Here is a 144179-nt window from a genome sequence, read left to right as displayed (position 1 = left end):
TACTATTCGACATCCCGGATACGGCAGTGTCACGCCGTTTTGGGTTTGACTTGCTTGAAAGCAAAGAGTCACACCGGACAAGCACTCCTGTCCGCCCTGAACGCACAGGTGGAAAAGTGGCTGACTCCGCAGCAACTGGAGAACGGCAAAGTGGTTTGTGACAACGGAACAAATTTGTGGGCGGCATTGAAGTTGGGCAAGTTGACACATGTGCCGTGCATGGCACATGTGTGTAATCTGATCGTACAATGCTTTGTGCATAAGTACACAGGCCCACAGGACGTCCTGAAGCAGGCCAGGAAGGTGTGTGGCCATTTCAGGCGTTCCTACACGGTCATGGCGCACTTTGCAGATATCCAGTGGCGAAACAGCATGCCCGTGAGGCGCTTGATTTGCGACAGCCCGACACGTTGGAATTTAACACTCCTAATGTTCAACTGCCTGCTCCAACAAGAAAAAGCCGTTAATGAATATTTGTATGACCGGGGTGCTAGGACAGTCTCTGGCGAGCTGGGAAGTTTTTTGCCACGTTACTGGACGCTCATGCGCAATGCCTATAGGCTCATGCGTCCTTTTGAGGAGGTGACAAACCTAGTCAGTCGCACCAAAGGCACCATCAGCGACATCATACCATTTGTTTTCTTCCTGGAGCGTGCCCTGCGAAGAGTGCTGGATCATTCCGTAGATGAGTGTGAAGAGGAAGAGTTGTGGTCACCATCACCACCAGAAACAGCCTTATCAGCATCGCTTGCTTGACCTGTGGCAACGCTGGAAGAGGATTGTGAGGAAGAGGAGTCAGAGGAGGAATGTGGCTTTGAGGAGGAGGAGGAAGACCAACCACAACAGGCATCCCAGGGTGCTCGTTGTCACCTATCTGGTACCCGTGGTGTTGTACGTGGCTTGGGGGAAGAACATACCTTCATTGAGATCACTGAGGAGGAGGAACGGGAAATGAGTAGCTCGGCATCCAACCTTGTGCAAATTGGGTCTTTCATGTTGTCGTGCCTGTTGAGGGACCCTCGTATAAAAAGGCTACTAGACCCCCGGTATATGAAGAAAGTGGCTGAAATGTTACCAAATTAGAACAAGTCGGAAAGGATGCAGCATTTGCAAAATAAATTAAAAAGTATGCTTTACACAGCGTATAAGCGTGATGTCACAGTACAACGGGAATCTAACAGGGGAAGAGGTGAAAGTCATCCTCCCACGCCGGCAAGGACAGGACGCTTTAAAGACGTGTTGTTGATGGAGGACATGCAGAGCTTTTTAAGTCCTACGCATCGCCACAACCCTTCGGGATCCACCCTCAGAGAACGACTCGACCGACAGGTAGCAGTCTACCTCGCCATAACTGCAGATATCGACACTCTGAGGAGCGATGAACCCCTTGACTACTGGGTGTGCAGGCTTGACCTGTGGCCTGAGCTATCCCAATTTGCAATAGAACTTCTGGCCTGCCCCGCTTCAAGTGTCCTGTCAGAAATGACCTTCAGTGCAGCAGGAGGTATTGTCACTGAGAAGAGAAGTCGCCTAGGTCAAAAAAGTCTAGATTACCTCACCTTTATTAAGATGAATGAGGGATGGATCCCGAAGGTAAACAAAGATTAGACGGAATATCTTACATATAAATAACAGTAGAAATTCAGGTGGTGTGAGTATCGTTCCTATAACAGGATAAAAAACAAAGGGAACAAATAATAGTGCAGTATCGTTGGTACTGACAGGGGCAATTGTATTATTCCCAATAGGATCCCAATAAATTTGCACTCACAAACAAGGAGCCAATCAATATCCGGCTCAGATCATCAGCTTTGTGGGGTATCAGAGGTCCCACTCCCTCCTTTGTGTGTGCAGAGTCTTCCTTTGGTTGCAATCACAGGCATGCAGTAGTGGTAATTAAAGTGCTTTATTCCATAAAGTGCACAAATATAATAAAAATAAATAAAAACCTTACAGTCTGTACTGGTTAGTCTTGGATAAAGTAGTAATACGCGTTTCGCCTCTCTGGGAGGCTTCCTCAGTTGCTGGTTTAGTGTCCTAGGGGTTGTCGTCCTTTTAAATCCGTTTCTTAACTCGTGAGGTGTATTACTTCCGGGTCGCGTCTATTCCTTACGCATTTCCGGTTTGCGTTCCACCGTTGGAATGCATAGAGGAGATGATCGCAGACTTCCTATGTGTCTGTCTGCTGGAACGCATCCTTGCGTTCCACTCCGCCATCGATTTCCATTCTGGATAGTACTTACAATGTTCGTTTAAGTTCTTTATATAGTCCCAATATTATTAAACTCCAAATATTTCTCGAATGAAAAATAGAAGAAGAGGGGAGACAAAGAATAGGTAGGGGTAGTCAGGGATCGAAATGCATTACTTTTTTGCAGTTATATTCACCATTACCTGATGCCATAATTTTATATTTATGTATCCAGTGAATATATAAAGTATCTTAAAGTGCTTACAAATGTGTACCATTTCATACCTATATATTTTTTCCCTTTATGTACCAATGTAAAAAGGGCTTACCGGTATTTCTTAGATATTGCCAAGAATACTCCAATTGGTAAAAATAAATGGTAGTATAAACATGATTATAAATACGAAGTGGGTAAGCTAGTAACCGGATATTTGTATATCTCAGTTTTAATAGGCAATTGAAATAAAAAAAGGTATAAAATGGCAATGTTAAAAATGCATACAATGCGTGCTGTGTGGGAGTGTCAATCATCATAAAATCTCTAGGACATCCCATATGTACAATATTAAGTGCATAAACTTGCAGTAGGATACTTTCTCCGGACAAGGATGAATATGGTGATATGTAGATACTCATAGTTAGCAAACAGTATTTCACCAATAATTTACAGTAAAAAGAAGGTGTTTCAATGTCGTGCTATGCACAGAATGTAACCATATAAAAGAGGTGTATATAAAAACGGTGTATATGTAAAAAAAAAAAAAAAAAAAATGGGCTTTAAAAGTTTTCATCTAAAACGGCAAACTTCAAAATCTAGGTTGAGGCCGTGGGGGACTAATGTTTTAAAATTATAAATAAATTTAATTTCTTCTTTTCCTAATTGTTTTATATAGTCCCCTCCTCTCCAATCTTTCTTTACTTCTTTAATAGCACAGAAAAACAGGCGCTCTGGGTTTTGGTTGTGTGCTTGTTTAAAATGTAGCGGAACACTATGGGTCTCCATTCCATTTCTAATATTCCTTATGTGTTCCGCTATCCTAATTTTGAGGGGTCGAATTGTTCTCCCTACATATAATAATGAATAATAATAATAATGGAATAATGAATAATAATGGATCCCGAAGGGACTGACAGTGGGGGATACATTCGACTAAAAAGGCCTGATGAGATGAGCTGCCTTGGGCTAAAAATGGTCCACAGGCTGCTGTATTTTAGCTCTGAATGCCGGTTGACTTGCGTGACTTATCTGCCACCAACTAGGGTTCAAGCCGCAATTTTTTAGGGCACTTTCTGCCTGGGAAACAAACATCAATTTTTATGGCCACTGCTACAGCAGCGGCTGCAACAATACATAATTTTTCAGGCATGTGTACATGCCTAATTGTTCGGGCCTCTGGTGCTGCACTGTGGCTTCTAAAACCAAACCAAAAAAAAGGCACATAACAGGGATTAAACTGATAGGAATAGTACTACTTAACACACCACTACTATCTGGTGGCACATTAGATTGCATGCGCAGTGCCCCAAATTTGAAGTAGGAGGACCGACCAAGCATCTTTTTCCAACTCACGGTTCCTAAAATCGATGCCATATACACGTCCCCTGATAGGGCGCCAGCTCGTTATTCTCTTGGGCGCCAGCTCGTTATTCTCTTTTTCACTTCACTAGGGACACTTTACTGCACTATGGGCACTTAGACCCACTCTTTGTCTTGCACAGTGTTATTCCTTGACAGCATCTGTGATGGGAAATCAGACAGTCATTTAAACGTTTAGATTGAGCTTTAGCTTAGAACACCCTTGAAGGTGTTTAAGGAGATTAGGGCTAGTTTAGAGGATTCTTCTTAGACCTCTCTGAGTCTTTATAGCCCTTCTACCTATCCAGCTTTTCTGGAAACTAGCTAAGAGAAAGGGTGGCTGTGTGTCTGTGATACATTTAACTTTATATCACCTTATTGACACTTTTTATGACAGCATCACTCCGGTCTCCATACTCTCTGCCTATACCCATCTATTTAGAGGGAATTTCCTTGCCCCTGGCAATATTATATAATAGGTAATAGTATTACCATTATTACACAATTAGCCACTATAGGGGAATGAGTATAGTATCCCTTTGTTATTTATAAATGATACAATAAAGACTTTTGTCCATTACTCAATTTAATTTAACAAAGGGTACTAACCACGGTATTAGGAAGCATTACTCTGCTTTCCCTTTCTCCCTCTATTATACACCTATGCTCACTAGGATTTGTAGGTATCACTTTATTATAGTTGTCTAACCTTTTCCTATGCCAGTTTTAGATCTCCTTCTTGGGAGATTTTTTTCAGATTATTAGCATACCTGGGTACAAGCCCTCGGGGCTGGCACCACCACCTGACCACATTTCCTAGTTTCTTCCACTCATACCGCTTTTTCCATCTTTGAAGGTTTTTGGCGAAACAAGGAAATAGTCCTCTACTCGTAACAGGGATTAAACTGATAAGAATAGTACTACTTAACACACCTTATAATAACGCAGAGAGAGGCAACGCAAAGAGAGGAGTCTGAAGAAGAGAAGTCAGAGGAGAAAGGTGTCTTTGAGGAGGTGGAAGACCAAACACAGCAGGTGTCCCAGGGGGCTTCTTGTCACCTTTCGGGGACCCTTGGTGTTGTACGTGGCTGGGTGGAGGAAGAGACCTTCAATGACATCAGTGAGGACAATGACATGGCTAGCTTGGTATCCAACCTTGTGCAAATGGGGAGTTTGCGGTTGTGCAAATGGATTGTTTGCGGTTGTTTGCGGAGCGTTAAACGGGGAGTTTGGTCTGTCACTGTGAAGCGGGCGTAACCCTTACACTACCTGATCGATACAACATCATACAGTAGGTCCCCCCCCCTCATTATTTTTATGGCCCCCACCCACCGCTCACGGCTGGGGCGGGCGGGAGGACAGTACGTCCCCCCATTGTGATTTATGGCCCCCACCCACCGTGCAGGGGTGGGGGCCGGGGGAGAGGACAGTAGGTCCCCCCCCTTATCCTTATTTACTGAATATTCCCCTGTATACCAATGTTTGGCATTTAGTGAATATTCCCTATTCTGCTCTGTGTCAGTGTTTATCAGGGTCTCTGAGGACAGGTGTCAATCCATATCTGCCAAGTGACCCAATGTAGGAGGAACAGTCGCTATTCTGCTCTGTGTCAGTGTGTATCAGGGTCCCTGAGGACAGGTGCCAATCCATATCTGCCAAGTGACCCTATGTAGGGGGAACAGTCCATATTATGCTCTGTGTCAGTGTGTATCAGGGTCTCTGAGGACAGGTGTCAATACATATCTGCCAAGTGACCCTATGTAGGGGGAACAGTCCCTATTCTGCTCTGTGTCAGTGTTTATCAGGGTCTCTGAGGACAGGTGTCAATCCATATCTGCCAAGTGACCCAATGTAGGAGGAACAGTCGCTATTCTGCTCTGTGTCAGTGTGTATCAGGGTCTCTGAGAACAGGTGTCAATACATATCTGCCAAGTGACCCTATGTAGGGGGAACAGTCCCTATTCTGCTCTGTGTCAGTGTGTATCAGGGTCCCTGAGGACAGGTGTCAATCCATATCTGCCAAGTGACCCTATGTAGGGGGAACAGTCCCTATTCTGCTCTGTGTCAGTGTGTATCAGGGTCCCTGAGGACAGGTGTCAATCCATATCTGCCAAGTGACCCTATGTAGAGGGAACAGTCCCTATTCTGCTCTGTGTCAGTGTGTATCAGGGTCCCTGAGGACAGGTGTCAATCCATATCTGCCAAGTGACCCTATGTAGGGGGAACAGTCCCTATTCTGCTCTGTGTCAGTGTGTATCAGGGTCCCTGAGGACAGGTGTCAATCCATATCTGCCAAGTGACCCTATGTAGAGGGAACAGTCCCTATTCTGCTCTGTGTCAGTGTGTATCAGGGTCCCTGAGGACAGGTGTCAATCCATATCTGCCAAGTGACCCTATGTAGAGGGAACAGTCCCTATTCTGCTCTGTGTCAGTGTGTATCAGGGTCCCTGAGGACAGGTGTCAATCCATATCTGCCATGTGACCCTATGTAGGGGGAACAGTCCCTATTCTGCTCTGTGTCAGTGTGTCAGGATCGGGACAGGGATCCAACACGCAGAGTACAAACAGGTGGTAGGTACGTATACCGGACCTTAGAATGGCCGGACTTAACGTAAGGAGTAAGTAGAGAATGGTCTAGGAACAAGCCGAGGTCGAGGGAACGAGAGGACACGTAAGCGAGAGACAAGCCGAGTCAAAGGGTAACAGAGATAAACAGGGTAGTACAAACAAGCCGGGTCAGAACCAAAGAGACAACTAGAATACAAGAGCACTGAGTGACTAGACAGGCTAGAACCACGACAGGGCAATGAGCAGATGCCGAAAGCCTTACTTTATACCTTGATTCTAGAGGGTAATCATGCCCCCGACGAGTCCTGATTAGTGCTCGGGACTTGACTGACAGGTCGACCCGGGTTGGCGTCATGACGTCGACTACTGAGCGTCACGTCATATAAGGAAGTGGATCCCTCGCGGTCGGCTTGTAAATGGCCGAGAGAACCGGGAGGAACGGAAGAAACAACCCCTCTGGGAGGATAAACGTCTAAGTCTCTCACCTCCTCTGAGGTAGAGACTACAGGTACCCTGACAGTACCCCCCCTCTCAGAAACGCCCACCGGGCGGAAGGAACCGGGACGAGATGGAAAACGGGAGTGAAAAGCCCTGCGGAGGCGAGGAGCATGTACATCCTCCTGAGGTACCCAAGTCCTCTCCTCAGGACCATATCCCTTCCAGTCAATAAGATATTGTAACTTCCCCCGGGAGATTCGAGAATCGATGATGGAGTTGATTTCATACTCCTCCTGACCCTCAACCTGAACAGAGCGAGGAGAGGATATAGTGGAGGAAAATCTGTTACAGACTAGCGGTTTCAGTAAAGAAACATGAAAGGAGTTAGGAATGCGTAAGGCAGCTGGAAGAGCTAGGCGATACGCAACTGGGTTAATTCGAGTCAGAACCCTTTAAGAGCCAATGTAACGAGGAGCGAATTTCATAGAAGGAACCTTCAAACGAATGTTTCTAGTACTCAACCATACCCTATCACCTGGAACAAAAACCGGAGCCGCCCTTCTGTGCTTATCAGCGTGTTTCTTGAACAACATGGAATTATGTAGGAGAATTTGTCGAGTCTGATCCCACAACTTCCTCAAATTGGCAACATGAACATCAACCGACGGTACCCCTTGGGAAGGAGAAACCGAGGGAAGAATGGAAGGATGAAAGCCATAATTCATGAAGAAGGGACTGGAACGAGTAGAATCACAAACGAGATTATTGTGTGCAAACTCCGCCCAAGGAATCAAACCGACCCAATCGTCCTGGTGTTCAGAAACAAAACAACGCAAATATTGTTCAATCTTTTGATTGGTACGTTCAGCAGCTCCGTTAGACTGAGGGTGATAGGCAGAAGAAAAATTCAATTTGATGCCTAGTTTTTTATGGTTTTTACACCATAATTTTATGGGAACCTTTTTATTTATATTTTATGTAAGTGTTTAAAATAAAAAGTTTCTTTTATACATTTGAGCCTACGACCTGCATCTACTTTCCTGCTACAAAGAAGAGCAGTGCCCTCTTAAAGGCACACTACCTATCACACTGAGAGCCCAGTTTGAATTGGCTCTCAAAAAGGTGAGCAAGCATTTATACTTGTTTTGATACCACTCTGGGTTGAGGATAACACACTAGGACTTTGGTCCATTGTCCCCTTATCTCTCCCTTTCTTTGAGGATTGCTACTAAACCATTGAAGAGGCTTGGTGTTTGCTTTAAAACACCCCTGCGCTTGTGATTTGAGCCTATCGTTTTCAGGCTCTGTACCATGTGAGTGTGTTACATATAGATTCCTCTCTTTATGTACCTCAAGTCCATACATACTACACTATTGTCTCCATTATATTCTCTCTCCAGATTCCCTTGAATTTCATATCCCTTTTTAAAAGGGTGAGTTTATACATTACATTAGCGCTCCACTGGGTCTTGTTTGTTGTGACCTTTTCTACTTTCATTACCCCACTATTCTGCATGTTATTGTGTTAAGGTTGGAGGTACCTTCACGTGTGTCGAGCTGCTTAGCGGAACCAGGTTCTTCACCAAATTACAAATTTGAGCGCCTAGGAAAGCACGGTTTATTTGTTATCACTTTTTTGTTGTTAAATTACCTCTGTACCTGTGCAGGCTGCCATTTACATAATGTCGTTATTTGAAAATAGAAACAGATGCAGTAAAAACATTGATGCTCTGTTTAATGATGAAGAACTAGATGCCATGAGTACGAATCAATCACATAAAATACAACTACAAGACTGTAGATTTATGTTAGAGAAAACATTAGGGAAAGAGATTAAAAATAAGTGGGAAATAGCAACCCTTGAGAAATATAATAGAGAGAAGATCACACCAAGAGGTCTAAGGTTTTCAAAGGATCCTTCCTTTGACCAAGAGGAAGAAGACTTTATGACCGAATGGAATAACAAATTAGAGAGTTTTTCTTTTGGATTAATGGACTTAATTATTGAGAGACGCCGGCATAATCTGACAAAACTAGATAAAAAAATTGATGAACTACAGAATTATCTAATAAATAATACCTCCTCAGAAGAATATACCTCTATTACAGAGGACATAAAAGACAATTTAGAAAAAATGGAAAAAACTGTAATTGAAACAAAAAAGAGAAAATACTTGAGGGATAAAAACGATTATGCCAATAATAGAGTCAGGACATACTCCAAATATAACTATAATAATGTAAATAATTCTCAAAGAACAAAGTACCCTAAAAGAAACATTCCTGATAGAAGTATATCTTACCATTCAAACACCCACAAAGGTCTCTCTGGTAGGAGGCACTCTAATAGTGATACTTCTTTTCACAAAGAACCCCAAACTAAGATAACGAATAGATCAAGTTATAAAGCGGAGGCCAACTATAGCTATGGTAGAAGAAACGCTGTTTCCCCCAATAATAAAAAAAGAAATGACCACTCTGATGGAAGGGACACATATAGATGGAAAAAACAGAGTGTGTATTTCGATAAACGCCAACCATATTTGAATAGACCTGAGAGAAAAAAGGAGGATAATGTTCCTCTATATAACAGATTTGCACACCTAGACCGTTCACCAAGACAAGAGGATTTTTGGGAACTCCAGGAAAGGGAGAGATACAAATGCTCCCCACTAGGAAAGAGGCGGAGATCCATAGAGGAAGGGGAATTAGAGGAGGAGTATCTTTACAAAAGAGGAAAAAGAGACAAAAAATAATCAAGAATGGTATCTTTAACCTCACAAATAGAGTGCTCTCTAAATCCCAACAATCATTACTTGAAAAGGGCCTTAAATTTGCCCCGACTAGAACACTAGATAAATTTAGCACCTATTTGGACCTTAATAGGTTTAAAAGAAAAATGTGTTTGAAAAAATTCTTCCATAAGAAACCATCAACAAGACCTATGCCAAGTGAAATAAATGATGAATTTGTGCATACGGAACTTAAAGAGAAATCCAGTTTTTTTCCCAAGTTTTGCATCTCTGATGAGATGTCAACATTTGAAAAAATGGTTATGAGGGATATCAAACGTATCAAACCCATCGGGAAGAATGAATATAATCTTACCTTCCAAGAAAGAGACAGTCTAAAGAAGTTCAAAAATGACAACACACTGGTCATTAAACCGGCCGATAAGGGGGGGGGGATTGTCCTTATCGAGAAAGATGACTATATTGCAGAGTCGAATAGGTTACTTGGCGACACTGCAACATACATCGTTTTAAATAAAGACCCCACTAGTGAAATTAAAGTCAGCTATACTAAATTGCTTGACAAAGGCAAGTTAGAAGGTATCCTGAATAAAAAAGAATCAGAATTTCTAAACATCCATCATCCCAGGATCCCTGTTTTCTATTACTTGCCAAAGATCCATAAACACATCACCAAACCCCCTGGGTGCCCCATCATCTCAGGAATAGGATCTATATCGAGTAGGCTTTCCCAATACATCGACCAATGCCAACAGCCTATAGTGAAGAACTGTAAAGGCCATTTAAAAGACACCATTAATGTCCTGCAGGTCCTTAAAGATGTTATATGGGATGGTGAATGCTGGCTAGTTACAGCCGACGTTCACTCCTTGTATACCATCATACAACATAATAGAGGATGTGAAGCGACAAAGTTTTTCCTCGAGAGATCTGGACTTTTCCCACAATCTCAGATTGATTTCATTCTGGAGGGAATTAATTGGATACTCCACAATAACTATTTTTGGTTCAGTGAGGCATTTTATTTGCAGATCTGTGGAACGGCGATGGGCACCAGGTTTGCACCCAGCTACGCCAATTTGTTTATGTCATACTGGGAACATCACTTTGTTTTTGGTGACCGTAGGTGGGATGCAAACCTGGTGTCCTATCATCGTTACATAGACGATATTTTCTTTGTCTGGAAGGGCAGTAGTGAGTCCCTTGATCTCTTTTTTTCATGTGTTGAGAACAATGATTGGGGTATCAAGCTTACCAGAAATAGCAGTAAGAACTCTGTCGAATTCCTCGACCTCAACATTTTTATCGAAAGTAACACCATTAAGACCAGTACCTTCTTTAAGAAGGTTGATGTAAACAGTTACATCGAGGGCAAGAGTTGCCATTACTCACCTTGGCTCCTTAATGCGCCTAAGGCACAACTTCTCAGAGTAAGACGTAACTGCACCGATATTGCTACATTTCATAAACAAGCACAAAAGATCATGACGGACTTCATAGATAAGGGATATGATAGACAGTTACTTGACAGTGCTTATGATGAGATAAGTCTTAGAGAAAGAGAATCCCTTTTGAAATATAAAGTGAAACCTACCACCTCTGCAAACAGCGAATTGGCCTTCATTTGCGATTTTAACATACAGAGCAAACAAGTTAAAAAAGTAATCCATAAACATTGGCCTATCCTTAAAAATGATGAGCTATTAAACACTCTCCTACCGGAGAAACCCAAAGTAATTTATAGGGGAGTATCTAATTTAAGAAATAGTCTTTCCAATAATAATTCGACCAGAGCTAAAGAAGTGTTAAACCCTTTTAATGAATCTAAAGGGTTCTATGGTTGTGGTGTCTGTGGGGCCTGTAGGCACACCAATAACCCTAAAAGAACAATTAAGGAATTTGCAAATCCGAATGATCCTAATAAGAACTATAAAATAAAGGACATTATCACCTGCCACACCAAAAGGGTAATTTACATGCTGACGTGCCCATGTGGCCTCCTATACATTGGGCGGACAATACGCCCTCTGCAGGTGAGAATACAGGAACACGTCAGAAATGTGAAAAATGGATTTATGAAACACAGCGTATCACTTCATTTTAAAAATATGCATAATAGCGATCCAAAAGGGATACAATTTAAGGGCATCCAAAAGGTAGTCACAGATTGGAGAGGTGATGACTTGGTGAGGAAAATGGGGAAGGCTGAGATGAAGTGGATATTCGAATTGGACACTCTACACCCTAGAGGTCTTAATCTTGATTTTGAACTTTGTCATTTTTTATAAAATGTTTTTTCCTTTTTTTTTCCCCTTCATCTCAGTCTTCATATGGTCCTCACTATGACGAAATATATAAGTTGTAATTTTATTTATCAATACAATTTTTTCCTTTTTTTTTTTTTTTCTTTTTTTATAATAATTGAATTGACACTGTATCTCTTTAAGACAATAAACATCACTTAGGATTCATATATACATTTGAGTAATGTATGTATATATTTATCAGAATAGGATACTTTATATGGGTGACACACGTCTGCAATTGACGTTTCTATTTTACTAAACATCAATTGGGTGTATATCCCTTTAAGACAGCATTGTTATCGAAAATTCACCTATGTAACCAACAGTCTAAAGATTGAAAAGACAATTTATTTACACAGCCTAATAGAGATTGCCGTATCCCTTTAAAGCAGTATCATTGTAAATTTTCTTATATATTTAAGAACCCAGATATAAGATCAAAATGACTATCTATTTACACAGCCGAATATAGGCAGTTGCTGAATATGAAATCTATTTCCTTCCAAACATACTCTTATTGGGCTTATTGTCTTATTAATACACCCATGTAATCAAGATGTTAAACTGATCCCTTTTTCCCTTTCTTTTTACGTTGTATTCCACAACACTAATGCTATGCGAATGAGCCTGAAGCTTGCCACTAACCAAAATGGCGGCTACGGTTGAAACGGAAGTGACGTCGCGGCAAGGGCGATACGTCACTTCCGGAATTACGAGACCTCACGAACAGCTGATCGGAACACCCCTTACCATATTTGGTCATCCGGAAGTCGGTAAGAACCAATAGGAAGGACTCTCTGGATATTTAAACAGCAGGAAGACACTAGCAGGATACCGATTGAAAAAGCCTTTGCATAAGGCGAAACGCGTCTCGGAAGAGGACTCATTTTTACACCATAATTTTATGGGAACCTTTTTATTTATATTTTATGTAAGTGTTTAAAATAAAAAGTTTCTTTTATACATTTGAGCCTACGACCTGCATCTACTTTCCTGCTACAAAGAAGAGCAGTGCCCTCTTAAAGGCACACTACCTATCACACTGAGAGCCCAGTTTGAATTGGCTCTCAAAAAGGTGAGCAAGCATTTATACTTGTTTTGATACCACTCTGGGTTGAGGATAACACACTAGGACTTTGGTCCATTGTCCCCTTATCTCTCCCTTTCTTTGAGGATTGCTACTAAACCATTGAAGAGGCTTGGTGTTTGCTTTAAAACACCCCTGCGCTTGTGATTTGAGCCTATCGTTTTCAGGCTCTGTACCATGTGAGTGTGTTACATATAGATTCCTCTCTTTATGTACCTCAAGTCCATACATACTACACTATTGTCTCCATTATATTCTCTCTCCAGATTCCCTTGAATTTCATATCCCTTTTTAAAAGGGTGAGTTTATACATTACATTAGCGCTCCACTGGGTCTTGTTTGTTGTGACCTTTTCTACTTTCATTACCCCACTATTCTGCATGTTATTGTGTTAAGGTTGGAGGTACCTTCACGTGTGTCGAGCTGCTTAGCGGAACCAGGTTCTTCACCAAATTACAAATTTGAGCGCCTAGGAAAGCACGGTTTATTTGTTATCACATTTAAACGTTTAGATTGAGCTTTAGCTTAGAACACCCTTGAAGGTGTTTAAGGAGATTAGGGCTAGTTTAGAGGATTCTTCTTAGACCTCTCTGAGTCTTTATAGCCCTTCTACCTATCCAGCTTTTCTGGAAACTAGCTAAGAGAAAGGGTGGCTGTGTGTCTGTGATACATTTAACTTTATATCACCTTATTGACACTTTTTATGACAGCATCACTCCGGTCTCCATACTCTCTGCCTATACCCATCTATTTAGAGGGAATTTCCTTGCCCCTGGCAATATTATATAATAGGTAATAGTATTACCATTATTACACAATTAGCCACTATAGGGGAATGAGTATAGTATCCCTTTGTTATTTATAAATGATACAATAAAGACTTTTGTCCATTACTCAATTTAATTTAACAAAGGGTACTAACCACGGTATTAGGAAGCATTACTCTGCTTTCCCTTTCTCCCTCTATTATACACCTATGCTCACTAGGATTTGTAGGTATCACTTTATTATAGTTGTCTAACCTTTTCCTATGCCAGTTTTAGATCTCCTTCTTGGGAGATTTTTTTCAGATTATTAGCATACCTGGGTACAAGCCCTCGGGGCTGGCACCACCACCTGACCACATTTCCTAGTTTCTTCCACTCATACCGCTTTTTCCATCTTTGAAGGTTTTTGGCGAAACAAGGAAATAGTCCTCTACTCGTAACAGGGATTAAACTGATAAGAATAGTACTACTTAACACACCTTATAATAACGCAGAGAGAGGCAACGCAAAGAGAGGAGTCTGAAGAAGAGAAGTCAGAGGAGAAAGGTGTCTTTGAGGAGGTGGAAGACCAAACACAGCAGGTGTCCCAGGGGGCTTCTTGTCACCTTTCGGGGACCCTTGGTGTTGTACGTGGCTGGGTGGAGGAAGAGACCTTCAATGACATCAGTGAGGACAATGACATGGCTAGCTTGGTATCCAACCTTGTGCAAATGGGGAGTTTGCGGTTGTGCAAATGGATTGTTTGCGGTTGTTTGCGGAGCGTTAAACGGGGAGTTTGGTCTGTCACTGTGAAGCGGGCGTAACCCTTACACTACCTGATCGATACAACATCATACAGTAGGTCCCCCCCCTCATTATTTTTATGGCCCCCACCCACCGCTCACGGCTGGGGCGGGCGGGAGGACAGTACGTCCCCCCATTGTGATTTATGGCCCCCACCCACCGTGCAGGGGTGGGGGCCGGGGGAGAGGACAGTAGGTCCCCCCCCTTATCCTTATTTACTGAATATTCCCCTGTATACCAATGTTTGGCATTTAGTGAATATTCCCTATTCTGCTCTGTGTCAGTGTTTATCAGGGTCTCTGAGGACAGGTGTCAATCCATATCTGCCAAGTGACCCAATGTAGGAGGAACAGTCGCTATTCTGCTCTGTGTCAGTGTGTATCAGGGTCCCTGAGGACAGGTGCCAATCCATATCTGCCAAGTGACCCTATGTAGGGGGAACAGTCCATATTATGCTCTGTGTCAGTGTGTATCAGGGTCTCTGAGGACAGGTGTCAATACATATCTGCCAAGTGACCCTATGTAGGGGGAACAGTCCCTATTCTGCTCTGTGTCAGTGTTTATCAGGGTCTCTGAGGACAGGTGTCAATCCATATCTGCCAAGTGACCCTATGTAGAGGGAACAGTCCCTATTCTGCTCTGTGTCAGTGTGTATCAGGGTCCCTGAGGACAGGTGTCAATCCATATCTGCCATGTGACCCTATGTAGGGGGAACAGTCCCTATTCTGCTCTGTGTCAGTGTTTATCAGGGTCTCTGAGGACAGGTGTCAATCCATATCTGCCAAGTGACCCAATGTAGGAGGAACAGTCGCTATTCTGCTCTGTGTCAGTGTGTATCAGGGTCTCTGAGAACAGGTGTCAATACATATCTGCCAAGTGACCCTATGTAGGGGGAACAGTCCCTATTCTGCTCTGTGTCAGTGTGTATCAGGGTCCCTGAGGACAGGTGTCAATCCATATCTGCCAAGTGACCCTATGTAGGGGGAACAGTCCCTATTCTGCTCTGTGTCAGTGTGTATCAGGGTCCGCCAATTCAGGAGAAGTCGGGAGTTTAGTTAAGGGCACGAAATGAGCCATCTTAGTAAACCTATCAACCACCGTGAGGATCACAGTCTGTTTTTTAGAAACAGGCAAATCTACAATGAAGTCCATAGCCAAACAGGACCATGGTCTCTCTGGAATGTTCAAGGGATGTAACAACCCACATGGAAGCGTATGAGGTTGCTTAGTCTTCATACAGACCTCACATGCTCCGATGAAATCCCTAATATCCTTCCGTAAAGAAGGCCACCAGAAATCTTTAGAGATCAAGGAACATGTCTTGCGAATACCCGGATGCCCAGCCGCCTTACTGCCAAGTGACCCTATGTAGAGGGAACAGTCCCTATTCTGCTCTGTGTCAGTGTGTATCAGGGTCCCTGAGGACAGGTGTCAATCCATATCTGCCAAGTGACCCTATGTAGGGGGAACAGTCCCTATTCTGCTCTGTGTCAGTGTGTATCAGGGTCCCTGAGGACAACCCACATGGAAGCGTATGAGGTTGCTTAGTCTTCATACAGACCTCACATGCTCCGATGAAATCCCTAATATCCTTCCGTAAAGAAGGCCACCAGAAATCTTTAGAGATCAAGGAACATGTCTTGCGAATACCCGGATGCCCAGCCGCCTTACTGCCAAGTGACCCTATGTAGAGGGAACAGTCCCTATTCTGCTCTGTGTCAGTGTGTATCAGGGTCCCTGAGGACAGGTGTCAATCCATATCTGCCAAGTGACCCTATGTAGGGGGAACAGTCCCTATTCTGCTCTGTGTCAGTGTGTATCAGGGTCCCTGAGGACAGGTGTCAATCCATATCTGCCAAGTGACCCTATGTAGAGGGAACAGTCCCTATTCTGCTCTGTGTCAGTGTGTATCAGGGTCCCTGAGGACAGGTGTCAATCCATATCTGCCAAGTGACCCTATGTAGAGGGAACAGTCCCTATTCTGCTCTGTGTCAGTGTGTATCAGGGTCCCTGAGGACAGGTGTCAATCCATATCTGCCATGTGACCCTATGTAGGGGGAACAGTCCCTATTCTGCTCTGTGTCAGTGTGTCAGGATCGGGACAGGGATCCAACACGCAGAGTACAAACAGGTGGTAGGTACGTATACCGGACCTTAGAATGGCCGGACTTAACGTAAGGAGTAAGTAGAGAATGGTCTAGGAACAAGCCGAGGTCGAGGGAACGAGAGGACAGGTAAGCGAGAGACAAGCCGAGTCAAAGGGTAACAGAGATAAACAGGGTAGTACAAACAAGCCGGGTCAGAACCAAAGAGACAACTAGAATACAAGAGCACTGAGTGACTAGACAGGCTAGAACCACGACAGGGCAATGAGCAGATGCCGAAAGCCTTACTTTATACCTTGATTCTAGAGGGTAATCATGCCCCCGACAAGTCCTGATTAGTGCTCGGGACTTGACTGACAGGTCGACCCGGGTTGGCGTCATGACGTCGACTACTGAGCGTCACGTCATATAAGGAAGTGGATCCCTCGCGGTCGGCTTGTAAATGGCCGAGAGAACCGCGAGGAACGGAAGAAACAACCCCTCTGGGAGGATAAACGTCTAAGTCTCTCACCTCCTCTGAGGTAGAGACTACAGGTACCCTGACAGTACCCCCCCTCTCAGAAACGCCCACCGGGCGGAAGGAACCGGACGAGATGGAAAACGGGAGTGAAAAGCCCTGCGGAGGCGAGGAGCATGTACATCCTCCTGAGGTACCCAAGTCCTCTCCTCAGGACCATATCCCTTCCAGTCAATAAGATATTGTAACTTCCCCCGGGAGATTCGAGAATCGATGATGGAGTTGATTTCATACTCCTCCTGACCCTCAACCTGAACAGAGCGAGGAGAGGATATAGTGGAGGAAAATCTGTTACAGACTAGCGGTTTCAGTAAAGAAACATGAAAGGAGTTAGGAATGCGTAAGGCAGCTGGAAGAGCTAGGCGATACGCAACTGGGTTAATTCGAGTCAGAACCCTTTAAGAGCCAATGTAACGAGGAGCGAATTTCATAGAAGGAACCTTCAAACGAATGTTTCTAGTACTCAACCATACCCTATCACCTGGAACAAAAACCGGAGCCGCCCTTCTGTGCTTATCAGCGTGTTTCTTGAACAACATGGAATTATGTAGGAGAATTTGTCGAGTCTGATCCCACAACTTCCTCAAATTGGCAACATGAACATCAACCGACGGTACCCCTTGGGAAGGAGAAACCGAGGGAAGAATGGAAGGATGAAAGCCATAATTCATGAAGAAGGGACTGGAACGAGTAGAATCACAAACGAGATTATTGTGTGCAAACTCCGCCCAAGGAATCAAACCGACCCAATCGTCCTGGTGTTCAGAAACAAAACAACGCAAATATTGTTCAATCTTTTGATTGGTACGTTCAGCAGCTCCGTTAGACTGAGGGTGATAGGCAGAAGAAAAATTCAATTTGATGCCTAGTTGAGAACAGAAGGATCTCCAAAAACGTGAAACAAATTGGGAACCTCTATCGGAAACAATTTCGGAAGGTATCCCATGTAAGCGAAAAATCTCTCTCGCGAATATCTCCGCCAATTCAGGAGAAGTCGGGAGTTTAGTTAAGGGCACGAAATGAGCCATCTTAGTAAACCTATCAACCACCGTGAGGATCACAGTCTGTTTTTTAGAAACAGGCAAATCTACAATGAAGTCCATAGCCAAACAGGACCATGGTCTCTCTGGAATGTTCAAGGGATGTAACAACCCACATGGAAGCGTATGAGGTTGCTTAGTCTTCATACAGACCTCACATGCTCCGATGAAATCCCTAATATCCTTCCGTAAAGAAGGCCACCAGAAATCTTTAGAGATCAAGGAACATGTCTTGCGAATACCCGGATGCCCAGCCGCCTTACTGTTGTGAAAACACTGTAAGAGTTCCAGTTGGAGTTCAGGAGGAACGAAATGCCTTGCCCCAGGAGTCTGTCTAGGCGCCAGATGCTGCAACTTCATGATCTGACCAAGCAACGGAGAGTGACTCTTAAGACTCGTGTTGGCGATAATATTGCACCTGGGTACTATAGAAGACAAAACCGGCTCAGATATCGCAGAAGGTTCATATTGTCGAGACAAAGCATCGGCTTTAGAATTCTTAGAACCAGGTCTATAAGTGAGCGCGTAATTGAAATGCGTGAGGAATAAAGACCAACGAGCTTGCCTGGAGGACAAGCGCTTGGCCTCCCCAATATAGGACAGGTTCTTGTGGTCTGTCAAAATAGTAACAGGATGTAAGGTGCCCTCCAATAAATGTCTCCACTCCTTTAAAGCCATGATAACTGCTAGTAGTTCCCTGTCACCAATGTCATATCTGTTCTCAGGGCCTGATAGTTTCTTGGAAAAAAAACCACATGGATGTAAGGGCTTATCCACACCTAACCTTTGGGACAGGATAGCACCTATACCTGTCTCTGAGGCATCTACCTCGAGTAGGAAAGGCAGAGTCGTATCAGGGTGAACTAAAATTGGTGCAGAAGCAAACAGTTCCTTGAGTGTTTTGAAGGCAAGGAGGGTTTCAGTAGACCAGTTCTTAGTGTCAGCCCCCTGTCTGGTCATATTGGTAATAGGAGCTATAATTGAAGAGTAACCCTTAATGAAGCGCCTATAATAGTTGGAGAATCCAATAAACCTCTGAATGGCCTTGAGGCCCCTGGGTAAAGGCCAATCCAAAATGGACTGGAGCTTATCCAGGTCCATCTTAAACCCTTCCCCAGAAATCACATAACCAAGAAAGTTTATCTGGGATTGGTCAAAGCTGCATTTCTCCAATTTGCAGTACAGGCCATGTTGAAGAAGCTTGCACAATACCCTTCTGACTTGTCTGTGGTGAGTCTCAATCTCTCTAGAGTGTATAAGTATATCATCCAGATATACAATAACGCAGTCATGTTGAAATTCCCTAAGAACTTCATTGATCAGGTCCTGAAATACTGCCGGTGCATTACAGATGCCAAAAGGCATTACTGTGTATTCATAGTGCCCATAACGGGTATTGAACGCCGTCATCCACTCGTGTCCCTGCTGAATTCTCACCAAGTTATACGCCCCTCTGAGATCTAACTTGGTGAAAATCTTGGAGCCTTTTAGACGATCAAAGAGCTCGGTAATCAAAGGAATTGGGTAGGCATTTCTAATGGTTATTTTGTTCAAACCTCGATAATCAATGCAAGGTCTTAGTGTACCATCCTTCTTTTTAACAAAAAAAAACCCAGCCCCGGCAGGAGAGGAGGATCTCCTAATGAATCCTTTTTCAAGGTTCTCACGAATATACTCCTCTAAGACTAAGTTCTCTTTAGTGGACAAAGGATATACATTACTCCTGGGGGGCATAGTACCAGGTAGTAGATTAATCTTACAATCAAAAGACCTGTGTGGAGGTAAAGTATCAGCATTCTTTTTGTCAAATACTGCCTTTAAATCCAGGTACAGGGGCGGTATTTGTACCTCTGTAGAGTAGGTAGAATTAATCGGTGTGTTAACTGCGCAAAGCGGTGACACTGTCCGTAAGCACCTGTCCTGACAACCCTGACCCCATGAGATTATCTCCCCTAATTCCCAATCAATAATAGGGTTATGTTTTTTTAACCAAGGGTACCCCAGGACTATGGGAACAGAAGGAGAAGAAATAAGCAATAAAGATATGTCTTCCTCGTGTAAGATACCAACAGTTAATTTAACGGGTATGGTTTCACGGAAAATAACAGGCTCAACTAAAGGTCTACCATCTATGGCCTCAACGGCCAAGGGTGTCTCCCTTAACTGGGATGGGATATCAGGGTCCATGAGGACAGGTGTCAATCCATATCTGCCAAGTGACCCTATGTAGGGGGAACAGTCCCTATTCTGCTCTGTGTCAGTGTGTATCAGGGTCCCTGAGGACAGGTGTCAATCCATATCTGCCAAGTGACCCTATGTAGAGGGAACAGTCCCTATTCTGCTCTGTGTCAGTGTGTATCAGGGTCCCTGAGGACAGGTGTCAATCCATATCTGCCGAGTGACCCTATGTAGAGGGAACAGTCCCTATTCTGCTCTGTGTCAGTGTGTATAAGGGTCCCTGAGGACAGGTGTCAATCCATATCTGCCATGTGACCCTATGTAGGGGGAACAGTCCCTATTCTGCTCTGTGTCAGTGTGTCAGGATCGGGACAGGGATCCAACACGCAGAGTACAAACAGGTGGTAGGTACGTATACCGGACCTTAGAATGGCCGGACTTAACGTAAGGAGTAAGTAGAGAATGGTCTAGGAACAAGCCGAGGTCGAGGGAACGAGAGGACAGGTAAGCGAGAGACAAGCCGAGTCAAAGGGTAACAGAGATAAACAGGGTAGTACAAACAAGCCGGGTCAGAACCAAAGAGACAACTAGAATACAAGAGCACTGAGTGACTAGACAGGCTAGAACCACGACAGGGCAATGAGCAGATGCCGAAAGCCTTACTTTATACCTTGATTCTAGAGGGTAATCACGCCCCCGACGAGTCCTGATTAGTGCTCGGGACTTGACTGACAGGTCGACCCGGGTTGGCGTCATGACGTCGACTACTGAGCGTCACGTCATATAAGGAAGTGGATCCCTCGCGGTCGGCTTGTAAATGGCCGAGAGAACCGCGAGGAACGGAAGAAACAACCCCTCTGGGAGGATAAACGTCTAAGTCTCTCACCTCCTCTGAGGTAGAGACTACAGGTACCCTGACAGTACCCCCCCTCTCAGAAACGCCCACCGGGCGGAAGGAACCGGGACGAGATGGAAAACGGGAGTTAAAAGCCCTGCGGAGGCGAGGAGCATGTACATCCTCCTGAGGTACCCAAGTCCTCTCCTCAGGACCATATCCCTTCCAGTCAAAAAGATATTGTAACTTCCCCCGGGAGATTCGAGAATCGATGATGGAGTTGATTTCATACTCCTCCTGACCCTCAACCTGAACAGAGCGAGGAGAGGATATAGTGGAGGAAAATCTGTTACAGACTAGCGGTTTCAGTAAAGAAACATGAAAGGAGTTAGGAATGCGTAAGGCAGCTGGAAGAGCTAGGCGATACGCAACTGGGTTAATTCGAGTCAGAACCCTGTAAGAGCCAATGTAACGAGGAGCGAATTTCATAGAAGGAACCTTCAAACGAATGTTTCTAGTACTCAACCATACCCTATCACCTGGAACAAAAACCGGAGCCGCCCTTCTGTGCTTATCAGCGTGTTTCTTGAACAACATGGAATTATGTAGGAGAATTTGTCGAGTCTGATCCCACAACTTCCTCAAATTGGCAACATGAACATCAACCGACGGTACCCCTTGGGAAGGAGAAACCGAGGGAAGAATGGAAGGATGAAAGCCATAATTCATGAAGAAGGGACTGGAACGAGTAGAATCACAAACGAGATTATTGTGTGCAAACTCCGCCCAAGGAATCAAACCGACCCAATCGTCCTGGTGTTCAGAAACAAAACAACGCAAATATTGTTCAATCTTTTGATTGGTACGTTCAGCAGCTCCGTTAGACTGAGGGTGATAGGCAGAAGAAAAATTCAATTTGATGCCTAGTTGAGAACAGAAGGATCTCCAAAAACGTGAAACAAATTGGGAACCTCTATCGGAAACAATTTCGGAAGGTATCCCATGTAAGCGAAAAATCTCTCTTGCGAATATCTCCGCCAATTCAGGAGAAGTCGGGAGTTTAGTTAAGGGCACGAAATGAGCCATCTTAGTAAACCTATCAACCACCGTGAGGATCACAGTCTGTTTTTTAGAAACAGGCAAATCTACAATGAAGTCCATAGCCAAACAGGACCATGGTCTCTCTGGAATGTTCAAGGGATGTAACAACCCACATGGAAGCGTATGAGGTTGCTTAGTCTTCATACAGACCTCACATGCTCCGATTAAATCCCTAATATCCTTCCGTAAAGAAGGCCACCAGAAATCTTTAGAGATCAAGGAACATGTCTTGCGAATACCCGGATGCCCAGCCGCCTTACTGTTGTGAAAACACTGTAAGAGTTCCAGTTGGAGTTCAGGAGGAACGAAATGCCTTGCCCCAGGAGTCTGTCTAGGCGCCAGATGCTGCAACTTCATGATCTGACCAAGCAACGGAGAGTGACTCTTAAGACTCGTGTTGGCGATAATATTGCACCTGGGTACTATAGAAGACAAAACCGGCTCAGATATCGCAGAAGGTTCATATTGTCGAGACAAAGCATCGGCTTTAGAATTCTTAGAACCAGGTCTATAAGTGAGCGCGTAATTGAAATGCGTGAGGAATAAAGACCAACGAGCTTGCCTGGAGGACAAGCGCTTGGCCTCCCCAATATAGGACAGGTTCTTGTGGTCTGTCAAAATAGTAACAGGATGTAAGGTGCCCTCCAATAAATGTCTCCACTCCTTTAAAGCCATGATAACTGCTAGTAGTTCCCTGTCACCAATGTCATATCTGCTCTCAGGGCCTGATAGTTTCTTGGAAAAAAAACCACATGGATGTAAGGGCTTATCCACACCTAACCTTTGGGACAGGATAGCACCTATACCTGTCTCTGAGGCGTCTACCTCGAGTAGGAAAGGCAGAGTCGTATCAGGGTGAACTAAAATTGGTGCAGAAGCAAACAGTTCCTTGAGTGTTTTGAAGGCAAGGAGGGCTTCAGTAGACCAGTTCTTAGTGTCAGCCCCCTGTCTGGTCATATTGGTAATAGGAGCTATAATTGAAGAGTAACCCTTAATGAACGCCTATAATAGTTGGAGAATCCAATAAACCTCTGAATGGCCTTGAGGCCCCTGGGTAAAGGCCAATCCAAAATGGACTGGAGCTTATCCAGGTCCATCTTAAACCCTTCCCCAGAAATCACATAACCAAGAAAGTTTATCTGGGATTGGTCAAAGCTGCATTTCTCCAATTTGCAGTACAGGCCATGTTGAAGAAGCTTGCGCAATACCCTTCTGACTTGTCTGTGGTGAGTCTCAATCTCTCTAGAGTGTATAAGTATATCATCCAGATATACAATAACGCAGTCATGTTGAAATTCCCTAAGAACTTCATTGATCAGGTCCTGAAATACTGCCGGTGCATTACAGAGGCCAAAAGGCATTACTGTGTATTCATAGTGCCCATAACGGGTATTGAACGCCGTCATCCACTCGTGTCCCTGCTGAATTCTCACCAAGTTATACGCCCCTCTGAGATCTAACTTGGTGAAAATCTTGGAGCCTTTTAGACGATCAAAGAGCTCGGTAATCAAAGGAATTGGGTAGGCATTTCTAATGGTTATTTTGTTCAAACCTCGATAATCAATGCAAGGTCTTAGTGTACCATCCTTCTTTTTAACAAAAAAAACCCAGCCCCGGCAGGAGAGGAGGATCTCCTAATGAATCCTTTTTCAAGGTTCTCACGAATATACTCCTCTAAGACTAAGTTCTCTTTAGTGGACAAAGGATATACATTACCCCTGGGGGGCATAGTACCAGGTAGTAGATTAATCTTACAATCAAAAGACCTGTGTGGAGGTAAAGTATCAGCATTCTTTTTGTCAAATACTGCCTTTAAATCCAGGTACAGGGGCGGTATTTGTACCTCTGTAGAGTAGGTAGAATTAATCGGTGTGTTAACTGCGCAAAGCGGTGACACTGTCCGTAAGCACCTGTCCTGACAACCCTGACCCCATGAGATTATCTCCCCTAATTCCCAATCAATAATAGGGTTATGTTTTTTTAACCAAGGGTACCCCAGGACTATGGGAACAGAAGGAGAAGAAATAAGCAATAAAGATATGTCTTCCTCGTGTAAGATACCAACAGTTAATTTAACGGGTATGGTTTCACGGAAAATAACAGGCTCAACTAAAGGTCTACCATCTATGGCCTCAACGGCCAAGGGTGTCTCCCTTAACTGGGATGGGATATCAGGGTCCATGAGGACAGGTGTCAATCCATATCTGCCAAGTGACCCTATGTAGGGGGAACAGTCCCTATTCTGCTCTGTGTCAGTGTGTATCAGGGTCCCTGAGGACAGGTGTCAATCCATATCTTCCAAGTGACCCTATGTAGAGGGAACAGTCCCTATTCTGCTCTGTGTCAGTGTGTATCAGGGTCCCTGAGGACAGGTGTCAATCCATATCTGCCAAGTGACCCTATGTAGAGGGAACAGTCCCTATTCTGCTCTGTGTCAGTGTGTATCAGGGTCCCTGAGGACAGGTGTCAATCCATATCTGCCATGTGACCCTATGTAGGGGGAACAGTCCCTATTCTGCTCTGTGTCAGTGTGTCAGGATCGGGACAGGGATCCAACACGCAGAGTACAAACAGGTGGTAGGTACGTATACCGGACCTTAGAATGGCCGGACTTAACGTAAGGAGTAAGTAGAGAATGGTCTAGGAACAAGCCGAGGTCGAGGGAACGAGAGGACAGGTAAGCGAGAGACAAGCTGAGTCAAAGGGTAACAGAGATAAACAGGGTAGTACAAACAAGCCGGGTCAGAACCAAAGAGACAACTAGAATACAAGAGCACTGAGTGACTAGACAGGCTAGAACCACGACAGGGCAATGAGCAGATGCCGAAAGCCTTACTTTATACCTTGATTCTAGAGGGTAATCACGCCCCCGACGAGTCCTGAATAGTGCTCGGGACTTGACTGACAGGTCGACCCGGGTTGGCGTCATTACGTCGACTACTGAGCGTCACGTCATATAAGGAAGTGGATCCCTCGCGGTCGGCTTGTAAATGGCCAAGAGAACCGCGAGGAACGGAAGAAACAACCCCTCTGGGAGGATAAACGTCTAAGTCTCTCACCTCCTCTGAGGTAGAGACTACAGGTACCCTGACAGTACCCCCCCTCTCAGAAACGCCCACCGGGCGGAAGGAACCGGGACGAGATGGAAAACGGGAGTGAAAAGCCCTGCGGAGGCGAGGAGCATGTACATCCTCCTGAGGTACCCAAGTCCTCTCCTCAGGACCATATCCCTTCCAGTCAATAAGATATTGTAACTTCCCCCGGGAGATTCGAGAATCGATGATGGAGTTGATTTCATACTCCTCCTGACCCTCAACCTGAACAGAGCGAGGAGAGGATATAGTGGAGGAAAATCTGTTACAGACTAGCGGTTTCAGTAAAGAAACATGAAAGGAGTTAGGAATGCGTAAGGCAGCTGGAAGAGCTAGGCGATACGCAACTGGGTTAATTCGAGTCAGAACCCTGTAAGAGCCAATGTAACGAGGAGCGAATTTCATAGAAGGAACCTTCAAACGAATGTTTCTAGTACTCAACCATACCCTATCACCTGGAACAAAAACCGGAGCCGCCCTTCTGTGCTTATCAGCGTGTTTCTTGAACAACATGGAATTATGTAGGAGAATTTGTCGAGTCTGATCCCACAACTTCCTCAAATTGGCAACATGAACATCAACCGACGGTACACCTTGGGAAGGAGAAACCGAGGGAAGAATGGAAGGATGAAAGCCATAATTCATGAAGAAGGGACTGGAACGAGTAGAATCACAAACGAGATTATTGTGTGCAAACTCCGCCCAAGGAATCAAACCGACCCAATCGTCCTGGTGTTCAGAAACAAAACAACGCAAATATTGTTCAATCTTTTGATTGGTACGTTCAGCAGCTCCGTTAGACTGAGGGTGATAGGCAGAAGAAAAATTCAATTTGATGCCTAGTTGAGAACAGAAGGATCTCCAAAAGCGTGAAACAAATTGGGAACCTCTATCGGAAACAATTTCGGAAGGTATCCCATGTAAGCGAAAAATCTCTCTCGCGAATATCTCCGCCAATTCAGGAGAAGTCGGGAGTTTAGTTAAGGGCACGAAATGAGCATCTTAGTAAACCTATCAACCACCGTGAGGATCACAGTCTGTTTTTTAGAAACAGGCAAATCTACAATGAAGTCCATAGCCAAACAGGACCATGGTCTCTCTGGAATGTTCAAGGGATGTAACAACCCACATGGAAGCGTATGAGGTTGCTTAGTCTTCATACAGACCTCACATGCTCCGATGAAATCCCTAATATCCTTCCGTAAAGAAGGCCACCAGAAATCTTTAGAGATCAAGGAACATGTCTTGCGAATACCCGGATGCCCAGCCGCCTTACTGTTGTGAAAACACTGTAAGAGTTCCAGTTGGAGTTCAGGAGGAACGAAATGCCTTGCCCCAGGAGTCTGTCTAGGCGCCAGATGCTGCAACTTCATGATCTGACCAAGCAACGGAGAGTGAATCTTAAGACTCGTGTTGGCGATAATATTGCACCTGGGTACTATAGAAGACAAAACCGGCTCAGATATCGCAGAAGGTTCATATTGTCGAGACAAAGCATCGGCTTTAGAATTCTTAGAACCAGGTCTATAAGTGAGCACGTAATTGAAATGCGTGAGGAATAAAGACCAACGAGCTTGCCTGGAGGACAAGCGCTTGGCCTCCCCAATATAGGACAGGTTCTTGTGGTCTGTCAAAATAGTAACAGGATGTAAGGTGCCCTCCAATAAATGTCTCCACTCCTTTAAAGCCATGATAACTGCTAGTAGTTCCCTGTCACCAATGTCATATCTGCTCTCAGGGCCTGATAGTTTCTTGGAAAAAAAAACACATGGATGTAAGGGCTTATCCACACCTAACCTTTGGGACAGGATAGCACCTATACCTGTCTCTCAAGGCGTCTACCTCGAGTAGGAAAGGCAGAGTCGTATCAGGGTGAACTAAAATTGGTGCAGAAGCAAACAGTTCCTTGAGTGTTTTGAAGGCAAGGAGGGCTTCAGTAGACCAGTTCTTAGTGTCAGCCCCCTGTCTGGTCATATTGGTAATAGGAGCTATAATTGAAGAGTAACCCTTAATGAAGCGCCTATAATAGTTGGAAAATCCAATAAACCTCTGAATGGCCTTGAGGCCCCTGGGTAAAGGCCAATCCAAAATGGACTGGAGCTTATCCAGGTCCATCTTAAACCCTTCCCCAGAAATCACATAACCAAGAAAGTTTATCTGGGATTGGTCAAAGCTGCATTTCTCCAATTTGCAGTACAGGCCATGTTGAAGAAGCTTGCGCAATACCCTTCTGACTTGTCTGTGGTGAGTCTCAATCTCTCTAGAGTGTATAAGTATATCATCCAGATATACAATAACGCAGTCATGTTGAAATTCCCTAAGAACTTCATTGATCAGGTCCTGAAATACTGCCGGTGCATTACAGAGGCCAAAAGGCATTACTGTGTATTCATAGTGCCCATAACGGGTATTGAACGCCGTCATCCACTCGTGTCCCTGCTGAATTCTCACCAAGTTATACGCCCCTCTGAGATCTAACTTGGTGAAAATCTTGGAGCCTTTTAGACGATCAAAGAGCTCGGTAATCAAAGGAATTGGGTAGGCATTTCTAATGGTTATTTTGTTCAAACCTCGATAATCAATGCAAGGTCTTAGTGTACCATCCTTCTTTTTAAAAAAAAAAAACCCAGCCCCGGCAGGAGAGGAGGATCTCCTAATGAATCCTTTTTCAAGGTTCTCACGAATATACTCCTCTAAGACTAAGTTCTCTTTAGTGGACAAAGGATATACATTACCCCTGGGGGGCATAGTACCAGGTAGTAGATTAATCTTACAATCAAAAGACCTGTGTGGAGGTAAAGTATCAGCATTCTTTTTGTCAAATACTGCCTTTAAATCCAGGTACAGGGGCGGTATTTGTACCTCTGTAGAGTAGGTAGAATTAATCGGTGTGTTAACTGCGCAAAGCCGTGACACTGTCCGTAAGCACCTGTCCTGACAACCCTGACCCCATGAGATTATCTCCCCTAATTCCCAATCAATAATAGGGTTATGTTTTTTTTAACCAAGGGTACCCCAGGACTATGGGAACAGAAGGAGAAGAAATAAGCAATAAAGATATGTCTTCCTCGTGTAAGATACCAACAGTTAATTTAACGGGTATGGTTTCACGGAAAATAACAGGCTCAACTAAAGGTCTACCATCTATGGCCTCAACGGCCAAGGGTGTCTCCCTTAACTGGGATGGGATAGCGTGTTTGGTAACAAAAACTTGGTCGATAAAGCTCTCAGCAGCTCCGGAATCTATCAATGCCATAGTTTCTAGTACTCCCCTCTCCCAAGTTAAAGCAACGGGTAGCAGAAGCCTGTGATCTTTATAATTAAGATTAGAGGACAAAATAGAAACACCCAAGGCCTGTCCTCTAGAGAAACTTAGGTGCGAGCGTTTCCCGAGCGATTAGGACAATTTAGGCGTAAATGACCTCTGACTCCACAGTACATACACAACCCCTCCCTTCTCCTGTACTGTCTCTCCTCTTCTGAGCGGCGAGTATTGCCTATCTGCATAGGTTCTGGAAAAAGTGAGGTTGTGGATTCAGAACTTTGAAATGAAGGAGCTAGTTTAAAGGAAGGTCTACGGTTTCTCTCTCGAGTGTTCTGCCTCTCTCTTAAACGTTCGTCAATGCGAGAAATAAAAGAAATTAAATCCTCCAAATTTTCAGGAAGCTCTCTAGTAGCAACCTCGTCAAGGATTATGTCTGATAACCCGTTTAAAAATACATCTATATAAGCCTGTTCATTCCACTTAACCTCTGCCGCCAAGGACCTGAACTCTAGTGCATAATCCACAAGTGTTCGGTTTTCTTGTCTAAGGCGCAACAGTAATCTAGCTGCATTGACCTTTCTACCTGGAGGGTCAAAAGTTCTTCTGAAAGCAGCTACAAAGGCATTATAATTATATACTAACGGATTATCATTTTCCCACAATGGATTGGCCCATCTCAAAGCTTTCTCAACAAGTAATGTGATAATAAATCCAACCTTCGCCCTATCTGTAGGATAGGAGCGGGGTTGTAATTCGAAATGGATACCTATTTGGTTTAAGAAACCACGACACTTCTCTGGAGAACCACCATAACGTACAGGTGGAGTGATACGGGAAGAAGCACCTACAGTGGCTACCTCTAGACCTGAACTCACAGGAGAGATAGAAGTATTACGCATCTCCTCTGGTTGATTACCAGAACGAGATAGTAACGCCTGTAGTGCTAGAGCCATCTGGTCCATTCTGTGATCCATGGCGTCGAAGTGATCCTAGAGTCAGAAGGACCAACCTGAGTGTTTGTACCTGCAGGATCCATTGGCCCTGTCGTAATGTCAGGATCGGGACAGGGATCCAACACGCAGAGTACAAACAGGTGGTAGGTACGTATACCGGACCTTAGAATGGCCGGACTTAACGTAAGGAGTAAGTAGAGAATGGTCTAGGAACAAGCCGAGGTCGAGGGAAAGAGAGGACAGGTAAGCGAGAGACAAGCCGAGTCAAAGGGTAACAGAGATAAACAGGGTAGTACAAACAAGCCGGGTCAGAACCAAAGAGACAACTAGAATACAAGAGCACTGAGTGACTAGACAGGCTAGAACCACGACAGGGCAATGAGCAGATGCCGAAAGCCTTACTTTATACCTTGATTCTAGAGGGTAATCACGCCCACGCCGAGTCCTGATTAGTGCTCGGGACTTGACTGACAGGTCGACCCGGGTTGGCGTCATGACGTCGACTACTGAGCGTCACGTCATATAAGGAAGTGGATCCCTCGCGGTCGGCTTGTAAATGGCCGAGAGAACCGCGAGGAACGGAAGAAACAACCCCTCTGGGAGGACAACTCCTCTGAGGTAGAGACTACAGGTACCCTGACACAGTGTGTATCAGGGTCTCTGAGGACAGGTGTCAATACATATCTGCCAAGTGACCTTATGTAGAGGGAACAGTCCCTATTCTGCTCTGTGTCAGTGTGTATCAGGGTCCCTGAGGACAGGTGTCAATCCATATCTGCCAAGTGACCCTATGTAGAGGGAACAGTCCCTATTCTGCTCTGTGTCAGTGTGTATCAGGGTCCCTGAGGACAGGTGTCAATCCATATCTGCCATGTGACCCTATGTAGGGGGAACAGTCCCTATTCTGCTCTGTGTCAGTGTGTATCAGGGTCTCTGAGGACAGGTTTCAATCCATATTTCAAGGTGTCAATATGTCATATGTCAGGTGTCAATCCATATCAATTGTGATTTAGGAATGTTAGGTGATGTATGCCCTTTATGGATTAAAACCAGACTCTGCATGAACTGTGTAAATTCCGTGGGAGTTTTGCCATGGATCCCCCTCCGGCATGCCACAGTCCAGGTGTTAGTCCCCTTGAAACAACTTTTCCATCTATTGTGGCCAGAAAGAGTCCCTGTGGGTTTTAAAATTCGCCTGCCCATTGAAGTCTATGGCGGTTCGCCCGGTTCGCCGGTTCGCGAACATTTGCGGAAGTTCGCGTTCGCCGTTCGCGAACCGAAATTTTTTTGTTCGCGACATCACTATCCCCGACCTGGCTCAGCACCGTTCCTAATCCAAATATAGAAGCATCTGTGTGAATGAGAAAACGTTTGGGGGGATGAGTGGCAGCCAGCACAGGGGCATTTACCAGGGCATTCTTAAGGGCTTGGAGTGTCTGCTCACACTCCGGGGCCCAGTTTACCTGCCTGGGTAAGTTCTTATGGGTCAGATCAGTGGGGGACTTGGCTATGGCACTGTAATTGGGGACACAATAGTACCCAGCAGTTTGTAGGAAGGCTAGCACCCGTAGTGCAGGTACTGTGCCATTTGGCTACTGCCTCAACCTTGCCTGGCTCGGGCTTCTGCTTCCCACACCCTGCCTGGTGGCCCAGGTACTGTACCTCGGCTATCCCTATGTTGCATTTTCTGGGCTTTAGGGTTAACCCTGCCTCCCTAATCTAGTACCAATCCTACATGTGTCAGATGCTCCTCCCAAGTGTCGCTGCATATGGCGATGTCGTCTAGGTATGCACAGGTGTAATCCGGAAGGCCATCCAACAGCCAGTCCACTATTCTTTGGAAAGTGGCCGTGGCATTCTTCATCCTGAATGGCATTACCTTAACTTGGTACACGCCAAAGGGGGTGACGAAGGCTGACTTGGGGACAGCATCTATCACTAGGGGAATCTGCCAGTACCCCTTACACATCATGGTGAGGTACTGGCACTGTGCCATTCTGTCTAGGATCATGTTGATGTGGGGTATAGGGTAGGCATCAGAGACCGTCTTGTCGTTGAGCCCCATGTAGTCCACACAGAACCGGGTGGTCCGTCTTGTATATATAAGGGCTTTGGGACTTTTCGGTCACCCACAGTCGGAGCATTTCCTGGATCTCCTGCTTCATGTTTTCCCGGACTGCCTCTGGTATCCGATACGGGGTCCACCTCAGAGGTAGCTGGTCGGGGGTCTGGCTAGTGGGGTACATTCTGGCAGGTTTTAGAAGGTCTCCCGCTTGGCAGCCAACAGCTGCCTCGCTTGTCTGTGTTCAGGCTCAGTCAAGTTCCCCAAGTGGAGCTCGTCTATGGATCCAGCCTGAGCTCTATGCTCCAGGAGGTCGGGCAGTGAAAGATTATCAAAATCTTCCGAGGCGGGCGCACATATAGCGATGACCTCCTCTGTCCGCTCGTGGTAGGGCTGTAGCATGTTAAAATTAAACATGCGTCTGGCTCCTGTACCCGAGCAAGGGCCGATCATGTAAGTAATTACACACTTCTTGTCCACCACCTGGTGTGGGCCCTGCCAGGCGGCCTGTAGCCTATCATGCCGGACCAGTTTCCGAACTAAAACCTTCTGACCGGCTTAAAAGCTATGGTCCCTGGCTCCCTTGGGGACATCATCTACCGCTAGGGCAACCTGCCAATACCCCTTGCACAAGTCTATCATGGTGAGGTACTGGCCCTGTGCCATCCTGTCTAGGAGCTCATCCATGCAGGGCAGGCATCGGAGACCATCTTGTCATTGAGTCTCCTGTAGTCCACACAAAACCAGGTGGTTCCGTCCTGTTTCGGGACGAGGACTACAGTGGAGGCCCAAGGGCTTTGGGACGGTTCGATCACCCCCATTTCCTGGATCTCTGTCTTCATATTTTCCTGGACCGCCTCTGATATCCGGTACGGGGTCCGCCTCAGAGGTAGCTGGTCAGGGGAGGGTGGCTAGGGAGGTACACCCTGGCAGGTTTGAGAAGGTCTCCCGCTTGGCAGCCAACAGCTGCCTCGCTTGCCTGCGCTCCAGTTCAGTCAGCCGGTCCCCAAGTGGACCTTGTCTATAGACCCTGCCTGAGCTCTATGCTCCAAGGACATATAGTGGCAACCTCCTCTGTCTGCTCGTGGTAGGTCTGTAGCATGTTAATATGAAACATGCGTCTGTCTCCTGTACCTGAGCAAGGGACGATCACGTAGGTAGTGGCACACTCCTTGTTCACCACCCAGTATGGGCCCTGCCAGGCAGCCTGTAGCCTGTCAGGCCATACCGGTTTCAGAACCAAAACCTTTTGGCCGTCTTGAAAGCTTTGGACCCTGGCTCCCTTATCGTACCCGGTGTACTGGCGCCTCAGCGCTGCCTGGAGGTTCCCACGCACCAGAAGAGTGAGCTCCTCCAGCCAGTTCCTAAACTGCAGCACATATGGATGATGGGGGTCCCTTCCTGCTCCCCCTTTCTATCCCAGTGCTCCCTGACAAGGTTTAGGGTGTCCGATCACCCTCCGTCTGATCATCAGTTTGAACGGGGAGAACCCTGTCGATTCCTGAGGCACCTCTCAATAAGCGAGCAGGAGATGCGGCAAGAATCTCTCCCAATCCTTGCGAGTCACCGCAAAGGTGCCGAGCATCTGCTTTAGCGTGCTATTGAAGCGCTTGCACAGACCATTGGTCTGGAAGTGGTATAGGGAACTTAAGATCGGTTTAATGCCGCATAACTTCCACAGCTGGTGGGTTATTTCGGCAGTGAACTTGGTGCCCTGATCCAAGACAATCTCCCATGAAAAAACAATCCGGTAGAACACTCGCATCAGGGCTTCGGCTACAGTTTCCACCTGAATATTACTCAGGGCAACTGCCTCAGGGTACCGAGTCGTGTAGTCCACAATGGTCAGAATATATTTCTTCCCAGAGGGACTAGGCTTAGCCAGGGGACCTATGATATTGAAAGTTACTCTGCCAAAGTTGTCTTCAATGATGGGTAGGGGATGGAGCGTGGCCTTGTGCCGGTATCCCCGCTTCCCCACCTTCTAGCAGACATCGCAGGACCGACAGTACCATGTCAAATCCTGGGAGATGCCTGGCCAGAAGAGGCTTTGGGTGAGTTGGGCGTGTGGCCAGGGGGATATTGTGAGCTATCTTCAGTAGCTCCTTTCGATACTTCCTGGGTACCACCAACTGTTTGGTGGTGGTAGGAGCTGTCCCTGATTTTTCTTTCTCTCCCAGGCGATACAGTAAATATTTTTCCCGAGTGAAACATTCATTATCCAACCCAGCTCGACTAGTGGCAACCTGATTTCTGCAGGACTTCAGGGAAGGATTGAACACTATCTCCCTACAAAACCAGGGTAAGGGTGTCAGGGTAGGAGAAGGGCCACGGGGAAAAGGATGAGGGGGAATGGCACGGGGTTGTGTACTCCTGGGATGGCTATGGGAAATTGGGGCATGGGGATGGTTGCATGTGCCTACCTGAGCTTTGAAGTGTGAGCTGCCCTGGGTGGTGCGGGATTGCTTCTGGGTTGTCACTGGATAGGTCTCCTCAAGTTCGGTGGAGGGGATGTAGGTGGAGGTGAGCTGGGCAGGTCATTGTCCAGCAACACATCGGAGGGTAGGTTGTTCATGAGCACGACCTCCACTATCCAGTTCCCGGCGCCCCAATCAAGATGGACCCGAGTGTGGACAGGCGGTAAACTCTCCCCCCCACTACTCAAACAGCAACGGTTCCTCCAGTCTGATCCTTCTCTGTGACGAGCTGGTGCTGCAGCTGGACCGGCTGTCTGTGATGATCCCGATTATCTGTGGCAGCCAGTATGGGGTCTGCCTCATGCAGGGCGCTCCAGGCTTCCTCGTTCCTCATTGGGGTTGGGGCCATAGGTAATATAGGGCAGCATCTAGGGATGCCGGAGGGTCCCATTGGATGGATCCACATATACCGGTCCCTCATCTGGGGGCAATACCTTTTGTAATGGCCCAACTGGTGGCACAGGTGACACAGACTGGCTGCCCGGCTTAGGGCCCTCAGGGTTGGTGCAGGATCCAGAGAGCCTCGGGGTGGGGTGGCTGCAGTGAAGCTTAACCCCAGGCGTACAGGGTGTCGGTGAATTAGGGTGGTTGCTGGATGCTGGGGTCACCTGGTATCTGCTTACTTATCTGCTTTTTGGGCTGCTTCCGTCAGGGTCTTAGGCTGTTTGTCTCTTACCCAATCTTGAATCTCTGTGAGAAACCCGTTGTAGGAAAGGTTCCAACATGAACTTCCTCAGAGTTTTTCACTTGCTTGGACTGCACCCAGCTTTGGGCTGCCTGTATGGGAGTCTTGGGACCGCTTTTTCACTTCTCAGAACTTTTGGCAGTATGCCTCTGGGGTGACGGCATACCTCATCAACAGGACCTGTTTCACAGTGGCATAGTTCCGCAGGTAAGCATCCGTAGTTTTTACCGTGAGGCTACCATTCAGGATTCCCCTCTAGCCTCCAGCAAACAGAGTAGTCCATCAGTCAGTTCTGTTCATGAACACTGGTTCTGCACTGTGAAGAAATCCCTCTTTATGTTCAGTATTTCTCCCCTGTTCATTCGGTATATGTAACTACCGAACAGAGACCACCCCCCTGGCTCGTTAATCTTCAAAGAATGCCTCAATTAAACCCTCTACCTGTGTGGCCATCGTTCGTACTACCAAACGCTACGTGGCTGAGAAAACGGCGGCCATTTTTTTTTATGCAAACAAAGGCAGTGGGACTTGGTCGTCGAGTGTCTGGAACTAAAATCGGACACTCGACTTCCTGAACACCGGTCTCAACATACGAACGCTGGATCTTTATTTCCCGAACAGCTAGAAGAGCGCTGTTCGGTACTTTTGTTCATTCGAATGAGGAGAACAATCGCTGCTAAGAGCCAGGGGAAACCGTTTGTGGGATTATTCATTTTTTGCTACTTAACAAAATAGACCGGCAAAACTACCCAAACTCATGGAACTGTTTTGGGCAGCCACCTCGCTGTTAGCCGGTCACAAAAGACTTACATATGGTTTTAGAACCCCTGAACCAATCTGGGTGAAATTTAAATATGTTGGTCACCCAGATCGGGGCTATCAGGGGACATATTGTTTGTGGGGATACCATTTGCCTAAAGGGGTGTTCTAAATATTGGGGAAAACTGTAATTTTTCTCCCTGGAGATAATCAAGTTATTACTTTATCAGACTTGATTATCTCCAGGACTAGGGGTGGGAATTGTATGTTTGTGCTGGGAGTGTTTTACGGTTTTCTTGTAAATGATTGGATGTACTTTGTCCCTCCCTGTGGGATGTCCCCTTGCATGGGGACTTGCATAAAAGCCAGTGTGTGATCATTAAAAGCCAGTTCTGTTGCACCCTTCTTCTAGACTTCGGCTGATGTTTGGGGATTCGTATGCTTTATTAAGGGAATCTTCTTGTAAAGCTATTGTATTCATATGGATTTCGTTTATTTCATCTACCGAATGGAGAGCCATAATCACTGATGCTCTGGCTGTTCGGGAGGAAACTACCAAATGAGGATTGGACATCCTAGGTTTCCTTACAACTGATGGCAAGCGGAGGGATCCGAATCCCGAATGGACGTTCTGAACCAAGCAAGGGAATGAATGGCTCAGCAATACCAGCTATTTAAAAGATCCACGCTAAAAGATTTACTGGAAGCTCGAGGCAGAGTGGCAAGTAACAAGTCAAAAGCCACGTTAATTGCGGATTTAATACAGAGCGACGGAAACAGTAATACAGAGATGGAGCACGAGGAAGAAACCGAGATGCAGAAGGATATCAGATGGATGCTTAGTGTATTAGGACCCAATCCATCAACAGAGGCAGTTCTGCAGGTTATGGCACAAGCCAGACAATCGCAAAAAGAGCGAGATGATCGAGACAGACCTTTACAGGGGGATTTTCTACACTCCCCGGGAAGTACAAATGACCCACCAAAGAAGGTAAACTAGGCAGCGTCTATAACTTTTAATGATAATGACATGGAAATTGACAGTTATCTACAAGACTTTGAACGTCAATGTGCGCTGGAGGGATAAGACTCCACAAAATGGGCTGCAGTACTTAGAAGCAAACTATCAGAGAAGCAGAGGCATTGCGAGCAGTACCTGATGGGGTCATACACAATTATGGCAAGGTAAAAGACATTTTGTTGGCCAGATACGCTGTAACCCCAGAGGCGTACAGGAAGAAGTTTAGGGAACTTCGGAAAACCGGGAAAGATTCTAACACTGAATGGGCTTTCCGGCTACACAGGGCAGCCCGGAATAGGATGCAGGGCTGCCAAGCAACTACCCTGGGGGATGCCTAACAGCTCATTGGAGCAGTTTTTTAATCACACAGTGGACAATATAAAAGACTGGGTAAAGGACAGAAAACCCAAAACTTTGGAGGAAGCCGCCAGACTAGCGGATGAGCTCCAGGACAACCGGAGGTGAAAACAGGGAGTGAGCAGACCAACCTTTAAACACACCTACCCAGTACCAGCAACTCCTGCACCACCTAGAGCCTCCGTAAGTAACCCTCCACAAGGCCCAGCAGCAACACCCCGACCCCCTGCAGTGTGTCATTACCGCAAGCAACCAGGACATTACAAGAACCAGTGTCCTCGTTTGAACCGAGGAAGCTGGGAAAGGCAACCACTGCAACAACCTAGGGCAGCCGCCCATTGTGTCCAACAAGAAAGTCCTTCCAGCTCCCTTAACCAAGAGGAGCAGTGGAGTGTTTTGCATGAGGTCAATCCAGTGCAAGCTGGGGGCGACAACCGGGACCACCACCGTCAATGGATTACGGTAGATGGCGTGGGGGCCTGAGCTATGAGAGACTCTGGGGCCACAATAACCATAGTACAACCACACACGGTCAAGGCCCAAGCTCGCACCGGCCACACAGTAGCCATAAGGGTGGCTGGGAGTGCCATTCACAAGCTACCCACAGCCAGCGTCCATGTCGACTGGGGTTCTGGATCTAAACAATTGGAGGTTGGCATTATGCAGGAACTGCCGGCCGAGGTCTTATTGGGGAACGACGTAGGCTGTTTAACCTCCCAACTCTCACGGGACACCATTTCAGAAGCCTACCCAGTTACCACCCGAGCCCAAGCCATACTGGAAGCACCGCTGCACTCTGAGGAAAACCAGGTAGGAGTTGAAATACCACCTTTGCCCAACCCCCCTTGCACTTTCTGGGATACCCCACAGGGTTTTGAACAGGAACAGAGAACAGACCCCACATTAGAAGGGTATAGAAAGGCAGTAGAGGTTCCCTGGGGTGACCGCACCCACGAAAGGTTTGAGTGGTATAAGGGATTATTGTATCGAGTGACAGGAGGGGTGGGACATGGGGCCACCCAAGTCACTAAAAGACAGTTCGTAGTACCCCGTAAGTTTCGTGCTGAGTTATTAAAACTCAGTCATGACTTTCCCCTAGCAGGACATCTAGGGATTAAGAAGACGAGGGACTGGTTGACCCAAACGTTCTTCTGGCCTAGGATCACGCAAGATCTTAAATATTATTGTAGAACGTGTGACATATGTCAAAAGATAGGGAAAAGAGGTGACCACCAAAAAGCCAAACTCCACCCTTTACCCATTATAGAAGAGCCGTTTCACAGAGTAGCGGTAGACTTAATAGGACCCCTCAGCCGACCCAGTCAGTCCGGCAAAAAGTTAATCTTAACTGTGGTGAACTATGCCACTAGATACCCCGAAGCAGTAGCCCTTTCGAACATAGAGGCCGAGACCGTAGCTGAGGCCCTAGTTAAAATTTTCTCCCGGGTAGGTTTTCCCCAGGAGATCCTGTCCGATAGGGGGACTCAGTTCACTGCACTCCTGACACAGCAATTGTAGCAGAGTTGTGGAGTGAAGCCCCTATTCAGCGCCCCCTATTACCCCCAGACCAATGGTCTCTGTGAACGTTTTAATGGCATGCTCAAGCAGATGCTAAAGACCTTCGCAGAGTCCTGCAGGAATTGGGAGAAGTATCTACCCCACCTTCTGTTTGCCTATCGCAAAGTGCCCCAGGCATCCACCGGGTTTTCCCCCTTCGAACTCCTGTTCGGGAGAAAAGTTCGGGGCCCACTGGATCTCGTACGGGAGCACTGGGAGGGCAACACAGATTATGGGGGAGTCCCTATCGTCCAGTATGTTCTGGAGTTGCGGGAACGACTACAGGCTCTTACCTCTCTGTTCGGGAGAACCTGCGGGTGGCCCAGGAATGCCAGAAGAAGTGGTACGATAGAGGCACCAGAGATAGGGTACTAGAAATAGGACAGAAGGTGTTGGCATTAAGGCCCATTAAGAAGGACAAGCTGCAGGCGGCCTGGCAGGGACCCTTTAAGGTAGTGGAGCGCATAAGTGATACCAGCTATATTGTGAGCAAGTGTTCAGATGAAAGGCTGACCAAAGCTTTTCATGTGAACATGCTCAAGCCCTATTTTAAAAGGACTGAAGATGTGGGCGCAGTATGTGCCCCCTCTTCCGAGGATAGTGAGGGACTTTCCCTCCCTGATTTATTAGACACCTCCCCGTGTACTATTGACCAAGTAAGCTTGGGTCAAAACTTAACCTCCTTAGAGAAGAGTGAGGCATCTCAGCTGCTTCAGGGATACCAAGGAATGTTTTCTGCCATACCAGGATATACCTCCGCTGCGGTACATCGTGTAGAAACCCAGGGAGAAATGCCTTTATGGCAGCAACCATATTGTATCCCTGAGGCAGTACGTGAAAATATGTTCGCTGAAATAATGGATATGCTCAGATTAGGGGTTATAGAACCCTCTCAGAGTCCTTGGGCTTCGCCGGTAGAACTAGTACCGAAGCGCGACGGCACCACGCGCTTCTGTGTAGACTATCAGAGACTCAACGATCGCACCATAACTGACGCCTACCCCATGCCCAGAATAGATGAGCTATTAGACCGTATGGCTAGGGGCAATTACCTGACTATCTTGGACTTGTGCAATGGGTATTGGCAGATCCCCTTGGAGCGGCCATCCCCAAGTCGGCGTTTGACACTCCATTTGGGCTATACCAGTTCAAGGTTATGCCCTTTGGGATGAAGAATGCCCCGGCTACTTTTCAGAGGATGGCCGATAGGCTTCTGGAGGGGTTCCAGGACTTTGCATGTGCGTATCTAGACGATATTGCCATCTACAGCCGCACTTGGGAAGACCACCTGGGGCACTTGTCCAGGGTACTCAAGCGAATCCGTCTAGCGGGTCTCACATTGAAACCTGACAAATGCCACGTAGGCATGGCCGAGGTACAGTATCTCAGCCACAGGGCAGGTTCCGGTAGGCAGCGTCCAGAGCCTGCTAAAGTAGAGGCCATAGCTAATTGGCCCCAACCACGTACTAAAACCCAGGTATTAGCCTTTTTAGGGATGGCTGGCTACTACCGAAAATTTGTCCCAGAGTATAGCGCCCTGGCCAAGCCTCTCACCGACCTTACCAAAAAGGCCCTACCTAAACAAGTGACCTGGACCCCGGAGTGAGCGGACGCTTTTCAGAGACTTAAAGCTGCATTAAGTGAGGCCCCTGTGTTGGCAGCCCCCAACCATACTAAACAATTTCTTGTACACACAGATGCCTCCATGTTTGGGCTGGGAGCCGTGTTGAGCCAAGTGGGGGACGACGGCATGGAACACCCAGTGGCATACCTCAGCCGTAAACTTTTGCCCAGAGAGGTCAGCTATGCCACCGTAGAAAAAGAGTGCCTAGCCCTAGTTTGGGCCCTTAAGAAACTTCAACCTTATCTGTACGGACGACCATTTACCCTTATGACCGACCACAACCTCCTTGTGTGGCTAAACCAGGTAGCTGGTGACTACCCCAGGCTATTACGGTGGAGCCTAGACCTTCAGCCATATAACTTTACTATGCAATACCGTCTGGGCAAACAAAATGGTAATGCGGACAGTCTGTCCCAACAGACCGAACTGGACAACTAAAATACTTTTATCAGACATCCCCAAGCCAACCTGACAGGGTCTAGGCAGGTATGCCGACCTATGGAACTATAGGGGAGCAGTGTGAAGGAATCCCTCTTTATGTCCAGTATTTCTCCCCTTTTCATTTGGTAGATGTAACTACCGAACAGAGACTACCCCCCGGCTCGTTAAACTTCAAAGAATGCCTCAATTGAACCCTCTACCTGTGCGGCCATCGTTCGTAATGCCGAACACCACATGGCTGAGAAAACGGTGGCTTTCTTTTTTTATGCGAACAAAGGCAGTGGGACTTGGTCGTCGAGTGTCTGGAACTAAAATCGGACACTCGACTTCCCAAACACCGGTCTCAACATACGAACACTCGATCTTTATTTCCCGAACAGCTAGAAGAGCGCTGTTCGGTACTTTTGTTCATTCGAATGAGGGGAACAATCGCTGCTAAGAGCCAGGGGAAACCGTTCGTGGGATTATTCGTTTTTTCTACTTAACGAAATAGACCGGCAAAACTACCCAAACTCATGGAACCTTTTTGGGCAGCCACCTCATGGTAGCCAGTCACAAAAGAAAAATTTTAATATGTTGGTCACCCAGATTAGGGCTATCAGGGGACATATTGTTTGTGGGAATACCATATGCCTAAAGCGGTGTTCTAAATATTGGGGAAAACTAAATTTTTTGAGATAATCAAGTTATTACTTTATCAGACTTGATTATCTCAAGGACTAGGGAAGGGAATTGTATGTTTGTGCTGGGAGTGTTTTACGTTTTTCTTGTAAATGATTGGATGTACTTTGTCCCTCCCTGTTGGATGTCCCCTTGCATGGGGACTTGCATTAAAGCCAGTGTGTGATCATTAAAAGCCAGTTATGTTGCACCCTTCTTCTAGACTTCGGCTGATATTTGGGGATTCTAATACAATACACTGGGGGTTTCAATCCCAAGAAGATGATGGGGTGATAAAAGAGGGACAAAGCAGCCACCCTGTGACCATGTCCTGCTGTGACAGGAAAAGGGAAATGGAGAAGGGGGTTGAGGTCCTGGCAGACACTACATTCCCAAAAGGAGGGGGGAGGGGGCCCACAGCTGCATATACAGGCACAATACATGAAACATAATACAAGGGGAAAACCACGAACAGCCGGGACTCCGTCACAGTGACGACGTCACTTCCGTCCAAAAGGTAAAGAGAGAAAAAAATATACAGTAAGCTGGACAGCCCAAACAGGAAGTGACGTATCGTGGCTATCCGCATCATCATGGGATGCCAGCAAGAAGATGCAGGATAACGTGATTATGCCTAATCAAGGCTATGATTGGACATCGCGAACCCACATGACTGGGACTTCCTCCTGGCGCGATGGTTTAAAGACGGAACAGAAGCTCACCACACACACAGCCGACTGAGGAAGCTTTGTATAAGCAAAACACCTCTTGGCAACTAACTGCAACCATCTGGGTCGAAGTGCAAATACTGGATTTTATAATATTTTTTATATTAATTGTACTTATTCAATAAATTGTTTTTATTTGTTCCACTTACGTGACTTCCACCTAATTCGGGCTAGCCAGATCCAATCCAGGCACTTATTGGACAGATAGGGCGCTCTAGCAAGACCTTTTTGGGGATGTATAGCATGTGGGGCTGCGTTACTGCATTGTATGTATTTTCGTTTTTTTTTTGTATGTTCGGCTTTCTGTGTCCGGGATATAATTAGTTAACACAATTATCTCCCAGACACAGCGACGCCTGGGCTTTGAATACAGACCCCCTGCTGTATTTTTATAAGCGCTTCACTATATATATATATAAAGGCATAAAAACCTTTGTAACACTTTTTACTTTAGGCTAAGTTTAAGGTTCTATATATGAGCTATTGTATTATTGCTTTTTTTTTATTTACATTTTTCTAAGTGTCCATTTATTATGCTTTGGCAGGCTAGAATGTCTCAGACAATAATAAGCTCTCAGCCTCACTCAACTTCAGGATATGCAACCAGCAGCCAATGGACTTCTGATGAATTTGACTGCTGCGAGGACATGGGCATCTGTAAGTTCTACACAAAATGCTTTTGACATGAAAGCAATATTTCCAGCATTGCATGGGATTGGATAAAAAGATAATGTAAGCTACATAACCACTGGAGTCCTCTGGTCCTATCTCATACACTTCTAGTCACTCTAGTATCTTAAAGGAACTTCTAAAGACCATAACCTTTACAGCATGTTGTAGTGGTCATGGTGCCATTATTCTTTTTCCCATGCTAAATGGTCAAAAATGTACAAATGCTTGACACTCACCTGGTTCTGTTGGGCTCCAGAACAACATTGGGCTCCTGACAGAGCCAGGTCAGTGTCAAACGTTTCATAAAGCTAACTATAGGACAGAGCCAGGGGACTCCTGGAACCATAACCCCTACTATGCAGTATCCCTAGAGAGATCTGAAGTTGCTTACTTGCACTTACATCTCACACATATTACTCTTGCTCACCATATTTTTATATCGACCAAATGCTATAGCTCGTTCAGTAGGCTCACCATGAATACTTTTGTCTTTATTTACTAAGTCTGCTCTTATCTTCTCTCTCTCTCAGGTCTTTGTGGAACATTTGTCCCCTGTTTCTTGGCTTGTAAAGTAGCCTCAGATTATGGCGAGTGCTGCTGTCTACCTTGCATTGGAGGTACCGTGATGGCCATGCGTACCGGCATAAGAGAACGTTATCACATTCCGGTATTTATTTTATCTATAAGTTACCTTCTATGGGATGTCAAAAATAAAGTGTTTCTGTTACTGTCTTTGTATTATCCTCAAGATATTGCCTTTATTATGATGATTATAGCATACCATACAAGAGTGTGCATCTATATTCCTCCCAGATTAAAAAAAAAAAATACAGCAACCTGCAGACATGAGTACTGTAAACTCTTAATCACTCTCCAGCAATCACTCCCATTCAGAGCCTCAATTACAGCCTATCAGAAAAACCCAATCGAAAATTCTCAATGTTTTTATTGAAATTCAGTTGGATTTAATGCTAGCCAAAATTATAAAAGCTGCACCTAATAAACAGGTTGGCTGCTTGAGAAAAATGGTACGATAAATGTGCTTCAGAAGCACATTTATTGTCAATTTTAATGAATTCCCTGTTAGTAATTAAGAACAAATGAAAGAAACACTATAGGGTCAGGAACACAAACATGTATTCCTGAACCTTTAGTGTTAAAACCCCCATCAATCCCTCCTGTCCCCCCCCCCCCTATTGCCTCCGTAAATATAGTAACATCTTACTTGTATTCAAGTCTGCTGCTGCTGTCTCTGCCACTGATCTGCCTCCTTGGCTAACATCATCAAAAGTGATTATCTGAGTCAATCAACAGGGCCGGATTAAGAGCCCAGTGGGACAAGCGTAATGTATCTGATGGAGATGGTGCTGGAGGGAAACTCATAGGATGCAGCTGCTCACAGAAGGGACATTTAATGATGAGCTCATGCTCTGCTTGCTGGAGTACGCTTTCAAGGAATTCAGGGCCACAAGGAACCAAAATCGGGAAACGTTGGGAGGCCTCGTAAACTGTACTACTAGTTACAACATCACCATGTGTACATACCTATAAACTTGTTTTTGGACCGTTTTTATTTATCTATTTATGTAACATGTGAGAAAATTTTAACTTTTGCTTGCATAATATCATTTCACACACTGTATGAAATATTCCAAAATTAGACTAGTGGCTCTGTGTATTGACTTTTTAATCCCCCAAATATTTATTCAAAGTATACAGGAAAGAAAAAAAAAATGTACACTCCAGATTATAGCAAATATAAATCTCAATGAAAAGATTTAGCAAAAAATGCTGATTTGGAAATTCTCCCACTCAATTATAGTTGCAGTTTGGCTGTAGCATGCAAATTTTAGTAGAAAAATATCTATAGACTACGAAGCCGTGTGAATGTACTGTTTTTATTATTCAATGGTGTTATGTTCCTGATTGTACCCTATTTTTGCATTACAGGGTAGTATCTGCAATGACTGCGTATGTCTCACATTCTGTGGCCCATGCGCTCTCTGCCAGATGGCACGTGAGCTGAAAACCAGGAACTAAAGGAATCAAAACATTTGCTTAAAGTGCAGACACAGTATATAACTGAGTGCCGTATGGAAAATACTGAAAAAAGCAAAGAATGAAACAAACATAACATAAATATCCTATTGATCAAAGAAAAATGCACTATGCACTATGACATTTTACCCTTTTATTATATAGTTATAAAATTATATATGATTTTGTATGTAAAAAAAAAAAAATGCTGTAATAAAACTTGTTTTTATCATACTTTTTTTAAAGGGTTACTCCAACCACCATGAGTGGTGGGAGCCTGTATGTGTAGTGTTTCAGCTTGTACCACTGCACATCCAGAGGAATCTGAATGTTTGTGCCGAGACTAGTTGCACCATGGCACACATGACTTTGGTTTCCTAATGTGAATTCTGAACAAAAATTATGTGTCATCGGCAACAAATGTAATGAGCTTCTCCCATGCAGACAGCTTCATTTTCACCTACATCCAGTGACAGTTATTCCCCTTTTGCCCTCCCCTTCCCAGTTCAGTGTGCGCGCATGGGTTCTGAGCCGGTAACACAATCCATTGAAATGCTTCTTACCTGGATTCCAGGTACGTTTACAGCTTCTTTTGCAGGTTTGTAACCGTGGCTGGTTCCCTTATTTACCACTCTAACTGTCAGGGTACCTGTTGTCTCTACCTCGGAGGAGGTGAGACACTTAGACGTCCGTCCTCTCAGAGGGGCTGACTCATCCGTTCCTCGCAGTCCTCTCGGCCGTTTACACGCCGGCCGCGATTGATCCGCCTCCTTTTATGACGCGGCGCTCAGTAGCCGACGTCATGACGACAATCCGTTCCGACCTGTCAATCAAGTCCCGAGCAACCAATCAGGACTCGTCGGGGGCGGGATCATCAATTTAGAACCAGGGTATAAAATAGGGTTATGTGTAATGGTTCATTGCCCTGTCGTGGTTCTAGCTAGTCTAGTCACTCAGTGCTCTTATTACTATTTGTCTCTTTGGTTCTGACTCGGCTTGTATTTGTCTACCCTGCTTACCTCTCTTATCCTTTTGACTCGGCTTGTCTCTCGCTTACCTGCTCTCTCGTTCCCTCGACCTCGGCTTGTCTCTGACCATTCTTTGCTTACTCCTTACGTTAGTCCGGCCATTCTAAGGTCCGGTATACGTACCTAGCTCCTGTTTGTATTCTGCGTGTTGGATCCCTGTCCCGATCCTGACAATAACGTCTTAAAGCATAGAACTTAGCAGGGCTAACCATACAGATATCTTAGCCAAATGTTATATAGTTAGTAAGAGAACCTCTATTTAAAATATATACTGTATTTATTGGCGTATAACACGCACTTTTTCTCCCTGAAAATAGGGGGCAAATGATGTGTGCGTGTTATACGCCGATATACATATTTTTCGCTCCATAAGACGCACTTTTTTTCCCCTCAAAAGTGAGGGGAAATGTCTGTGCGTCTTATGGAGCGAATGTGAAGGTTTACTTACCTGTCTTGAAACGTGGGCCGGTGTTCAGCGCGCACCGCGGTACTGGAATTTCAATTTCAGATTCCGGTTTCCGGCGGGACTGAAAGGAAGTGCGCTTCAAGACAGGTAAGTAATTATGGGACAAGGGGAGGGAAAGTGCACTATGGGAAAAGGGGAGCAGGGGGACACTATGGGAGGGGGAGAGAACACTATGGGAGGGGGGGAGAAGACTATGGGAGGGGGTGGAAAATACTATGGGAGGGGGGGAGAATACTATGGAAGGGGGGGGAACACTATGGGTTGAGGGTGGGGAAACACTATGGGAGGGGGGGAGAATACTATGGGAGGGGGGGAAATTTCCTTCTTAAAATGAGGTGCGTGTTATACGCCGATAAATACGGTAAATAATCGAGAATACAATATAAAATAAGGATTGTCTTGGAAGCAATAAAGCTTTGTCTTTTAGATATTTGTTATATAAAAATATAAATATAGACAAATAAAATCCATTACAATAATTTATAGCAGAGTTTATAAGATTAAACTAAATGCTTGCAAATATCATTAATAGGTTAACATACCCTCCTGAACATGTCATCATGTCAGCCTCTCTGTCATTTTAAGATGGAGAAGTGTCTGTCTCCAAGTCTCTCCTCTGTCTTAACATTTAAAAGTGCACCGATTTATACCTTTAGGTGTCTTCATTTTAGGGTCACCATAGTTCATATATGAAAAAGTAACTTGTTTACTTTTATTCATTTTAGGACGTCCCTTAACTTGGCAAAAATACAAGGCCATAACTAAAGGGTGTATACGTCATGGAAATTTTCCTGACTTAGGTCAAGATGGCCTCTTAAAGTCTGAGCATCCTTATCTACTTAGGATTACCACAGTATATTATGCACTGAAAGGGTCGTAGCATAGCCTTGAAGCTTGTTTATGCATTATTGTTTTTGTATGTCGTCTGGGACAAAATGGCGTAAACATATTATGCACTGAAGGTAGGTAAGAGGTTATTGCTTAAAGAAACAGTTATGAAAAACAATATGTTCCATTTCTAACACCTTGTCAGTTTGCAATGTCTCTTAAAGACAAAGTACACAGTTTAAGAAATACAATATTTGCATTTGCCCATAACAGGTTTAAATGTGGAGGAGATGGGGTAATTAATAGGACCCAGTAGGGCATTCTAAAGTAAAAAAAAAAAAAAAGAACTTTAATATTAGCTTTAACTATTGTGGTCTACTACTATGACGGTCTTGTAGAGGAGTTACTATTGGTGGGTTTTGGCGTCTGGAACTCTGGAGGTGGGGTTTTGAAGCTCACAATCTCTAAAGTTGGTGTGGAGGGCAGGATACTAGTGTTTTGTTTATTGTTGATTCCCAAAGCAGCCACTTGATAAAAAAAAAAAAAAGATTACTATTATAGTGATATGGTGACCATCCAACATTTACATTTACATTTTTTCATCCCAAAGAGAAATTCAAATTATGATTTGTTATGTTACACTGACTTGCTTATGTTTAAATTCTATTTTTTTTTATGCCAAAAAAAAACAAAAAAAAAGTTATATAGCTGTATTTGGGAAACAAGTGGGATTACAAAATGTATAGCATGCAATGATCAAACACATGCAGGCACTTTGTGATATGTTCCATGAAAAATAAAGTGTCACGGTCATGTCTTTAATGGTTTTCGTGATCTTTCACACCTTACACATAACTATTCTTTGCCTAAACATGAATTATGAACTGTACAGGTTATGTTCCCTTCTTTGCTCCAAACAGGCTAGAACTGTCAGTTTGCGTTATCTTTTCACCTCCTTGTCCCACTATCAGCTTATGCTATCCGATACAATCATATGAGAGTGGCATTGAGTGTACATATAATGCCACACACATGTGCACATAATGCCAGTGATGTCACATGAGGACACCATAATCCTTACACTATGACTGCATATGCATGCTGCAGATTTCATTGCTGTCCTGTGAAAAACATTAATTCATTAAAAGTGGCACTGGGAGACTGTATGGACGTCAGTGCAAGATTACTGCATATTGTAAAACCTGGGACATAGAAGCTGAAAGTTAAGCTAAATTCTGCAGGTTTTCCCGCAGTGGTTAGTACCTACCTAATTTGAAAGTATCTAAAATAGTCACCCATGGTTAACCTGGCTTATTTTTGCAACTCAGGGAAGGACATGAAATTACAATTCTGAAATTGCTGAAAGAATCTTGGCAGGCATTGTGAGGTTTCTGAATTCCCTATAGAGAGTGTTTAGTTAAAGAATTTCCCCAAATATGGAGAAAATTAAGAATTGCCAGACAAGAGGTATGTTTTATAGCCCTCTGACCTCTCAGAACCCAAATGTAAAATCAGCACCCATGTAAAGAGATGCTAAATCTACCCATCTTTTTTGTTCTGGAGGAGAATGCCATGTGACTATTTGGGCAAGCTGTGATGGAAGGTATTAGATGTAGAGGCGAAGTGGTCCAAGACTCCTTTGTAATTAAGTTCTATACAAGTCAGTACGAGCAATTCTATGAGGCTTATTTTGCCAAAATAGGTTATCAGTGGCAACATGGAGATTAGCTAAAAAGAAACATAGAAACATAGAATACCTCCTGGTAACTGAGACAGTTAGAGCTTGAAACAAAAAACAAAATTCTTAGAAGGATATTCATTTTAACCACATTTGTATGACTAATCTAAGGGATAGCTTTGTCTGTCCAATTATCTAAATTATGAATCAAGGAATGGATAAAAGGGGTATAATTTTTATTGTAGAACTTGTTGGAAGTGGGGGGCAGGGCCTGAACTGCATGACAGTTGAATGTGTTTTTTGAGAGCTCTGAACTTGTTCATGATATATTGCCAATAAACCATCTCTCCGCATGCCAATCCACCACCAAATTAGACTTATCTGACCCTGGAGCCAGTAGAGGCACCATGGATAGTGCTACGAGGTGCTCTCTGTTGTTTCATCTAGGAATAACAGTTTGGCCTAGTGAAGCCGTATAGTGGGTGAGGTAACCTGTCTCCCATTCCATGCAGTGCTGATCCCTCACAAAGTTGTTCTGTCTTCCTGCCCCCCTTCCCCCACCAGTGGAGGTTATCCCACTCCCCAATGGCCCAGTGGAGGTTATCCCGCTCCCCACTGGCTCACACTTCACACACAAGTTGACTTCTGCAGTGGTATCTATCATCTGAGCAGACCCTAACTGCTGCTTTTACTCCATGGCGGACCGCACCTTGGCCCACAAGATGGCGGACAGCCACCTACAACAGAGTCACATACTACAATACCAAAGTGACTATGTAGAGAGATTCTTCCAGTAAGTGGATGCAATCATCAGAACATTTGGGGCTATTTTGGAAGCAAAGGTAGCAACATCTCAGCTGAAACCTCTAGGTGGTGGTGTAAGAAGCAAGTGGCGGAATGGAGGAGTGCCTCCCTTAGGTACTGCTCGAACACAAATGGGACATTACCTCTTTACTGACCTAAGGCTGCATTCTGTACAATAAAATCAGTTGTTCTTCCCAGCATCATGTGTTGTCTGATGTCTGGGAAATGAAGTTATAATCACTGAAGAGTTCCTGTTCCAGCTGAGAGGAGAATCTAGTGGAGGTATCCAGTTTGGATGCTGGTGTTCCAAAGCCTTTTAACTTCTCTCAATTGAAGGTGCTGTTTATAAGGGGAGTTAAGACCTGTAATGTTTAATGCTAAAAATTGATAAAGAGTGTGACACAATCATATAGTTTTGGTATAGGGAAAAAGGTGGGCTGGAAATAATTCAGGATAAGCCGAATAAAATATTAAGGAAGGAAAGGGCACACTGCTCTCTCTCCAAGGTCAGCAGAAACAAGAGAGGTTAGAAAGAAGAAAACAATTAAAAACAGAAAGAGAAAGAAAGGAAAAATGACAAGTGCAAATATGTAAGGCAATCACTAAAATAAACATAAAACAAAGTCTGAACTTACACAAGTCCAGACTCCAGACACACATGGGGGAGGGATCCATACCCAACTCAATGCCTAGAAAGAGGACGGGAAGTTGACCCATCAGTCAAAAGCACATATATTAAACCAACTCCCATACGCGTAAAGTGTGTAACCTGAGCACAAAGGAGGGAAAAACATTCAATTGTATGTCATTATCTATTGTGCTCTTTAATAGTGGTTCAGGTGGAAATGTTATAGGCATTTGGCAATTTGGCAATTCAAAGAGTTTGAATCCCTTTACCACCCTATGCCCTCTCCCCACAATACGATTTTCCAAAGAATGAAGCCTCAACAAGTACATTTTGTAAAGATGATAGCACACAGAGGGGCTTCCTGGTCATTTCTGCAGATGCGTAGCATGCGGTTGTCTTTGTTGATGTGCAACAGATGGGCCGGGATGTCAGTCAATAGAGGCCTTAAAAAAGCCAGCACAGTTTAATTACTGCCCTCTGCAGACTACTCTGGCAGCTCCTTTGCCCATAGGTTATTTCACCTAGATCTGTAGGAAAGGTCCTCAAGGGCCTCTTCAACCACCTCCAGGCAAGTAGACAATGGATGGCCCAGAGACAAGAGTAGGTGGGATCTCTCTCTGGACAATGTCTGCCACTGCTTCTGCTGCAACTCTCCCTTCAGGACTCTTCACTTTAATGCTGAAACTGTCCTAGAGAGACACAAGAGGGAATGTGGGGAGGGAGAAAGAGACTCACAAGGGTGCTAGAGCACACAAACAAAGTTTGCAATATTTGTTTTGGAGGTCTTGAGTAGGGCGCAAAATAGTCTAGCACTGGCCCTTGTCACAGTAGCCGAGCTAGAAAAATTCTCCCAGACAACTAGCTATACTTCAACTTTGTCTACTTTGGCCTAAAAGTTGAAATTCACTTAGAATTTTCACTTTAGTGTATACCCATGTCAATGTTAACACTAACTTAATCCTATGTAATATATAAAGGCCTTGGGGGTTCGTTATTTCAAAATACATGTCTTTGCATTGATCATTAATAATTAGCATGACATATCCTTATTTTGTTATTACCTTTTCACTACTCAGAGAAATGTTTTCTTTTTCAAAGTTTTTTTTTAGGAGCTGAGATTACCAATAGTTGAGCTGTGCAATTCTATTGGTCGCCTAGTAGTTTTTTTCCCCATTTTTATATCTAGCTACGATTTGTTTTTTTTTTTTGTTGTTTTTTTTTTCTAAAAAGTTTATTTGAGGATCTGGACAGAAGTACAGAAATTGTAAAACAGTACAATACATTGGATCTTTTCCATCAAGTGTGTATATGTCTGTAGTCTTGCATACATTTTGTGTTTTTGTTCTAACATTCAAATGTCTCCTAATAGTTGTGTAATTTTTGCTTCTTTTTTGCACTTGTGGGTTCATGTGCATAATAATTGTACGAAATTGTATTTATAATTGTGTCTCTGATTGTGCTCTTGTGTGCTTCCCATAGGTGTGAAGTATCTGGGTATTTGTTAATGCAAAGTATTGTTGCAGGGCTCTGTTTATTTGTGATACTATCTCAGGATCGTTCAATAGGGTGTCATTGAGTTTTCATTGAGCCCTGGAGGGGTGAAGGGACGGGATGGTAACGGCAAGAGACAGGGGTGTATGATCTGACCACATTATCGGGCTGTAGGAACAATACGTGATTAGATTAAGGAATCTGTGAGGTATGAGGAACATGTCTATTCTTGTAGACCTTGTGGGGTGTGAGTAGAATGAATAATCCCATGTCGAGGGGTGCAGTGTGCGCCAACAGTCATAGAGTTGAGCTGAGTCTAGTAGTTTTTGCATCTGTTTGCATGTGGTATGTTGGTAAGTGGGAGTGGTAGATGTGGAGTCTAGTGTGCTGTCAAGAGACGTATTAAAGTCTCCTCCCAGTATCGGTAGACCTTCTGTGAAAGTCTTCAGCACTGAGGATTTTTAGGTAGTGCAGAGCATTTCTTAGTGTTGGGGAGGTAGCTGTTTGCAAATCTAACCATAGTGCTCTCCACTAACGGCTTGACAAATATTTACCTCCCATTGTCATCTTAAGAAGATGGCTGTTGTAGGTGAAAGGGATGTTGGCCCCGAAAAGGATTGCCACACCCCTGAAATTGTAAGTCACATAATTGCTAAAGTATCCCTCAGGGTAATGTCTGTTCCTTAGATCAAGTGCAATTATCCTTGTGGAAGTGGGTCTCTTGTATAAATACTACCCCTGCTCTGTGGCAGTGGAATTTGGATAGGGCCATGTGCATCTTTTCTGGGGTATTTAAACCTATCGCATTGAGCGAAATCAGCTGGGTGTTGGTCATGTGTAGCGAAGTTGGTGGATGGCTATGTGACGGACAGTTTTGGCCTTGGTCATCAAGCTACCAAAGGTGGAAATTAATGGAGGCAACAGTTCAAAATGCAAACATATAGTAACAGAAACTAACCATTTGTTTTTATAATCAGTTTATTCATTGATTTGCATTGCTCTTTTTGGGGGATGGGGAAGTGACCTATGACTCTTTAACCAAATGGACTGTATTATTAAATAAAATTATAAATATATATTAAAAACCTTGTACACGATAAATTAAAACTTTATAACTTCATCATAAAAATTATTGATGTACATATAGTCACTATGATCCACCACTGAAGTGTTGTGTGTAACAGCCTTTTGTGGATCCTTTACCTCATTTAGAAAATCGTTTAATATTTGTTTTAATATGTAACTATGTAACAATGTAACTATTTACACACAGCTTGAGTTAGGATTATATTGCTGTCTATGTCAAATCACAATGATCTTCTAATCGGTTTATCTCAGGTTTATCTGGTCTCATTAGCCGGGCCTCTTGAACTGAATCATAGAGATTAATATTGATGGCCGTGCCTACTAGATTGAAGAGTAACATTATTTTTTTATTTTGTTACCTCACTGAACTAACAATTAGGGCCTTGATTCCACTATTTTCAAATAATTTTAATTAAAGTTATAATGTTTTTACAGCAAATAATAACGAATAGTCAAACATACTATCCGGCGTAGGAAAGGAAAAGGAAACTTGGAAATAGGAAAGGGTATCCATCCATATTAGTAAACACATGAAATAATCTACAAAACAAATATACATTGTTGAGCTTAAAAAATGTATATTATATAAGCAGTAAGTTTTTTAATATCTTCTTCCCATTTATTCCAAATATGTTGAAGGTTTGCAAATAAATGTGTGTTTTTTCTATGACATTTAATTTGCCTTATTGTATAAAACCATGTTCAAAACTTCTTTACGTGTAGGTAGATTTTTACACTACAAGTATCGAGGTAAACATTAAGTAGCTGCGATTCGGATGTTGCCTATTATTATTATTATATCGATTTTTATAACAGAGTCTGGGAATTTCTTAAATATTGTTAGCTCTAATGTCAAGATACTTATAGCCTTGTCCACTTTAATGATCAGATCATGGATCATTTTCCAGTATCTAGCAAATTTTGGACAACCCACCATATGTGTGCCATATTTCCTGTACCTCCACAATCCCGAATACGCATTGTACATGTTGTGTAGTCTAGACAGAGCCAGGTACCAACGATATAAAATCTTATAGTGGTTTTCAAAACAGTACAGTACGGTACAGTACGAAATTCCCTTAAGTGCAGTAAAAAAACAAAACCATTCTTCCAAACTATTTTGTGTATCTAACTCCGTCTCCCTCGATAGCATGTGTCTCAACTTGTCTAAAAGGTTTAACATTATCAACGGAGTAACACAGAGAAATTATGCCTTTCGTTCCTGGATCATGCAGGGAAACCTTTTCCAGAATTGAAAGTTCGAGTGTCTTATAATTTTTATCGGTTTCTGGAACGTTGAATAGTTCTTTCAGCTTGTCAATAATCGCTAAACAGTTAAATTTAGATTCATCCGGTAAACCGTGTTTGAGTTTTAATTTGTCAAAAGACATTATGGCATTGCCATGAAAAAAGTTATCTAGATTTGTTATGGAATAAGCATGCCAGAAATGTATGTCTAAAGATGGTACATATTCTTTCAGCAATGTGATTGGCATTGCTCTGTATAAACCTCTGGCATGATTATTATTTCTAAAAATAAGGTCCCAAGCTTTAATCGTTTTAGTTGAAAAGAATAAATTGGTAGTTCTAGGTCTCCTTTCCAGGCCTACGCAAAGAGCCTCTCTTAGTATACATGTGAAAACTTTATCCTCCTTCATTTCTAGCCATCTCGGCTTATTAATATTATTAAAACTAACAGCAACGGCAGCATTGGTAACAAAATAATATTTACGAATATTAGGTATACCAATACCACCATTGGATTTATTATGTTGCAAAGTAGTTAGTTTGATTCTGCATAACTCCCTGTTGGAAATAAACTTTAAAATTGCTGAATTGATTTTTGAAAAAACGATAAAGTGTTAGACAAAGGTATGGTTTGAAAAAATTTACTTTGATTCCAAGGTTCGAGCTTATAGGTGTCATATTAGATATCCTATATTAAAATTGGCTAACTTGAACTCAGGAAATGCTTAAGGCTTAAAAACAACACTAAAGACCATATATGTCTAGTTCCGGGAGCAGACCCCCACCTGAGCTGTCTCTCCTAAATCAGTCTGTTCTTTCTCTTTCTCTGAACTTATCTGTTATATGTACATGACGTTCATCCCTATGTCTTATCTGTATTCCTTTCACCCTTTCACTCCCTTCCTACTACTGTCCCATGAGTATTTGCACGTAGGAACTTACTTTTTAATGTATAAAAACACAACTGACAAAATAAAGATCCGAGGCTTATTTTGAATATCAACAGGTGTCTGGTGTCTAATTCATGCTCCTCCAAGTGCACTTGAAATAATAATTTGGGCTCTCTTGAATATACCAAAGATCACATTGGATCTATATCAATGGTCCTAAAATAATACCAAATTTGGGGGAGGACTGTCATCTTAATAGATGCATACCTACCCAACCCTGAGAGCTCCATCCCACACCATCTCTCTGTCTCCTTCTGTAATAGTGACTATATGACACAATTTCATTGACTTAGAGCATGTTGTGATAATATGTGGAATCTGCTATTGAAACTTGGAAGTGCTGCATGGAGCTTTGTGTTGAAAGTCCAGCAACTTAAGGGAGGACTGATAACACGTGGAACTTGCCTTTGATTTGCTGTCAGCTAGGGCTATTTTAACAGCATGATAGGCCATGGGCAAAGCAGTGCTCTGGGCCTCTGCCTATACAACCACTAACAGGATTAGAAATGTAAATTATTGATAAACATAAGCTTATATTTATTGGTACCTCCAACAAATACATTACATCCATACAATACATACATACAATACATGCAAACAGACTGCTGAATACACACACATAGTCAAACTGTTGAATAGACACAGACTGCTGAATACACAGACAGATGGCTGAATACACACACAGACAGACTACTGAATACACACAGACAGAGTGCTGAATACATACACAAAGACTTCTGAATACACACAGACTGCTGAATACACACGAACAGACACAGACTGCTGAATACACACTCAGACTGCTGAATACACACAGGTTACAAAATACACACATCACACATACATAGTGCTGAATACACACAGACAGACTGCAGTGAGGAGTGCAGTGTGTGAAGGGTGCAGTGTGTGAGAAGGGTGCAATGTGTGTGTGAGAGTTGCAGTGTGTGTGAGAGGAGTGTGGTGTGCAGTGTGTGAGGGGAGAAAAGGGAGGAAATGTATAGTTTGTTATAGTTTTTTTTAAATACATAAATAAAAGCTATATGCCACTCCCTTTATTTTACCTTTTACCAGGGAGGGTGGTTATCGTTTTTCTGAACTATGCAGTACTATTTGTGAAATTTTTTTTCACTTAAATGAACACTATAGGGTCAGGAATAAAAACATGTATGTAACCCTATAGTGTTAAAACCACCACCTAACCCCCTCCCCCAATCCCCACCCCTCTGGCCTCCTTTTCCTCACTAAATATAGTAAAATCCTACTTGTGTTAAAGTCTGCAGCTGCTGCCTCTGCCCCTGACCTGCATGCTGTCTGCTGACATCATCCGAAGTCGTGGTCTGAGCAAATCACAATGCTTCCCCATAGGATTGGATGAGACTGTCAAGGAGGCAGATCAGGGGCAGAGCCAGCATAAGTCAAACATATCCCTGGCCAATCAGCATCTCTTCATATAGATTAATTGAATCAATGCATCTCTTTAAGGAAAGTTCAGTGTCTGCATGCACTGCCACAGGAAGCACCCCATGTAGCCATCTAAGGAGTGGCCAGTGAAGTCATCACTAGGCTGTAATGTAAACACTGCATTTTCTCTGATAAGACAGAGTCTACTACAAAAAGCCTGAAGGGAATGATTCAACGCACAAGAAAAAATACAATAAGCTGTAGTTGTTATGATGACTATAGTGTCCTTTTAATGTAGGGTTAGCCAGTGAGAGAGAGAGGGGAAATGTTAGGAGACCCAGAGGAGGGTGCGGGATGTGTGGTTTTTTTTTTTTTATTTATAATATTTTATTAAGTTTTTAACATAAGTATATATAATCATTCATACAAAGACATTATCATTTTTACAAAGAGTTGTGGCACAAAAATTACATATTAAAGTTCTTTCGATTGCAGTACAAATTATATTATTCAGAACCAGTCTTTTTGTATTTTCCCCTTCTTTTCTAACAATAATTCCATATCATGCAACAAACAAATACAAAAATTCAATACATATATTCTCCAATGTTGACATTACATATGGATTTCTGGGTATCCGGTTCCGTTTTCTACCATCATTCCCCCTCCCCAAATGTCAAATTTACAAGAATACCCCAATTCTTTTCTATTAAATTGCACTACCTATCTTAATGAGGTGCTCATACTTTATCTGCCTATACTAAAAAGCACCAAGCTCTCTATGTCAAGTTTTCCCCTTATAAAACAACAATACACACACACACACCTTTCGCTATACCAAGATTCGAGGGGGAGAGGGTTAGGGGAAACAATCCTTTTCAAACGCTATGAAGTACAATAACCAGGGTTCAAAAGGTGCTTGTCTCCATGGAGAAAAGGACTGGGGAAGACTCTATGAAACATGTTGCGTTTTAGTCATAATTTGGCAATTTTCGTTCTAAAGAAGATGGAGTTAAGTATCTATAATAAATTGTTAGGGCCCTTTTCTTTTCTAATTCCCCTTTCCTCCTTCCTCTTAGTTATAAGTCCCTTTCTTAAATGTTTCTACATTGCCCTAAATTTCCCAATTGCCCTGACCCTCTATTAACAAAACGTAAGAGGAAAAAAAAAAAAAAAAAAAACCCGCCGAGGGTCAGTCCCGAGTCAGTCTTAAGGACCCGAAAGGCAACCTCATCCTTATAACTACTGATCAGGTTACTCATAAACACAGATATCTTGAAAGTGGATGCACAGGGTTCACCCCCAACCACAGATCCATAGCATATACATCTTATTATGAATTAAGAATCGTTTCTTCTACCTAATTTTATAGTCCATTTCTGCCATTGTTCAATTCGCGGGTTAAAGTAGTGTTCTTGTCTTAATATCCCTATTTCCATTTTACAGTTATTCAAGACCTGCTGTTTTATCAGCTCCCAAGTCGGGGAGTCTGGGTTTTTCCAGAATCTTGCAAGAGTAGCTTTAGTTTCAATGAGAATGTGAATTATTAACTCTTTTTTATCCTTTGGAATTATAGGCCAGCCCAGATGTAATATCATAGAACTACAGGTGTAATCAAGATCTACCTCTATTGCTTCCCTGCAGAATTTCGCTACCTTTTGCCACAATGGAGATATGATCGGGCATGACCACCATATATGGACATAGTCTGCTCTCAATGAAGCGCAGCGCCAGCAGAGATATTGAGATCCTGGATATATTTTTGTTAATTTAGTTGGAACATAATGCCATCTATTGATGACTTTATAATGACTTTCCGTTAGGTTTAGACAGTTTGAAGCTTTCAGTACCGCTTTATTGGCCTTAAGCCATTCCTTTCTCGTGATTGTAATTTGTAAGTCTCTTTCCCATGCTTTTAGGGCTGGGAATTCAGGGATTACCTTATATTTACTAAAAAGTTTTGAGCTTTTAGAAACTAGATTTTTATTATGTCTGATGTTTATCAAATCCAAAAAAGGTTGTAATTCCTCAGAAATCTCAGTTATTCTATGTCTCATCAGGAAATGTTTTATCCTTAGATACGCAAAACTTTCTCTATAAGAAAGCAGAAAAATTTGTTTAATCTCCTCAAAGGGTCTGATTTGTTGCTGTTGGAATAGCTGGTCTATTCTATTAATACCTTTGCTTAACCATGGCTCTAGATTTAGATCCTCAATATTATTGGCCAATACATGCAGTGGTAAGTCAATGATAATTTTATCTTCAATCTTAAGTCTTTTTTTCCAGATTCTCCATTGGGCCAATAAGTTAGCTAGGATTAGACCCATATCATCTTTCTCAAACTTATCTATACTCCAGAATAAAGTCGTTAAGTCCGGAGCTGCCGCTTTCCTAGCCTCAATTTTTTCCCATGGTTCACCACTAGAACTCTCTTTCATAGAGGAAATAACATGCGCCAATGAACAAGCTTCATATATATCCGTAATATCAGGGATTCCCATCCCTCCCAAATTAGGCTTTAAATTCAAAATTTTTTTATTAACTCTGGGTTTTTTCCCCAGCCATATATATTTGTCTAAAGCAGCTTGAATCATCATGAGCCATGGTTTAGGCATTTTCAATGGTAACATACGGAATATATAACTCCATCTAGGGACCAAATAAGACTTTACGATGTTGATTCTACCTGTCCATGATATCTCTGCTGTTCTCAAATCCTTTAGTTGTTTATTAATTTGCATCATTAGAGGTAGAACATTATATTCCATAATCCTAAAAGGATTACTGGAAATCTTAATGCCTAGATAGGTAATACATTTTTTTGCCCATTCGAAACTATATTTCGCTTTAATATATATTTTCTCTTCCTTCTTTATATTTTTGGCAAGAATAGTTGTCTTATCTACATTTAACTTGAAATTGGAATAATGCCCAAATTCATAAATCACCTTTAACAGTTCGTCTATTGATATTATAGGATCTGATATAGTGATTAGGACGTCATCTGCATAAAGTAAAGTTTTAAGTTTCTCTTGTCCTATTATTATTCCCTTTATTTTCTCATTAGACCTGATGTCACAGATCAGGGGTTCTATATATATCAAATATAGCAACGGGGACAGGGGACACCCCTGTCTTGTCCCATTTCTTATGTTAAACCACTCGGAGGTTATACCCCTACCAATTGTTCTCGCCATTGGGGAGCTATACAAGGCCATGATAGCGCTCAGAATCCAACCTTCGAAACCAAAGGCCTTTAATGCCTCCCAAAGGAAGTCCCATCTGACCCTGTCAAAGGCCTTCTCCGCGTCCAATGACAGGGCCAGCAATGGAGTGCCTGATTCATGAACGTATTCCAAAATGTCAATCACTGTCCTTATACTATTGTTTGATTGTCTATCCTTCATAAATCCAACCTGATCTCCATGGATTATGGACGGGAGGACTCTTTGTAATCTCTTTGCCAAAATACTTGCGTATATTTTTATATCGGAATTTAGTAAGGATATAGGACGATAATTCCCCACTAATTCCGTTGATTTATCTGGCTTTTGTATGGGAATTATATTAGCATATAGTAATTCGTTGGGCAAATCTTTTTCTCTAGCTATGCTATTGAAAAGATCTTCAAGGTGTGTTACCAACACGTCCTGGAACTGTTGGTAAAATATGTTTGGAAAGCCGTCCGGCCCCGGGGTTTTTTTTTTTTTTAAAGACTCTATTGCATTTATTATTTCTATTTTTGTAAAAGGTTCATTAATAGAATTCAATTGTTCCCTTGATAATTTTTTTAGGGTTTTATTTTGAAAATATGTTTCTGGTTTATAGGGGGAATCAGGTAGATTATACAATTTTTGATAAAATGAATTAAATGCTTTACCTATATTTTCAGGCGTTAATTGAATGCCATCGTCTGTAATAATTTTTTGTATGGATTTGTTTAATTTCGCACCTTTAACTCGATTTGTGAGCATTTTATTTGCTCGGTTTCCTTTATAGTACCATTTTATTTTTAGATATTCGAGTTTTTTTGAGGTTTGTAAAAGTAGGATTTTATTGATTTTATTTTTTATTAATCCTATTTTCTCACTTATCTCTATATTTGGATTATTTTTATTAAGTTTTGTTAATTTATAGAGGGACACATATAGTTCTGTCAGGGAAGCTTCTTTTTGTTTTTTCTTGATTGTACCTAATTTAATAAACTGTCCCCTCAACACGGCCTTATATGTACACCAAACTATGGCGTCTGGAGTTCCTTTATTTTTATTCTCCTCAAAAAAATTATTTGTTAATTCTTTTATGGTGTTTATATCTTGGGCCTCCCTAAGAAGAAATTCATTTAGTCTCCAGCTATTTCTAATTTTAATATCTGGTGAGATAGTGAGATCCAGTATTACTGGGTTATGATCTGACCAGGTTACGTCTTGAATCAAAACCTTTTTAATCTTATATGAAACCTCTAAAGAACCCAAAAACAAATCTAGTCTAGAATAGGTACAGTGTGCTTTCGAAAAACAGGTATAGTCTTTTTCTGATGGATGGTTTATCCTCCAAAGATCTAATAATTCATACTTATTTATCAACATTGAGAATTGCATTGAGGATTTCTTTCCCCTTTTATCTTGCATTACCCCGACCAATGAGTTCCTATCCAACGTGCCATCCAAAATACAGTTAAAATCTCCTCCTATAATAATTTTACCCTTTTTAATTTTTTCTAATTTACTCAGAACCATTTGTATAAACTGAACTGGATTAGTATTAGGAGCATAGATGTTTACAATAGTGAATTCTTCATCTTGTACTTTACATATAGCTAAGATGAACCTACCATTTTTATCTATATCCTGGTATGTAACTTGAATATCTAGATCATCTGTCGCTAGTAAAGCTACTCCACATTTCTTTTTATCCTCTAATGAGGAGCAGAGTTGGATTTTAAAATTTTTGGGGATAAAACGTTTTATATCTTTCCTTAGCCAATGAGTTTCTTGAAGTAATACAACTTTTGCACCTTCCTTTTTAATATATTGATACACCATGGCTCTTTTAGTTGGGTTATTCAGGCCCTGTACATTCACCGTCATAAACTTAACCATAGTCTAAGCATTTGAGACTCGAGACCAAACCCCCCGGCGGGAGGGAAAAAAAAAGAAAAGGAAAAGAAGAGGGGGAGAAAAGCACATAACAATTACATTCATATGACCTCATGTAAGTCAAACATGAGACCACGCATACCCACATTCTTGATAAGAAATTCCGTCTCCACTCCCACTTAGTGGAAGACAGACAATGCATCCCAGAGCTCTGGGAATACATCCACAACTCCACAACGAAATATGGAGTTACTTGGGGGAGCATGAGAAAAACCCTCCCCGAGAGTGCCGCTGATGTCCATATGTACCCAGCAGGAAGAAGAAGGGAAGAAAAAAAAAAAAAAAAAAAAACACCACTTTTTATATACATATCATAAACCACACTGTGAAAACTACTTTCAGTATAATTTCAATTTCTTATGATACATCATGCTTTCCTTATGATCTAAAAATTACTCTAAACCAATAACATCTCGTGTACACCGTTATGATTCATTTTACTATTCAATTTGCTCCAATAGGTGTCCTTATATATATATTGTCCCGTTCCCCTTTAACCAAAAGTGCCTTTAAATGTGATTATTTCAATTTCTTTATATCAGTTTTATGTTACTAAAATCTGTCTTTACAATCTAAAGTGTTATCCATGCAATATCTTGTGGACCAAATGGCCAATTTAACCCTTAAATTTACCCCCGAAGATACATTAAAAACAAAACAAAAAGATGAGAGAAAAAAAAAAAAAAAAAAAAAAAAAAAAAACCAAAAAAAAAAAAAAAAACCAAAAACACATTTATGTGTACGTTCTACTAATCTTCACTAGTGAGGACAATTTGTGATGTGATTACTTCCGTTACTACGTAGTAACTTTATATTAGTGATTTCAATACTTGTGCTTTATAGATTCTTTTAAACCAGTGTTCTATCATACAATGGATTCCTATCAATTTAGCTATTCAAATTACACCCGAAAGTGTCCATATCTGTCATTATCAGTGGGTGGTCTCATTCTCCTCAAAGAGGATATACTTTCAAGTGAGTGTCATTTATGTATACGTTAACCTATTCCCCTGTAATGTAAAAATTATATAAAATATATAAAAAATTTTGCAATATAAATATTGCAATTTCCCATATACCAACTGCTATAATGAACACCTTTATAAGCTGTAGATAAACCAATCAGATCAATGCCTTATCAGCCATTTACAGTATAGTATATCTAGTTATTATGATTACATCAGAGGAGAAAGAGAAAAAAAAAAAAAAAAAAGTGTCCGTCCCTTAGTCGATCTGCTGGTATGTCCAGACTTATTAATTAATTTTTCATGTGGACCTCCTGTAGCCAATTCCTGGCTAAATCTGAGTTGGCAAATACCAGAGTTTTTGCTTCATAAGTGATGATTAGTTTTGCTGGGAAAGCCCAAAAGTGTCTAACATCATTTTTCCTTAGTGTCTCCAGGACCGAAGCGAATGATCGCCTTTTCTTCCTCGTTTCATATGATAAGTCTGGGAGAACTTTTATACTCGCATATTCTTCTTTTTTACTGCCTTGCTTTGAGGCTTTTCTTATTTCTTCTCTAAATAGGTATGAGTTGCAGCAAACCATAATATCTCTGGGAGCTTCCATTGTGAGATTTTTAGGTTTTGGAATTCTATGATATCTCTCTAGGAATTTATAATTATCATCCTTCTGAATGCCCAGTTCCAAAAAATATGAATCCAAGAATGCTTTTGTTTTTTCTTGTGTGATACTCTCCGGGATGTTCCTTAATCTTAAGTTGTTTTGTCTTGATCTGTCTTCAAGATCATTTATCTTTGATTGTAGCTGTTGGATTTTCTGGGTTATTTCTCCCTGTTGCTGCTGTTGATCTTTAATTAGTGAGTCAATAAGATCCATTTTTCTTTCGACTTGGTTAATTCTGAGGCCTATCTCTTTAATTTCCTTTTTTAAATCCTCATTATTACTGAGAATTTCTTGTTTTATTGCTAAAAGTTGCTGATCTAGGCAGTTTTTTAAGAATTCTGGCGTGACCATCGAGTTTTCCATTTGTGATGTTTCTAATTGAGATATTTTTTTCTCTCCCGCTGTCAAGTTAATTTCTTTCACAGAACTTTCTGGCAATGCTCTATCTGTTTGAGGGGAAAAGAAGTTAGAGAGTCTTTTCTCCGTCTTATTCTCCTTTCTTTCAACCTTCTCTTTATGTTCTTTATCCTTATCTTTGCCAAGGGACACTTTGTTTTCTTGATTTCTTCTGGTTGACATAATCCTAGTGTTATCATGCGGCACAAAAAAAAAAAAAAAGAGAAAATCACCAGGAATATATCAGCTTGTTTCCTTGTGTGAGACAGTTAGTCTAAAGTATAAACGTGTTTCTGCAGCTTTAATGACGTTTTGGTTTATGTAACACGTTACACCCTTAGATAATTGATTGATTGATTAGAATTAGTTTTTCTTCTCTCTGCTTCATCTTCATAGCTCTTTTATTCTTAATTTCTTCTGGTTGACGTAATTTTAGTGATATCATACAGCCCAAAAAAAAAAAAAAGTCGCCAAAAATATATCAACGTGAATCAGTTAGTCAATATAAACGTGTTTCTGCAGCTTTAGTGACGTTTTGATTTATGTATCACGTTACACCCTTAGATAATTGATTAATTAGAATTAGTTTTTCTTCTCTCTACTTCATCTTCATAACTCCTTTTATTATTTTTTCTTTTTAAAAGTATGCATTCATAGGTGGAGGTTCTTTACATACAATCTTTGCTTTTTCCAAGCTATGATATTTAACTGTTCAGGTTTAGGACAGGTTATGGGAAATCATGGGTTTTCCCCCTCCTTCACTTCAAATGCACCGTTTTCCAATTCCTTCTATATTTATGAAGGTATATAATGTAAAAAGAAAATTAAACTAAGATATCACCTTCTCTCTCTTACTTTTCCTCCCCTTTCACTGTCCGTTGAATTGTTTTACCACCCCACGTTTGGCTAAACCTGGGGGGAATTAATGCAGCGGGGAAAAAAAAAAAACTCTCAAGATACTGTATTCATTTGTCAAGTGCTGAGTGCTGAATACCAATAGTGTATAGTTGGTATAGTTGGTATAATTCTCACCCGTCTTCCTTGAACTGCATCCATCAATCAACCTTAAATTACAGCCAGTAGCTTAGGCCTGTAATTATAAGTAAGAAGTCTAGTGCTCTCAGATCTCTGCCTCGACCGCAGCAATAATGGAGCGCCTCTAGTACTCCCGCGGTACGTGCATCGACTCGGGTCAGAAGGCACAGCCGGGCTAATCCTCTACGACAGCTTTCTTTTCTTTCCCCAAAAAATATATCATAGATCTCGCATGCCAGTTAAATCTCCTCCGTCCGCCATCCGACTCCCACGGCACTCTCGGCGGGCTTCACTCCCTCCACCCCCCTTACGTAGCGCGCTCACGCACACGCGTCCTACGTCATCCCTCCCCGAGCTCCCCCAACCCGGGATGTGTGGTTTTGATGTGCATAGAGTCTACATTAGTGGTTTCAGGAGAAGAGGGGGTACGCAAGAATAAGCAGACTACATTAACCTGGGCATTGCTTAGTTTGAAGGTCCAGAATAGATCAGAACAGGTTAGATTTCTAAACTTACTTCTTCAGTTGTAGCTATCTGTGCAAAGGCACATGTCCAAGAGAAAATGTGTATCTTTTAACAAGGTTACGTAAACTTGAACTTAAATTGTAAGAACAATGCCAATATTAGGAGATGGCTAATTTTCCAGTGTATAAAACTCCTTGTTTTTATTACCATATTAGACATTGCTTGCTAAGGTCTCACTGTGATCACTGTTGCTTTGCACGATCAAAAACTTCTTCGCTAAACCTGGTGTTTATTCGAATATTATGATAACAGTGGTAATATTCTAAATACAGAATAAGGGAACAAAACACACAAACAATTACAGTTTCAAATCTTACAAGGATAATTAAAATGCCCTATCTAAGCAAACATTTTGTTACACATTTGGTTTCACCATATGGCCGCGGACAAGCTAACTGCAGTACCTACTGCTTAAACTGTTTCCATTGGCACTACTCAAATTTATGTTTTCCTGTGGTCACCTGGAGGGGAGGGGTGGAATGCTCAACACAAAAGTGTGATTGGGGGGCACACAAGAACATGCATTTATCAACAGTTGTGCTGCGACAAAAAACAAGTATATACAAAATACAGATTAAGGGAACAGTGAACAAAATAAAATACAAATAGAGTTTTAAATCTTGCAAGAAACTTAAAATCACCTATCTTAGTAAACAAATATGGAGATTTAGTAACATCATATGGCCATATTGTGTCAAGCCCAAAACTTTGTTACAGTACCCCAATATCAGTGGGTCCTATACTAATTTTAACATGGGAGATGAACAAGGAGACTACATTACTTATTGATTAAACTGTTTTTATGGACTCTCCTCAAATGTATGCTTTCCTGTGGTCAACTCCAAAGGGGCACCTGGAATGGAGGAGTGGGGAGCTCAACCCAATCTGGTCTGGATTCCAAACAAACAGAATAAAGAGAGGATTTGGAGGCACACCCAAAACATGCATTTAAAGCCTTGTAAAATGTTACATTTGTGTGTGTGTGATCTTCCCGTAATCTGCATATTATGCATATTTTGTTTGGTCTTTACATCAGCACCACTGCTAAGAAATGCATGTTCTGGTCGTGTCCCAATTTTATTTTGTTATAATCACAACATGACCCTCAGAAAACAGACTCTCCTATTTTGTGATATGAAATTTAATATTTGGTTAATTATATATATATATATATATACAGTGGGACCTCGGTTTACAAATGCCTTGGTTTGCAAAATTTTCGGTTTACAAATGAAAATCCATTGAAAATAATGCCTCGGTTTACAATTTTTTTTTTGCAATACAAAGCAAGTTTCCCCAGGATACATTGCACCTGGAGCCTGTGGGTAGTACGTTGCGTCGAGTGTGGAGGTGTTGGAGCGGCTTTTGCATCGAGTTTTGGAGCCATTCTGGAAATTGTTTGCAGTTGTTTTTGGACTTTTTGGTGCCTTTCTCAAGCTGTGGAAAGGTGGGGAGCTGAGCTTTGTCGTTTGCATGCCTTTTATTGTGTGTTCTGCATTGTGGGTTGGTTTCCATGCCAGCTTATTTTGACTTCTTCCTGACCTCCAGAACAGATTAATTGGTTTTCAATGCATTCCTATGGGAAACCGCGTTTCGGTTTATAAATGTTTCGCAATAAGAAACGTCCCGGAGAACACATTAAATTCGTAAACCGAGGTCCCACTGTATATATATATATATACACAGGGAGTGCAGAATTATTAGGCAAGTTGTATTTTTGAGGATTAATTTTATTATTGAACAACAACCATGTTCTCAATGAACCCAAAAAACTCATTAATATCAAAGCTGAATATTTTTGGAAGTAGTTTTTAGTTTGTTTTTTGTTATAGCTATTTTAGGGGGATATCTGTGTGTGCAGGTGACTATTACTGTGCATAATTATTAGGCAACTTAACAAAAAACAAATATATACCCATTTCAATTATTTATTTTTACCAGTGAAACCAATATAACATCTCAACATTCACAAATATACATTTCTGACATTCAAAAACATAACAAAAACAAATCAGTGACCAATATAGCCACCTTTCTTTGCAAGGAGACTCAAAAGCCTGCCATCCATGGATTCTGTCAGTGTTTTGATCTGTTCACCATCAACATTGCGTGCAGCAGCAACCGCAGCCTCCCAGACACTGTTCAGAGAGGTGTACTGTTTTCCCTCCTTGTAAATCTCACATTTGATGATGGACCACAGGTTCTCAATGGGGTTCAGATCAGGTGAACAAGGAGGCCATGTCATTAGATTTTCTTCTTTTATACCCTTTCTTGCCAGCCACGCTGTGGAGTACTTGGACGCGTGTGATGGAGCATTGTCCTGCATGAAAATCATGTTTTTCTTGAAGGATGCAGACTTCTTCCTGTACCACTGCTTGAAGAAGGTGTCTTCCAGAAACTGGGAGTTGAGCTTGACTCCATCCTCAACCCGAAAAGGCCCCACAAGCTCATCTTTGATGATACCAGCCCAAACCAGTACTCCACCTCCACCTTGCTGGCGTCTGAGTCGGACTGGAGCTCTCTGCCCTTTACCAATCCATCCATCTGGCCCATCAAGACTCACTCTCATTTCATCAATCCATAAAACCTTAGAAAAATCAGTCTTGAGATATTTCCTTGAGATATTAGCTCTGAAATATGGCCAAACTGGTGGCAAGTGGCATCTTGGCAGCTGCACGCTTGACTTTTCTCAGTTCATGGGCAGTTATTTTGCGCCTTGGTTTCTCCACACGCTTCTTGCGACCCTGTTGACTATTTTGAATGAAACGCTTGATTGTTCGATGATCACGCTTCAGAAGCTTTGCAATTTTAGGAGTGCTGCATCCCTCTGCAAGATATCTCACTATTTTCGACTTTTCTGAGCCTGTCAAGTCCTTCTTTTGACCCATTTTGCCAAAGGAAAGGAAGTTGCCTAATAATTATGCACACCTGATATAGGGTGTTGATGTAATTAGACCACACCCCTTCTCATTACAGAGATGCACATCACCTAATATGCTTAATTAGTAGTAGGCTTTCGAACCTATACAGCTTGGAGTAAGACAACATGCATAAAGAGGATGATGTGGTCAAAATACTCATTTGCCTAATAATTCTGCACACAGTGTATATATATATATATATATATATATATATATTAATATCAAAATACATGTACAATGATATTGATTAAATATATATATATATATATATATAATTTTCATTATATAATCTTCAAAAGTCCCGCACCCAATTTGCCGGTCTTGTACTTGCCTCGGTGCTGCCTCAGCCGTCAATGTATACCAAACGAAAAGAGTGCACTCGGGAGGGCTTCTTGAGAAAAAAACTTGGTTTATTCACAAACGTGCAAACGATCAAGTCGACGTTTCAGTCCCCGTAGTACTTGGTATAATTTTCATTATATATATATATATATATTTATATAAAATAAAAAATAAATAAATATATAAATACGTTAAAAAATAAAATTAAAAAAATAATAAAAAATAAATAGATAAAATACATGCGTAATTTCGTTCTAACTGTATTTTAAAATTAATATATATATATATATTGATATCAAAATACATGTAGAACGAAATAATAAATATATCTATATACATAAGTATATACGTATATATCACTATATACCTATATACAAATAAAAATAATTTTAAAAATGATATACATATATATATTCACATATATATATACACACAAATATATATATATATATATATAATAATTCTACGTATATATGTATGTAATAATTTTGCATAAATAGGTCATTTTATTAATTACAATTTGCAGGACCTTCCCTACAACCCAGGCCGAAAGTTCGGGGAATTTTATTTTCTAGCACTATATTTAACCCTGTAACTTTAAACCTGTACATGGGGGGTACTGTTTTGCTTGGAAGACTTCGCTGAACACAAATATTAGTGTTTCAAAACAATAAAATGTATTACAACGACGATATTGTCAGTGACAGTGAAATGTTTTGCATTTTTCACACACAAATGGCACTTACACTGACAATATAATTGTTGTGATATGTTTTACTGTTTTGAAACAATAATATTTGTGTTCAGTGAAGTCTCCTGAGTATAACATTACCCCTCATGTACAGGTTTTATGGTGTTTTCAAAAGTTACAGAGTCAAATATAAGGCTTGCATTTCAGTTTTTTCACATTAAAATTCGCCAGCTTGCCTTTTAGACCGTATGGTAGCACAGGAATTAAAATTACCCCCATGATGGCATACCATTTGCAATAGTTGACAACCCAGGGTATTGCAAATAGGGTATGTTCAGTTTTTTTAGTAGCCACTTAGTCACAAACACTGGCCAAAATTTGCGTTCAAATTAGTTTTTTGCATTTTCAAATATTAACACTAACGTTGGCCAGTGTTTGTGACCAAGTGGCTACTAAAAAAGACTGGACATACTCCATTTGTAATACCTTGGGTTGTCTACTTTTTCAAATGGTATGCCATCATGTGGGTAATTCTTATTCCTGGGCTACCATATGGTCTCAAAGGCAATGTAACCAATCTGGCGAATTTCAATGTAAAAAAAAAAATGAAATATGTAACACGCTATATTTGACCCTGTAACTTCCCAAAACACCATAAAACTTGTACATAGGGGGTACTGTTTTACACGTGAGACATCGCTGAATACAAATATGTGTATGTTACTGCAGTAAAAGCAAACAGTATTTTGACATTCACAGTTACAATGTCACGTAGAACTAAAAAATGTTTTACAAAATTCTTTTCTCCCATTTTTTAAATATTTTTTTATATTAAATTATGTTCCATACCTAAATATTTGATGTTAAACAAAAGCCCTGTTTCCCCTGAATAAAATGATATTTAATAAGTGTGGGTGCATTTATTATGAAAGAGGTGAATTACGGTTGGACAGACATATAGCGCAAATGCCAGGTTTTGTTTACGTTTTGTTTTGATCACAACTTGTACATTTGGCTGCGGTCTTAAGGGGGTAAAATACAATAAACAACAGCAATAACGACAACAATGAAAATTCAGACTGTAAACAATCGGAATCCTGAATGGAGGGATTTTGTAAAGTGTGAAGACGATTCCATGAATTGTTCCATGAAGGTGAATCAAACTGAAAAGAAACAAAAATACATGAAAGGGATATGGAAATGAACTGTTTGTCATATATACATACATAGATGTTCAAATTTTATTTTAAAACTAATCATAACAAGTAAAATAATCGCAAATCTCAATAAGTGTGATAGTAATTAAAATCACATAATAACCAAATAAACACACCCACAATGTATTCTAATGAATCATAAAAACAGGAAGGGGAGAAAAAAGGGTGCGGAATATTTGCCTCCTGTCCTTAATAAAATTAAAATTATAGGTACACTGTGTTAGCATAATCTACAATTTGATAACATGACAGGAGGCTTCATATTTTGCATTTTTAAAGCTGTGGGAGAAAAGCAAAAGAAGCATGAGAAAGCTGATTAAAATAAAAAAAACACTGAATGTACTTTCTCTAGTCCAGTCCACAATATGTCGGTAAGTGAAACATCCGCTGAAAAAGCCCTTGATGCGGCTGTGCCCCAGACCGAGTGTGCGCCAAATCAAGAGTCTACACCAGCTAAAGAAAACAACCAGCGAACCCATCTTGCTAGAGTGGTGGATTTGATTGGATAATGAGGTTTAGCAAATAAAACAAGGAGTTTCCCCAACGGGGATGTCCGTAGAGGAACGGTACGGTCTACATATAGCAGTAATGTGTCTACCACGCAAAGGCGCGGGACAGCCCAAAAAAAGTGATATGAGATGGAGGAAGAGTCTGTCTTAGACCGATGCTTGATAGAAAACAACATTCCTTCTGGAGTGAAAGAAAAACCATCCACATCGAACTGTTTTAAATGTCCACAACCCGTCGAAAAGAAATAGGACACAACAAAAGTGTACGTTTCTCTGAGAGTTGGCGCAGAGACAATTCCGTATTGTCTGACCAATCTGGAAGAAAACGTAAAACTAGATCCACGTCCCACATACGTGAGTATTTGGGAGCAGTCGGCCTAGACGGTCAAATTCCCCTCAGAAGGTGACAGACCAAAGGGTTCTGGCAAATAGAAGGTGACAAGAAAGTCCTGTAGGGGATCCTAAGCTGCCAAGAAAGCCGATTGCATAACATTGATAGAGCGATACGACTTGCCAGACGAAATAAGATGGTATAAGACATTTAGGACGGCGGACACAGATTCTATAAAGGGATCGAGATCCCTCTCTAGACATCAATTACTCCAACTGCTCCATGCAGCGCTGTAACTGCTTCTAGTGCCAGGGGCCCATGAGTCCCATAACATTTCCTTAGCCGATTGCTCCCCTTAAACTATCAAGTCCACTAGGTCAAAGTTTCTTTGGAAGATCAGTGGATATAATACCCCTTGGGTGTTCGTCAACAGATGCAGTAAGGATGGCAGTAGTAGGGGGTGATCCTGGGAGAGTTCCAGTAGATCTGGAAACCATACTTGACTCGGCCATCAGGGAGTGATGAGTAACAGAGTGATCTTGTGGATTCGTATGTGATGGAGGACTCTCGCCAACATCGAGAAAGGAGGAAATGCATAAGCCTCCGAAAGTCAGCTGAAATGTCTCTGTAACTGTCTGTTTGTCCGGGATGCAAATAGGTCCAACTGGAGGGGTCCCCGACCAGTCTTCAGAGTGCGGAATATCGAGCGATTCAGTCTCTAGTTGCTGACGTCCCTCCAGTGTCAAGAGAACCAGTCTGCCTTAGGTTGTTGGTTCTAGGTAAGTACTCCACCCCTAGAGTGATGTTGTGGGGTAGGCAAAATCAATATTTGTCCTTTGTCATCTCCGCGAGGTCCCGGGATACGGGCTCCGCCCAAGCGGTTTATGTATTGAACCACCGATATGTTGTCCATGCGAAGGAGTATGCAGCAATTCGAGACATCTTTGGCCAGACTGCGAATCGCGAACGACCCTCAAATCACTTCCTGACAATTTATGTAAAGATCTGTCTCCTCTTTGGCCCACGGCCCATCTGTGGAAGCGGGTGTGCAGTTGGCACCCCATCCCCAGGGACTCGTGTCTGATTCCATGATAAAATCCGGCATGGGTTTGAAAATCGCTCTGCCATTTCACTCCTGCTTGTGGAGTAACCAACAATGGAGTTTGGTCCTTACTTCAGGTATTACTGATATCCAATGGTCGTAAGAGTGACCTGTCCGTAAATAATGGGCTTTCAGCCCTTGCATTGCTCTGTAGTGCAGCGGATCTGGAAAAATTGCCTGGATGAATGAGGATAGGAGTTCCACCACTCGAGCCAGGATTCGTACATTACAATAATGTTATGTGCATAATGTTTGTCTTTCTCTTAATTGACTTATTCTAGTAACGATACCTTGGTTTTGGTTTGCTTTTTGTATGTGGATAACCCTAAGACAATTTTTTTGTTAATTACTGAATTAATCTCGGGAAAAGGATCCACTCACTGAGTGAAGACAAAGCTCTGGGGGTGGAGAGAAATGCGTCCAAGGTGAGACAAGACTGTGAGAGGGGAAGACACTCTAAGTGTCTTAAAAGTTACTGAAAGTCTTCCAAGGATTTTAATATTTGATTTGTTCTAAATGTTTTTAACTCAACTTGAGAAATAATAAAGACTTCACGAATACCAACAGTCTCTGTTTGAGGTCCAGTTCATGCCTGGTAGATCCACTGAACTCAAGGAGCTTGATCCCCCCCAGGGCTCTTAAAGTGAGAGCGGCACACAATCCACTCAAATGCAGTGAGTTTGATACCATAAGATTTTATCTGATTATTGTCTTAAATTGTGTAGATTGTCTGCACTAGATGTTCTTATATTTTTGTCTTATTCATAATATTGTAAAGCGCTACGGAATCTGTTGGCGCTATATAAATGGCAATAATAATAGTAAATTAAAGGTTCAACACAAGCAACTATAAAAGAAAGCTTTATATAAGTATCATCATCAAGTTTTTATATGTTTACATTGCGCACCAACTTTTTGGGTTGATTTATTAAATGAAACATGCCCCATGCCCAATTACACCATACCTACCATCTATCTATCTATCTATCTATCTATCTATCATAAAACCATTAATTACCCCTCCCCTATACAATGTGCTTTTAAGAAATGTAAGAAAGAAAAAAATATTAAATAATTAAGGAAGGATAAAACTGTAAAGAGTCAGTTCGAAGGAATGTATCAAATAAGAGGGAAGAGGAAAGGCAAATAGTGAAGCCAAGATAGAAAGGGAAGAAGAAAGAGAGAGACAAGGAGAGAGAAAAAGGGATAAGTTAATTTGGAGAAATAGATCATCGGAGAGAGATCGGAAAAGGAAATGACAAAAGAATAAAAATATAGAGGCTAGAGGGAGAGTAGAGTGAATAGGAAACAGTAACAATGAGATATAGATGAGAGGTAGGAGATGCACTATTTTATTGAATGTAGCGGAGAGCTGATTTCCCACAGCGTAACTCCACTGGCATATTAGAATAATGCAGAAACAAGTAGTAAATCCAAGAGGATAACCAGCACAATCAGCAAGGCAAACCAATAATATCCCATCACCTTTCACAATCACTGGACGACACACAGTATCAGGAGTAGAACTGAAGTTTAATGACACAATTCCTGCTTTTATGGGATTCTCCCATGCAAGGGAGGTACTCACCATAATTACTACAGTAACCAATCACATAGACGTCACCTCCCACACATCTCCTGCCCTTAGCTTAACAGTTAACATAATTATAATGTACATACTTTTCCCCAATTCCTGGATGTACCCCAAATATGATAGGTACACCTTTAAATGTCGTACCCCCTGGTAGCCCTGATCTGGGTGATAAACATATTCAAAAATCACACAGATCAGACCAGGGGTTCGGGAGTTATGAGGAAGCAAAGATTAGACCGACCGCATGGGTAAAGTAGCCGAAAATAGTTCCATGAGATCTGGCCCTGCGGTCGGTCTCTGTTCGTGCATTAAAAGTCCCGAAAGTCTACGCCATCCATGGTTAGGTTTGCATTCAGATGAATCCCCTAGTTCGTGGGATTCATCCTACCGAACGATGGGCCGTTCGTGTGTTTCAATCGGCACTTTCTGAAGTCCTGGAGGTCTTAGCGGTGTTCGGTTAGTTCCAGACACTCAACAACAAACACCGCTGTTCGCGAGTTTAAGATGGCCGCTGCCACATGTTCGGCTGCCGAAATGGCGGGCACGCAGGGAATACAGCAGAGCGTTCGTGCGTTTAAACCAAGGGAATGGAACAAGCATAGAGGGAGGTAAATTGCAGCCACACTTCACGCCAGGGTGGTCCGGTTGTTCGGAACTTTAGTTTGGATGGTGAATATAGCCATTCACATGCAGACTTGTGCATCTTTTTACCGAACAAAGTATGGCCACATATGTTTGTATGCAATTCTGTATCGTCCAGGCATAGGAAAAACTCTTAAGTTCCAACAATAACAGGAAATATATGGGACAGCCAAAGGGGTTCTGCTACATTGAATAAACAGGAAAAACATAATCAACATACAGGGAAGAGGGAAAGATGTGACTTGGGTTAGGGGGGTCTAGAAAGGAGGAGGCAGCCAACAGATGTCACAATCACAAATCTTAAAATATGTTCCCTCCCAGACATTCCTCCGAGATTTGCACACTGACTAGCTGACTACACACACAAAGCATTTTCACACTGAAAAGCCTCTCAATTACAAGTAAGTGTCAGTTCTTCTGGTCACTCTGAATACTAATTCTGCTCTGATTGTACATCTCATTTCTGTATCTCTACTGGCAGTCACTGGGAATCCTAACATGACTCATAAATACATAATTTCTTACAATCTCTCTGTGATATCAATGCACCCCATTTATTTTGGGGGTGCATATATTATGTGAGTATGGCATTGGCAGCTCCCTCTGGATTCACAGCTTCTAACATATTGGATTGTACATGTCACCCATTGAATCACAGAGCTCTCCTTATACTCTCCCCAATGATTTGCATGTTTCTAACCTGGCATTTTGAGACTTACACAGCTTGACAGATATCAGCATGTGACGTGCAGGTTTACTTATGACTTTTTGGTGCTAGGATCTCATCTTATTTTATCATCTTATCTATGCCTTTTTCAGTGCCAAGTGCCCTGGTGATTCCCTCTGTCACCCCACTTCCTGTGCTGTGAAGAATGTGTTAAAAAGCTGACACTTACAGTAGGATAAATTTGATACAGTATAATTTGTCTTTATATGTCATTATGTTATATGTCATACTATCAAGACAGTTAACCATACAGCAGGCCTAATGATTCTGTCCCACCACTTATTCCATGTATTCCATACCTCCCAACTGTCCCTATATAGGAGGGACAGTCCTTATTTTAAGTCCTAAATCCCTATGTCCCTATTTTCTATCTTAGAGTCCCTCTGAAGGCACTACATATTGTTGTTGTGTATAAGTGTCTGACAGAGCTCCACAGCTTAGCAGGAATGTGTCTTTAAACTACAATAAATGTGTTAAGAAATCAGTCTGTGTAAATAAGATACATTGTTCTTGATCTAATTTAATTTTAGTTGCAATTCTTATTAGTAAGTCACCTAACATTTCTCAGAACAGCCCTGCCCCTGGCCACACCCCCACTCACACCCCTAAAATGAAAGAGTCACAATTTTCTATATGAAACATTGGGTGTTATGTTATTTTGTAAAGACAAGAAGATGTCATTAGAAAAGTAGAAATAAATAGTGAAAATAGTGATGTGAGTGTGAATGCTGTTTCACTTTACTAAAATAATGTTTTGATGTTTTCATTTGAAAAGATATCACAAGTCACTGAAGTGGTCATGGTGCCTGCAGTAACCCTTTAATAAATGTTGGATGAAATATTGATTGCCAGAGGTGATGTGCAACACATGAAAAGTGCTACCTTGTAGTAGGCAGAAGTCATAGATTGCAAGTTGGACCCTGATTCATGATTAAGAAATCCAGGAAGATATAAATTATGTATACTACAGGCAAACACTTTTCATGCACTGCCCTTTATCATGAAGTTATAGGTGCATAGAAAAACATGGTGGATATTGATTGGCAACCCTATAAAGAGTACTTAGATGAGGAAACGAAACATTGATGTCTTGGGTAAAGAGTTTTACTTTAAACTCCTCAAATATTAACTGGGTAAAAATTCAAGACAGACAGGATAAACGTCCCCTTACACATGCCTGCACTTGTATGCATAGCATGCGTGGGCATAGGAAGCTAAAAAGCTTCTCCCACATTTACATACACTTACAAAAATTCAAAAAATACCAACTTGTATTCACCTTGCTCATTTACAACACTCAATTATACTATACCTTCACCCTGGCACTACATCTGCAATTACGTACATGCATTCACACCGATTTTACATACACTCAAAGGCATATGAGCATTTAAACGTATCGCTTTTGCTGTACCCATACACCGGGCCACCATCAGGGAGTGACAACCATGATCGTTGTCATGGGCCCCATAGTCCTGGGATGGCCGGGCACCGGGATCCCCTCATTCCCAATGTGCACACATATATGTAGAGGTTATCGCTATAAATATGTGCCCTGGCAGCAGCGGAACTGCCGTCTGTGCAGCAGGTGTGGCTGCACCAGGGCCCACATGCTGAGGGGGCCCCTCGGGTGGCCCATGCACTTAGGGCCACCCAATGGGCATATGTCTCAAGGGACCCGGTCAGCTCTGTGTGTCTCCAATAGCGCAACCCTTTACCGTTCTTGGCAGTGCTGGGAGGAAGTGAGCTCATTTCCTCCCAGCTAACACCCATAAAGGAGGAAGAACTAGGGAGGAAGAGTGAGGATGAGAGAGCCAGATCCACATCAGCCCCAGCCAGCAGTGTCCACCCCCCTGCAACCAAAAGGTAAGAAACAGGTGGGTGGCAAAAATCTGAGTATGCCTGTGTATGTATCTACATGTACCGGAGTGTATGTGTGTGCCTGTCTGTATCTGTGTGTCAGTGTGTACCTGTGTCAGTGTGTGTAGCGGAGCTGCAATGTTAAATCCCCAAAATCTCCGCTGGTACAGAAAGTAATCCAAGTAAAGCGCTGGAAAGGAAGACAATATCCCAAATCCCCCAGTAACCGGACGAAACACAGTTCTGGGAGTCAACTGACGATTTTATTCACAAGCTCCTGTATTTATGTGATTGCCCATGCAAGGGGGTTCCTTAGACACATTACAGGGGTTAAACAGTAGAGGACTACATGGGGAACTGAATATACAGAGCATTTCTCCCATCATGCACTGCTGTACGAGAGGGATACTCCCACTAGAATATCCTGTTAAGTGGATTATCCCTCCGTACAGCAGAACCGGATTTTAACACAAAAATGTATAACTTTAACATTATTCGTGGGATTATACTAACCGACCGTTCGGTAGATAGCTGGGGTCTGAGCGCACACTTTGTGAAAGTACCGCTCAGATCCCAGCATAAATAACCGAATGCCGCACGAAACATACTTTAATATACATTCTCCTTAAAAATACCGAATACATATTAGGGAGCAAACTACCGAAGGACCGGTGCTCCCGATCGGCCTGGAAGTCCAACGGTTTTCGCGCCTTCGAGTAGCCGATTTTAGTTCTAGGCCCTTGATGACCAAACACCGCTGGGCTAACAAAGGATCCAAGATGGCCGACCGCCGCGTGGTCGGTACCCGAACGACGGCCACCCAGGAAAACAATTAACCGCCGATTGCTACAATGTTGCAATCGGTTAATGGGAGCCACATGACCCTCTGTGTGTGGGCTCCCATTCGGTACTTTATTCGTTTCACAAACAGTGTGTAAAGTCACTGTTCGTGAAACTAACATATGAATGCTAGCAGCCGTTAGCATACAAATGCTCTATATTACAAAATTACACGAATACATCTATACACAGAATTAAAGCAGCTTTTTGCAGACAACCTTCAGATGTTAAACAGTGTGACCTAAAGTAGCTAGGTTTGCCACAGTGTGCACCTGAGTGTATCTGTGTGTGTGTCAGTGTACCTGTCAGTGTGCATCTGAGTGTATATGTGTGTATATATGTCAGTGTGTGTAACTGTATCATTGTGTGTCTGTGTATTTAAATGTATGTCAGTGTATGTGTCTGTGTATCTGTATCAGTGTGTGTATCGGTGTGTATGTGGCAGTATATCTGTGTGTCTGTTTGTATCTGTGTGTGTGTATCTGTCCGTGTGTTTATATCTGTGTGTCTTTTTGTATATGTATGTCAGTGTGCACCTGAGTGTATGTGTGTATCTGTATCAGTGTGTGTGGCATACACAAATGCACGCCTGCATTCAAACATGAACATTCACATACACACATACCGGTACTTACATTCAAACACACATACACTGCTGAGTGATAAATACAATCTTGCAAGGATGGGCAAATTGTAGATCCCCAGATGTAAAAGCGTGCTCGGACTTTTACGACAGATTAGGATATACATTTTTGGCCACTTTACACACACTGCATCTATTATACAAATACACACACTGCATTCACTATAAACACACATACATACTCTGCATCCACTCTACACACACACTGCATCCTTGTGGGTGTACTCTGGGTGTACTCTGGGGTATGCCCCGTGGGCATACTCTGGGGGAGGCCCCGTGGGTGCACCCTGGGGAGGTCCTGCGGGCGGACTCGGAAGTCCCAATGAGCGAACTCTGGGGGAGGTCACGTGGGCAGACTCTCGGGGAAGATCCCAGAGACGGACTCTGGGGGAGACCCTGGTGCTGACCTCGGGGACTACAACCATAAACTTTTCCAGAGGCCCCAGAATTTCTAGGTGCTAGGAGGCAGGCATATGGAGTGGTGGGTGCTTATTGGCTAAGTGGTTGTGGGGGCAGGGCTTAACTTGAAATCAGTAATCAATAACAGACATTTTAGATTAGGGGCAATTTTAACTAGCCATACTTACCTGTTGTTGTCCCACCCTTAATTTTCGTGTTATGGTATTTCCTCCTCTATCCTTTTTGGTCACGGCAGCAGGGGCTGGATAAGACATTATAGCCCCTATAGCCCCTACCTACCCCCTCATCCAAAAAATAATGAGGGGGGGGACCCTTATCTAAACACTTTCTTCTAAACTCTTCTTTTTTTCAGCCCCAAAAAAGGCCAAATAAAAAAAATTGCACTGAGCTCTGCAGGGCAGGGGAAGGTTTATAAAGCTTAGCCCCGCCCTGCAATTAGGCTTAGAGCACTCTGATTGGTGGGTTTAAGCCATCCAATCAGAGTGCTCTGACAGGTAAATGAAGAGACTGACAGGTAAGTCTCTACATTTACCTGTCATAGCACTCTGATTGGTTGGCTTGAAATCCACCAATCAGAGTGCTCTGTGTCATTTTGCACAGCGTGGGAAAGTTATTTGGAATTTTCCCACGCTGTGTAATTTGACTCATAACTCTCTGATTGGTTACTTTTAGTGATGTCCCGCACGGTTCGCTGGCGAATAGCTCCTGGCGAACATAGCTTGTTTGCGTTCGCCACGGACGGCGACATATGCGATGTTCGGTCTGCCCCCTATTCGTCATCATTGAGTAAACTTTGACCCTGTACCTCACAGTCAGCAGACACATTCCAGACAATCAGCAGCAGACCCTCCCTCCCAGACCCTCCCACCTCATAGACAGCATACAATTTAGATTAATTCTGAAGCTGCATTTTTTTTGTGTGTTTGTGATTATTATACATTATCCTCCATAGCCAGTAACCTGTGTTTATTATACATTATCCCCCATAGCCAGTAACCTGTGTTTATTATACATTACCCCCCATAGCCAGTAACCTGTGTTTATTATACATTATCCCCCCATAGCCAGTAACCTGTGTTTATTATGAATTATCCCCCATAGCCAGTAACCTGTGTTCATTATACATTATCCCCCATAGCCAGTAACCTGTGTTTATTATGAATTATCCCCCATAGCCAGTAACCTGTGTTTATTATACATTATCCTCCCATAGCCAGTAACCTGTGTTTATTATACATTATCCTCCCCATAGCCAGTAACCTGTGTTTATTATACATTATCCTTAAATGGGGTGCTGCTGGGGGCCAATAAGAACAGTAAAAATCCAGCGCACTCACTTATCAACTAAACAGCTACTTTGATGCTGACAGATTTGACTAGTTTTATTAAAAACACCTAATCTAGGCAAAAGATAATGGGGGTTTAGTTACACTATATGATCATACATTGCATAAGCCTGCCACAAACGTCAATGTACCCCATCTTTGGCAGGTCCTACTCTCACTGCTAACTGTCTACTAAATGAGCTACTCACTTGGGGAAATCCTTCCATCTCGAGTTCTCTGCAGTACAAGGCTTAAATAGGGTCCTGAGATGAGACACCTGTGACAGGGGGCGGTGCAAAACCAAGGAGCTGGCTAGACTCCTAAATATATATGGGAAAACAAGGGACTGGCTGCACTCACCTAAACATGCTTAAATGGGGTGCTGCTGGGGGCCAATAAGTACAGTAAAAATAGAAATCCATTATACATCCTCCCATGGCCAGTAACCTGTGTTTATTATACATTATCCCCCCACAACCAGTAACTAGTGATGTCCCGAATGGTTCGCAGGCAAATAGTTCCTGGCGAACATGGCATGTTCGCGTTCGCCACCGCGGGCGAACACATGCAATGTTCGGTCCGCCCCCATTCTTTATCATTTAATAAACTTTGACCCTGTGCCTCACAGTCAGCAGACCCATTCCAGCCAATCAGCAGCACACCCTCCCTAGCAGACCCTCCCACCTACTGGACAGCAACCATTTTTATTTTTTGTCAATTTTTTATTTTTTTTATTTTTTAGTGTATATAAATGTTACAAGCAGATACTCCCCCCAGACACTCTGTATTACTGCAGATACTCCCCCCAGACACTCTGTGTTACTGCAGATACTCCCCACAGACACTCTGTGTTACTGCACATACTCCCTCCAGACACCCTGTGTTACTGCAGATACTCCCTCCAGACACTCTGTGTTACTGCAGATACTCCCTCCAGACACTCTGTGTTACTGCAGATACTCCCCCCAGACACTCTGTGTTACTGCAGATACTCCCTCCAGACACCCTGTGTTACTGCAGATACTCCCTCCAGACACTCTGTGTTACTGCAGATACTCCCTACAGACACCCTGTGTTACTGCATATACTCCCTACAGACACTCTGTGTTACTGCAGATACTCCTTTCAGACACTCTGTTCTGCAGATTCTCCCTCCAGACACTCTGTATTACTGCAGATACTCCCTCCAGACACTCTGTGTTACTGCAGATACTCCCTCCAGACACTCTTTATTACTGCAGAAACTCCCTACAGACACTCTGTATTACTGCAGATACTCCCTCCAGACACTCTGTATTACTGCAGATACTCCCTCCAGACAATCTGTGTTGCTGCAGATACTCCCTCCAGACACCCTGTGTTACTGCAGATACTCCCTCCAGACACCCTGTGTTACTGCAGATACTCCCTCTAGACACCCTGTGTTACTGCAGATACTCCCTCTAGGCACCCTGTGTTACTGCAGATACTCCCTCCAGACACTCTGTATTACTGCAGATACTCCCCCCAGACACTGACACAGAGCAGAATAGGGACTGTTCCCCCTACATAGGGTCACTTGGCAGATATGGATTGACACCTATCCTAAGGATCCCTGATACACACTGACACAGAGCAGAATAGGGACTGTTCCCCATACATAGGGTCACTTGGCAGATATGGATTGACACCTGTCCTCAGGGACCCTGATACACACTGGGGGGGGCACCTACTGTCCTCCCCCCCACCCCCACCCCTGCGCAGTGGTTGGGGGCCATAAATCACAATGGGGGGACCTACTGTCCTCCCCCCGCCCCCACCCCTGCGTGGTGGGTGGGGGCCATAAAAATAATGAGGGGGGGGACCTATTGGCCTCCCCCCCGGCCCGTACCCCTGCGCGGTGGGTGGGGGCCATAAATCACAATGGGGAGGACCTACTGTCCTCCCCTCCTGGCCCCCACCCATGAGCGGTGTGTGGGGGCCCTAAAAAAAAAATAAGGGGGGATCTACTGTCCCCCCCAGCCCCCACCCCTGAGTGGTAGGTGGGGGCCCTAAATAAAAATCCCTTCCCCCAATCAAAGGTGACTAGGGGTCCCCAAGCCCCTAGTCACCCACCCCAAAAGAAGTTACCCCTTACCTACCCCCCTCACCCTAAAAAATAGTGAGGGGGGAATAAAATAACTAACCTGTAAAGAAAAATTCAACTTACCATTTGACGTCTTCTTTTTTCTAAAATCTTCTTTTTTCAGCCCCAAAAAAGGCCAAATAAAAAGCCATAAGAACCGACGCAATTTAAAAAAAAAAAAAAACGAGCGCAAAAAAAAATAATCCATCTTCACCCATGGAGGCTCCGCGCAGACTGAGCTCTGCAGGGCGGGGAAGGATTATAAAGCCTTGCCACGACCTGCAATTAGGCTAAGAACACTGTGATTGGCTGGTTTAAGCCAATCAGAGTGCTCTTTGTCATTTTACACAGCGTGGAAAAATTCTAAAGAACTTTCCCACGCTGTGTAAAATGACACAGAACACTCTGATTGGTTAGATTCCAAGCCCACCAATCAGAGTTCTCTTTGTCATTTTACACAGCGTGGGAAAATTCCAAAGAACTTCCCCACGCTGTGTAAAATGACACAGAACACTCTGGTTAGATTCCAAGCCCACCAATCAGAGTGCTCTTTGTCATTTTACACAGCGTGGGAAAATTCCCAAAAACTTTCCCACGCTGTGTAAAATGACACAGAACACTCTGATTGGTTAGATTCCAAGCCCATCAATCAGAGTGCTCTTTGTCATTTTACACAGCGTGGGAAAATTCCAAAGAACTTTCCCACGCTGTGTAAAATGACACAGAAAACTCTGATTGGTTAGATTCCAAGCCCACCAATCAGAGTGCTCTTTGTCATTTTACACAGCGTGGGAAAATTCCAAAGAACTTTCCCACGCTGTATAAAATGACACAGAACGCTCTGATTGGTTAGATTCCAAGCCCACCAATCAGAGTTCTCTTTGTCATTTTACACAGCGTGGGGAAATTCCAAAGAACTTTCCCACGCTGTGCAAAATGACACAGAGCACTGTGATTGGTGGGCCTGGAATCTAGCCAATCAGAGTGCTCTGTGTCATTTTACACAGCGTGGGAAAGTTCTTTGGAATTTTCCCATGCTGTGTAAAATGACTATTGTGGCCAGAAAGAGTCCCTGTGGGTTTTAAAATTCGTCTGCCCATTGAAGTCTATGGCGGTTCGCCCGGTTCGCCGGTTCGCAAACATTTGCGGAATGGGACTTAGTCTCTGCTGCTGCAAAATCATTGTTGGAGAAGGTAATGCTCAGCGGTGTTCGTGGAACTGTATAGCCGATTTCAGTTCCATGGATTTGGCTACACACACCGCTGACCGCATTGAATGAACAAAGATGGTCGCCGCCAAGTGTTCGTTTGCACGAACGGCGGCCCCCCAGCTTTCGGCAATTTACCTACAGCAGGCTCCCAGCCTGGGAGGTAAATTGATGGCACACTTCCACTTCTGGGTGGTCCGCCTGTGTGGTACCTGGTTCAGTAAGCCCCATTTACTGAACCAAGTGGAAAATAGCAATGTACAAAGGATTTTAACAGTCTGGGGACAAAGTCTTAAAGGGGCATTGTTCCCAAAAGTCACAATATGTCCCCAGATGGTTCTTAAAGGGGCATACACAGTCCAATAAAAGTCCATTCACTGTGCTTAAAGGGCCAGTAGCCGCACAATAAAAATATATTATGCCCAAATATGTTCTTAAAGGGCAATACATCACAGGGGCCGTAGTCAGCAAGCAGGCCCCTCCAAAAGCTCATGGCAAACTCCCTTAAAGGGGTGAGTTTGCTACAATGGTGTTTTCAAAAGTTGCTGAGTGAAATATAAGGCTTGCATTTCAGTTTTTTTCACATTGAAATTAGCCAGATTGGTTACGTTGCCTTTGAGACCGTATGGTAGCCCAGGAATGAGAATTACCCCCATGATGGCATACCATTTGCAATAGTAGACAACCCAAGGGATTTCAAAAGGGGCATGTCCAGTCTTTCTTAGTAGCCACTTAGTCGCAAACACTGGCCAAAATTGGCATTCAGATTCGTTTTTTGCATTTTTCACACACAATCAAATATTAACAATAACTTTGGCCAGTGTTTGTGACCAAGTGGCTACTAAAAAAGAACGGACATACCCCATTTGCAATACCTTAGTTTTTCTACTATTGCAAATGTTATGCCATAATTTTCATTCCTGGGCTACCATACGGTCACAAAGGCAACATAACCAATCTTGCGACTTTCAGTGTGAAAAATGTAACATGCTATATTTGACTCTGTAACTTCCCAAAACACCATAAAACCTGTACATAGGGGGTACTGTTATACACGTGAGACATCGCTGAATACATATATGTGTTTTATTGCAGTAAAAGCAAACCGTATTATGACATTCACAGTTAAAATGTCATGCAGAAATAAAAAAAAAAAAATCTTATTTCCTACCATTCTTTAATATATTATTCATATTAAATTATGTTTTATACCTGTGAATTATAGCTCCCACATGGACCTTTTTTCACAATGTTAATCACTCCCACAGAAACAGTAAAATCCCTCCCCTCTATCATGGAGATAATTGGGTTAAGTAGCCATTGAAAACGTAAAGGATCACTATAGTGTCAGGAAAACAAAGCGGTTTTCCTGACACTATAGTGCCCTGATGGGGGCCCACATAGACATAGAATACATAGATGCCGCATTGACCGCTACTGCCTGCTGGCGCTGAGGAGCCGTGGGGCCGCCATCTTGGAACGGGCACCGCTCTTCTCAAGGTATTGAAGAACACTTGGAAAGTCCATCTGTCATTCTCATTATCCCTGCACTGACTGAGTACTACCATTCCAATTATCCCTGCTCTACACTAACCGAGTACTACCATTCCTATTATCCCTGCTCTACACTGAGTCCTATCATTCCTCTTTCCTCTGCTGTCAACATCGCCTTCCCAAGATGGTGCCCGCATTTCTTGCCGCTCAGAAGTCAATTCGGCGTCTATGTATACTATGTCTATGGGCGCCCACACCCTCAGGGTTCACCTCCCGTGGCGCTGAAGGGGTTTAAACCCCTCTCCTCCCCGTCCGACGTCAGCTCCTGAGTGGAGCAGAATGCACATTTGAGGAGCCCATAGGAAAGCATTTCTCAATGCTTTCCTATGGATGTTCTGCGCGATGGATGCGAAATTCGCATCCAGCGTCGCAGATGCGCCTCTAGCGGATGCCCGGAAGACAGCCATTAGAGCAGGGATAGGCAACCTTTGGCACTCCCGATGTTTTGGACTACATGCCCCATAATGCTCTTACACCCGTAATGCTGGCAAAGCATCATGGGAGGTGTAGTCCAAAACATCTGCAGTGCCGAAGGTTGCCTATGCCTGCACTAGAGGCTGGATTAACCCCTAATGTAAACATAGAAGTTTCTCTGAAACTGCTATGTTTACATCTGAAGAGTTCAAACCTGAGGGACCTAGCACCCAGACCACTTCATTGAGCTGGAGTGGTCTGGGTGACTATAGTGTCACTTTAATCCTCTCCAGGTACAGAAAATATTTCAAATTTTTTACTGTAAAAAAACACATTAAAATACATAACTCAAATTTCACACAACTGGACCCCCACATTCAACATATCCCCAGAAAGCTTGGATCTGAGCGCTCAATATATCCAAACAGCACTCTGATCCCATGAACACAGTCGAATCGCCATGGAGTGAAAGGACCACAAAAGTGCCAGGAAAACAAACTGGCACTATAGGATCTTTAGGTCCCCCCCAACCTCAGGGCTCCCCACTCCCCCCCCCCCCCCCCCCCGCCGGGCTAAAGGGGTTAATCACTTACCCTTTTCCAGCGCCGGGTTCCCTCTGCGCTGTGGAAATCTCTCTCTTCCGACGTCAGTGCTGAATGTGCATGCGCGGCAAGAGCCGCGCGTGCATTAAATCAGTCCATAGGAAAGCATTACTGTAATGGATCGCCTGGCACCCCGACTGGGTACCTCCGTTGAAGGATGCTCCTAGCGCTTCCTGAGGGCTCCAAGCACTTCAGCAGACACCACAACCAACGCAGACCAAACCTCTCTTCCTACAGAGCGAAGCAGGAACAAGCTCTTAAATGAGCTTAGTAGTATAGCAAGAGAGTATGACGAGCATAGCAATCCCTTGTAGCAGATTCCCCCAATAAGAGACAGGACTCCAAATTGAGGGTGAAGTAGAACTGAAGTTTTAATGAAACACTCAGCTTTTATGCCCATTTTCTACCCATAGTACCGCCCACAGGGTTTTGTAAGACGACCAATAAAACACGTAAATTATAGTAAAACACTCCCAGCAATTACACACAGATCCTCCCCTCTGTCTGTGATATAATTACTGAACACAATGGGTTAAAGTAATTATCACTGGCAGGTAAAATACACTTTTTACACAGTTACTGTAACTTTAAAAATATACATCCAATCTTCCTAAAAGTAACATATTACTAATCAGCATCCTTTAAATATAAACACTCTCAAAAACAATACAAATCCTTGCAGTAGATAAAAAGTTAGTCGGAAGTCCTTTGTGATTGGTCAATTTCAGGCATAAAAATTATTGTCTTATTCGAATGCACGAACCGGGCCGTTCGTGCAATTGGCTCAGTATAGCAGTGAGTGAGTCCAAATAGCCGAACTGTACCGAACGGTGACCACCCAGCCATTTGTCAATTAGGTCAATTAGTTGCGGTTAACCACAGCTTCTGGGAGGTTAACAGGCTGCACACTCCCATTGCGTGTGGTCTGGCCGTTCGGCAGTTTATTCGGTAAAATAAAAGGGAATAAATAGGGCTAAATTCACGAACGGCATACGAAAAAAAGGGCACTGGAAGCCACAAAACTGGGGTTTGGTCAGTTACTTACAACACAGTAAAAGATATATAAAAAAAAATATGATATAGACTTAGCCGCGTGCACTGACCCCAGTGATCGGTCACGTGGCCTGCCTGGCACTAGGAGCACGGCTCGAGTCACGAGCTCACTCTTAAAGGGGCAGTGGGAGCCAAAAGTTGATTCAGGCTCCCATTGGCCCACGTTATTCCAGCACCCCCACACACGAACGTTTTGGGGACATAGGCATGACGTGGGCCAATCACTGGTGTAACAGTAGTGTGCATTAAAAAAAAACTAGAAATTTGACTGTGAAATAATAGCAGTCAGTTTCCTTCACACGTGTGCATTTCAGGGCCTGCCAGGGCACAGTGTCACACCAGTGCAACTCATATCTGGTGTAACAGTAGTGTACTTTAAAAAAAAAAAAAATACAGGGGGCTTGGTGTTGTACGTGGCTGGGTGGAGGAAGAGAACTTCAATGACATCAGGACAAGGAACGGGACATGGCTAGCTTTGTATCCAACCTTGTGCAAATGGGGAATTTGCGGTTGTGCAAATGGACTGTTTGCGGTTGTTTGCGGTGCGTTAAACGGTGAGTTTGGTCTGTTACTGTGAAGCGGACGTAGCCCTTACACTACCTGATCGATACAACATCATACCTGATGTTTTAAAGCACGTTATTTCAAACAATTTAGGAATGTTAGGTGATTTATGCCCTTTATGGATTAAAACCAGACTCTGCATCAACTATGTACATGGATCCCCCTCCGGCATGCCACAGGTGTTAGTCCCCTTGAAACAACTTTTCCATCACTATTGTGGCCAGAAAGAGTCCCTGTGGGTTTTAAAATTCGCCTGCCTATTGAAGTCTATGGTGGTTCGCCCGTTCGCGAACATTTGCGGAAGTTCGCGTTCGCCTTTCGCGAACAGAAAATGTTATGTTCGCGACATCACTAGTTACTTTCAATCCACCAGAGTTTTGTTATGAGTCAAATTACACAGCGTGGGAAAATTCCAAAGAACTTTCCCACGCTGTGTAAAATGACACAGAACACTCTGATTGGTGGATTTCAAGCCAACCAATCAGAGTGCAGTGACAGGTAAATGTAGAGACTTACATGTCAGTCTCTTCATTTATCTGTCAGAGCACTCTGATTGGATGGCTTAAACCCACCAATCAGAGTGCTCTGAGACTAAATGCAGGGTGGGGCAAGGCTTTACAAGCCTTCCACCGCCCTGCAGAGCTCAGTCTGCATGGAGCCCTCCATGGGTGAAAATGGGTTATTATTTTTTGCGCTTGTTTTTTTGTGCGCCGATTATTATGGATATTTATTAAGCCTTTTTTGGGGATGAAAAAAGAAGAGTTTAGAAGAAAGAAGACATTAAATGGTAAGTCTATTTTTTTTTTTTTACAGGTATTTAGATAAGGGTCCTCATTATTTTTAGGATGAGGGGGGTAGGTAGGGATTATTTTTTGGGGAACCCTTGTCACCTGGGGGTGTTAAATTTTTATTTAGGGCCCCCACCCGCCGCTCCAGGGTGGGGGCCGGGGGTGGAGGACAGTAGCCTCCCCTTATTGTTATTTAGGACCCCCACCCGCCGCGCAGGGGTGGGGGCCAGGGGGTAGGACAGTAGGTTCCCCCCTTATTGTTATTTTGGGCCCCCACCCGCCGCTCAGGGGTGGGGGCCAGGGGGGAGGACAGTAGGTCCCCCCCACATTCATATTTATGGCCCCCACGCCGCGCAGGGGTGGGGTCTTGGGTGAGGACAGTAGGCTCCCCCCTTAAGACAGTAGGTCCCCCCTCACATTCTTATTTATGGCCCCCACCCACCGCTCAGGGTTGGGGGCCAGGGGGGAGGACAGTAGGTCCCCCCTCCACATTCTTATTTAGGGCCCCCACCCGTCGCACAGGGGTGGGGGCAATAGGTTTTTTTTGTTCTTTTTTACAGTGAGCAGTCACTGGGTGCTCACTGTTTACTAGACACGCCCCTACTTGCGGTATAGGTCTTTCAGCCTTTTGGTAGATAGCTCCCTAATACTGTGGGAATTAGGGAGTTATCTAATAAGCGGCTGCTTATTTTATGTATTTTATGTTATTTTAAGTGATTTCCCTATCCACATTTGTTTGCAGGGCACTTGTCCTACTCTTACCCCCATTATATTTCCTTTTGCAGCCCTCTAGCCCTTTCCAGGACGTTTTTAGAGCCATTTTTGTGCCCAAAAGTTCGGGTCCCCATTGACTTCAATGGGGTTTGGGTCAATTGCAATCCCGAACCAGGACTTTTTTCCGAAGTTCGGCCGAACCCTCCGGACCGGAACATCCAGGTGTCCGCTCAACTCTATTTAGATGTAACCCCTTCATAACACTTAAATATATTTTCTTCCTTAAATTATATTTATGCTATTTAACATTCTTCTATTTTTCGCTCTTACACGGTTATTTACTAAAGTGAAAATAGTTTGGGTATCCAAGTTAATTCAAAGTGAATTTTACATTTAACCCTTTAAGACCGGAGGGCGTACAATTACGTCCTTTTTTAAGCGGCTCTAAACGCCGCCGGGCGTAATTGTACGCCCTCCGTGTTTTTTTACTTACCCGGTCGCCAACGATCCCACGCCGGCGATCGCGGTTGGGGGGACTTTCAGGGAGCAAGCACAAGCAGTCACACACACAGACAGTCACACACACACAGACAGTCACAGGCAGACAGTCCCACACACAGGCAGTCACACACACAGACAGTCACAGGCAGACAGTCACACACACACAGACAGTCACACACACACAGGCAGTCACACACACACAGGCAGTCACATACAGACACACTGACCTGCTTCTTACCTCTACATCCCTTGGAGCTCCTGGAGGCTGGTTGTTGGGGAAGCAGGGACTCCCTCCTGCTTCCCATGCTGCAGTCAGCCAGGCCCCGGCCGCACAGCAAGCTCCGCCCCTCGCTGCATGCTAAGCCCTGCCCCAGCCGCACACTAGTCTCCGCCCCATCCACGATTTTTTATTTATTTTTTAAATGATCCCGGCCGGCCATGTGTGAGCTGTGCCGGCCGCCTGGCTCCCCCTGCTCCCATGGGACCCTGTGCGGCCGCACAGCTCACACATGGCCGGCCGGCATCACAGGAGCCAGCCTAATCACTGATAAGGGCTGTCAGCCCAGCCCCAGGTGCCGTGGCCCACCGGGAAATTTCCCGGTATCCCGGTGGGCCAGTCCGGCCCTGGCTGCAGATCGGTTCCAGACGAATGCAGCATCCAATTATTTTCTCCCCAGCAAGTAGACAGATGAGCCTAGACTTCATGAAGGGTACGACAGAAATTAAGTTTAATGGTGCCACACTGGCTTTTATGCAAGTCCGCAAGCAAGGGGCACTCCCATATGGACCTTGTGGGGAGCAGGGACACAAAGTTTACAACCAATGACAATACCGTGACAATGAGGGACACTCCCAATACAAACAGTCAATTCCCTTCTGTTTGTCTGTGAGATAATTTAGTCAGCTAGATTAATAACTCAATTATCTCCAGGCAGTAAAAACATATTTGCCCTAAAACTTAGAAAGTACCCTAAAACACATAACATCCCCATAAATATCATATTCCCTGATAGCCCTGACCTGGGTGACCAACATATCCAAAAATCATTTGAAAGAGTGGAAGTATATATGATAATTCACACTCACAAACCAAAATTGATTGTAGGCATATCTCATAGAATGATGAGTGTCTCAGGTTAAATGGGTCATCATATGGTACATGGAAGGGAATAGAAAAACAAAATAGTGCAGAGTATCTTGGTAAAAAGTTATACTTTAATGATAAGGCACACTTACAATGTTGCAGTGGCAAGTAGGCATATAAAATCAGCTGGTCTCAGGATCACAGGATGTCTTGCAGGATCAACTTAAGCCAGTCGAAATGATAAAAACAAAATAAAATAAAACAGCCTAATATAGACAGTGAAAACTCTGACACTATAAGTAAGCCCTACGCGTTTCGTTCAAACGTCCTTGAACTTCCTCAGGGGCAAAAACGTCCTTCTGTGTGCAGATACAATCTTCCATATGATGCCGATTGCCCTTTTCAATCCGTCCGGTTTGGCGCGCTCGGGAAAACATCCAATCACTCGCTCGCTTCCGGGTTCGTCTGTCCATAGTACTTCCGGGTGCGAGCCGATGACGCAACCGGATATGCGTCTCACCTCTCTCTTCCGGATTTTCATGCGTTCCACCTGATATGCGTTCCACCGCTCGGGCGGAAACATAGTCACAAATAGAGAGGTCATTTAATGTCTAAACCTGACAACAATAATTATTACTCATAGATATTCTCTAGGGGATAGATCCCTTGCAGTTACTACTAGACCTTTAAAGTATGTATATCTGACCAATGGCCATAATACATAGTAAAACACTCCACAGAATAAATCTCTCATAATTATTAATAGGAATACATAATGTAATCAACAGATAGCATGAAGATATATTTCCTTCAAGACTTATACAGCACATAATCAAGACTCATATTGATCATTAAAATTAGAAAAGGTGCAAAAAAAGTGCAAAAAAATAGGTGTAAAAAATGTAAACAAGGAAAAAAGAAGAATTATGGTGAGGTATCGATTAAAGGAAACAGACCAAATCAAAATCAACATTGAGTCCCCTAGGTTGCATGGTTTGTAGGGTATGTATCCAGTACCCCTCCCTTTTTCTTAATAATAGCATCTGATCGCCCCCTCTCTCATCAAGGGTTACTTGTTCTATAATGATGCATTTAAATGTGTTAAAATTAAATACTGGGCATTTATTACAGTGTACTGGCACTGAGTGGGTCAACAACTGATTTTTAATATTGCGTCTGTGTTCTTGAAACCTCACCTTTGCTTTTCTTCCTGTTCTTCCCACATATTGCATACCACACCCACACGTGAGTAGGTACACAACATGTGTCGAGAAACAGGATAAATTGCCTTTGATTTTAAACTTCTTTTTATTAACCGTACTCTCAAAACTCGTGGTACTGTTGAGTTTATGATTACAACTAACACAATTGCCACAAGTGTGATAGCCCTCCTTACATTTTGTCTTGTTCTTTCTAGATCTAAAGGTACTTGGTGCCAAAATTTGCTTTAAATTGACCCCTCTTCTAAAAATAACTCTAGGGAGATGGGGAATCTGTCGGTTAAGATATTCATCCTCCATCAGGAGCCCCCAGTGTCTTTTAATGATCCTTTGGATATCATAGGCCTTGGAGCTATATTGCGTATTAAAGGAAAAATCGAATTTGGAATTCCTAAGGGCATCCTTTCTTTTATCCACAAGAAGATCATTGCGGGAAATTTCTCCCACTTTATTGATTTCTATATCCAGATAGTCTGAGTCATATCCCTTTTCTACAAAACGACTTTTTAAAATTTCGACTGGCTTAAGTTGATCCTGCAAGACATCCTGTGATCCTGAGACCAGCTGATTTTATATGCCTACTTGCCACTGCAACATTGTAAGTGTGCCTTATCATTAAAGTATAACTTTTTACCAAGATACTCTGCACTATTTTGTTTTTCTATTCCCTTCCATGTACCATATGATGACCCATTTAACCTGAGACACTCATCATTCTATGAGATATGCCTACAATCAATTTTGGTTTGTGAGTGTGAATTATCATATATACTTCCACTCTTTCAAATAAGTTACAGTATTACGCTATGTTTGTTCCTGTTATTATTGTATTGTAGATCCATTGTTTTTTCCATATATATTGAGGACCCGGAGGAGTCCTTATCTGCTGTACATTTAGTTCAAGGGTAACTGTTTTTACTGTCCACTATTACCCACTAAGAGTGTGTTCTATCCACTAGGGGGTGAATCTACGTTTTCTTTTTGGTTACATATATTTTTCCTCTATATAGATTCACCATTATCACTGTCTTTTCTGTAAATAAGAGACATGAGCATGTTTTCAGACCTGAGAAACCTTAGAGAAGCAAAATTAAAATCTTTATTTAACAATACGATTACCACTTGTCAAAAACCAAATGCTACCTTGGATGACTACTTTCATGAATTAGAGAAACTTTCCTTTAAGGAAACAAAAAAGTGGTGGGAAATATCCTTCCTGGAATCATATATCAGGGAAGGATTAATCCCTAGAGGCCTCAGACTTGAGAAAAAACCCGCAAATGGGTTAGAAAGATCTAAACATATAGAACGCTGGGATTCAGCTCTTGAAAAATGCTCATTGATCCTTATGGAAATAATTGTTGATTTCGAAAAAGATAATCTGGTTGTAGTTTCTAATGAAATGGCAAAATTGGCTGAATCAAATACAGCTGACAAAGACACTCCCGACTTTAAAAGGAAGGAGAAAGTACTCTTTGATAGAATAGAAAAGCTGGATGATAGTATTGCCCAGACAAAAAATAAAAAATATCTGAGAGACAAAAATGACAAAGCCAATAATACATTCTCAACCTTGAATAAAATTGACAGGAAATCAAAATATAAAGAAAGTGGTAGACACAATTATAAAAATCATAACAGGGAACGTAATGATTATCAGAAAAGAACTCGATCAAATACGAGATCTAGATGGCAAATATCCCCATCAAAAAAATCTGAATATAACAGATTTAAACCTAAAATGAGAAATGAGAATCAAACTCAATCTTCATCAATCCCCAGAACAGAATTTAGTCATCCTTCTGTAGAAAGACCCACTGCCTCTGCACAGGTGTCAGACAATCATGTAAATAGGGATTTTTTAGAGAAGGGGCGAGACCGAAGAAAGACGATAACGGAGTTTTTCACCCCCAGATCCCAAGAATTGCCTCTAACAAATCGTTTCATACCCCTAAGGGAAAAAAATACCCCAAGGAAAAGAAGGAGAACAAGTGGGGAAACAATGGGAGTCTAGTGCTTACTAGTTCACAAGAAGAAAGTTTGGGTGTGTTTAACATTTCTGGTTTTTCCTTAACATCTCAGGAGATCAATCTCCTAAGTAAGGGTTTAAAATTTGTCCCAGAGGAACCTCCCAACCTCTTCCAACTCTTTATTGATACGCAGAAATTTGTGAGGAAGATGTCCATTAAGAGATTTTTTATTAAAAAGAGTATTGAAGGCCAGACAAATGAAGCAGTTGACATAACAAGACCACTACAGAGGTTTAAACCGAGATCAAAATTTTGTCCCAATGAAAAAGGCAGTCAGATCGAAGCCTTCAACAAAATGATTGTGAGAGATTTTGAAAAAATGGGAAATAATCTACGTAAAGACAATAAACGTAAGAACCTGACGGATTCAGAGAACAATATTCTAACTAGACTTAAGGATAGAAAGGAATTGACTATTAAAAGTGCAGACAAGGGAGGTGGGGTGGTCGTCATGTCTACTGAATATTATATCACAGAGGCATATAGACTACTAGATGACCACCTCACCTATAAAAAGCTGTCATACAACCCCAACTTGGAGTTTAACCAAGAATTGAAAGCTTTTCTTAATAACGCCAAAACATTTGGCATTTTGGATGAAGCTGTTTACTCCTTTGTCTATTCAGAGTTCCCGAGAGTCCCTACCTTTTATTTTCTCCCAAAGGTCCATAAGTGTAAAGCAAGACCCCCAGGAAGACCCATTATCAGTGGGATCGATTCCCTAACATCTAGGCTCTCTGAGTTCATAGATTTCCATCTACAGAAGTATGCTCAGGGGGCCTTGTCATACATCAAAGATACAAAACATCTCATCCAAGAATTGGAATCGATTGAATGGAATGAGAGCTATGTATGGGCCACTTTGGACGTGACATCTTTGTATACCGTGATCGATCACGATCTCGGTATAGAAGCAGTCAGAAGGAATTTAGAGAGGGACCCCGATCTCGAACCATCTTTTTGTTCTTTTCTAGAAGAGGCAATACGCTTTATTCTAACTCACAATTTTTTTAATTTCAATGAGGAATTCTTTTTACAAATAAAGGGCACTGCAATGGGCACCAAGTTTGCACCAAGCTATGCCAACGTGTTTATGGACCATTGGGAACAGACATCCATCTGGTCCAATAACCCGTTTGGTGCAAACTTGGTGCTCTGGAGGCGTTACATAGATGACGTCCTCGTCATCTGGCGTGGTCCTCTGGAAGAACTCAGAGATTTTTTCTCATATGTCAACAGGAATCCCTTATCTTTGGCCTTTACTCCGAAGATAGGTACTTCCAATATAGATTTTTTAGATCTATCCATTTATATTGAGAATGGAACTATTAAAACCAAGACATTCTTCAAAGATACTGATATCAATAGTTTCATTGATATCAACAGTGGACATCATCCTAACTGGCTAAAGGGGGTTCCCAAAAGCCAGTTCATTAGGATGCGGAGAAATTGTAGCGACCTAGATACATTTTTCACCCAAGCTGAGGTTTTAAAAAGTCGTTTTGTAGAAAAGGGATATGACTCAGACTATCTGGATATAGAAATCAATAAAGTGGGAGAAATTGCCCGCAATGATCTTCTTGTGGATAAAAGAAAGGATGCCCTTAGGAATTCCAAATTCGATTTTTCCTTTAATACGCAATATAGCTCCAAGGCCTATGATATCCAAAGGATCATTAAAAGACACTGGGGGCTCCTGATGGAGGATGAATATCTTAACCGACAGATTCCCCATCTCCCTAGAGTTATTTTTAGAAGAGGGGTCAATTTAAAGCAAATTTTGGCACCAAGTACCTTTAGATCTAGAAAGAACAAGACAAAATGTAAGGAGGGCTATCACACTTGTGGCAATTGTGTTAGTTGTAATCATAAACTCAACAGTACCACGAGTTTTGAGAGTACGGTTAATAAAAAGAAGTTTAAAATCAAAGGCAATTTATCCTGTTTCTCGACACATGTTGTGTACCTACTCACGTGTGGGTGTGGTATGCAATATGTGGGAAGAACAGGAAGAAAAGCAAAGGTGAGGTTTCAAGAACACAGACGCAATATTAAAAATCAGTTGTTGACCCACTCAGTGCCAGTACACTGTAATAAATGCCCAGTATTTAATTTTAACACATTTAAATGCACCATTATAGAACAAGTAACCCTTGATGAGAGAGGGGGCGATCAGATGCTATTATTAAGAAAAAGGGAGGGGTACTGGATACATACCCTACAAACCATGCAACCTAGGGGACTCAATGTTGATTTTGATTTGGTCTGTTTCCTTTAATCGATACCTCACCATAATTCTTCTTTTTTCCTTGTTTACATTTTTTACACCTATTTTTTTGCACTTTTTTTGCACCTTTTCTAATTTTAATGATCAATATGAGTCTTGATTATGTGCTGTATAAGTCTTGAAGGAAATATATCTTCATGCTATCTGTTGATTACATTATGTATTCCTATTAATAATTATGAGAGATTTATTCTGTGGAGTGTTTTACTATGTATTATGGCCATTGGTCAGATATACATACTTTAAAGGTCTAGTAGTAACTGCAAGGGATCTATCCCCTAGAGAATATCTATGAGTAATAATTATTGTTGTCAGGTTTAGACATTAAATGACCTCTCTATTTGTGACTATGTTTCCGCCCGAGCGGTGGAACGCATATCAGGTGGAACGCATGAAAATCCGGAAGAGAGAGGTGAGACGCATATCCGGTTGCGTCATCGGCTCGCACCCGGAAGTACTATGGACAGACGAACCCGGAAGCGAGCGAGTGATTGGATGTTTTCCCGAGCGCGCCAAACCGGACGGATTGAAAAGGGCAATCGGCATCATATGGAAGATTGTATCTGCACACAGAAGGACGTTTTTGCCCCTGAGGAAGTTCAAGGACGTTTGAACGAAACGCGTAGGGCTTACTTATAGTGTCAGAGTTTTCACTGTCTATATTAGGCTGTTTTATTTTATTTTGTTTTTATCATTTCGACTGGCTTAAGTTGATCCTGCAAGACATCCTGTGATCCTGAGACCAGCTGATTTTATATGCCTACTTGCCACTGCAACATTGTAAGTGTGCCTTATCATTAAAGTATAACTTTTTACCAAGATACTCTGCACTATTTTGTTTTTCTATTCCCTTCCATGTACCATATGATGACCCATTTAACCTGAGACACTCATCATTCTATGAGATATGCCTACAATCAATTTTGGTTTGTGAGTGTGAATTATCATATATACTTCCACTCTTTCAAATAAGTTACAGTATTACGCTATGTTTGTTCCTGTTATTATTGTATTGTAGATCCATTGTTTTTTCCATATATATTGAGGACCCGGAGGAGTCCTTATCTGCTGTACATTTAGTTCAAGGGTAACTGTTTTTACTGTCCACTATTACCCACTAAGAGTGTGTTCTATCCACTAGGGGGTGAATCTACGTTTTCTTTTTGGTTATATCCAAAAATCACCCAGATCAGTTCAGGGGTTTTCGAATTTTATGGAAGACCCATTTGTACCGACCGCACACGAGGCTCCTGCCCAGAAAAAGTTCCATGAGTTTATGCTGTGCAGTCGGTCTATTTCGAAAAGTCACAAAAATGAAATGATGCACGAATGGATCCCCCTGACTCATAGTAGAGATTGTTCCCCTTGTTCATGGGTACCAAACTACCGAACAACACTCTCCTAACTGTTCAGGAAAAGGAAGCAGGCGTTCGTATGTTTTGACCAGTGTTCGGGAAGTCGAGTGTCCAATTTTAGTTCCAGACACTCGACGACCAAGTCCCGCTGCCTCCTTTCGTGCAAACAAGATGGCCACCGTTTTTCTTGCACGTGGCTTTCGGTTATACGAATTGCGGCCACACAGGGAGAGTGCTTAATTGACGGTTTCCTTTGAATATAATAAGTCAGGGGGGTGGTCAGTGTACGGTAATTACAGCTACCAAACCAATAAAACATAGAAAGTCCCGAATGGCATGCTATTTTCTTCACATGGATCCCCCATACTCTGGCTGAGTATATCCGCTGAAGAGTCTCCCTAGTCCCGCAGAGTGAAAGTGTGATATAGCTCTTGTATCCCCAAGCATCAGCCAAAACTTGATGAAGGGTAAATCAGTCTTGTTTATTCAGGCAAAAGGTACAAGTATTTATACAAGGACCCCCAGCATTGGGTCTCTATTTCATTCAGTCCTAAGCCCGCCCAGGCGTCTCTGTGTCTAAGAGATAATTGAGCTGATAACCGGTAAACCCGGACACAGAAGAGGCTACACACAAATATCTCCAAAACACCCGAAAACAACATGGTATCCCAATAAGTCATATATCCCCTGAAAGAGGGGATCAGGGTGCCTATTCCGTGAAAATAGCGCTTTGATCCATGAGAAATTGTCCAAACGCCACTCAATTAACTTAAAGTTCTTTCCGAAAATAGTTCCAGGCAGTTAGGGCTAGTTTGCGGTCTTTTACCTCGGGTTCTAGTGGTCTAGAAAAGGGGGGTTTCTCTATTTTACAGGGAGCAATTGTTCAGGAGGATGGGGGTAACATAACCTCCAAAAAAGTGCTTTTCTAGTTCTCTGGGAAAGGGGTTAAAATAAGGGTGAAAAGTGTGTGGGGTGCTTGTCCATAGCCAAGCCGGAGTGTCCATATCTCCCGCTGGTCAGTTAAAACATTCTGATTGGCTCAACAGGCTGAGCTGGAATGAAACAAAGGGTTTGTTGGGATGGCAGTTCGTGGGGGAGGTGTATGGGGGAGAGTGAGTGAATATTGTCTTTTGGCCACAGTTTGTTACAAGTTCCCTGATATCTCCAGATGTGTTACAGCAGAGAACCAACCAGAGATTACTGGAAAGGACAGCGAAATTGAAATGTCCTTGTAGCGGACCCGTGTAACCCGAATGGTTACCTCCGCTAATTCCTTCCTTCAGACACTCTGGAACCATTAAACTAAGCAGACCTCCATTCCCCCAGTAGCTGGACGACACACAGCTCTGGGAGTACAACAAATACATACAGTAATGCCCATCACATACCCTGGTCCCAGTTATGATCCCTGCAAATAGCAGAGCTATCAGATGTACAGAGCCCGAGAAATAATTTAGTAGAGTCTAGGCTTACAGCTCTGTACATACCCGAAAACAGTTCCACGGAATCACTTGGTTTAGGCCAGTAGATTAAAACTCTGCACCTAAACCATGTGGTGGCCAATCAGGAGACAGGGCGCAAACCAATTTGCACCAATTGGTGCTCAGGGAGGCGAGGTATCTCGCCAGCCAATCGAGAGAAAGAGCGCAAGACCAACTTGCACCAATCGGTGCTCGGGGAGGGAAGGTATTTCGACGGCCAATCGGGAGAAAGGGTGCAAAACCAGTTTGAATGGTAGCCCTTCTCCTATTGGCCGTCATGGAATTCTGCGGCTGTGAAGCCGACTTATAGTTCCAGAGAGTTTGCGTCTCTCTCCGGTGGATATCTCCATGTAGGTAGCACCGGAAAGAGTGCTCTTTGGGCAGCTACGAGTCTGGACTCGTAGCTCCCGGGTAGTGGACCCTGCAGTCACTGTCTGCCTTGCTGACAGTCCGGCTGCAGGTATGATTCTCCTTGATCTTCTCTGGCCAGTTATTATTGCTCCTTTAGGAGCAGGTAGGGCCACAGGAGGACCTGAAAACAATGCAGGCACGCAAGTGGACATATGGGGGTATAGCACTCAGGAGGACCTGAAAACAATGCAGGCAAGCATGACCTGAAAACAATGCAGGCAAGCAAGTGGATATGGGGTTATAGGACTCAGTGATGGTGTTCCGTCACAGTCCTGCCATTGGAGACATGTATCAGTTTCATAGACAGCAATTGATGAATGTTTGGAATTGTTTTCTGCTAGCTAATACTACTTTCTAATAAAATATTAATCCAGCCTGGAGTTATCCATTTCCCTTTTTTTGGAGAAAATTGTACAATTGCTGTCATGGATATACTCCAAGGAGACATTTACTCTTTTAGAAGGATTGAGTCTTGTAGAAACTTAATATAGATTTAGTTCCAAATTCTATATGTGAGCTATCACTTTTTATTTACACTTTTGTAAATGTCTATTATGTTTATTACGCTGTCTTGGCAGGTCAAAATGTCTTATGTAGTCGTCTTTCAGCCTCAGTCAACCCATGGATATACAGCCGGCAGCCAGTGGAGTTCTAATGTCTGTGACTGCTGCGATGATATTGGCATCTGTAAGTCCCAGGTGAAAACTCTTGGTATGATGGCCATCTTTTAAGCTTTGTGCAAGACTAGCTAAAGGGTTGATATAGTCATTCCAACTGCATTTCAACAAGAGTCCCAAAAGAGCCCTTCATCATTATTAAAGAAATACTCTAACTACCATAACCAGTTCAACACACCCCTGTATCGTGAAATTTGGATTTACAAAGTTCAGATTATAATATCTAAAGAGATACTCTAATTACAGAGTGAAGTAGTGGTTGTAGTGCCAAGAGTCCCCATGCATTAGTAAACAATGAAAAATTAAGGAATGGTTTGACACGTACTTGGTTCTGTCCTTCCAGTTTACAGTGATATAGTACAGCTGAAGTTCATATTTTTGCGTTAGCATACCAACTTTGGTGTCAACTGGTACTCTCAGTCAATGAATAATGTCCAAAATGTGTATCCTAATGTGGAATATAAGCTTCCAGCCTTGTAAGTCACTGCATACCAGAAGGACCTTGGGTTCCTCACAGTGACTGTTACCATGGGAAAGTGCATTACAGTGGTTATGGTGCTTAGAGTGTTCTTTAAGACATAATCTAACCTAAATAGAGCTGAAGTTTATCACTTGTATTTACATTTCACACATATTACTCTTGGTCAATGTATCTTTATATCCACCAAATCCTACCACTTGTTTCGTAGGCTCACCATGAATACTTCTGTTGTCACTTACTAAGCCTGCTCTTGTCTACTCTCTCTCTCTCTCAGGTCTTTGCGGAACATGTTTCCCCTGTTGCTTGGCTTGTAAAGTAGCCTCAGATTTTGGCGAGTGCTGCTGTCTACCTTGCCTTTCAGGCACTGTTCTAGCCATGCGTACCGGCATCCGAGAACGATACCGCATTCCGGTATTTATTTTATCTGTGTTTCACCTTTTCTGTGATGTCAAAATGCACCAATTCTATGCATTAACTACATGATATAGCCTTGATACTATGATGGAATACAACTGAAGAATGTTCATCCATATTCCTCTCAAACTGTAATAAAAAAGCAGCAACTCACAGACATAATTACTGTAAATGTATTCCAAAATATAGAGTGAGTTAACCGATTTGAAAAAAAGATCACATGAATAGTTCTTAATCATATGTCTCTCTCAGGCAACCGGAGACCACCACCTCAACCGCATTGTAAATAGGGAGTTTATAGTTCAACTTAAAGGACCTCTATAGGCACCCAGACCACTTCAGCTTAATGAAGTGGTCTGGGTGCCAGGTCCATCTAGGGTTAACCCTGCCTGCTGTAAACATAGCAGTTTTAGAGAAACTGCTATGTTTACATATAGGTTAATCCAGCCTCTAGTGGCTGTCTCATTGACAACCACTAGAGGCGCTTCCGTGCTTCTCACTGTGATTTTCACAGGTAGAAGATGCCAGCGTCCATAGGAAAGCATTAAGAATGCTTTCCTATGGACTGACTGAATCTGCGCGTGTCTCTTGCCGCGCATGCGCATTCACCTGATGACGTCGGAAGGAGGAGGTGAGTCCCCAGCACCGAGAGAGCCCGGCGCTGGAGAAAGGTAAGTATTTAACCCCTTCCTCCCCCTTCAGCCCGGCGGGAGGATGGGGGGGACCTATTAACACTGTAGTGCCAGGAAAACTAGTTTGCTTTCCTGGCACTATAGTGGTCCTTTAATCAATATCAATTTTGCCTAAATAGGACAGTGATGATCGGCATGATTGCTTTGGCTTTTATATAATTTTGGCAAGGCAATTTAGGGATACCTTTGTACTGCAGTATTTTATTGGTGTCAACATTTTATATATATATTGTGTTTCTTGGGTCCAAGAAGATGATGACGCACTCCCCACTGCTTCTCCTCCTTTGTATTGAGGTTCCCTTGTTCTCCATCTATCTGCAGTGCAAGGTTTAGCCGATTGGCTGTGCAGGGATTAGCCGAGTTAGTCAAGCGTTGCAGAACTTAGCTCAGGCTAGCTAACGGAAGCTTCTGTGGGGGTAGGGAGTGTCACCAGGAGTCAAATCATTCAAAACAATAAGACTACTTACAATGGGGGAGCAGAAGGGTACCCCTGACAATCGCACTCCTGGCTCTTTAGTGGTTAACCTGCTTGGAGTGTTCCTTCATTGTCTGCAAGTGTGCTGGAAATGTCAGCTCACCACCTCTTCCCAAACTGTAAAGGAACTTTCGATGGATTAAATGTGTCATAAAGGCACACTACTCCAAGCACGTTCTCAATTTGGTTCTGGCAAAGTAAAATGGTTAAAAATCAATATTTGTCTTTTCTAGATCGAGTATAATGATAAAACTCTTCTTTACACAAACCACACTAAATTATAATATAAAAAATATCATAATGCTGCAATCATCAAGACAGTTTATAAATGGAGTACCTGGAGTGCAAATAGAACTATTTACATAATATCTATGCAATTTTAAATTAGTAATAATTTGGTGTAATCAGGTAACTCGATTCTTTATCAGACAAAGGCAGAATTTAATAAAGGAGTATTTATTATGAACAAAACAATTGTCACAGTGCATTCAAATGACAAACCAATAGTCCCATAGTAAGCGCCCAAGTCATTTTCATTTTCATGTTTATACCTGCTGCATTAATCTCATGTTTCCACCTAGCCTGGTGGTGGTATAGGTGGGGGGAAGGAGTAGCTATAGGAACAGTAAATGCCTCCCCCTCCCCCCCCCCCCCCACCAAACACTCCTTGGCTCTCAGACAAACACCAATCAAATTTGAGTTAATTTTCTGTTCTGTGCCTGCTACTGCAATAATACCTACATATATGAATTTGTTGCAAATTATTTATTTCATAGACATGTCACATTACCTTTCTATGACGCAATACCATATACCTTACATTTTATTCATAATGGCTTAAGTTGCACTAACCATATTTAGACTTCTTTTGTAGTGCTTGCTTTCACTGTTCGGAATACATAAAACAGGAGGCATGATTATTAATCTATGGGTTATTATGTTTTTTTTTTTATATGACTCTGGCAGGCAATGGTTTCCTGACTGCTAATGGTCACTTTGCATATCAAAAAGGATCCACTATGTGTGAGGGGATACAGGCATATGATAGATTAGTCAGTTAGTTTACTTTAAAGCTAGACTTGTTACAGGGTAACGCTGAAGAAGCCACGCACAGAGAGTCCGGACACAGGTTAGTTCAGGAAGTAAAGGTCTTTATTCTCACCGATCGGGTCTCAGCTGAACTCCTGTTCAAAATGTCTGAGCCCTGAGCACATGGGGTAGAGGCTTTTTATAAGCTATGCATCCCCCATCTGTACCCTTACACCAATCAACAAACAGGATACACAGGATCACCTTATATGGACAGGCAACATGGCCCTTTTAGGAGAATGGAATGTGGTTTCAGTTCTTGCACATGCTCAGTACATTGATGACAGTATCTTAGCTACATGTAACTAACTAACAGATACAACAGATACCTGTAGTTTTATATGCCACATGGAGATTTTAGGCCTACTAAATTTTGGGCTTAGCTGAAATCCCATCACAGACTTAGAGGCAACTCATGAGTAGCATTTCCCACCTTGCTCTGGTGGGACACTGAAATATGTTCTCTGGGGGTCACAGGTTATTCATTCATACAGTCAGGGAGGAGTGAAAGAGCTCTACCATTTTACTGTTAGCATTCCAATACAGTCAGCATGAGATGGCAGGGAGCACCACCTGGCAGATCCCAGGTAAAAAGTCAAACCATTAGCAAATGTTTGACTACTTATAATAAAGGTCCCCAGAATACTCTGTAGTGGTTATGGTGCATTCCTTTATTCTTCAAACTCCAAACTGTAGCAAGCATAAAACTTAATGACACAATTTAGTAAAAAAAATCTGGAAATTCTCCAACTTGACTATTGTCACATGTTGGCTGTTGTAGCCTATAATTTTCAATTCTTGTACAATGCAGAGATTACTGACCATGAAAGTACCATGAATGCATGTTTTTTTATTTTATTTTATTATTTAATGTTCTTTTCCTGATTGCTTTCTATTTTGTATTCCAGGGCACTATCTGCAATGACTGCGTAAGCCTCACATTCTGTGGCCAATGCGCTCTCTGCCAGATGGCGCGTGAGCTGAAAGCCAGGAGATAAAGAAAGCAACATGTCTACTTGAGGTGCAGACACAGAGAATATAACTGAGCGCCATGTGGACAAGACTGAAGAATGTAAGAATGAAAAGAAATAAAGGATAGTGCAAGATTAACTCTGCCAAGCAGAGACAAACTGAAAAAAGCATGCTATTAGGGACTTTCATTACATATAATGCATGGAGATACCTAGCAAACATTTCATCTATTACTAGTAAGTATATAATTTGTAGATTATGTTAACGTAGTGTACGTATAATCTTAATTTTAATAATGACAGGAGGCGAGTATTTTGCATAACTTTCTTTACTTATGCCTCCAGCAGCACAAGTCAATCAATCAAAAACTTTTAACCAATCCTAGGCCAACATAGCCTGTATATAAGTCTTTGGTGGGCGTGTCTATTCCTCTTTCTTTGATGTGTGAAATCCTGTAACGTCAGGTTGTGGAGTGTCCTTTAAACTGGAACTCTGTAACTTTAAACGAATGTAGCTTGGAGTGAAGCTTGAGAGGAGTTGTCGCCCGGTATGCGAATCATCTTATGCTGGAAAAAACAGAAATAGGTGAAAGGTGTGGAAATGGACTATTGTCCGCATGCAATACCTATATATCCAATTTAGTTAATTAATATATCTAAAGTCTGATAATTACATTAACAAGTCTATTGAGTTGTTAGCTACAGTTATATCTATGCTGAAACTGTGTATGTGAGATTTCATACAGTATGAAGATATCGGTCTGAAGGTCGTCATAACTGTCTGTTAAATGCTGAATGGCGAGTATTGGGTGGGAATAAAACCAATGTCTACGGGGGGGAAAATACTCGCCTCCTGTCATTATTAAAATTAAGATTATACGTACACTACGTTAACATAATCTACAAATTTTATTACATGACAGGAGGCTTCCTATTTTGCATTTTTAACGCTGTGGTAACAACGAAAAAGATGCGTGAGATGTCTGTCGAAAGTAGAAAACTCTGAAGGTGTTTTCTCTAGTCCAGTCTGCCGAGCGCAAGATGTCCGTAAGAGATGCTCCCGCCGAATATGCACGCGAAGCCGCCGCCCCGCGTACCGAGTGGGCCCCGAAATTCGGTTCTACACCTGCCAGGGATAAGAGCCATCGGACCCATCTAGCCAACGTAGTGGTAGTTACGGGTTTGTACGGTTTAGTGTAAGATACCAGTAGTTGACCCGATCGGTGAAAACGGAGCGTTTCGGTAACCTCTACGTACCGCAGTAGGGTGTTCACGACGCATAGCCGCGGAACCGTCGGAAAAAAAGGGTAAGATACGGATGTGGAGTCCGTCTTAGTCCTGCGAGACACCGTGAAGGTAACCCCTTCTGGTGTTACAGTGAAACCGTTTACGTCAAAAGCCCTAACGTCCGCGACTCTGCGAAAAGAAACTAAACATAGAAGGAGAGTCAATTTGGCTGATAGTTGTCTCAGAGACAGGGCCTCGTTGTCCGGCCAGTTCCTCAGGAATTGGATAACTACATCTACATCCCAGAGAGTGTTATATTTCGGGGCCGGAGGTCTGGCTAGTCTGATGCCCCTAAGCAGACGGCATATTAGGGTGTTTTGACCCACTGGTGTACCATCTATTGGGGTGTGGGCCGCCGAAATGGCGGATCTGGTGATATTAATTGAGCGGTATGCTCGTCCTTCTGAGAAAAGGTTTGACAGGAAATTTAGAATGTAGGGAATAGGTGCTGTAAAGGGATCGAGGTCCCTTTCCATGCACCAGCGATTCCATGTGTTCCATGCGGATAGGTAGCTGCGTCTAGTGCCAGGTGCCCAGGAGTCCCATAATAGGTTTCTAGTCGTTTGCGATAGGCCTGAGACATTCCAGGATCCCCGGAAAGATTCCAGACCACCAGTTCCAATCGGTCTTGTGTAATCAACGGATGAGGTTCCCCGTCCGGGTTCACTAGGAGGAATGGGAACACTGGTAGGAGTAGTGGATGGTCTTGAGACAGGGCTAGAAGGTCCGGGAACCATGCTTGGCTCTTCCACAATGGTGTGATCAAGATTAGAGAAGTCCTTGCTCTGCGTAGGTGGTGGAGGACTCTCGCCAACATTGAAAACGGTGGGAACGCGTAAGCTCCCGTTTGTGGCCATTGTTGGAGGAATGCGTCGACTGCTTCGCTTTGAGGGTCCGGAAGCCAGCTGTAATACCTCGGTAGCTGAGTGTTCGTCCGTGATGCGAAGAGGTCTATGTGTAGCGGACCTCTTACTTGTCTTATCCTGTGGAAGGTAGTGGTGTCCAGGCGCCAATCGCTGCTGTCTCTCCAATGTCGGGAGAACCAGTCCGCCGTGAGGTTGTTGACTCCCGGTAGGTATTCTGCCTTGATCGTGATGTTGCGGGGTAGGCAGAAACGATAGATGTCCCTCGTCGCTTCTGTCAAGGCCCGTGATCTGGCTCCGCCCAGGTGGTTTATGTACCGGACTGCCGAAAAATTGTCCATGCGCAAGAGAATGCAGCAGTTGGACATGTTCTTGGCCAGGCTCCGGATTGCGAAGGAGCCCGCTATCAACTCCAGGCAGTTGATGTGTAGGAGTTTCTCTTCCTCCGACCATGGTCCTCCGGTGGACGCCTGTGCACAGTGGGCTCCCCAGCCCCATAGGCTGGCGTCCGACTCCAGGACGAAGTCCGGGTTCGGACCGAATATGGCTCTGCCGTTCCAGGCCTCCATGTGGAGGAGCCACCATCGGAGTTCTGTCCGAATTTCTGTTGACACTGGGATCCAGTGGTCGTAGGTCTGTCCTTGCCTCAGGTGATGGGCCTTTGCCCGTTGCATGGCCCGGTAGTGTAGCGGTCCTGGGAAGATCGCTTGTATGGAAGATGACAAAAGGCCTATGATTCTGGCCAGGAGGCGAAGCGGAATTGAGTCTCTTCGAAGCACCCTGCGTATCTCTTTCCGTATTGTTGCAATCTTTGAAGTGGGTAACCGGAGAGTACACGTTCTCGAATCTATTTCGAATCCCAGGAATTGAACCACCTTGGCTGGTTGGAGTGAAGATTTTTCTCTGTTGATGATGAAACCCAAAGACTCTAGCAAGAGCACTATGGATCTCGTTTGAGATTGAAGCCTGGGTGCTGATTCGCAGAATATCAAAATATCGTCCAGGTATATTAGGCAGCGGATGCCCTTCTCTCTTAGGTAAGCCATTACCGGCTTCATTAGTTTCGTAAAGCACCATGGTGCTGAGCTGAGGCCGAATGGGAGACAGGTGAATTGGTAGGAGAGATGTTTCCATGTGAAGCGAAGGAAAGGACGGCTGACGCGAGCTATTGATACCGATAGGTAGGCGTCCTTTAGGTCTAGTCGGGTGAACCAGTCGTGTTGCGACAATAGGTCTCTTAGAAGGTGGATTCCTTCCATTTTGAAATGTCTGTAGGTGACAAAAACGTTCAGTTGCCGTAGGTTGATGACTGGTCTGTAGTCTCCGGTTTTCTTTTGGACTACGAAGATGTTGCTGAAGAAACCCGTATCGTCTGGGGCGGGTTCCACCGCCCCCTTGTCGAACAGGGTTTGGATCTCCGTATCTATGATTTCGGTGTGTAAGGCCGACGCTCTTATTGGTGGTGGGCGTCGGTCCTGTACCGGGGTGTCTGAGAATTCGATCTCGTAACCGGCTACTGTATTGAGGATCCAGCTGTCCGAGGATATCTTTTCCCATTCCTGTGAAAAAAGAGACAGTCTGCCTGCAGTCATGTGCGAATATAGAAAAGGTATGTCGGGAATGCTCACTTGCATTGAAGCGTCCGCGTCCACGGGTGCGGGTGCCTCTTGAACGGAAGGATCCTCGCTGGAAGTTGGATCTCGAGGTTGGAAAGAATGCTTGAGATGATTGGTGTCTGGGGCCTGTAGGCCAGAATCGGCTGGTGGCTCGGCCCCTTTGGCGACCAGCCCTGGCAAAAACTCCCCTGCGTGGTGCGGTGTTACGAAATACTTGCTTGATGGAGGTCTGAGCCTTATTCAGAGTGGTGAAGATGCTCACATGTTTCTTGAGCTCAGTTATGAATGAGTCACCAAATAGCTGACCGTTCGCTAGCGGTCCCATCTCTTTCTTGCCCAGCTCCATCAGTTTCGGGTCCATTTTCAATAATGCAGTTCTGCGGCGTTCTGCGCACATTGCTGCATTGGTGTTGCCCAGCATACAAATAGCCCGTTGTGCCCATTCGCGTATAGTGTGGGCATCCAGTGTAGTGCCTTGGGAAAGGGCTAGGTCAGCCAGGTATAGCATTTTCGCTAGAGGACCCAGGATGTCAAGGAGCTTGTCTTGGGATTCCCTAAGGCCTTTTTCTATCCCTTTCCGCGGGTCTCGGCCCGCGCGGGACATGAACAGGGATACAGTAGAATCGAATTCTGGGGTCACTGCGATTTTGTCTGGTAGAGTTGGTCTTGGGCATTCTGCCCGAAGCCTTGCCCTGACTTCCTTGTCCATTGGCTTCCTCAGCCAGAAGTGGATGAACTGAGCCAGGTGATCTGGCAACCCCCATTCTGTCGATCTTGGGTGTCGGATCGTGCGGGGGTCGAACATGGCCGTCCCCTGGGGGTCTATGAAGGTGCCCTCTTCTTGATCAAGGTATGTGTCTTGATCGCATTCCTTGTCTTCTCCTTGGACATCTAGCCAGTCTTCATCATCCGAGTGTGAAGCCTCCGCCTTCCATTCGTCCATGATGTCGAGCGATGGAGGGGGACTGCGATCGTCGTCCTCTGAGGACGGAGAGTATGGAGGGGAAGGTTCTCTCCTCGCTGCCTGGCGGCTCTTTTTCACTGGAGCTTTGCCTCTATGTCTCTGGGTGTCCGATACGGTGCCCTTCCGTTGCCGTTTTATGGCGTGGAGGTCTCCGGGGAGGACATCTTCCATTACTTCCGTGGGTAGATCAGTAGCTGTATCGGGTTTTGGGTTCTGCATGAGCAGTCTGCCAATAGCTTTCTCCACGGAGGCGGCTACCGCTGAGTTAATAATAGTTTGCCAATCTGATGGTGGTAACTGTGGTGAGTCACTCATCTTGTGTTGTATGTTGGGTCTGTCTGTGGAAGACAGAAGAGTGTTAGGTTCCGAAATATGTGAAAAGCCGTAAGATACAGCTTTCACTATTAATGTGGTGTCATATATAGAGTCACATATAATGGTATAGCAGGGGATGAGCCTGCTAGTATTGAGTCACTTAGTTTTAAAACAGGGGTGAGACTGTTTGTACTAAGACACTTGATTTATAGCAGGGGATGAGCCTGCTAGCAGTGAGTCACTTGCATACATACAACACTTATGTATTTAGCAGGGAAGAAACCTGCTGGCACTGTATCATTTGATTTGAAACAGGGTATGAGCCTGCTGGCACTGGCACTTGTATTATAGCAGAGGATGAGTCTGCTAGTATAGTGACTCTTTGTGTGTAGCAGGGGATGAGCCTGCTTGCACTAGTGACTCTGGATGGAAAGCAAGGGATGAGCCTGCTTGTATTGTGACTTTGATAAGTACAGTAGGGGATGAGCCTAACTGTATTGTGCCTTTAAGATGTACAGCAGGGGATGAGCCTGGCAGTACTGTGCCTTTAAGATGTACAGCAGGGGGTGAGCCTGCGTGAACTGTGCCTTTAAGAAGTTCAGCAGGGGATGAGCCTGCATGAACTGTGCCTTTAAATATGTGCAGCAGGGGATGAGCCTGCAGGCACTGTGCCCTTAATAGGATTGTATGTGACAAAGGTATATATACACAGTATGGAAAAAACGAGTATTAGAAACTAAGGATGGGTCGTTTGAATAACGACCGTAGGAAACGCTAATGGCCGTCGTGGGTCTCGCGAGCGCGAGATCCAAGATGGCCGCCGTTCGCGCCAAAACGCTAATGCGGTCCGCGATATGATCGCGGTCCGCCGTCCGTTACAAAGGTCGCCCTGAACGGAATAGTCCCTCCAACCCCACACCCTTCTCCTGAATAGTCTCTGTATTACCTCCCTAACACAAAAAAACGAACGCGGTCGCGTAAAAACGCCGCGGAAAGATGACAGGGAGAAAGGGAGACAGTGGTGAGGAGAAGTAGGGCAAGAGGGAACAGTACAGAATAAATAAATGAACTATATTACTGACAGTATTAAATAGAAGAAACCAATGAATTTCTAACAGTATAAAAGTCAATAAAAGTCAATAAATCATTTCAGAAGTAGTACTCTGACCTGTGCCTTCCGGAAGCAGCAAAGAAAGAGGAATAGACACGCCCACCAAAGACTTATATACAGGCTATGTTGGCCTAGGATTGGTTAAAAGTTTTTGATTGATTGACTTGTGCTGCTGGAGGCATAAGTAAAGAAAGTTATGCAAAATAGGAAGCCTCCTGTCATGTAATAAAATTAAGCTATTCTGTGTGTTTTTGAGCTGGGCTAACTGCAGGATTCAAGAGACTTATCCATCACACACCCTAACAGGAGATCTATGGGGAACTTGGGATTACATTTAATTGCTGTGTGTATCCTTGTTTTAAGAATCAGCTTTCTGGTCCAGCTACATTCCATATCATTGGTTAAAAGCTCTATATAATAACATGGCACATATGATAAATCAATGTATCAGGCTTTGTTTACTAGTGTAACGGTTACTTATGAGTCTCTTACTTTAGCAAGGATGTTATTTTGATGTTATTTTGTGCCCAAGGTTTGTTATTTTTCTATGATTTGATTTTCTTTTTTATAATACCAAAAACAAACAGTGGCGCATTTGGCATAATACTTAATAATCTTGTCCAAATCTATAAATAGATAACCCCCTTCAGCACCACAGGAGGGGGACCTTGAGGGTGGGGGCACCCTCAGGGCACTATAGTGTCAGGAAAAGCGCTTTGTTTTCCATACACTATAGTGATTCTTTAAAATAAAAAAAAGTGTTAAAATACAAAGTGTTTTGGAAAACGAGTCAGATTGCAAGGTTTATTATACGCACTGATTAATATCCTACAGGCACTGTGTGAACCATAACAAAAACCCAAAATTCAAGCGCTTTTCCAAACATATGAGAGTGGAACTAACCGTGCACAGAAGTGATGTCACACATGTGCTCACAATGCTCACAATGCCAGCAGCCAGTGATGTCACATGCGCACCACAAGATCCTCCCATCATAATCGCATACTGTGCTGTAGATTTCTGTGCTCTCCTATGGAAGACTTTGAGACATTCACCGCAGCAATGAGAGAGAGCCTTTATTGACCTCACTGCATGCACATCCAGAGCTATCATGCAATATCTGGTTGATATCTGGGAATTCCCACTGCCTTCTGCACTCTGTTTACTGTTAGAAACAGCTGAATGAATTTATTGGTATGTGACTGTGTGTTATATATACACAGTGCATCGAACAAGGAAAAGGCTAGTTACACGCCGGAGTGTCCCTTTAAGAGGTCACTCAAACCACAATCACAACTTCATCTCACTAAAATGGTTATGGTGCAAAGACCCTGTCCATGTAACCTTTCTTTTTAAAAATGTTTCAACATAAATTATTTTTGCCAATTTCGGTATGCCAGTCAGCCAGCTGAAATTCATTTCACCTTGCTGGCGATATCTATTTTGATCAGCCTTACTTTTGGATCACCATGTCCAGCATGGTAAACCCAGATGCCTTAGACAGGCTGCCCATAGCTGGGTGATTTATACACACAGTGTCAAAGTTCCTGCTGCCTAGTTCCTGATTTTGACATTTGCTCTTAAGAAAATACAGAGTTCAAATGAAAATAAAACACACGCCGCTGCGTTCGAAGATGCCTTCTACTGCTGGACTACAGGTCCTATCAAAAACAGAGAGAGAAGAGTCTGTCACTCAAGATAGTAGATATAACTATGTGTGGTAGAGTAGGTGAGGCAGTTAAAAAGAATACTTTATTAATACAAAAATGTATAGAAAATACGCACAAACACATACATAATCATATAACCCTAACCATCGCTAACAGTCTAATGCGGTGTATACAACCGTAGTCAATAGAAGGGAAAGACAAATATGAGGGGGAGGGGAGAAGGGAGTAATAAAACTAGGCGATGCAGAATTCTCAATGCATAGAGAAGTAAGTAGGAAAACTGTATCCTAAATAGAGAAACAGTAATAACCTAAAAATATCTGTGCAAAAAATGCATCCAAGAAATGTATCAATCTCGAGCTACTGATGAGACACTGGCAGTGTTCAGTATGCTCATAAGACTGAGAGTGTAACAGTGTATGGCAGGTAAAATAGTAAACCTGCACCCGATACTATAAAGCAGCAGACAGGTTGAACTGATCCAAAGATCAGTCGCTCTAGTTGGGGATAGTCAGTTTCAACGTAGCTTGCAAGTGAAATGTGACTTGCAAGAGTGCACAATCCGCACGGAAAGTAACAGTCGTAAGAAAATATACCAATATAAGACTCCCTCCAGCTATCTACTCGTGTGATAATAGGGACGGGGGCTACAATCGTCAGTAACCGTAGTCCCTAATTAGACATAGTAACCTGACAGTAATGAAAGGTTAAAGAGTGAGTAATCGATGGAATAGTGCCTTCATGGGCACTAGATATAGAGAAAAGCGTATAAAAAGGAGGTATTAGAGTAAGGGAGCTCTAAATAAATACGTGGTTGTAAAGGGATCCTGTACATCAGAACCTAACGATCAGGATCAGTACCATGGTAAGTATCCGGCTAAGCGCTTAGGCTGAGAATGGCTGTCAGCCGTCAGCAATGCAGAGAAGTTCCCGGGAGGCTGTATGATAGCGCCCGTAACACCCAAGGAACAGTAATAGAAACAAATATAACTTCTCAGTGCTGAATAGTTCTCAGTGGAGAGAGGAGTATCTAACTTAGGAGAGGAGCCGGGAACGTATGTAACTTACATGGTAGTGAAATAGGAAAGAGACCTACGAATAAGGAATAAGAGATTTTGGAGAAACAATGATTGTATAGGGGAGAGCAAGGAAATGGAAGATGAATGGTAACCAAAGGTCATTTGTAAAAGGGAACAAAGGATGGAGAGTGAGATCAGAAAGACGATGAAGAAAAAAGCAAAAAGAAAGTGTGAAAGGGAAGGGGATTGGTCTGAAGTGAGAGGAGAAAGTGATAAAAGTGATGGAGAGAGAAGAGACAAGGAGGATGAACAGGGATATTTACTAAAGTAAGAATACAAAGTGAATTCACAGCGATTTTCACATCTAAACCAGAGTTGCCACAGTGAAAGCATTGCCGAAATGGAGGAATTTTCTAATGTGGATATTTTATCTTAAATCTAAAATTTACTTTGAATTCACCCGTTCGTGAATAACCCTGTAAGATAGGAGTGTAATAGTTCATGGGAGAGAGATTTAAAAAAAATTAAACAAAAATTATGGTAAGAGATGAGAGGGATGGAGACGGCAGAGCGGATAGTGATAAGGAGATTTGGAAATAAACAGATTGAAGAATTGACATACGTTTTTTTTTTTACTAGAGTGAGAATTTAAAGTGTATTCAAAGTGATTTTCAAATTTAAGTTAAAAATAGCCAATTTAAAAAGTTCTCTAAGTCAACTATGCTTCAGTGTTAGATTCTTTAGCCTAAACATTAAAATTCACTTTAGTGAATAGCCCTCAGAGAGCCAGAGAGAGAGACCTGCTTCTTTTCTCCTTTTTTTCCATTTCTTTGTTCAATCCCAAATGGAATTAGAAAGGCAAGACAGAAGAGTACCAGAGAAAGACGGAGAAGATGCACTATTTTTTATGAATAAACAGGTAAAGAGTAAATAACATACAGGGAAGAGGGAAGGATGTGACCTGGGTTTGGAAAGTTTAGAAAGGAGGTAGCCGACAAATGTCACAAATTCCTCTGAGATTTTCTGTAAGTGCACACTGCCTACTGGACTCCAAACACAGCATCTTTACACTGAGAAGTCTCTCCATCACAGGTAAGTGTCAGCTCTTGTGGTCACTAAATTCTCTCTCCACTCTGTCAGGATCGGGTCAGGGATCCAACACGCAGAGTACAAAGAGTAGCAGATACGTATACCGGTCCTTAGAATGGCCGGACTTAACGTATAACTACGATAGAATGGTCAGAGACAAGCCGAGGTCGAGGGAACGAGAAGACAGGTAAGCGAGAGACAAGCCGGGTCAAGGATAACAGAAAGACAGGAGGGTAAATATCAAAACCGGGTCGGAACCAAAAGACAAGAGAATAACAAAGCACTGTGTGACTAGGCGGACTAGAACCACGACAGGGCAATGAGTGAATGAGATAGCCACTGTTAAGTATGCTGGTTAGGGAGAGAAGACACGCCTCCGGCGAGTCCTGATTCGTCTCCACTGATTTGAGTGACAGGGTGTTCCGGGTTGGCGTCATGACGTCGGCCTCTGAGCCTCCTGCTATAAAAGGAAGTGGCTCCCTCGCGGCCGGCGTTTGCAAGACCGGGTGAACCGCGAGGAACCGAGGAGACATGCCGTCCGGACGGATAAACTTCTAAGTCTCTACCTCTCTTAGAGGTAGAGGCTTCAGGTACCCTGACAGTACCCCCCCTCTCAGATACGCCCACCGGGCGGAAGGAGCCGGGGCGAGATGGAAAGCGAGAGTGAAATGCCCTGCGAAGGTGAGGAGCATGAACATCCTCTTGTGGTACCCAACTCCTCTCCTCAGGACCATAACCCCTCCAGTTAACCAAATATTGTACTCTCCCCCGGGAGACACGAGAATCAATAATGGAGTTAACCTCATACTCCTCCTGACCCTCCACCTGAACAGGGCGCGGAGGGGCGATTGTGGAGGAGAATCTGTTACAGATTAGAGGTTTCAGCAATGACACGTGAAAGGAGTTTGGGATGCGTAAAGCGGCTGGGAGAGCTAGACGATACGCCACTGGATTAATTCGAGTCAAGATCCTGTAGGGGCCAATATAACGAGGAGCGAATTTCATGGAAGGAACTTTAAGGCGAATATTCCTAGTACTCAACCAAACTCTATCGCCTGGAACAAAATTCGGAGCCGCCCTTCTACGTTTGTCAGCATGTTTCTTAACCAGCATAGAATTGTGTAGAAGAATCTGTCGAGTCTGATCCCACAACTTCCTCAAATTGGCCACATGGACATCAACCGACGGCACTCCTTGGGAAGGAGAAACCGAGGGAAGAATAGATGGGTGAAAGCCATAGTTCATGAAGAAGGGGCTTGAATGCGTAGAGTCACAAACGAGATTGTTGTGCGCAAACTCCGCCCAAGGAATCAAACCGACCCAATCGTCCTGGTGTTCGGAAACAAAACAACGTAGGTATTGCTCAATCTTCTGGTTGGTACGCTCGGCAGCTCCGTTAGACTGAGGATGATAGGCGGAGGAAAAATTCAATTTGATGCCTAATTGAGAACAGAATGATCTCCAGAATCGTGAAACAAATTGGGAACCTCTATCAGAAGTGATCTCCGAGGGAATCCCATGCAAGCGAAAAATGTCTTTAGCAAAAATTTCCGCCAATTCAGGAGAAGTCGGGAGTTTAGGCAACGGTACGAAATGTGCCATCTTGGTAAACCTATCGACTACGGTGAGGATAACAGTGTGCTTTTTAGAAACAGGCAAATCCACAATAAAGTCCATTGCCACACAGGACCAAGGTTTGCCAGGAATTTCCAGAGGCTGCAGGAGACCACAAGGAAGCGAATGCGGTAATTTAGTTTTAGTACAGACCACACAAACTCCGATAAAATCCTTAATATCCTTCCGTAGCGAAGGCCACCAGAAATCTTTGGAGATCAAAGAATACGTCTTGCGAACACCCGGATGACCGGCCACCTTACTCTCGTGAAGACACTGTAAGAGCTCCAATTGGAGTTCAGGAGGAACGAAAAGTCTGGAAGCCGGAGTCAGTCTAGGTGCCAGATGCTGCAAGCTCCTTATCTGATCAAGTAGCGGAGAATGGACTTTGAGAGTAGTGTTAGCAATAATGTTACACTTGGGTACTATAGAGGACAAAACCGGCTCAGATACGGCAGCAGGTTCATACTGGCGAGATAAGGCGTCGGCTTTAGAATTCTTAGAACCTGGCCTATATGTGAGTACGTAGTTGAAGTGAGTGAGAAATATGGACCAACGAGCCTGTCTAGATGATAGTCGTTTAGCCTCTCCAATATAGGATAAGTTTTTATGATCTGTCAAAATAGTAACAGGATGCAAAGTACCCTCCAATAAATGTCTCCACTCCTTCAAGGCCATTATAACCGCTAGTAGTTCTCTGTCACCAATGTCATATCTGCTTTCAGTACCTGACAACTTTTTGGAAAAGTATCCACAAGGATGTAATGGTTTATCTACACCCAACCTTTGGGACAGAACAGCACCTATACCTGTCTCAGAAGCGTCAACTTCGAGTAGGAAAGGTAGTGTAGTATCAGGGTGAACTAAAATTGGTGCGGAAGCAAACAGCTCCTTGAGTGTCTTAAAAGCCAGAAGTGCTTCAGTAGACCAATTCTTAGTGTCAGCCCCTTGTTTGGTCATATTGGTGATGGGAGCAATGATAGAGGAGTATCCCTTAATGAAACGTCTGTAGTAATTGGAGAAACCAATAAATCTCTGGATAGCCTTGAGACCCTTAGGTAAAGGCCAATCTAATATGGATTGGAGCTTCTCCGGGTCCATTTCAAACCCTTCCCCAGAAATCACATAACCAAGAAAGGTAGTTTGTGATTGGTCAAAGCTGCATTTCTCTAGTTTGCAGTATAAGCCATGCTGAAGGAGTTTGTGTAAAACCCTTCTGACTTGTCCGTGGTGAGTCTCAATATCCCTGGAATGTATAAGTATATCATCAAGGTATACAATCACACAGTCATCTTGAAACTCCCTAAGAACCTCATTAATAAGGTCCTGAAATACCGCCGGGGCATTGCAGAGACCAAAAGGCATTACAGTATACTCATAGTGCCCATATCGAGTATTGAATGCAGTTTTCCACTCGTCACCGTCGTGAATTCTCACCAAATTATAAGCACCTCTAAGGTCTAACTTAGTGAAAATTTTAGAACTTTTTAATCGATCAAAAAGCTCGGTGATCAAGGGAATCGGATATACATTTCTGATGGTTATCTTGTTAAGACCTCGGTAGTCAATGCAGGGTCTTAAAGAACCATCCTTCTTTTTAACAAAAAAAAATCCAGCCCCAGCAGGAGAGGAGGATCTTCTAATGAACCCCTTGTCTAGGTTCTCACGAATATACTCCTCTAGAACTAAGTTTTCATTCGTAGACAAAGGATATACATGACCCCTGGGGGGCATGGTACCAGAAAGTAAATTAATTTTGCAATCAAAAGGCCTATGTGGTGGTAAGGTATCAGCCTTTCCTTTGTCAAATACTGCCTTTAAATCTTGATACAGGGACGGTATCTGTACCTTGGTAGAGTCGGTAGCGTTATTAAGTGAGTTGACACTACAAAGAGGTGACACTTTCTTTAAACAATTCTCTTGACAATCCTGACCCCACGAAACTATCTCCCCTGATCTCCAATCTATAACGGGGTTATGTCTCTTAAGCCAGGAGTATCCCAGGACTATGGGAACAGAAGGAGATGAAATGAGTAGTAGGGATATTTCCTCCTTGTGTAGAATACCAGTAGTTAAGTAAAGAGGTATGGTCTCCCGGAAAATCACAGGCTCAACTAAAGGTCTACCATCAATGGCTTCAACAGCCAAGGGTGTCTTCCTTAACTGGGATGGGATAGTGTGTTTGGTGAGAAACTCTTGGTCGATAAAACTCTCAGCAGCGCCGGAGTCTATCAATGCCAAAGTCTCTAAAGTTCCCTTCTCCCAAGTTAAAGAGACCGGTAATAGGAGTCTATGTTCTTTGTAGTTATGAGTAGAGGACAAAATCGAAACACCCAAGGTCTGTCCTCTAGAGAAACTTAGGTGCGAGCGTTTCCCGGACGACTGGGACAGCTCAAACGTACATGACCTCTGGCACCACAATACATACACAGTCCCTCCCTTCTCCTGTACTGTCTCTCCTCCTCTGATAGACGAGTAAGGCCTAACTGCACAGGTTCTGAAACCTGTGGATTTTTGGTTTCAGAAATTTGAAATGATGGTGCTAGTGTAAAGGAAGATTTACCGGTTCTATCTCGAGTATTTTGTCTCTCCCTTAGACGTTCGTCAATACGAGATATAAAGGAAATTAAGTCCTCCAGATTCTCGGGAAGCTCTCTTGTTGCTACCTCATCAAGTATTACATCAGATAATCCATTTAAGAATACGTCTATATAGGCCTGTTCATTCCATTTTACCTCTGCCGCCAAAGACCTGAACTCTAGTGCGTAATCCACAAGTGTTTGGTTGTCTTGTCTAAGGCGCAACAGTAATCTGGCTGCATTGACCCTCCTGCCAGGGGGATCAAAAGTTCTTCTAAAAGCAGCTACAAAGGCATTATAGTTATAGACTAATGGATTATCATTCTCCCACAACGGATTAGCCCATCTCAGAGCTTTCTCAATGAGTAAGGTAATAATAAATCCCACTTTTGCCCTATCAGTAGGGTATGAACGAGGCTGTAGTTCGAAATGAATACTAATCTGGTTCAAAAAGCCACGACACCTTTCAGGGGAACCAGCATAACGTACAGGTGGGGTAACTCGGGAAGAAGCACCTACAGTAGCTACCTCTAGCCCTGAACCCACAGAAGAAGCAGACATATTACGCATCTCTTCAGGTGGATTAATAGGACGAGACAGCAGCGCCTGTAGTGCTAGAGCCATCTGATCCATCCTATGATCCATGGCGTCAAACCTAGGATCAGGAGACCCAAGCTGACAATTTGTACCTGCAGGATCCATGGCCCTGTCGTAATGTCAGGATCGGGTCAGGGATCCAACACGCAGAGTACAAAGAGTAGCAGATACGTATACCGGTCCTTAGAATGGCCGGACTTAACGTATAACTACGATAGAATGGTCAGAGACAAGCCGAGGTCGAGGGAACGAGAAGACAGGTAAGCGAGAGACAAGCCGGGTCAAGGATAACAGAAAGACAGGAGGGTAAATATCAAAACCGGGTCGGAACCAAAAGACAAGAGAATAACAAAGCACTGTGTGACTAGGCGGACTAGAACCACGACAGGGCAATGAGTGAATGAGATAGCCACTGTTAAGTATGCTGGTTAGGGAGAGAAGACACGCCTCCGGCGAGTCCTGATTCGTCTCCACTGATTTGAGTGACAGGGTGTTCCGGGTTGGCGTCATGACGTCGGCCTCTGAGCTTCCTGCTATAAAAGGAAGTGGCTCCCTCGCGGCCGGCGTTTGCAAGACCGGGTGAACCGCGAGGAACCGAGGAGACATGCCGTCCGGACGGATAAACTTCTAAGTCTCTACCTCTCTTAGAGGTAGAGGCTTCAGGTACCCTGACACACTCTGATTGAACAGTGCATCTCTGCTGGCAGTCACTGGAGACCCTAAGAGGACTCTTAGACAGTTAAATTCTATCTGAGTTGTCTCTGCACTCTATTGTTCTTTAATTAATTTAAATTAGGAGTCAAAATAGTTTAAAAAGCATCAAAAATGAGGAACCATATGGATCCCATTGATTTTTTAAGGTGTACAAACTGTGTGAAACTGGCACAGAGAGCTCACTCTATAAGTTACTTGCTAAATCACAGAATTCTCCCTAATCTCCCCAATCATTTGGATGCTTCTAACCCAGCATTTTATGAGGTGCCACAGCCCCAACTGTAACCCAGCACCATGTGCTGATTCATATATGATGTTTTCGTGCCAGGGTATTGTTTTTATTTTCTGTGGGATCCACTTGTTCCTTGTGCCCAGTGACCTGGTGATACCCAATACCTCCCATACTGCCGATGCTGTGGAGGGCAGCTGGTTCTCTGTGGCCACTGCTGGACAAATCCATAGTATAATGACATAATTATATCCAAGTATATTTTTCCTTTATTTCACTTATGTTATTTCAGAGCGGAAGTCAGTATTTATTAGGACGTTCTTCTAGGAGTAAATTGCCATTTAATAGTCCCAATGACATGCCCTCCCCCCTTACTCTGCAAAATATGGTTAGAATGTTACAAATACTGAGCATCTAAGCCAGAGGTGCCCAAAATGTAGATCCCCAGTTGATTTGAATCTACAGCTTCCATGATGCCTTGTCATTCTAAAGACATTCTAAATAATGGAATGGGATGCCTCATTGTTTACGGCATGTTTCATTTTCGACATTGATGCTACTGATTATGGAGAAAATGCTAAACCATATATTATTAGGTGTGAGAGTTGCCAAACGTCTTCCTAGATACATATCATAGATGGGGATAACAAGAAAAGTGGTAACCCGTTATTCCGCCCTCTCCACTCTACTGAGACCGCTCTTATCAAAGTGACTAATGACCTAATCTCCGCTAAATCCAAAGGTCACTACTCCATATTAATTCTCCTTGACCTCTCTGCTGCCTTTGACACAGTTGATCATGCTCTCCTCCTTCAAACTCTTCAATCACTCGGTCTCTGTGACTCTGTCCTCTCTTGGTTTTCCTCCTATCTCTCCCAACGCTCATTTAGTGTCTCCTTTTCCAAGGATACCTCCTCCCCTCGCCCTGTCTCGGTTGGAGTTCCCCAAGGCTCTGTCCTTGGTCCCCTTCTATTTTCTCTTTATACTGCCTCTCTTGGAAAACGTATTGCCTCTTTTGGATTCGACTACCACCTGTACGCTGATGACACTCAGATATACCTCTCCTCACCGGACCTCTCCCCGGCCGTCCTGCAACGTGTCACTGCTTGCCTCTCTTCCATCTCTGACTGGATGTCGTCACGCTTTCTCAAACTTAACCTCTCTAAAACTGAACTCCTTGTCTTTCCTCCTCCTAATACTGATCCTCCTCTCTCACTCTCCCTTCAAGTCAGTGATATCCACATAAGTCCATCCCTACAAGCGCGCTGTCTTGGCATCATACTTGACTCTGGTCTCACCTTTGAGTCTCACATCCAGTTTGTTGCCAAGTCCTGTAGGTTCCAACTCAAAAACATAGCCCGCATCCGCCCCTTTCTTACGCAAGATGCTACCAAGGAGCTTGTCCATGCTCTAGTAATTTCCCGCATGGATTACTGTAACCCTCTCCTGATTGGTCTCCCCAAAAGCCGTACTGCCCCGCTACAGTCTGTAATGAATGCTGCAGCTAGACTGATTTTCCTATCCAGTTGGTCCTCTCACACCTCGCCCCTCTGCCAGTCCTTACATTGGCTCCCTGTATCCTATCGGAGTCAATTCAAAGTTCTAACCCATACATTTAAAGCACTGAACAATTCCAGACCCCAATTCCAGATCTCTTCACTGATCCAGAGGTATGCCCCTCCTCGTACCCTCCGCTCTGCCCTTGACCACCTCCTGACCGCTGCTCGCACCCGTACGGCCAACTCGCGCTTGCAGGACCTCTCACAGGCGGCTCCTCTCCTATGGAATAACTTGCCTACTGCCATCAGACTCTCCCTTAGTCTTCAATCATTTAAGAAGGGCCTTAAAACCCATCTCTTCAGGAAAGCGTATGGCCTCCCAGAGTAATCTCTCCCTTACATACCTGTCTCTTGCTCTCTCCTATGGGATAGTGCTTTGCTCTCTCCTCCAGCTCTGCTTCACTCATACTTGATATTTCCTATCCTAATGTTTCTAATACCCCACCTCCTATAGACTGTAAGCTCATTTGAGCAGGGTCCTCTTCAACCTATTGTTCCTGTAAGTTTTCTTGTAATTGTCTTATTTATTGTTACATCCCCCCTCTCAAAATATTGTAAAGCGCTACGGAATCTGTTGGCGCTATATAAATGGCAATAATAATAATAATAATAATAATCAAGATATAACAGACGAATTCCACAGGAAGCATTATTCGTGCACTGTCCATCCACATACGGAGAAGATGTGATTTCAGGAAAACATGGTGTATAAGGCAACCCCATTGGGAGCAACTAATTGAGAAAAATAGATGTTATAGGGAAACAAATTACATTCCTGATGTTCTTTATTGCGAACAGTGAAAAACTGCCCCTGTTTCATAATAATATGTATTTAATTTTTTTTTATATTTTGTAATGTAAGAAAAGCAGGCTCATTTGACTTAAATTATTTGTTGAAATATGTGTTAATACAATGAATACTATTTGTATTCCTGAACCTATAGTGTTAAAAAAAACACTATTTAGGTGGACGGCCCCTCTTAAAAAGGTAATAATGGTATCCACGGAACCGGATATGCCCCAAATCCACCTTTGGCTGAGATGATCGATTCTAATGATCTCAGCCAAGTAGGCGGGTTGGAGGTGGGGTCAAATGCTACGTTGGTCAATCAGCATCTCCTCACACGAGGAACATTCTGTGCCTCCATGCAAAGCGTGGACAGGAAGCACCTCTAGTGGCCGTGTGAGTGACTGCCACTAGAGGTGTTTCTAGGCAGTAATGTAAACACTGTCTTTTCTCTGAAAAGGCAATGTTTCTATGAAAATGTCTGCAGGGACAGACTATACTCACAGCAGGGGAGGGCTGGCAGCCTTAGGCCTGGGGGGCAAAACCAGTCAAGTGTCCCATTGCGCCACCAAATCAGTTCACCATCCATGCCCACCTTTTTCTGGTTTTATAACGGATATTGATGTTATGCTAATCAGTAGCTCTTTGCCATACCCGCTCCTTCACGGCTCTGACTTTCAATGTTGTCAGAGCACAGGCTGAGAATCTCTGAGCCTGTGCTCTGACTCACTAACTGAGCGCTGGAACCACGAGGGAGAGGATATGATCTGACTGCACCTACTGCTGGTGCGCACCAGTGGACCACCAGCGAATCGTTTAAATTAAATATGCTGGTGTACCCAACTTGTGAGCTGTGTTTGCCGCCGGGCGCCTCTGTTGTCATGGCACCCTGCGTGACCGCACAGCTTGCCCACCCCAACGGCTGGCCCTGCTGACACACACTGATGTTACTACTTAGACATCCCTCAATATTAATACAGAGATGAGTAAACACCAATAAACTGTGGAAACACAGCTGATCCCCCCAAATTTATAAAGGTTTGCTTAGAGGATTTATTCAAGATTAAATCATGCCTCCTCCTCTCTCCCCCATGCGCTGCTCTGTAGGCTGGGAGGAAGTGAAGAGTAATCACAGTCTCCCAGCACAACGCCACCTGTGGCTGCATGTGGAACAGCTGTTTAATGTAATGCTTGCAGGACGGCCAGCTGCCGCAGAACCTCTTTGTTCCCGTCTCTGCAAAGGGCTCCAGGCACTGCTTGTTGTGAGTGTGAGCCACTGTAAATTAGGGGCAGAGGGCACTTGCACTGCGGTCAAGACGGGTCTGGGCAGGAGGAGAGTGCAGTGCAATCAGTGCACTCCCCTCCTGTGGGTCACCAGTAGACTGGTGCACCTGCCCAGGATCAGAGCCGGTGCAAGGATTTTTGCCGCCCTAGACAAAATATAAATGTGCCGCCCCCCCCCCCCCCATGTGACATCACAATGCCCCACCCATATGATCTGCCATATGAACTAACGCCAGTGCTGCACACAGTGTGTGTTTACATTAAAAAGCCTGCAGGGACCAGCTATAGACGCCAGAACTACTTCATTAAGCTATAGTGTCCCTTTAATGTGAGGTAAATTATAGATTAGTGTCACTAATAATATACTAGATTGCCTACTTACAATTAGATGAGGATGATGATGGGCTGCAGTTTGGCTCCACTGGTCTGGTGTAGAACAGGACCTCTGGAGGCTGTTTGCAACTGTGGTCACAAAATTCAACGTTCTGGGAGAATTGGAAGCAGCTCCATTTTTTGGGGGCCTCTTACACAGCTCAAGGTCTGGGCCCCAGTGCCTGACGTTGAGTATGCCCATAAGGCCCACTCATAAGTCCACTTATATGTTCCACCCACCCATGAGCTCGCTCACAGGGAGTGGAGTGTGTAGGGGATGTGTTATGTGTTATCTAATATGTGTGCTTATGGTATGTAGTGTATAGGGATACCAGTTTGTGCAGGTGATGCAGTGTGTTTGTGTGTAGTGGAAGCAGTGTGTATTTGTGTATAAGGGATGTATTATGTGTTTCTGGTTGTGTGTGAGGGATGCATTGTGTGAATCTGTGTTTGTATGCATAAGGGATGCAAGGTGTGTGTCTGTATGTGTGTGCATTGAGTGTAAGAGATGCATTGTGTTTCTGTGTGTATGTAAGAAAAACAGTGTGTGTGTTTGCATGTGTGTGTAAGGGTTTGCATTGTATGTTTCTGTGTATGTGTGCAAATGATGCATTGTCTTTGTGTGTAAGGGTTGCATTGTGTGTGAGTGTAATGGATGCATTGTGTGTTTCTCTGTGTGTAAGGGAAGCATGTTCAGTTTCTGTGTATGTATAGGGATGCATTGTGTGTTTCTGTGTATGTATAGGGATGCATTGTGTGTGTGTGTGTGCGCGTAGTGTTAAAGAGCTCCCTGTCTTGCCCCTGTCCTATAGAGCTGTCCCTTCTAGCTCTCCCCTGCCCCTTAGTGGTCTCTCCTCTCCCCCACCCTCCCCTAGCGGTCTCTTCTCACACTCACCCACCCTCCCTGTGCTCTTCTCATCCCCCCTCCACCCTCCCTGTGTTCTTCTCACTCCTCCCTCTGTGTGTTCTCACCCCCCCTGTGTTCTTCTAACCCCCCCTCCTCCCTGTGTTCTTCTTACTCCCCCCCCTGTTCTTCTTACCCCTTCTTCTTATTACTCCCCCCTTCTTCTTACCCCCTTCTTCTTCTTAACCCTCCTACTTCTTCTTACCCCCTCTTCTTCTTCTTACCCCCTCTTCTTCTTCTTACCCCCTCTTCTTCTTCTTACCCCTTCCTTCTTCTTCTTACCCCATTCTTCTTCTTACCCCATTCTTCTTCTTACCCCATTCCTCTTACCCCCTTCTTCTTACCCCCCCTTCTTCTTCTTACCCCCTTCTTCTAATTACCCCCTTCTTCTAATTACTCCCCACTCTTGTTCTTACTCCCCCTCTTCTTACTCCCCCCTCCCCTCTTCTTACTCTCCCCCTCCCCTCTTCTTACTCTCCCCCCTCCCCTCTTCTTACTCTCCCCCTCCCCTCTTCTTACTCTCCCCCCTCCCCTCTTCTTACTCTCCCCCCTCCCCTCTTCTTACTCTCCCCCTCCCCTCTTCTTACTCTCCCCCCTCCCCTCTTTTTACTCTCCCCCCTCCCCTCTTTTTACTCTCCCCCCTCCCCTCTTTTTACTCTCCCCCCCTTCCCCTCTTCTTACTCTCCCCCTCCCCTCTTCTTACTCTCCCCCCTCCCCTCTTTTTACTCTCCCCCCTCCCCTCTTTTTACTCTCCCCCCTTCCCCTCTTTTTACTCTCCCCCCTTCCCCTCTTTTTACTCTCCCCCCCTTCCCCTCTTTTTACTCTCCCCCCTTCCCCTCTTTTTACTCTCCCCCCCTTCCCCTTCTTCTTACCCCCTCCCCTGTAGGTGGCCGAGCTGCACTCCAGTCCGCGGTCCCGGCCGGAGTGATAGGAAGGTGCTCAGTGTGCACCTTCCTGTCAGTCCGGCCGGGTACAGGAAACAGAAACTCCTGTTCCGCGCGGAACAGGAGTTTCTGTTTCCTGTACCCGGCCGGACTGACAGGAAGTGCACACTCAGTGTGCACCTTCCCATCACTCCGCCGGGACCGCGGACCGGAGTTCAGCTCGGCCACCTACAGGGGAGGGGAGGGAGGGGAGAAGCAGCTGCAGCCGTCTGAGCGCTCTTTACAGAGCGCTCGGCGGCTGCAGCATTTAAAGGGCCGGCCCGCCGCGGCCGGTCCTAAAAGAATTTCGGGCGGCCTGGGGGGCAATTGCCTCCCTGCCCCCCGGCCCAGCCCGCCCCTGACTCACAGGAACAACTAGATTAAGCTGTTGTCGTTCTGGTGAATACAGTGCCCCTTTAATATATTATCCGAAATTACATTGATGTGACAGATTTGTTAAACTATAGCGATCCCAGAAGCGTTAGTTTTCCAATTTCCGATGACCTCAACTGTATGTAATTGTCTGGATTTATTATGTTTTTTAATGTAAAAAACAATTATTTAATGATCATTCGATGCATTACTAAAACAATCTCCTACTATTGATGTGTAATTAAGTTGTCATGGGTGTGTTAAAGGTTAGTTTTATAATTTAATATAGCCCTAGCCTCAGGCAAAAGAAAAATAGTACCACCTTCTTACCATGTTTTTACTTTTTTGCCTATATTAGCTTTTAAACTGTACCTCCTTCAGTTTTTTTTTTTTTAAAGTCAGGTTTATTATGGAGTTTTTACTCTGATCCATCATAGTAATGATTTTTTTTTTGCATCTATTTTGTTTTTCTTTCCCCATTTCACCACTGCCCCTCCCTGCTCTAAGATCACTTTTACTGGAATGTTGTGTTTATTTGAAAAAGAAAGAATCTGGCGCTAGCCTCGGGCTCTGCTTAATGTTAGGTAGAGGAGTAGCCCCCAATAAAAGGGGCCCTATTTCAAGCTTAACCCCTTTAAACAAGATGTTAGGCTAATCCTATGATATCATGGCAAACCCAAAACAGCATCTGTCATTAATATGTTAATGCATACTGGTTTTCTTTCTCAATTGCCTTTGCATAAGGATTCAATCATTGCAAATGTTGTGCTTCCTTTAACAAAAAGCTTTTCTTGTGTATATATATATATATATGCTGTATATGCTGCAGTGCTGTACATGTATACAATCTAGAATTGAACCTAAAAAGTTTGGGAACCACTGCTAAAAATATATAATAATCAGCAGTCCCATTTGGCACACATGTAAAAAAAATAATTTTATATATATATATATATATATATATATGAGAACTAATATATATATATATATATATATATATATATATATATATATATATATATATAAACAAATTCGGAGTCTGGCACTCTACCTTACTTGCTTTTCTTATTCAAAAAAAATGCCTTGGTGCTGCAGAGCGTTGTTATGTAGAAAATAAAGATTCAGAGCACTCCAAAGGGCTTAGTGAAAAAATACTTTATCTGTGTAGAAAGATCAACGTTTCGACCCGCAGGTCTTTATCAAGATCTTGATAAAGACCTGCGGGTCGAAACGTTGATCTTTCTACACAGATAAAGTATTTTTTCACCAAGCCCTTTGGAGTGCTCTGAATCTTTATTTTCTATATATATATATATATATATATAATTATTTTTTTTACATGTGTGCCAAATGTGACTGCTGAATATTATATATTTTTAGCAGTGGTTCCCAAACTTTTTAGGTTCAATTCTAGATTATATATATATATATATTTTTATTTTTTTTTTAATTAAAAAAAAAATGATAATTTTAATATCCCTCCTTTCTGTTTACCTTTGCCTGGGAGAGGGGACAGTGCAAGGCAATCCCTGGTGGTCCGGTGGGAAAGCCCTGAGGTGAGAGTTCACTCTCGTGAGATTCGGAGTGTTGCCGTGGTAAATTTGTATGTTAATTATTGCTGTCAGAACTGCACTGCCATTCTTTAATTGCTCAGCGCTGCTATATATGTTGGCGCTATAGAAATTCTGATAATAATGATAATAATTCTGCCAGTTTTGCTGTTTCTGATTACATTTATTTGATGTTGCATATATAAAATAGACACAATATCCATAGCATTAGCTATTGAAATTGTCCAAAACTCCAACTTGGTTGATTTGGTTATTTAGAAACAGCTAGATTGCACTTGAATACCTTGTATTATGTTGCACCAATTCATTCAGGGTTGTTCACTAATGAGAGAAATGTTGGGAATTCAAAGTGAATTAAAATTTAAGGCTACAGTAACTGAACACAAAGATTCTCATAATAAGCTATGCTTACAGTTCAAAGTCAAAATAGGATCAGCGCTAAAAATGCCACAAATATGGGGGGTATATGATAAACAGACAGCACACCTATATAAAAGGGAGTTTGTAGTTATTTAACTATTTTATGTATACATTTTATATATATTTTTTGCATTTAAGGCGCACCCTTTCTTTTGTTTTATGCTTACAGTTCAGTTTGGTTTTATATCTGTCAGGGAGTACTCTTGCTCCCGCTTACCGTGTTAGGATAGTATGCCAGACAGGGGATTGTCATGGTTAAGGAAGTGACCCCAAGCAGGGCCAATCACTCCACACTCACACACAGTCAAACCCAATATCATACTTTCCAACTGTCCAACTGACTCCAAGCTGGAGTCTGTCACGGGTAAATCACCCTCCCGGGACAGTCCCGGCAACTTGCTGGCCATGTGCTTTTATTATGTTCCCTTGGACTGTAACAGCCTGTTACAGTCCGAGGGAATTCAGGAGAGTGGTGCTGTGAGATGCTAGGGGCTGGAGAGAGGTGCTGGAAGCTGTGGGAGAGATGCTGGGGGCTGCTGGGTGCCAGAGGGAGCACTGACATTATCCCTTCCGATTTCCCAGCAGCTTCCCCTGCACACAGGCTCCTGCTCTGCTTTGCTGACACAGGCTCCACCCCCTCAATTAAAGTATCACCCAGATCGACAAGCCCCGCCCCCACTTTTAAGCAGAAGACCTTGCTGCAGTTGGAAGAGGCCAGAAGACCTCCCAGCAACAGCCTTCAGTGCCAGGTATGCTTGATATCCTCAGGTGTGTGTGTGCCTGCTAGTGAGAAAGCTTGTGTGTTTCTCAGTGAGCTTGTTTGTAGTGAGCTTGTGTGTGTGTGTGTGAGTTAGTGAGCTTGTTTGTAGTGAACTTGTGTGTGTGTGTGTGTGTGTGTGTCCGTGAGCTTGTCTGTAGACCACCAGGACACAGCACCCCTGACACAAAGCACCCCAGCAAACAGTGCCACTCACACACACTTAGCACCCCTCACACACTTAGAACCCCTCATGCATACACACTGCACCCATTACACACAGACACTGCACTCCTCACACACACACAGCACCCGTCACACACTACACCCCTCTCTTATACACACAGCCCCTCTTTCACACACACAGCACCCTTCATAAACACACTGCACTTCTCACTTACACACAGCACCCCTCACGCACACATAGCACCCGTCACCCTTCTCTCGCACAGATAGCACCCTTGACACAAAGCCCCCCTCACACACAAACAGCACCCCTCACACACAGCACCTCTGACACACATACACATCACTCCTCACACACACTCAGCACCCCTCACACATTCACACACACACAGCACCCATCACAAACTGGCCTTGTCACAAACTGCACCCCCCCACACACACACAGTCACACACAGCACTCTTCATACACTGCAACCCCCCCACACACACATCACCTGTCACACACACAGCACTCTTTACACATTGCACCCCCCCACACACACACATACACAGAACTCTTCACACACTGTTTGCGTGTGTGTATTCAGTGTACTGTGTGTATGCACTCTGTATGTGTGTGGGTGTGTATTCAGCAGTCTGTGCGTACTCAGCAGTATGTGTGTGTACTCAGCAGTCTGTATGTGTGTGTACTTAGCAGTCTGTGTGAATGTACTCAGCAGTCTGTGTGTGCATACTCAGCCATCTGTGTGTGTTTACTCAACAGTCTGTGTGCGTATATTTAGCAGTCGGTGTGTGAGTCTATTCAGCAGTCTGTGTGTGAATATGTTCAGCAGTCTGTGACTGTATTCAGCAGTCTTTGTGTATGTATTGTATGTATGTATTGCATTTGTTGGAGGTACCAAGAAATATAAGCTTATTTTTATCGATAATCAATAAAGTTGTTGTGTAGGAAGGGCTGTAGTGCACTGCTTTGCCCGGGTTGCCATAACGCTCTTAAGATTGCACTGCTTGTGTGTGTCAGTGAGCTTGTCTGTAGCGAGCTAGTGTGTCAGTAAGCTTGTCTGTAGTGAGCTAGTGTGTCAGTATGCTTGTCTGTAGTGAGCTTGTGTGTGTCAGTGAGCTTGTATTTAGTGAACTTGTGTGTGTCAGCGAGCTTGTGTGTGTCAGTGAGCTTGTATTTAGTAAGCTTGTGTGTGTCACTGAGCTTGTTTGTAGTGAGCCTTCTGTGTCTATACATGTGATTTTGTCTGTAGTAAGCTTGTGTGTGAGTCAGAGAGTTTTGTCTGACAGTGAGCCTAATTGTGTGTGTCAGTGAACTTGTCTGTCTTTGAGCCTGTGTGCTTACTTTATACCTGTATATATATGACTTATAGGGCTGGTGCGCTTTACCGCTGAATCACCTGCGTGAGTTGCCCCTTAAGCCTGCATTGCCCAGCCCTGTTACACACATCTGGGAGAGGTTGTTAACAGGTACTAGTAGTCTAGAGATTAAAACATAGGTTATTATGCTAAGCTGTCTGTATAATACTGCAGTGCTGCTCTTTGTATAATACAGGTCTGTGTGTATAATATCCCAGGATATGCTCCCTGTATAGCGATGTTCTCTGTATAATAAAGGTCTATGTGCATAATATCCTGGTACAGTCAGTGCTCCCTGTATAGTGCTGCTTTCTGTATAATAAAGGTTGGTGTATAATATCCTGGGACAGTCAGTGCTCCCTGTAAAGTGCTGCTCTCTGTATAATATAGGTCTGTGTGTATAATATCCCGGAATAGCCAGTGCTCCCCGTATAGTGCTGCTCTCTGTATAATACAGGTCTGTGTCTGTATAATATCCCAGAATAGTTAGTGCCCCTTATAGTTCTGCTCTCTGTATAGTACAGGTATGTGTGTATTATAACCTGGGACAGTCAGTGCTCCCTGTATCATGCTGCTCTCTGTATAGTACAGGTCTGTGTCTGTATAATATCCCAGAATAGTCAGTGCTCCCTGTATAGTGATGTTCTCTGTATAGTACAGGTCTGTGTCTGTATAATATCCCAGAATAGTCAGTGCTCCCTGTATAGTGATGTTCTCTGTATAGTACAGGTCTGTGTAAAATATCCCGGGACAGTCAGCGCTTCCTGTATAGTGCTGCTCTTTGTATAATACATGTATAATACCCGTAGACTCCAGGAACTAGAAGAATCAGAAGCAGTGCAGTGGTGACTGAAGCCTCAATCTAAGACATTCAACATGTTGAATTGGGGGCATAAAAGCGGCTAATGGAATATGTGCATATGTTTTCCTTTTACTCCAATTTCTATAATTAATTCCATTCTGTACATTCTCCTTCTATATCTTTCATTTCCTATTTTCAGCTTTTTTAAAATATATTCACTCCCCAATATAATTACTTTTGTGAACTAATGTATGTTCTATGGTGTAGACACAGTTCTCTGACTGAAACACTGACAGTGTCACCACTAATACCCAACTCACATTAAAGTGATACATTGTACCTGCCTGATCTGGGTATCAGTACCCCCTAGTGCCTGCCCCCCACTTCCCAACAATTTTCGGATCCTGGGATCGGCAATACTTACCTTTACTAGTGGAGTACCGGTCCCTTTGGGTCTTCTTTATAGGCGCCACCTTCTTCAAATTTCTGGAAATGGAATTCTTTGCCCCTAGGTAGGTGTGCAGTGCAGTCGACAGACAAAGTAATGGCGACACTAATGGCATGCGCAAAACAGGAGATCGAGCCCTTTCACTAACCTCAATTGACTCTTGCACGATTTGCAGACTCAGGTTTAAACTTCACTACCAATCACTGTTAAGTGAAAAATCCCCATAGTGATAGTGTATTGTGTGTTTCATACCTGTATATATGTTGTTTATGCTGTACTATGTATTTTTTCCTGTGCAAAATTCTGTGGTTTGAGGTATGGTATCTGGGTTAGATTTTCTTAGTGAATTCCTATCCCTCCCACAGGTTTTTATGTTGGTTTCTACAACAATGATAGTGTGACATGTCATTTTGTTGTGTTATGGGTTGAAAGTACCCTTATTTACAAATACAATTGGCTCCCTATCGAAACCCACGTATTTCTCATCATGAGAAAGGTCACAAATAAGTACCTTCACCTTTATTCTTCCTGTTCTTAACCTTTCATTCATTCTTATAGAACCCACAGGGGGAGATTTATCAAGACAATAACAGCTACTATCCTACTATTGTATTTAGCTAGAATTACATTTTATGTATTTGATTCTTTAAGAGAATTGTAATAAACCGATAAAAATAAAAACTTTAAGTACAAATTGCCAATCTATTCCTATAGTTGAGTTGAAGAATTGTCCCCGCGCACTGCACTTTTTGACATAAGCTTGCAATTTATTTTTCAATTAATTCCATTTCACTGTTTACTCTTTACATTTCTGCTCTGTTTCTTCATACAACTCTCATTACAGTGTTAAATCTCTCTGTTCCAGGTCATGACTTTCTATCCTACTGAGAATTCCCTTTAATCGTACATTCCTTCTTTTAATATCTAAAATAATCACGCAGGTTTTGTGTTGAGCAGATGGCTAGTCCTTCATCTGTTTCCTGGTGCAAGCAAACAGCAATGTAAAAACAGTCATTTAAACAGTTGTATGTAATGAATACCAACAGGGCTATTTAATAAAGTGAGAATTATCAGGAACTGAATGTGTATTTTAAACGTAGGGTCAAAAATAGCTGTACTGGAAAAAATGTCCACGTCATCTATGCTTCCATTTTATCTATTTTGGTTACATTTTTTAAAGTCACTGAGAATTTCCCTAGAATTACAGGCAATTTTCACTTTAGTAAATACCACTGTATAATATTTATAATCAGTTATATTATTATTATTATTATTATTTATATAGTTGCAACATGTTCTGGAGCACTTGACAATATGAAAACGGAAAAAACATCAAGCAATTGGCAAACAAAATATACTTGACAGATCCAAGTGGTAAAGAGGCCAAACTCGAACAAGTTTACATAAAAATCAACTAGAGAATGTATTGGATTCGTCTCTGCTAGTTATTAACATAAACAATTTCTGAAAATAATACATCTGGCTTGAAAGCCTTTATCTCCCTTATTGGGAAACATGGATAATGAGCAGCTAGTTCTGTCACAGACGTACTCTAAAGCAGGGGGAGGCAACCTTAGGTACTCCAGATGTTCTGGACTATGTCTCCCTGAATGCTCTTACCACTATAATGCTGACAAAGCTTCAGGTGAGATGTAGTCCACAATATCTGGAGTGCCAAAGGTTGCCTACCCCTGTTCTAAAGACAGAATAACTTGTGCTTTAAATGAGAAACTTTTAGAAGGGCTGATTTGTTTGAAGGTATTTACTGCAAGCTATGAATTTGTGTTCTGCTGTTTTTATTTTGCATTTATATACTTATTAATGTAAGTTTAATATGCTGTCTTGGCAGGTCGAAATGTCTTACTCAATCAGCTCTCATATGTCAAAAGCAGCCAATAGCATTCCGACGCGTTTGACTGCTGCAAGGACGTAGGCATCTGTAAGTTCTACACAATAACCTCTTGACATAAAGACAATCTCCTGAGAATTGCATATTATGTATATGTTTATCTCCATTTGCTAAGCTTGCTCTTATCGGGAACATTTGTCCCTTGGATCTTGGCTTCTAAAGTAGCCTCAGATTTTGGCGAGTGCTGCTGTTGGTCATCGATGACACCCTCATCATACTTCACTGCTGGTTCCATGCTTGTGCTGTCAGGGTCGCTGTACTGAGACATGCGTTGCCCTCAAATTGTACAATCCAAAGAAATGGTGCCTCCTGTAGCTGTTCATCTGGCTGTAGGAACGATCCCGCCGCTTGCCACCAATTGTTACGGACCGTTTCAGCAGACAAGGGGTTAAAATCCGTTTAGGTGATAATCCCCTTTCTGAGACACAGGCACAGCTACTGCAGAACACCAAACTCCCGAACTGGATACAAAATAGCACTCCAAACTGGAACCTCACGAATAGCTGCTAGCAGACCAACAGGAAAAGCATACATCAGCTTACACTCCTGGCAATCAGTCTCCAACAGCATACAGTGAATCCCCCCAAGAACGAGACAAGGCTCCGTGTTGAGGGTCAAGCAGTGGTCTGAGGTGCTGGCACACCCAGCCTAGTTTTTATTACAGTCTTTTCAAATACAGGACCGCCCACAGGGAGGTATAAAACAACCAATCACATATCAGTTACATCCCACATATTCCCTCCCCTTATCCTGAGAGGAAACTCAATTATACATATAATTAAACATACTTTCTACCCAACTTTCAGAACTCTAAAACCATACATCACATTCACATAAAAATTACATATCCACAATCAATCCATTCAGGGGAACAACATATTAAAAAAATGGCATAAATCAGACCAGGGGTTCAAAAGTTAGTAAAATATCTTTTGGGCCCTGGCTGGCACATGGCTATCTGGCCCAGACCGGTTTTACAGAGCCCTCTGTCCTGGAGACAATGGGAAAATAATCCAATTATATCCAGGGATAGAGGCAGACTCCATTGAGCACATGGTTGCAAAAATACATAAAATTACACAATGTTACAATTACTACATAAAACATATACATGAAACATATCCCCAGATAGCTTAGGCCTGAGCGCACATTATCGAATGGTGCTCAGACCACACACATACAGTTCAATTGCCATGGAGCTAAAGTCTTTCCCATAGTCTTTCATTATATGAATGGGCTCCATGGCATTGCTATCTGTGGTATCACCGCTCATACAGGGCAAGTACCGAATGACCCCACTGTATTTAAAGGGCCAGAATGAGTGACATACACTCTGGTATGGCCGAATACTGTTTTTAAAGGGCCCAATCTCCCAGGGCCATAGTCCAAAGGCAGCAGGTGGGCAACCAGGCTTCTCCAATGCAATGTAGCGAGATTGCTCTCGTCACAATTAGTAACTTCTGTTATAGAAGTATTTTCTACATATTTTTGTTTCTCTTTAAGTGCCAAAAACAGAAATACAACCTGTAGAAACAAGCTTTTTCAAAACTGAAAACATACCAAAGATGCTAATGTATTCTATTACATGGACCGTCTAAACAAAATATGAAATATAATAAGTTTTAAGAAGTACAGTCATAACTACAAAAAGACATTCCTTCGTCAGAGAGTATATGTTATGATTCTGTTTAGTCTCAGTCTTGGACAGTACCTCACAGTGCCACTGTTCCCAGCTGGCCTTACTTTGCAATTATCTTCTCCCTATTTTGTTGAGCCTCATCCAGAGTCAGTGCAAGGATCTTTGGGTACACAAGCAAAGATGATTTTGGCACAACCCACCTTTAAAAAAAAGCATCTTCAGTTGTATGTCTCTTAACCCCTCTTTTGTGTCTTTTCCCCTCTTTTAAATGTCTTACCCCCTTTAGTGTATCTTATGCCCCATTTTTCCCCATTGTGTGTCTTACATCTTCCATGTGTATCTCTTACAACTCCCCTTTGTGTTTCTTACTCCCCCCTTTTCCTCTTCTCCGGGCCCTCTGTGTCTCTTTCACCCCCAGTCCCTTTGTTTTTCCAACCCCAGCACCATCTGTGTGTCTTTCTACCCCCTCATGTACCTCTGTGTTTCTTTCTCCCCCACTCAAGCCCCTGTGTGCCACTATCAGCTCCATGTCCCTTAGTCTTTCTCTCCCCACCTCTCCATGTCCCTTAGTGGTCCTCTCCCCTCCCTTGTCCCTTAGTGTTCATCTCCCTTCCCTCCCCTGTCCCTTAGTGTTCCTCTTCCCTTCCTTCCATGTTCTTTAGTGGTGCTCTCCCCTTCCTGTCCCTTGGTGGTCCCCTCTCTGTCCCTCAGTGTTCCTCTTCCCTCCCCTTCCTGTCCCTTTGTGGTCCTCTCCCCTCTCTTTCCTGTTCCTTAGAGTTCCTCTCCCCTCCCTTGTCCTTTAGTGTTCATCTCCCCTCCCTCCCCTGTCCCTTAGTTTTCCTCTTTCCTCCTCCCCTTTGTGGTCCTTTTCCCTGTCCTTTAGTGTTCCTCTCCCCTCCCCTCCATGTCCTTTAGAGTTCCTCTCCCCTCATTTCCCTGTCCCTTAGTGTTCCTCCCTTCCCTGCCCCGAATGTTCATCTCCCCCCACCCCAGTGGTCCTCTTCCTTGTCCCTTAGTGTTGCTCTCCCATCCACTCCAGGTCTCTTAGTGTTCTTCTCCTCTCCTCTCCTCTCCATGACTCTTAGTGTTTCTATCCCCTCATTTCCCTGTCCCTTAGTGTTCCTCTCCCTTCCCCTCCATGTCCCTTGATGTTAATCTCCCCTCCCCTGTCCCTTAGTGTGCCTCTCCCCCTCCCCTGTTGGTCCTTTTCCCTGTGCCTTAGTGTTTTTGTCCCCTCCCCTCCATGTCCCTTATTGTTCCCCTCCCTTCCCTGTCCTTTAGTGTTCATCCTCCCCTCCCCTGTCTCTCAGTGTTCCTCTCCCCTCCCCTTCCTGTCCTTGAGTGGTCCTCTCCCCTCTCTTTCCTGTCCTTAGTGTTCCTCTCCCCACCCCTCCATGTCCCTTATTGTTCCTCTCCCCTCCCTTGTCCCTTAGTGTCCTTCACCCCCCTCTCATACTGGTCCTCTTCCCTTAATTCCCCTGTCTCTTAGTATACCCCTCCCCCTAGTGTTCCCTTCTGCTCCCTTGCATGCCTCATTACCTTTCTTGTAGCATGGCCGAGCGGAGGAGACAGCGGTACAGGAGCTTCCTATTCGTGTACACGGCTGGACTGACAGGAAGTGCTCTCTCAATGTCATTCCAGTTGGTACAGGAAACAGAAGCTCCTGTAACGCAGTCCGCTCCGCTCGACCATGCTACATTGAGTGACTGGTAGGAGGGAGCTCTGTGCGCCCACCTCCAGCAGGTCATTCTAATCAAGCGCTGGTACGCCCTAAGGCAGCCGCCTGTGCCACCTTAAAGATGCACCAGCCTTGGCCTCATCCCTTCTTGTTTGTCAGAGCATTAACAATGTTGTTGGTCTGGTCCTTTTGTCCTACATAATAGTCTGTATATCTGAGCTTTCTGCCTCCCTGAGTCCTTCCAGTGTTCCTGAGCTTGCTGCCTTCCTTTGTTCATTGCTTCCCTGTATCCAGAGGCCCTGCTGCCCTGTATCCAAAGGCCCTTCTGTTACATTCAGTTATCTGTACTTGTATTTGACTGTGGCTCCATGTAAATAACAATACACTTGTTTTTTGCCTTGATTTGTGTGTATGTTTGTTTCTTTGCATTCTGAATTCCATCCTATGGAGGTTGCTGCACTGGTCAGCACCCCTTCCGAACCAGACCATTGACAGTATAGATAGACTACAGTGATATAGTATAGGTTTTGTTATATACAGCATTCATTCTCTAATTGCGCTGGGTTTTTGTATTACAGGGCACTGTATGCGATGACTGGGTATGCTTTGCGTTCTGCGGCCAATGCACTCTCTGTCAGTTGGGATTTCGCGAGATAAAGACCAGGAAATGAAGTAATCAAAATATGTGCTTGGTGTGTGCACAGAGAAAATATCTAATCATTGTTTGGTTAAAACTGAAAATGAAAGATGTAAATGGAACAATTAAAAAAATATATACTCACGAAGATAAACGCATGGACTAGAACACTATACCCCATTATTATATAGAGTTAGCTATGTTAGTTCACGTATACAGCAAGACGAGCAATGCAATGAAACAATTCTCATTTTTGTGTATAATCCTGTTTAACATGTATATTTACTAATCTCTGAAATGTAATGTTAAGGTTTAAGTTAAGATAAAGCCATATGAAATAAGGCGAATGAAATCCAAATTGTAAAATTTGGGGATGTTTGTCCAGAAGAGCAATTTCAATTATAATTGCCTTAATTGAGCAATTTTGACGCAACACACTTAAATTCAGAATTTATTGAATAACCCTTTAAATAATATTTTAAGATTAACCTGTTTACAGGTTGTATGGGTTTTGCCAACTAGTTTACAATCATATCTTATGAAAATATGTAAATCGACCTAGAGAACTGGTAATATGTTACTTGTAAATGGTTCTGATATTATAAATTGTGTTATCATTTAGCTGATATCCCATGCTTGATTGATTAATTATTCATTTATAAATTTGGGGGTAATTTTATTGGTCACCATTGTTTTAGCATGGATCACAATTTCCTTGTATATTATACACATTTGTACAGAAGTTTCAGATTTTCATACGTTCCAAACTAACTTGTCTGAAAACATTTTTTATGCAGAAAATAAAAAGTCTAGATGAAATAGCTGTATTTTCTGATTGTATATACTGTATTATACACAGATATGTGGAGTTTGTATTTATTGACATACATGTCTCGTTCATTTATTAATGCATTTATTTTTCTGTCAGCAACTTTTTCTTCATCAATAAAATCTACCTGCTTATTTTGTCCTAGATATCACCTGCATGTTTATTACCTCAACATGGTTTGAGTGGTTTTGTTATATAACTACATGAAATTTCATGCCACTGGTCAGTACTAATGTTATATGAAAGAGAATGCACACCAGAACCAAAAATAAATATATACAATTATTTAATGAAACAACAATTGGTTGTTACAATGTATATTACAAGAAAATACAAAATGACAATAAACAGACGTTTTGATAAACGCCCTTGAAAAGGCAGCCAGTTGGTGCCGAAATGTTGGGGGGGGGGGGTTATTTTTTCATGTTTCTGCCCTATTAGGCTTGTGAGAACTCTGGTAAATTATTACTGGTGATTATTTGTTTGCCTGTTTATTGTCATTTTGTATTTTCTTGTAATATACATGTTTAACCAATTGTTGGTTCATTAAATAATTGTATATATTTTTTTGGGTTCTGGTGTGTAACGGATCGACGGGCACCCCGACTGGGTACCTCCGTTAAAGGATGCTCCTAGCGTTTCCTGAGGACTCCAAGCACTCTGGCAGACACCACAATCACCGAACCGGAGAAGCATATGAGTACTCTCAAGCATATGAATGCTATAAACAGCTGAATAGGCAAAACCATACAAATAGGTTTAGACTCCTAGCAGTCAAACTGGAACAGCATACAATAAATCCTTCCCCAATAATGAGACGACACTTTACTTTGAGGGTTAAGCAGGAACTGAAGATTTATTCACACAACCTCCTTTTAAGACATTCTCCCATGCAAGGGAGGGATCCACAACAATTAGTACCACAGCCAATAATGTACCAGTTACCTCCCACACATCTCCTCCTCTTAGTGTGACACATAATCCCATTATTCCAGACACAAATTCCCTGGGTTTCTGGATGTACCCCTAAACATAGGGGTACCCCTTTAAATGTTACATCCCCTGGTAGCCCTGATCTGGGTGAGACACATCTCCAAAAATCACCCAGATCGGACCAGGGGTTCGGGAATCATGGAGGGTTAAAGTTTTGACCGACCGCATGGCAAAAGTATCCGAAAATAGTTCCATGTATCTTGGCCCTGCAGTCGGTCACAGAAAAGGGAATGAAAACACACGAATTGCCTGGGTTATGGAGCTTGGGGAGGATTCAAATGAATCCCCTTGTTCGTGGGGTTCTTTCTACCGAACGGCGGGCCGTTCGGTAGTTTCTACACGAATTGCTGGAAGTCTGGAGGTCTCAGCGGTGTTTGCCTAGTCGAGTGTCCGATTTTAGTTCCAGACACTCGACGGCAAAACACCGCTGTTCGGGAGTTTAAGATGGCCGCCGCCACGTGTTTGTTTCCCGAATGGCGGCCCCCCAGAGGACAAAGAACACATTACATAGATTGCCAATTACCCGTTTGCAACATTGTTGCAAATGGTAATTGGAGGCACACTTATTCCTGGGCGGTCTGGTTGTTCGGTAGTTTCACTCAATATAATGAATGGAGTGATTCTACCGAACAATCAGGTGAATGCTGCATACACATATACAATTTAACCGAACACACAGAAACATACATAATATTTAAGACAGCCTGGATGCAATCTGCTACACAGTCTTAAAGGGGCATTGTTCCTAAAAGTCATAATATGTCCACGGATGACCCTTAAAGGGCCAGTAGCAGCAATATAAAATGCCACATGCCCAAATATTGCATTCAAACGTACAAATTTACCAGGGGCCATAGTCAGCAGGTAGGAGGTGGGCAGCCAGGCCTCTTCAATGCCCAGTGGCGAGGCGGGTTCCGCCACATAGTGTGCATTCCCTTTCATAGAATATTGATGTTTATGTTGGTACTAGAGGGAGTACCAGTGAGGAATAGCACCCAGGTGGATATTGTCTCTGTTATTATATAGTCTCTCCATACCCTGTTTTTGTATGAGTACTGGTCATATTATTTATATTTTGTTTTCTGGAGAGTATTTGATGATATTTACATTTATCTTAGAAGCATAGTTCTTTGTATTAAGGGATATATTTAAAGCCACTCTTTCCCTTCTGAGTGTTTTATAAAGATATCATATTTATGACATATGTAACTTGACTGTGTTAGTGTACCAATGCAATGGAAATGTATAATAAGACAAAGTAGCATACTTCCCAACTGTCCCTATTTAGGATGGATAGTCCCTATTTTTGGCTGCCCTGTAGTATGTAAAATTCAAATATTGCAGATTCATCAGTTGGGAATCCTGTAAAATATGCATTCTGCATATTGCAGGGAAGCAATTTTCATATTATTATTATTTTATTATTTATATAGCGCCATCAGATTCCGTAGCGCTGTACAATGGGTGGACTAACAGACATGTAATTGTAACCAGACAACTGGACGTACATATGAAGAAACTATGTGTTTTGTGGAAAAATGGTGGCTATAGTAACCCTATCTGGGTCACATAGCTGAAAAAAGGTTACATTCTGGATAAAGAATTACAATTTTAGTGACACTTTATTATAATGCTATGGATAGAATAATTCAACATAAATTATTTATTTTTTAAAAAATATATTAAAATTACATTAAATCACAGTACATACTCATCTAGTGAAATTTAAGGTCGCATTGCCTTGCCATAAATGTGCTGGGCTAGAATTACATTTAACTATATCTATAGCCTCGAGTAAAATAGAATTATATATCATCATTCTTTTATCTTAAGATTTTACTTTTTTTTTACTTTAAGTTTATAATAGCTGTAATTCTTTGAGGTAGATCTATTTGGGTGTTTTTTGTTTTTTTTCTTTCCTGGTCATCATAGTAATTATTTTTTTAATTATAGTTGTTTATTTTTTATCCTCGATTCCCGTACTGCCCCTCCCTGCTTTGGGAATTCGGATTGTGTTTCCAGGAACGTCTTCTCAATGGGAACGAGTTGTCTCAGGCTTTGCCTATAGATGTGCAGAATTGTATCCATCAACAAAGGAAGCTTTTTTTTTTACATTTAATCCACTTTTTCTTTTCTTCTCCTATTGTTATCGCATGGTCCACCGTGAGAGTAAACCTTGAAAATCTGGGGGGAGGGAGGAATTGTATGTTTTATGTTACTTCTGTTTCAATGGCGTTTATTACAGTAAATTTTTGGAGTGTGTAAGTCAATTCCTATTCAAACCTTTAATTAGAACAATTTAAAATCAATAGGGTACACACCTATGCACTCAGGGTTATTCACTCAAGTGAGAACTGTCACCAATTCAAAATAATTTTCAAATTTCAGGGCAAAACAGTTGAACTGGAAAATCTGACAAAACCAATTATTCTTCCACTTTGGATACTAAACCTGTTAATTTCATTTTAACTGTTTGTGAATTGAGGATACCCAGATACCTTATTTCCAGGACATTCCTCTCCTTTTCAATTTGCCATTCCTTCAACTTTTTTTCGTTCTAAATTCCTGAATGTCTTGTTTTGTATGTTAACTAGAGTTACATTTTGCATAACAGATTATCTCATTCTTTAAACTGTGTTTCTGTCCTTGGAAATGCCTTTTTTATCTCAACGGCTAATTATTATCTTTGTTCTGACTTATGTCTTTCTATCTGAGTCAGTAACCCCCTCGCTGTCTTCTTAAAATCTCTCTCTGTTGTGTCTCACTGTGCAGTGTTAAAGGGACACTCCAGGCACCCAGACCACTTCTGCCCATTGGAGTCGTCTGGGTGCCAACTACCACTACCCTTAAATATTGCAGTTTTCAGCCACTAGAGGGCACTTCCGGGTTTATAGCACAGATTTTCTATGCTATAGCGTCGCTGGACTACTCACGCTATGTGAGGACATCCAGTGTCGCTGAAATCCCCATAGGAAAGCATTGAAAGCATTTTCAATGCTTTCCTATGGGGAGATCTAATGCATGTGCGCTGTCGCCAGCCACAAATGTGCAATAGGTCTCCCCTGCCGGATGACATCGGCAGGGGAGAAGCTTGGGCGGACCCTGAACCAGCGCCGAGGGACATCGGTGCTGGATACAGGTAAGTCACTGAAGGGGTTTTAACCCCTTCAGCAACCTGGGATGGGGGGTGGGAGGGAGAGGGGACCTGCAGTGCCAGGAAAACGGTTTGTTTTCCTGGCACTGGAGAGTCCATTTAATATTCCACATGTCTTATATGATCACATGGTTGCAGGTTTTAGGTTAGATGGCCCCTTTGGAGGGTATAAGTGGGTCTCAGCTGGGGGGGGGAGTAGAGCAATTAGAACATTCCATTTCTAGATTATGTATCCGTCATCTTTTTCCCGTAGCAAGCCATGTGTACCTAAAGGTCAGCCACTTAAACTTGTGTGATGAATGCTGAAAATATATTAACATTTGTAGAGAGAACTTGTTAGTGAATATTTGGGGTTGTTCTCTGCTAACTGATAACATTAAAACCTTGTAATAATGATAATAAATCCTGCCTGGTATAATTAATTTAATTATTTTGTAAGCACATGTCTTCCAGTGGTCCCCTGGTCATTGTGCAGCTATAAGGGAGAGTGTAACGTAGACCCTACATGCAAAATCAACACTTTTAGAAGGACTGAATCTTATTGGGATTTAGTGAAGGCTTAAAGACTGTCACGGGGTTGTACCCCAATTTACGTAAAATGACCATTCCCACAAAAAGAGGTACTAAATAGACATATTACTGGGCCTTAGAGTGGCTGTACATAATGTAAAGCAGATTAAGACAAAGTCAGTAATATCCTAGGTCAGGATAATAGAAATCCGGAAAAATGAAATAACCACAAAAATATGAAGTCAAACACAAGCCAAGGCTTACAATTGTTCTTATTGATCCACATCATCTCTGCGACTCCAAAATTATTGATAATCGGGTTGTGTGGCTGATGTGGTCACTTTAAGAGCAAGCGTGACGTCATAACATTTCAAAATATAAAAGACGCGCCATTCATGTGGGCAGCATCAAAGACTATGCAGTGAGACAACTGTTGTGTGAATTTCGGCCTGCGCAAACCAGGAGGTGGAGGAGCTGTTTGCTGGGCCAAATGGTTAGAATGTAATGTAGTTCCCTGTTTTGGTCAGTGGCCCAGTAGAGCATTTAGCGCGACCTGAGGGGAGCAGCTCGACCTCGGGATCAGGTAAGTTTTCTACAGTTATGTATACAAAGGGTAGAGGGGAAATCGCTGTCTATACCTATAAAAAAGAAATTAACAATACATAGTGAAGATTGTTATAAGCATGTATATAGACACGCTAACAGGTACACTCACAAGATGTCAGGAGTTTTGCGCATTCAGAACATCACCCCTTGGTAGCAGAGGGGGAATATGCAACACTGGGACTGGACAGTTATGTTTATGGAAGTTTATGCTTCAGGTTGGATTAAGGCTAATTAATCTAGTAATAGTCATTGAGACTCACTGGATAGCAGCATATCATAATTAAGGTTGCTCTATCACCTTATGGGGTCTTTCATTACTGTGCAAAGATCCCCTGTGATAATATTGCCACTCAGTGTGCAGTGCCCAGGGGGTACAGTAGAGGTGAGTTCAACTTACCTGGTGTGTCCCCCGTGAGTGCCCCCATCTTCAATCTTCAACTCCTGGTGCTTCATCCACAAGGAGCCCATGTCAGTGTGTGATAGCTCTACAGAAATG

The 144179-nt window shown here is 43.0% G+C and overlaps 2 protein-coding genes across 7 annotated transcripts; both read left to right on the top strand.

The window, feature by feature from the left end:
• The first annotated feature begins 42477 nt into the window (after positions 1-42477).
• LOC134578181 (cornifelin homolog A-like) lies at positions 42478-44744 on the top strand. The gene is made up of 3 exons (XM_063437198.1): positions 42478-42583; positions 43129-43265; positions 44549-44744. Exons 1-3 carry the CDS (start codon positions 42478-42480, stop codon positions 44636-44638), a joined length of 333 nt encoding a protein of 110 aa, XP_063293268.1. The 3' UTR covers positions 44639-44744.
• Positions 44745-74667: 29923 nt separating this feature from the next.
• Positions 74668-137831, top strand: LOC134578179 (cornifelin homolog). Of its 6 annotated transcripts, none has more exons than XM_063437195.1 (5): positions 74668-74735; positions 100097-100205; positions 100951-101087; positions 104255-104418; positions 137533-137831. In XM_063437195.1, the coding sequence occupies exons 2-4, from the start codon at positions 100103-100105 to the stop codon at positions 104342-104344; spliced, it is 330 nt and encodes a 109-aa protein (XP_063293265.1). In that variant the 5' UTR covers positions 74668-74735; positions 100097-100102; the 3' UTR covers positions 104345-104418; positions 137533-137831. The 6 variants fall into 6 exon arrangements, with proteins under 6 accessions (XP_063293265.1, XP_063293262.1, XP_063293263.1 ...); XM_063437192.1 differs by having other exon boundaries at positions 104255-104554; XM_063437193.1 differs by lacking the exon at positions 137533-137831 and adding an exon at positions 128759-128813 and having other exon boundaries at positions 104255-104554.
• Positions 137832-144179: the final 6348 nt, after the last annotated feature.

This window comes from Pelobates fuscus, chromosome 11 (assembly GCF_036172605.1).
Source record: "Pelobates fuscus isolate aPelFus1 chromosome 11, aPelFus1.pri, whole genome shotgun sequence".
NCBI lineage: Eukaryota > Metazoa > Chordata > Amphibia > Anura > Pelobatidae > Pelobates > Pelobates fuscus.
This window is presented reverse-complemented; position numbering and strand designations above follow the sequence as displayed.

Bases quoted from the DNA above. Each gene is read 5' to 3' on its own strand.
- LOC134578181 (XM_063437198.1), top strand. From the start codon at position 42,478: ATGTCTCAGACAATAATAAGCTCTCAGCCTCACTCAACTTCAGGATAT. The intron at 42,584-43,128 runs GTAAGTTCTACA...TCTCTCTCTCAG, and splicing joins CTGCGAGGACATGGGCATCT to GTCTTTGTGGAACATTTGTC. The intron at 43,266-44,548 runs GTATTTATTTTA...TTTGCATTACAG, and splicing joins GAGAACGTTATCACATTCCG to GGTAGTATCTGCAATGACTG.
- LOC134578179 (XM_063437195.1), top strand. From the start codon at position 100,103: ATGTCTTATGTAGTCGTCTTTCAGCCTCAGTCAACCCATGGATATACA. The intron at 100,206-100,950 runs GTAAGTCCCAGG...TCTCTCTCTCAG, and splicing joins CTGCGATGATATTGGCATCT to GTCTTTGCGGAACATGTTTC. The intron at 101,088-104,254 runs GTATTTATTTTA...TTTGTATTCCAG, and splicing joins GAGAACGATACCGCATTCCG to GGCACTATCTGCAATGACTG.